This window comes from Cupressus sempervirens, chromosome 4 (genome assembly GCF_028749045.1).
Source record: "Cupressus sempervirens isolate cs-2001-9-10 chromosome 4, ASM2874904v1, whole genome shotgun sequence".
Taxonomy (NCBI): Eukaryota; Viridiplantae; Streptophyta; class Pinopsida; order Cupressales; family Cupressaceae; genus Cupressus; species Cupressus sempervirens.
In genome coordinates, this window is record NC_143121.1 from 665,100,595 (window position 1) to 665,244,773 (window position 144,179).

General features: G+C 35.3%; 1 protein-coding gene across 1 annotated transcript; it reads right to left on the reverse strand.

The window, feature by feature from the left end:
* Positions 1–4,773: 4,773 nt before the first annotated feature.
* On the reverse strand, positions 4,774–93,038 carry LOC149563011 (Peptidase M20/M25/M40 family protein). The gene is made up of 10 exons (XM_089826453.1): positions 92,640–93,038; positions 77,976–78,220; positions 66,213–66,321; positions 55,167–55,305; positions 36,710–36,767; positions 19,508–19,525; positions 6,945–7,067; positions 6,668–6,824; positions 5,375–5,408; positions 4,774–5,264 (listed from the first exon to the last, which is right to left on the reverse strand). The coding sequence occupies exons 1-10, from the start codon at positions 92,946–92,948 to the stop codon at positions 5,161–5,163; spliced, it is 1,296 nt and encodes a 431-aa protein (XP_089682579.1). The 5' UTR covers positions 92,949–93,038; the 3' UTR covers positions 4,774–5,160.
* Between the last annotated feature and the right edge of the window lie 51,141 nt (positions 93,039–144,179).

Here is a 144,179-nt window from a genome sequence, read left to right on the forward strand (position 1 = left end):
TCAAACGGGCCATGGATGAGATAAATAGGGTATTGCAATGACATCATGTTGTTGCACTGACCCACACATTACTGCAATAAAACTTCTACTTTATGGTTTTGTGTGAAGTCTCTTCATTCTGGTCATCATTTTCCAACATGGTACTTTAGAAGATGGTCTCTCTGCATTATAAAAAGGTAGTGAAAAATAGCTTCCCCATAGTCAAAGTCTTTTAATAAATCATTATGTGCAGTCTCTACAAGCATTGATGGATCATATTGTGTTCCAAATCTGCCAGTCACACACATGCAATAAAGAATTCTAACAAAGGTTATGAAAATGGCCATATGTTTGCCCAATTCTAACCTGGCTCTGATACCATGTTGAAATGCAAATGATTGTTACATATGAATTAACATGGTTTGTGATTTATATATCATTCCAAGTACAACAATCTCTCTCCATTTATATTGAGAATAATCCTATGAAGAGAGACATGTCCCTTCAAGGGACATGTGTGTGTCTATATATATATGTATGTATCTATAATAAATTCATTATATCTCATATATAATTATTCATAGGTTTATCCGACTAAAGCTATAAAATATTAACATCATTCATGCTGAGGGACAGGTGAGACAATTTGATAGTTCACGTCACTATTCCTCTACCCCATGTCGATCCACAAATCATAGCCCCTTAGGATTATGAGATCCAAGAAATTGTCTTGGGGAAAGCCACAAAGGATATGAAAAAAAATTTGATGAACATGGGCCTGAGACAGGTATTCTACCAATTGGATCAGGGTGAAGAAGAGATTTAAGTTTTCAAGAAGCAGAATGAAATTTTGTGAAAATTTGTAAAAGAGTTAGAGGGTTCCACTGACCTTACTAACCTTGAGATAGTATTGAAGGTTTCCCTTGGGAGACAAGCTTTAACCCCACTGCAAAGTGATTCATTTTTGGACACTTACAAAAGATGGCATCACAACTTTGGGTAGTAGGGAGCAGATATCATTGAGCTAAAGATGCAGCTCCTACACAACATTAGGAATTTTGTGAGGAAGATGGGAGGCATAATAGAACAAGAGTTTGGTTTGGTAGATGAGATTTCAATGTAGTCCAATGACTTAGAGGCTCTTCAAAAAATAAAAGGTCAAAGATATAAAATGTTGTTGGTCATTTTAACAACTGAGGAATTGGACACGTGCACTGATTAGATTGAGAATATCTAGGTAGGTAGCAAGGCCATGAGGACAATATTCCAAGATATAAAAGAAACATAGGAAAGGGCTCGGGCCAAGGTTTTGGAAGAAAATAGATATTATAATGCAATAAGCCAAGACAATTTTTTTAATGACTAGAGAAAACTTATGTTCAGTAGAGGTAGCAGTACAAAAATTTTGGACATATCCTCAAAGATGATATAAGGAGAATTTTCAAAGGCAAGGAAGCATTTAAAGGAGTCGGATAATAAAATGGAGAGTTTTGATGAAGTACAAAAGGAGGTCCATGATTTTCATATGAGCATAAGGGCTAAGTACGAAGCATTTGATTTGTTGGATCCCCAAGAAATCACGATGATGATAGCAAAGTTCAAGGCAACTCATCCAGACATCATTTTGGTTGAAACACAACAAGATCCACATTCTAGAAATTGAGATTTTGACTTGAGAATATTCTGTCGATTTTCACCTTGGGACCTCTGCACATGCGCACCTCCACAACTCCACAGTTTTGAAGTTCTGTTGAAGGCACAATTTTTACCTCTGCATATGTACAACTCTATAGCTTCACGGGTGATTATGGTTGTGTTGTTCTGAATTTCATCAATTTCCTACCATCCCCGTTGAAGATTTAATTCTTAGACATATTGTTGTTGTGTCTTATGTTCATTTAGATTTCATTTTCAACAATTTGTTTACTTTCTTGTTACCTTATCTCTTTGCAATTTGTTTTCATGAAAATCTAGTTAAGTTAGAAATTTATATTAATTTTAACTTGCATGCATCAACAAAAATCAAAAAATACAAAAAATATTATTTTCTATTAAATATTTTCTGAGTGTCATAGAGTTACAAATCGGACTTCATCGAACCAGCAAAGGCTTCCTCATTAAACATAATTATTTATCTTCAATTGAGCTACCCAATTGGTTGAAAAACAACCTCCCATAACCTTGGAGTTGATATTTTATTGACTTTTCAAGATAGATTCTTACAAATTTATGTCATTGTCATCGTGCAATTACGACTCTCAACAGAAGTGGCTCTAGAAGGGAGGGCTTGAAGTCAATTTGAAACTTTGAGAAAGCTGGAAAAATTTAATCCACTATCCCCCTTGCAACGAGTACTGCAGTCGTTACCTAACAAGCATGAGTTCCTAAAACTTGACTATTTTTGCAAGTCTCGCGGTTAAAGGGATTCCCTAAATTTATCCACCTCTACGTTTCACATTACCAGCATCCACTTCACAGTCCCTTGTTTCTTCACATCCAACACCTCGCCATCAATAGCAAAATCAGCCATGTCCACCACTAATGGCTTTCTTGCTAATCTATAGGATTCACCCATCAACTTATGAGGTCAACTTCATGACCTTCCTATGAATCCAAGGAAATTCTTCCCAAGGTACCATTATTATGACCAATATTATTTACCATCAAAGTAATGCCATTTAAGGTCATCATTCTCAATTTTACCCAATCTTTGGTCATAATGTTTTCTTTGATGTCAACCCTTTGATTGCATTAAATGGGTTAAATAAATTTAGTAAAAGCTAGAATGAATAGTTCATCCAACTTTGTTCTGTTACTTGTTTTGCCCATTTAATAAACTATACTTGATATTGATCTTTTATTTCTCAAGGGTTTTCTAAGGGCACTAATATCTACATGTTTGCTCTGAACTCGGTGGAAGAAATTAAATGTGTTTAGCTTGGCAATAGAAAATCAATTCAAAAAGCATAGAAGCAAGAACACTATTAGCAAGCAATTCAAGGACTATCATTCTTTGGATTTACCACTTTGGTGTATCACTAAAGTAATACCATTTGATGGCATCATGTTCATCATGAGAGTTTTATTATTAATCCTAGAAAATTTAGAATCTCAATGAATATACGAAGGAAATTATTGATAAGGAACACTAAATAAGTTTTTGTGAGCAAACTCTCAAGATGGTTCACATCGAGTTCACTAATCTATTCGTATTCCATTATAGGGCAAAAGGTGGTTGTATAAGGTTCTCTCAAATAAAATTCTAATTTTATGATGCCTAAAAGCACCATGAAAATCCTTGTTTAAATTGAAATCTATGTTTTGAGCCATTTTATGATCAAGAAGTGTGACGATATTGTTGACTAATCAAGTCCTCTCTCATTAGATGGGTCAAGTCTCCTTAATTGTTAGTCAAAAGAGTCCCTCCCATCCTATCAATTAAGCAAGGGATGCAAATGTTCATTATTTGTTGGCAACATGGTTTATTATCACTTCCCATGCCATATCACTCATCTAACTATGAGTCCCTTTTTCTCCTTTGTCAAATGAGTGCTTAAACCCTCATTTGGTAGACTTTTCTTTTTCTTTATTTGTTGAGGTAATTGTGTTCATTGTTTAAGGTCCTTGGTTTTCTAATTGATGTGTTTGACAACTAAACCATGTTTTAATGTCGTTTATTTATTTCCATATTGATTGAGTCCATCCATTTTTCTCTACTTAAGGGTCCTTACATTTTTGTTAGTTGATTAGAGTGAATAAATTTATCAAAGAAACAATAACATTTGTCATCACAATTGGAGAGTTGGGTAACTATCAAAGACCTTGTAGTTTGGTTACATTGTTTGAAATCAAGGCTGTGAACAACAAACTTGCTAATAATAGTTTTTGTGCATAAGAATGTATAATTTTAATGATTTCTAGTTGTCAGCACTAAGGTCAAAATAATTTAAAAGGCTTGCAAACTAATTAAAGATCAAATGAAAAAATATGGATGATGTTTATGCAAAAATGATTCTATTACAAATTCCAAGTAATACAAATTGATTAAATTTATTTACCACAAGGACTAATGCTATTTGGTTAGATTTACGTGGCAGATTTATGCTGTAGTCTCGTTGTTACCCTCTCATATGCAAAATCTCTGTTTTGATGTTCCAATTCAACATAAGAAAATAGTCACACTTTCAATAGAAATAAGCTCCTAAACTTGCAATTTATAAGTACTAGCCTTTTATTATCAATAGAAAAGAGAATTCATCCAATCAAAGCACTAAAAGGTTTGATTGGTGATTGTTTATATGTAGGGACAAAGCTCAAGCAATCAAAATCCTATTAGGACATTGTTAAAAATTAATAGGTCTATGTTGACAACGAAGCAATGGGTTCCAACCAAGTACAAAACCATGGCAATGATAATCTCCCATAACCTCTTGATGTTTTGCTTTGCAACCATCAATTTCCAAAATTATTCTAGTTGATTATATACATATATTGCTTATGCACATTAAAGAGTTTTTGGTCCTCATGGAATATTATGGGCAGACAATCGTACCACCCAAAAAAAAGTGAAATTGCATCCTCATATTCAATGCATTTGCTTCAAATGGTATTTTGGTATAAAAAAACAAAGTGGAGAACAAAAGGTGAAATTGAACACCCCACTAATGACATTAAAAGCCTATCACATAGGTGTGGTCCAGCAACATAAATGGGTTTGAGCTGCAAACATGTTTAGTCTTACTCTCAACACTGGTTATGTACTTCAGTAAATAAACTTTTGTACAAAGTTAAAACTGCTCATAACATATTACCTTTATTGGATGGAAATATTTTTCCATTGTATTCTTAAGTAGGAACATTTTATTTTGCTTTTATGTTTTCAATCTCCTCCAATCTGGAGACATTTTTTTCTTGCTCAAATTTAAATGCATGGATATGCACAACAATAGGTAATATCCTTATTTTTGAGTGATGGATCTAGAGGAAGGCAGATAAATTATTTTTCCACAAATGTATTTATTTTTAAATAAAGATTTCATATTACAAGGATAATACCCCTATTAATTTTTCAACCAGCTGAAACAGGCTGGAGTTATTGTCAAGCCATAGAAAGTAAAATCAATGATTATGGCATAATAGGCACCAATGTACCCAGATCATGTAGAGCCATAATTTAGATCTTTAACCTTCAAGTTGTGCAATGATACTTGCAAAAACCTTGAAACCTTGTTGAAAATCAGATAACAGACAATGCTCGTTTTTGGCATGGTAAGTAGCCATGATTCCTGACAAGATCAAAATAATTTAAAGTTGAATGTAAGTTGATGCAACTCACGAATAAATCATTATGATAGCAGTCTTCAGGTATCATTTGCAATGGTCACAGAGAACTTACCATAGCCTGTTGTTTGAACATCAAAGCCTTCATCCTGCATCAATACCAGTGAAAAATTAAGGGCTTGTTACAAAGTTTGTTTTTTAAACAGAACTGTAGCAGGCATTTTCTGTTATCATTCTATAAACTATGGAGCTTAACTAAACCAAGAAAAGTGTGGTTAACTTATACACAAAGTTCGGCAATGGTAGGAATATTAAAGAAGCAGGAATGAAAAGTAGCTATAGACTATTCACACTCCACTAATTGGTTTCTCAGCCTCGCTGCCTGATATGAGAATCTAAATACATTGGAAAGATTTTTTGGAAAAGAAATGAACCGAATAAAATACTTATGATTGAACATTCCAGAAGATGAATTTCTACTTTCAAAAATTAAAAGGTCAAAAATATTATGGAAAGTTTTCCAGATTAGGTCAAAAAAATTCCGCTCAAAAGAGATAACAAGAATAATTCATGCAATCCCAGATATATATAGGAAATCTGGAACAGTCAAAAATCCATATGCCTTGGATAAACTAAAACTGTTCAGAAAATTTTAGTGCTTCTTGTAAATGGACTGTCCATTGATTCAAACGTGTAACATTAAACATTTGTGATCTGCGATAAAGAAAGTGGTGCCATCATTTGCAGTAAAAACATTAGAAATCGATTCAACACCCACAAGGAAGGATGCTTAATGTGCTGTGTGTTAGAAGTAATACAGTTCAGTCCAGTGTACGGTAAATAAAAAGGTTGCTAAATGATGAATGTATATAATCAACTACACCTATTTTAAAGTAATTGAATTACTATTCTATTATACTTTCAGACTGACTTGTTTGCATGAATGAGTTTAAGGTTGTTTGGATAGCTATTGAAACATCCACATAGAGAAAAACATAAGAAAATGTAGGATAGGCTCCAAGACATTTCCAAGAAAGTGGCAAGACATCATCTATTTGGGGATGCCAAGATGCTCTGAAACTTTCACAGGACTCTCTCCCTGTTAGAAGTTGAAAATATTATTGGCACTTGGATGAGTTGCAGAGATGTTGTATTCATGGCTCCTCAGTCAAGTTACTAATTATTAAAAATCTATGGAACTCAATTTGAATGGACTAAAAACTATAAAATAGGGTTCTAAGAGAATGGAATATTTAGTTTTAAAAATGAATAAAAAGAAATATTCATAGCATATATTTGATCTCAAGATCTTGCAAGAATCCTATTTTTTGAATAAAATGATAGTCATTTTAAGTAATTTATGTATAGTGAGTCATTATGGAATAACTTGTTTTAACTTTTTTCGAACCTGCAAATCACGAATCAGAGGTAAGGATCCTGTAATGGAATATGGTTTCACATATCCCACCACATCTTCAGTGGCCTTGCATAAAACATGATATCCAGGTGAATCAAGATTACAGGCAACACCTTCTGACATCATATCACCAAACTCAATAGATATGCTGCAACAAATAAAAGGTAAACGGATCAGTGCACTGATTAAAAGATTGATCAAACAAGTTAACAAATCACACAACAAATAAACAAAAGGTTTCAAGAAAATCTTGTTGGCTATCACTAACCTTCCTCTGATATTCTCATCAGGTAGTACATACTTGGAAACAGGACCTCTGGTTTTCAATTTCTCAATATTTGCATTTATGTAATCCACATACTCCTTTAATTTATCCACAACATTGGCACACCTGTGAAATAGAGACTTTGGATATTAATGAATTTTGCATCACCTCATTTTGATTACCCATGATATTAAACTGCATTACTATTCCAAATATTGATTTTGCTCCTAATGATACCAATATACATTCTAATCAACTGCAATGCATAAATGCAAGAATTTGCTGATTTCTCAAGGAAGTTTCCACCAAGGATTCGATTTGGAATATGATTCTGGGAAACCAATTCAAATTGAAAATGGTCATGGACATTGTAGGCATGTGTATCACTTATGGTGTGCGAAACTTGCAAGGAACAACTCCAAATTGATTTATTCAAGACCAAGGAAGCACATATACAGGAGAATATGCCTAGAATTTAATCATAAATTTGAATAAGAAAATATGATAATCATAGCGACATCACAGCTTGATTGGTTAACTTTCCAGCCTTAGTAAGCTAAAATGGGAGCTAGCAGAAAATAACTGCTCCACGAATGAAAGGTTTTCCTTTCATCTCAGTTAAGATAATAAACTCCATGCCAAGAATGGCATGTTGTGATGGCTAAGTTTTTGTGTTGTTCTCGCCATAAAGGTTCAAAACCCATTAGGGATGAGTTCCCCCATTTGTGGCCTCACTGGCTTAGAGCTCCAGGTCAAAGCATTTACCCTTCTAAAAAAGACGATAACATGCACTGGAAAGAAACTCTTAACAACATCCATTTTGATGCACAGCCCTCAACATTTACCAACATCAACTAACAGATATGCAGAAAATGATTTGTCATGTAGGAAAATCAATTTTTTTACTCTTCCATATAGAAAATAAATGACATTAGATTGCAAAGAGGAAATGGCAGAACAATATCTGCTTTGTCAATGACTTTAATAACATAGCCTTTTCTTTTCGTAGAAAAAAGTAATAACCATCAATGCTGATCTTAAACGGCATTATTAAAACAAGTTCTATAGTTTGTCACTAAAGTCTAAAAGTCTAAAACTACAAAATGTATATTTTCTGATTTGTTTTATGGAAAAAAAAATGAAATTACAGCACAACACAACATGTAATGGAGTCTAAAAGCAAATGCTACAAATATAATGAGCACATGACAACATTGATAGGGAATGGATATTCTATGTTGGTTTGGATGTTCAATCAATCCCAAAAAATGAAGCCCTGTCACGGAAAAGCTATAACCAAATTGGAAGGGGGTGCTGATTGTTTGTCTCTGATCCAAGTGCAACCAAGTAATATTGCGCACTGGAGGCATGTCATTCAACCATGCACAAGCACTACAAATTTTGTTGTTCAGCTGTTTATTTATCTAATATTGGGCATGCATCAGACAGTGGGCAGAACTCTGCACTGTGCATTGAAACTATTCACAGCACGTGACAACCAGTACCATAGTGATTTAAAGTGAAATAAAGTGATTTAAGAATAAGAGCTTAAGATAATGGGAGGGGCATTCAGGCTCGTAGTTGTCTGTGAAAACTGAAAAGCTCAAATAAAAGGTATAGAACAAAAAAGCTTTAGCATCAAGGAAGCTCTTTCAAACATGAAAATGCAACTATAACAAGTAAATGGCGCAGGCTGAATCATGTAGCAGACATTTGAATGCATTGTGCTTTTCTCACAACACAATAAACTCTGCAATACTGCACACTAGAGGGAAGCTGATAAGCTGTGTGCAAATACTCTGAATTGCCCTGCAAAACTGTGCATGTGCAACACTGCATGCCAGATCAAACTCAATGCATTTGAAGCGCTCAGGCACTCGAATTCTTCTCTTTCCTAATAGGATAAAGCAACCTCATGAGTCAAGAAATTCCTTTCCCAAGATAAGGGGTCAACAGATCCATTCAACAATTACTGCTTGGCAGCACACATTTACAAGGATGGAAAACGAAAAGTTATGTCTGATGTTTGTTATTTTCTATAGCATCATTATACGTATGTTCATATGGAAATTGTATTAGCTAGAGAAGACAGAGAATACAGAAATAAGAAACCAACTCTTTCAGGAGAATCAAAACATTAAAATTATTTTTATATACAAATTGATAAAATTATGTCACAATATTAATTTCATATTTTGATACACAAAAGGTTGATAGTTTTGCTTCTGAATTTTGTGCAATTTTTTTCTTTTGTTTACAAGACATCTGAATTTCAGCAATTTGGAGTGTTGTACACCAGATATCTCATGAGATCAAAACAGCTTTCCATCTATCTTTCAGAATGAAAGATAAAGAGTTCCGCAGATATGTGATATCCCCATCAATATTAGTACCATATATATATATATATATATATATATATAGAGAGAGAGAGAGAGAGAGAGAGAGAGAGAGAGAGAGAGAGAGAGAATTATGATTTATTATAATGCTATTATAATATTGCATAATATATTACTTTTGAAATATGATAATTTTAATATTATTATTAATAACATATAAATTAAATGTATTATGCAATAGTATTAAAAATAATACCATTAATATTATTAATATATTTTATATTATTGATATACTATATATGTTATTCTTAATATAATTATATAATCAATATAATATAATTTATTTGAAAAGACGCAACTCTTAGAATGGAAAAATATACATGGAGAATAAAAAACTTTGAGAATTCATCAGTCAGAAAGGGAGAAGTACAGAGAATAAGTATGCAAATAGTTTAATAGAGAAATATTTAAGTAAAGTCCCAGCAGGGAACATTACAATTGGTATCAAAGCTCGTTTTCCTGCCAGCCTGTGAGAGTGTGTATGAGCAATAAAAAAATACAGTTCATTTGTTTGGAGCAGAGGATAGATTGTAGTTTGGAAGGATAACCAGTACATTAAACAATTAATTGGTTTGCAGTAATCTATTCTGAAGCTGGTATTTAATCTGGAAGTTATTACAAGCTTTATAATTTTTATATGTGAAAAGGCAATACTAGAGCATTTGTTATTTCTGAGAAAGAGTGTGTCGGGCATATAACATTGGCATAAATTAAAGGAATATTTCCTGAGGTGTGAACATATTTCTTGGAACACCAAATTAATTCTTTGTGCTTGTCATCCAAGTAACAAAGTTCAAATTCAAATTCAAATTTGTGAATCATAAAATTCGGATGAAATTCGGTAAGGGTAAAAATTCAGATAAAAAATTGACATTAAATTTAATTTATATAAAATTATTTATTTTTATATAAAAGCAATATATCCACAAAATTGTCAAAATAGTTCGACATTGCTATAAAATAAAGCTAAATAACGCAATATTATTTTATAATAAAATAATATTATTACAATAAATATCATAAAATTCAGATGAAGTTTGGAAAGGCAGTTCACTGAAATTCAAACTTTGCGGATGAAATTCGGCAAATGCTATGACTTAGCTTGTCGTGACTGCACAAACCAATAGCCTGGAGTCACATATTTTTAGTGTGGGTCAGACTCATCTGAAGATTGGTATATGAAATTATTTTTGAAACCAAAGAAAGGAGTTCAGAAGTTTATGAAAAATATTTGTATCGAGTTAGTGTTTGCAGCTACTATATTGAAAGAAAAACTGTGGAAGTGGAAGTGTCGAGAATAATATTCATCAACCCTGGGAATATAAGTGGCAAATTAATATTTGTACACCAAATATTTATTTTCAGTATTCTCCAATGATTCAATTTAATAATTTTGAAGAAGGTTGCCGTGAAATATTGTAATATTTAGGTAAAGTCTATAGAGTCGAGCTAAATATTTGAGAGGAGAATTTTCTATTGGCTCAAACTCTCTTGTGAGAGTTTTCCTACAGGTGGCTTGAAGCAGCATTGACGCTAAATATTTTATACAAATGTTGCAATAACATTTTTCCGCTTTCTTGTAACTTGATCATGCATAACCTTGTCACAATTGTCGGGTGTACTGGAAAACGTTCTCAGAAATATTGTTATCATATGGAGTTACTTGATCATTGGAAAAGTTGTTTGTGCAACCATTGACCGACTTCTGAATGCAACATGCCCTTCATTTCCTTCACGTTGGCTACAAATATGTCGCAACATGTGCCTTGCAGCATCAACCAGAAACTAAAAGTGCCAACAATTGTTCGCTACAATCAGAAAAGATCATAATAATGATTCCTTTGAAGAAGACGATGAAGGTATGACTGCAAACTCTAAGAAAAGAGAAGGTTCAGAATCCACTTACAGTCATTTACACAAAGTTGATAAAGCTCTTTTCACATGAGAGAATAGAACATGCACTCAATGGTGCACTAGGCATTTTGCAAAGTCTTCATCGGATGTGTACAGAGATTGGAGTTTGAAGAAGTTAAATGATTTGGTAATTTAAACCGCAATAGGATTTCAATGGTTGCGGCCCTCTCTGAATATGATCATAGCTTCATGTATTCCTGTGATTGTACAAGGCATTGGAGTTGCTCTGTGTTTAAACCATCGGAAGAGTTATCTAAGCACATATTGGGAATTGACTTTCAAACTGTTGTTTCCAGATTTATGACAAGACAAAGTGCAATTTCCCTATCAAAGAGTCATTACACTGTTTGTTACACTACTGAGGAACATAATAAACTGATGAATTACCAAGTGCACAGATTTAATTCCAGAACTCTTATTTCTGTTACAACTGTTGACTTATATCTCCAAAAAAAAAAATTATGTCGCATTACTGCTTGCATAAGTTATTTGAAGGAAACTCTTGAGTCAGCTAGTAAAGAAATAAATACCAGTTACAGTTATTGTGAAAATGTATAAATGTTGAGTGTATGTAAAATGTTTGACAAAATATTTGGATGTTCTTGGACGGTACTGTTCATAAGGGTTTGACCAAAAGGTTGTTTAATGAACTTGTGGATTTAAAAAGGGCATCAAATGACAATATGGAGTGGCCAATGTAGTTAGGAGAAAGTGTCTTAAGGGGCATAAAACTTATGTATTGTGAATATTTGGATGGTGGAAGAATGAAACAATTGCTACATACATGCCGATTAAAATCACATGAATTGAGCACTCCTTTATCACTGGAAGGAGATTTATGATTGAGAACACTAGAAAGGAAAGTTAGCTTATAAAGAGGCTAAGACTGATAATAAGGAAAGGTTCAGACACGCTGCAATAATCACAGAGATGAAAAGTTTATTTAGAGATCTGGAATTAACTATTTCTTTGGAAAATAGACTGCAGTTATGTTGTCACAAAGCATTTGAAACATTTCAATATTCAGATTGACTTTGAAATTAAATGGATATTCAGATCTAATTATCAGATATTGAGAAAGTGATTGGTGGTTTGTAAGAATATAGAGTTCAAGTTGCAGACGTAATACAGCGGTATCAGAAACAGACAAGAAAAACAGTGAGAAATATACAAAGAATACACGACACATATAGCCGGTAACATGCAGATATTATATCACACATGGTGCCCGGAAAGGGTATAAGAAAGGAAACTCTGCAAATAAACACAAACATCTTATTGCATATGGTGCTCAGGGAGGGTATAAACAAAAATAAATTGTTTTACAGTCTACATCTGATACCGTCAGGATAAAATACATAACCAACACAGAAGGAAGAATATTCTATCACTTGAATACGACTTTATGCATCTTTGAGGTAAGTATGTTAATCATTAATAAATTCATTTAAATAATATCCATGCTCAATCCCATTATAAAATCTAGGCTAGAAGAGATAGATAGGGATACAATGTGGGGAAGGATTGTATGAATCCAGCCAATGGATCATTCCGAGATGGGTAAGGATTAGTGCCCTGTAAGATGCCTTGAGGATTGACCAAGATGGGATCAAGTTGCCTTGAGGTTATTTCAAGATGGGATTAAGGGCTTGGATCCACAAAAACCTTGAGGAAGACCATTGAGTTTGGTGTCAAAGTAACCTATTGCACATCTTAGCATTCCTTCTAGACGAGAGTTATAATCGGAATAACATAACCTTTTTAATTCACATATAGTTTATTGCTTACCTATAATGTTAGACAAGAGAGAGAGAGAGAGAGAACAAACGTGTATTCAGGCTAGACCAACAAATTGGTTATTCTGAGATGGGTATGATCAACGTCCCTATAATTGCCTTGAGATTTGACCAAGATGGGTCAAGTTGCCTTGAGGTCATTCCACGATGGGATCATGGACTTGGATCCATTTAAACCTTAAGGAACACTGTTGATTTTGGCACCTAAGCAATCTATTTATATCCTATGTGTTCTCTCGACTATAGAATGATAATAAGTGCAAAACAAAACAAGCATCCCCCTAAGTAAGCCATGTCATGTGGAAGTATGGGATGGCTTGGAATAAATTATCTTGACTCGCATTTTCTTAAAACTTATATATACACGTGTGCTAATGATAATTTGTGGTTGTAGGATTATATCGAAGAAATGAATTTTGTAAATCATCTTCTTAACTCTAGTGAATTACAAAGCATTAATCAAGAATGCATGTATTATCTGTTTACATCGTGTCTGCTTTGTATTTTCATGCATTCGTGTGTCTGCTTTGTGTTTTCATGTGTCTTCTTCATGTCTTCATGCATTCATATTTCTGCTTCATGTATGCTTTGAGTTTTCATGCATTATGATGTCTACTACCTAAATCCCTTACATCTTCTTGCATCCAATTATATGCTTCGTATAATAGTTCTACAAAAAGTCATGCATACATGAGTTTTGCTTGAGGACAATCTGAGAGGGGGGACTGTGATATCCTCGTCAATATTAGTACCATATAATATTAATTAATTAATTAAGAAAATAAAAATAATATAATTATGATTAATAATAATGCTATTATAATTTTGCAAGTTATATTACTTTAGAAATATGAGAATTTTAATATTATTATTAATAACATATAAAGTAAATGTATTATGCAATAGTATTAAAAATAATACTATTAATATTATTAATATATTTTATATTATTAATATAAAATAATTGATATAATATTAATATATTATATAATTAATTTGAAAAGACACGACTCTTAGAATGGAAAAATGTATAAAGAGAATTTTTTTTTGAGAATTCATCAATCAAAAAGGGAGAAGTACAAAGAATAAGTATGCAAATAGTTTAATAGAGAAATATTTAAGTAAAGTCCCAGCAGGAAACATTACAAGATATATATATATATATATATATATATATATATATATATATATATATATATATATATATGAGAAAAATAAAAATAGGAAACACACAATAAATGATAAGAAAATGGTTTCACCTCACTAATCTCAAGGCTGATGCTTTTTATCCATCTGTTACAAGGTATATATTTATTATTTGATATTGTTACTTTTCCCCTACCTACACTTTAACCATAAGCGAAAATCTAACATAGCTTTCTCATAAGTGTACTATAGCACAAAATAAATAATAAAGTTGGAACTCTTGAAAATTCTTCCTCTTTCAGGACTACATCTGAAATTAAAAACCTAATAATAATGGTAGCCAAAGTGCAAGTGTAAAAGAATGTAAAATGATGAGTAAGCCCTTACTATTTGCCCCACTAGAAATCTCTAATGATTTCATTGACGTCACTCTTGATTTCTTCTTGACAAAACTGATCTATTGGAAAAATAAATCTCAAATGCAATGCACATAAATGTTATTTACATTTGTTGCAGGATGCGCACCCCACACCATGCACCTGTGCATCAAGCTTAGATGTGCTCCAAATGCATTCAGGTTGTGCATCCTGAACTCAAATGAGCGTCAAATGTGCAACCAGAACATCCTGGACTGTGGATGTGCCTAGATGTGCAACCAGTGCATCCAGTGCACATCCACAGTCCAGGTGTCATCATTTGGATGCATCTAGGATGTGCACCCTTGACTGTAGATGTGCAACCAATGCATCTAGACACATCCAGGTGTATCTAATATTAAATGTTATAGTTCTACAAATTGTATGGTTTTTCTTTAAAATAGTATATAGAAACATTTATAGACACAAATATTTACACGAACCCTCAAACCCCAAAAAACAAATTGCACATTCCCACGTACCAGATTCTTGTACCCCAATCCACACTGGGAACTAAGGAATAATATAAACAACAATTAGAACAATTTGGATCTTCGTAAACAACATCATCATCATAATCATTAATTTTAGGGTTATGGTTTGCTTTCTAGATTGAATAGTCAACATTTGAAGTCAGCAAACAAAAGAAACAAAAAAATTGAGCAACCATGTCTGGCCAAGTTCACCTTGAGTGGTCCAAAATGCACCCAAGGTTGCCCAAGTATACTTCAAAGCATTGCTGGATGAATCAGAAGGTATCCTAACTAGACTTGGAAGGAACCAGACTTAGATTTGGGCTCAAGCGCAAACAGGTAAAAAAGATCTGAGCTAAAACAGGTAAAAAAGATCTGAGCTGAATATGAGCAAATTGGAAAAAAGGCTAAATGTCTAAAAGGTTGTCATTACAAATGTAGCTCACATTGTGTTTCATTTTTAACATTTCATCTTCTTTTACGTCAAGTTCTTTAAATAGCCATCTCTCCTTGGTCTCCAAGCTTTCAGAAATAAATCTCATCACAAGAACTTTGGTTCCACATCCCAATGTCCCCCCATCCTTGAAGCTTAGAGAAACCCTATTATTCAACTATTGGATGATATTAGAGAGACTAAATAGGAAAGGTCAACAAGATTAACTATAAATGCAAAGGAGGATCATACATGAGAACTAATAAATTTCATGATAATTATGATTACCCTCTAACCAATAAACATTATCCATTTTTGAAGGGGACAAACCAAGATCCAGACTGACAATGGAATATCTATCACACTGTGTGGGCAACCAACAGACAGATAGAAAAAAACTTATTGGATAAAGGAATATCATCTACTTTTTAAACTTATTATTACTCCTAGATCCTTGATTGCTACAAAGAGGGACATCTATGCATCTGTACCAAAGTAACGAGAATCTGAATTGGATCGAAATGGGCAAGGCCGAATCGAATCATGAATTGGCCACGAATTGGAATCGAATAGGCCACGAATCGGCAAATTTTAAAAACCCTTGAAATTTAGAGATTTCAACAATTTAAAACTTATTTCACACACCCTTTATTGAATATAACTTAAACACACTATGACCATCAAATAGAAGCTAACATACATAAACAAAGAACATAAATGATAAATCCATCACATACATTACACGTAAAATGTAAATTTTAGCTGGTGTAAATAGAAATAATAGGATCATAATGAGTCAAATCATAGAATGTATGTAAGATGAGGATCCATGAGACATCAAATCATAAATGTATGTAAGAAGAAGATCTATGAAATGTGTGTGTATCAGTATCTATAAACAAAATGAAAAAACAAGGCTCTAGCTCAAGCCTCATCATCATTTCCAAGCTCAGCCACAGCCTCAACCTCAACCTCCGAGTATCCTATCTGCCTTCGACAAAAGCGTCTAAGATAGGTCCTAGAGGACCACTAAGCCATAGCCCTCACATGTAAGATGGGCTCACAAACAACATCACTAGGGCATGTGTCTGTGCGTGCACGTGTGCATCTGTCAGTGCCTGAACATACTATGGCCGCCTCCTCTGCCATAACCACATCCTCAACCTCTCTATCTACTTGGTCAACCCCCTCATGGTTTGCCTTAGTGAAGACCGAATCCACAGCCTTAGTGAGCCACTCTGATTTTGGATCAATGTCCTCTGAAATGGTCAGAGAGAAGCCAACACTTACCTCTTGCAAATGAGTTGAGTGTTGTTATTGACTCCATAATGCTCCCAATGCAATCTTATGACCTCCCCAAATGGATTTTTGATCTCTTTGGTGCTCTTCCTTCTCGTTGGTTGCAAACCTGTGGTTTTTTTGTTCTCTTCTTCTCTCTCACTTTTCCTCTTTTCTACTCATGCTAAACAATTAGAAGGCCCTTTAGGATTAAAACAAAAAGGGAAAAAAATATTTTAAAAAGGATTTTTTTAAAAATTTGACTTGACTCTTTATCAAGTTGTGCAGGCCAATTTTTTGTGATTCATGTAAGCAATTTTTTGGATGAATCAGTGATTCATGCGATTCATGGCGATGAAATCACCGATCTAGTTCAACCATTCAAAAAAAAATCGAGAAGCTCGAACCTGATCAACAAACCAGCAATTCACGTAATTTCTGGGCGATTCTTGTTACTATGATCTTTACACATGCTTCTATAAAGATTGCTTCAAGTAACTTGCTATTGTCAAATCCAAAATTGTTGGCAAATACCCTCCTTTACAATTTAATCAATTGCCACATTTTTTATGATTATTAGATTGGTCAACTTTTAGATAAATCTTAAAGGAAATCATATTTATAAGATATAATTGCATATATGACAGGTTGCCACAACCTGCAGGACAAGTAATTTTGTCAAGCTGGCAAAGTGAGATCGTATTCAATAAAGTTTATTTCCTCTTTGTTTTCTATGACAATGTCATTTATAGACATGGTTATGTTATTATCAAAAATTCAAATAGGGTTGTTTTGGACCAACACCCTCAGCAATTGACTGGTAATCAACAATTAGGCTTATTATCCAAAGCAAGTTTATGATTTCTTCTCCCCAACCTTCTAATCTCCACTCTAGGCCTCTCAACAAATAACATGAGGGTTTTCTATGCTGATTCCATCAAGTAGTTTGATCACCAATCCATCCTTTCAAAAAACCCTATGCCTACTTGTTCCTTTTAAGTCTAATGCATAGAGATATTAGGCTAGGGCATCACCAAATTGGCCTCTAGCACCTTCCCTTGTTCCTGCAAACTTATGAAACATAAAATACATCCTAAACCCTTCCATTCCACCAACTTATAGATTTTAAAACATTTTTCCAATGGGCCTCAAACATATTTTCACTGACCAGACCCTCAAACCTAGGGTTTTCAAGAATAGATTCATGGTACCATCAAACCAGATAGGTTTCACAATAGTCACGAGCTATATGTGACCATACAAATCTCCACAACAGTGAGAAAACAAGGCAAACTCAGAAAACAGTGATAATTGTATTGCTTGGACATCCACAATTACATCAATTGAACCTCTAGTCGATAAACCGGGGATTGACATGATTTTCCATCCCATCCAACAATTAACAACCATCATTTAAACTTCAACTAACAAAAACTAAAACTTGTCGATTATGACAACATTTACGAGTAAAGTTGCTCAACAACTTTTGAGCAACTTTGGACAAATACCTCCAATGACTTCCTATGACTCTAATTTGACTCAACCAAATACAAAATGGTCTAAAAGACCATATTCCATGACCAAAAGATAAAGACAGCCAATTAGTTAAGATGACCTCATGGAGGCATGAATGCAATAGATGCTCCTGCACTATAGTTCAAGTGTTCTTTTGTATAATTTGTCTATAAACTTTCTTCCATGTTGATAGTAATTTGATGATAATAGGCCTGACCAAGAATATATCATTGAATGTCATAAAGTATTTTTGTCTTGATGGGAAGTCTTCCTATTTCAAATAGGTAAACATTTGGCATTCATTTTCCATTATCAAACAACAAATTAACTTGATTGAAATCTTGTGTTCCAAGGCTCACCTTAAAAGTGCTCACTTAAATCATCAAAAACTTTTGATATCACCTCCTAGTGTTTTCTAAAGCAGACAACCTATTCTCTATTAAAAAGAAAGAGTGTCTTGAGAAAAATCATGGGATTGAATGAGAATTCTAATTCAAAATTGTACTAATATTAGTATTGGCTAATTCTATGTAAATAATGCTTTAATAGACCAACTATGCCAAGTATTAGGTTGTATACTCACTTATTGGCAATAACTATAAGTCTATAACTATGCCAATTATTACTTTGTAATATATATACTCACTTATCGAGAATATTTGAGAAGAGTACTAGTACAATGAGCCTCTCTAATCATTGTAACTATGTTCCATTCAACTTCCAATTTCAAAGATCGCATGCAATATGCATGTAAAAGAAGAGCCAAAATTAAGATTGTTGTGTCCATATGTTATTTTGGGGAATGAAAAGTTATGAGAAAAACTAGTTAGTTAATCTAACGGTTGTTAACTAATCTACAAAACTAATAAAAGAAACAATATCAAATCTATAAGGCCCATATCTTATTATAAAAAAGAACTGAACACCAAAGACATATTAATGACACATTTTACATTATACTTTGAACAGATAAAAACCCCAGTCAATGATCATTAATTTATTAGAAAGGTATATATCAAATAGCAGGAATTGTCAAGGCTAAAATTTGCTGAAGAGTTCATCAAGCAGCAAAAATATGCTATAAATCACTTCATTATGAAATTGCAATTTAAAAAATATGAATATTTAAAAGAATGCTAGAACTAATAACTTAGGGCAAGTAAAGGCAGGCTTGACATAAGAAAGAAGTTGCTTACTTGTAGAATGGTGTCAACCTGCAAAACATTGAACCAAACTTTACATGAGATCACGTTACAGTTATTAAATAACTCAAACATATTAATGAATAACAATGTTAAAAAAAGAAATTTATTGGAAAATTTATATGTGGAAACAGAGCCATTCTAAAATACCAGTACTTTCATTGATAGAAAATCATATATATAGAAATCATAAATTCCTTCAAAAGACAGATTTAAAATACTTGAAAGCATATACCAAGAAATTTAGCAAGTTAAGAACCAAAGCTGTTTTTAAAATTTTAACCAATAAATACAAATGTTGACTATTTTATCAGAACAGAATGAAGATAAGATGACAGTAATGGAAGGAAAAATATATATCTATCTATCTATCTATATGAAATGAATTGAATTATGTCTACGAACAACAACCTATGGCATCAAAAATGTTACAATCCAGAATTAGAAGTCTCCATTAGCACGCTAGAAGCAAAATTGAGCAAAGAAAATATATACATAAGAGCCTTGTCCTTCAAAGGTATTCTGGTGCTAAATTATAATGTTTATTGTAGCTGCACATAAGGTTATCCTATAGATTGTATGCTGAACCACTTTAAATAAATCAAATATATGTGTTGGTGTATTTAAATTTTCACTAATTACACTTATGCTTACTTAGGATAATGCATTGCATGGTAATTTGTCATTTAGACACCTAGGAGCTTGCACCTTAATTAAGCACATGGTGTTGGAGAATTCCACTATGTGAAGTGAGAGTTGTTATCTCATATGCGAGATCCACCTTTAGAGCACATATCACATTCTCATCTTCATCATTGTACATACTTCATTGCATAATGGAGAATGATCCACCTTCGCTAGAAATGTGAGTCCACCTTGTGTAGGTTATGTTGGCAAGTTGGCTAAGGTAAGCAATTGGGTAAGCACTTGGATGTTGTCATTTATGGCAACGCTATTCAAGGTTGAGTTTGTTTATAATGGAGATATAGTTTTGGAATGAAAAAGTGATAAAATTGCCAAAGTATAACAATGAAAAACAGGGTATAGTCAAATTGTTTTTGTCGATGAGCTTCACCGGGAGCACCTAAAGGGCTATAATCTTGGAATATGATAGAATAAGGAGTCTACTTGATATTTTGAAGTTCACTTATGTTAGTATGACAGTTGGCACATGTTTTGGATGAATAATCAGCTAAAAGTTTGTTATAGAAGAAGCAGAGTACACGGGACAGATTGGTCATTTTGGCTAAGGCATTGAATTGACTCATGGACTTAGGAATGGAGGGTCCTAGATGAATCCTTATTTGGCAGATTTTAAAATTATGTTTTGGTAAAGTGCTACTTGGTAGTTCAGGCCGACTGATTAGAGAATTAAAGAAAAGGGTATAAAGGCAAAGTATTTTGATTAGCAAAGTTGCCAATTTTTATGCGATGATATGATTAGGATAGGCAACCTTGTTTATGTTGGATAGATTATGTTTTGATGAGGTATTGGGCATGAGCAAATGCAAGGAACAACAAAGGACTAATCAGATGTTTGAGATATCAGTATAGTCAAGCTTTTGGTATTTCTCTATACTACTTGTAAAGTTGTATATTGTTGTAGTGCAGTGAGCATATTAACAAGTATGAGGCCTCTAACAAGGACAAATACACCATATGAATGTAATAGACTCCTAGCACGGTCAAAACCTTTTACTAGGTACTTTTGATAAGTGGATCATTTTGTGGGCACTATCCCCACGGGGGTTTTCCCTTGCCCAGGGTTTACCCAGTTAACAAAATATGGTGTTATGAGTTTCTTTGTGACTTGCTTGTTACTACTATTCAGTTTATTTGTTTATGATTGTATATGGTTTATTTTTAACATCCATAGTCAAGCAAAAGGGGTTGGAATACTAATTCACCGCTCCCCCCCCCTCCCAACCCATCCCACACTCTCAATATAACTTATCTCTAACAATTGCTACACAAAAGAAGTCTAACTACTTAAGGGAGATCATTATGGATTCAAAAGATTTGCAAAGAATATATGAAACATCACTTGAGGAGTTAGATCAAGCTAATGATGAAAGAGATAGATTGAAGATCAAGCTTAGAGATGCTCAAGATGACATCAAGAAGTTGAAAGTTTGCATTGAAAATCCAAAATCCAAGAGTTAATAGATCAAGTCGAGGATTCAGATTCAATTGTAAAACTAAAGAAGGAGAATGAAATACTGAAGCATGAACTTGAGATCACATCACTAAAGATAAGTATGATGTCAGATGAACAAAAAGTAGAAGTGGATCTAAAGATTGAGGTCACAAATTTGAATTCACGACTTACTAAGGTAACCTCTGAATTTGAAGATACTAAATTGAAGTTCACTGAACTTGAGAAGTATAATAGCATTGTGAAAGGAGAACTTGTTCAGACTAAGCAACATCTTAAGAAGTTGTATTCAAGGACAAATAAACTTGGTGAGCAATTAATGGCACTAAAACCTAAGGGAGACATGACAGGCACTGGGTATGTTAAAGGTGAAGCATCTAATGGATCAGAGATAACAATTGAGCATGGACATGAACAAGAACCAAATCAATCATCAAATCAGATCAAGTAGACTAAAGATCAGATTGAGCAACCTAGAGATTAGAAGATACCATTCAAAGGAAGGTGTTATACATGCAACAAGTATGGACACGTGAAGAAGGATTGCACAAGTCACTTGGATACTAAACCCTTTACTGGATATTGTTCTGATTGCTTCCTTTATGGACACAAATCACATGAATGCAAGAAGCCTAATCAAAGATCAAATACGAGGACAAATGAACGGACTAACATGACAGCTAGCCAACCTTTGGGAATGAATAATATCATCAATAATGGTGTCATGTGCTACAAATGCAACAACTTTGGACAAATTGCTAGAGATTGCAGATTACAGATTAACCAGTTTGGATGAAGGTATGGGAATTTAGTTATTACATGTCACATTTGCAATAACTTGGGACATACAACTAGATTCTGTGGATTCAATGGATTCATGAACACTATAATGACACCTAATGTGAGAAGGAACAACTTTGGTGAAAAAAGGAATCGTAATGCAAACAAGACACAATATGAGAGCATTGATAAGACATTTGTAAGGGAAGGAAGTATGGCCAACACAAAAGTATGAAAGGAAAAGACACGGGATTGCACAGAGAACAAGGTAGATGCAGTGCCTAGCACTGAGCCTTCTACTTCATCTTAATTAGCTATTATAGCTAAAAGGGGGAAAACTTAACCAATAAATCATCAGACCCCTAGATCAAAGAACAAAAGTATGCAAAGTTGGTTATCAATATGTCAGGCATTCTAGATCCTGAATCTCAATTCGCAAATGCTAATTCAGAGAATTCAAATATCACTATGGATTTTGGTGATAGAGCAAATTGGATTTGATAGCAAGCAACACTACTTATACATCATTTAACTAGTTGCCTAACAAATACAGCAAGGGAAATCCCTTAATTGGGTAGATTCTAACAGGTCTCTTTGCACACATCCTTTAACATGGTTGACTCTCAGAAGGAGTTCTAAATCCTCTAGTGAGGTAGATCCCAACAAACCTTTGTTCTACACCTAACAGTGTACAAATCACTCCTAATAGGGTGAGCCCACAAAAAGGGTATTTGTAGCTCCTAACCGGGCAAAACTTTTTGTTAGATTGAAGGGCTTGTAGGTGTCATCTGCAACATAGTTTTTCCCTCTAGCCAAGGGTTCCATGTACAAAAATCAGTGTTATGTGTGTTGCATGTGTGGTTGATTGATGTTGTTTAATTCTCTATCATTTCAGCTGTTATGTGATGTGTTTTGAGAGTTACTTCTAAAGCTAATAGTTTACCTGTTTGCACCTTATGAATTGGTCATGGACATAATAAAGTACAATGGTTGAATAATTATAGCTAATAGTTTACCATTAGGAAAGGTGCAATGTCTATTTTAAAGGATAAATATGGGTAATGTGTGTGCATTCGTCACTTTGCTTTCTCGAGTGCACTTGAGCTATTAAACACAAAAAAGGCAACTGACACTGCGTTAGTTGCAATTTGCGAACTGGAAGTGAAATCATTTTCGAAAACTCTAACCAGCAAAGATCAAGATATTTCTCTGGATTGTAATAGCATTTATGTATTGTATCATGGCACATACTATAGGTACTCCTATCTTAATTGATGTGATTGTAAAGCCTCGACCCATACTCAAGTTACATTCGATGAAGGCAAGTGAGAACGATCAGATGGGAGCCCTATCTTCAATACCCCTCGGAGTACTATTGATTGAAGACAGTCAATCATATATTCATTTCAAAATTAAGGAACTGGATGTGGATGACAATGACAAAGCATTTAATGGATTGTGTGTGAACAATGTGTTGAAGGACGAACACAAACTTCTGAGGGCAAAGGGTTTGGCATATGCGGTCAGTATACCAAACAATTTTCATCATGAATGGATTTGATACATGCTATGTGGAGTAGATAAGCAATTTATGTGGTTGGAAAAACCACAGAAGATCACAAAGAAGAGCTGTAATGTCCCCTTCCTTAATTTGTTAATATTTCGGGACTGCAACTTCAATTTCAAGAGACTCCTTAATTTTTGCAAGATTTACATAGACAACAATATGGTACAATGATGATAATTTCTTTTCCCGGTGAATATGATATAATCTAATGTATAAAATGGATTCTAACTAGGACTAATCTGCTCATAGACTAAGCAGATTAAGAGATTATGTCAATATCATTATATGAAGTATCCTTATATTTGCAAGATAAAATATATCAAGACAAATATATAATGATAGGATTGTTGTCTTTGATGTCTCTGGAAATATACACAATCTCCTACTGAGTTGTTAATCGCTTGCTAGATCTATGTCCTGATGACTTAATAGCTGCCTTGTCTGATATGACTTAGGACTATGCAGGTTATCTCTGATTTTGATCTGATAACACTGGATAGATAACAAAGGAGATTGGATATAGATCTGAGAGATAACATTGTTCCCTATATCTTCGTTATATTGTATGTGAATTATACATATGTTAGTTGACCAGATCTTGATCACTTGTCTGATATAAGTAAATATAATAGTGCTATTCTCTTGGTGTTGTTCCCGACTAGTATCTCTGAATATATGTGTCTAATGTCCAAGAAGGTTCCTGCTCAAATTGAGAGATCCAGATATCAATAGAAAATAAGAAAAGGAAATGTTCGATGATGCCCTTTCCTATTCGTTCCCAATCTCCTTATGTATCTTGAAGGAATGAACTGTTGCACCTATAAGAATTCAAAGACAACTATTCTTATTCCTGTAATTTATATCTAAATCAAATTAAGCTTTGCAATCATAATTTATTCTTTATTTCAACTTAGATGATCTATTGCTGACTTTAATTTATAATTGCCGTGCCCAGTAATGCAATTGTCACTCTTGTATGTAATGGCTGCTTGGGAGGCCTCCAATGAATTGGTATTGGAATCAATAAGTCACTTTGTAAGTTCCTGTTTTCATGATTCTTTATAACCATTTTTAATTGCCAATTTATTATCTCATGACTGTTGATTACTTCTCATAATAGTAATTGCTGCTTCTTCAGAATCTTCTGTTAATTCTGAAATCGATTATGTTGCTATGTTTGATTAGCAAATTGGTTATTCGATGTCGTTAAGTCCAACTTCTCATAATACATGGCAGATATATTTAGTGTAATCATTCCTATTGCGTGGACTATTTTTTCTTGCGAATGACATGTTCACATGTCTCTTCATCCAATGTATTCCCTATGTGCTTTGATGTGGTATTCTGATCATGATCGTGGTGACAGTATCACCGTCCTCCCTTTACCCTGTCATCGACTTAGCCAATTTTATTATTTACAACAATGTTATTGCAAAGATTATGGTATTAGTTCATGGTGACAGCATCCCTGTCCTCCCTTTTCATTGTGGTAATAATATGTTTTTTTTTTTTTGAAAAAGTCTTATTATTCCTCAGATATATTATATTATTATATTAAGTTCTATAACATATCATTGTATTAATGATACATTATATCATATTATTGTGTTAACAATGACTCTAATTATATTTGAATTATTAACATTCATTTGAAATTGTGATTGTGATATTATCATCTATTTATTTTCTTTAATAATATTATCAATATTATCTATTTAATAATATTTTATTATAAAATATTATTAAAATTATATTTGAAATGAGGACATGACAAGATCATTCACACAGCTAAAGGATTTTCTGCTATCAGTGAGTTATGTACCCTAGGCACAATTGCTGCAAACTTGGTTACACAGTTAACCAAATCCAAACCTGATTATCGAACCATGACAATCAGTGACATAGAATACAAATAGGTAAGATATGCAGCTATGGTGATTGGTTACAGAGTTTATCAGTCAAGTCAATCAAACAACGTGCCCGGTGGAGCTATTCATGTGGCTTACCAAATGGTGAAAGAAGATGCCACATATGACTTGTGTGAGATGCTTAGGAGTCAATTTTAGGTGGATAGAGGCAAGAAACAATCATTCAAGTACGGAGAAATTCTGGTATACATTTTCTTCTATGTGCAAAATTTCCTTCCAGGCAGAGGAGTAGTGCAATGGGCTACTGATAAACTGGTGGTTGTGCAAATAAGTGAATTGATTAGAGAGCTACGAGATAACTTTAACAGTGTAATGTGGGGTTATTTTTGAAGAACTTTCAGTCTAGGATGCACAAAAGAGAAAGGATCCCAGTCAATATGGTTAAAGAATACCAAGAAGACATGTTTTCTTGTAGACAATGATACTTGTATTTTGCAAGCCATTCAACCAAGGACAATTTGGTTACTGACTAAACCTATAGATGAAGTAGATTGTATGCAAATGTATTACTGATTAAACCTATAGATAGTACTGCACCTAGGTTTGGTACATATGAAGAGTTTTTTATAAAAGATCCAACTGGAGTTAAAGAAATCGGTGAGACAAAGGAAGTCAGAGAATGATAAGCAAGCTAAATGAGAAATTTGGTAGTGAAGAAACTGGTGCGACCCTTGCTGCAATTGAAGAACCAGAACAAGCAATACCTATTGAATCTACAGGTGCAGAGAGAGAAAAAGAAGTTCCGACAGAAAGAGAGTTTATCAAAAGTAAAGGAAAAGGAAAATTGCATGGACAACCTAAAGCCAAACTAGCTAAAGAAGTCAAGGTGCAACAAGCGAGAAGTGAAAAGCAAGAAAAAGGAAACAGTTGAAGAAGAAACATGGAAAACATAATCAGATAAGGATGAAAAAGAGACAAAGGAGAGAGGTAAAGCAAAAGCCCCCACTATAGATCTCATTATCAGAGACGTAATGGAGAATAGAAGAGTGAATGACATGGCAGGAAGTTATGTGCAGTTCAATGATGAAGATAAGAGGAAACTAGAAGAGGCAATTATATGGTGTATGCACAAGTTCTGCATGACACCAACTGAACTATACAATACAGTGCCTAAAGCCATTTACCAATTAATTGATGCGAGATGGAGAGCAGCATTGAAGTTAGATATAGAGATTATGGAAGAGCACTTATGGAGGTAACTTCTGGATTGGATCTTCAAGATATCAAGATAATGATTGGAGCCCGTAAGCATGATTTCAGAAACAGGAATAGAGATACATGAATTCTAGTTGGTAACACTCAAAGTGTGCATAATGAAACTTTGGAAGCATGGAAGAAGATGAAGGTAAAACAGGAAGAAGTTGAACAGGAGATAAATTTGATCGGTGTGATAAATGTGGTGAGATTAGAAGGTTTGATGACATGTCTCAATCAGTTGAGGATGTGCTGAGGTGGCAGTTGTGTGATCGAAACAAGGATGAAAAGAGGATTCCAGAAGAAGCTGGAGAAGATTAAACATGTTTTGACTACTCTTGGGAAAATCACATGCAAACCCTAATGCTGATCAAGATGGTGATTCAAAACATGTTAGGTCCATCGAGATATCTGAATTACATATGACATGTGCACGGCAAGTTTAAAATTTGAAAGGATAGCAAAGATAAAGTGTAATGCCCCCACTTTAGCAGTTGTCTAGTTGTGTAACCGTTAGTCTATCTGTGCGTGGTCCCAGAGGCTGACGAAGAGGTCAGTGGGATCCTGAGATGTTTTGGCCTAGTCATTTCCAGTTCGAGCCAAAACGGAGTTGATCTACATGGTGTTGGGTAAACTTACTATTTTTAGTAAGTCAGTAGGGCATGGGCGATGTCAGAATAAGTGATTGGGTTTGATGCTCCTCGATGAGAGCTTTCCAATGAGCTATCACTCATTTTATTCCGAGCCCAATTACTATTTTATTTTAATGCCTAAAGTTTATTAAAATATTATTTAAATTAAATGTAAAATAATAGAGTGTTACTTTAATATTATTCATGTTGGGTTGTGTGTTGGAAAAGGAAAGCCCAAGGGAGACATAAGGTGTTATTTTATTTTATTTTATAACACTTTATCCCACACTGCTTGTGAAAAGTGGGTCGACCCTATGAAGTAGAAATAAAAAGGAGAGCTTGTGGCCCTTGTTCGACATGTCGAATATGAGAAAAAATTGGTGTGTGGATTGCAGATCCATTCTTGGCATTAGAGGACGTCTATTCTCTCTTGTGACATTCTAGACATCATTCCCTTGGGGCTTGGCCTTTGGAATCCATTGCTATCAGCTTCGCTAACAGGCAGTTTGGTTGCATTTCCAACTACAAGCGGATTTGATATTTTGCTCATATCTTCTTCACTACTTGTCTGACGCATATGCCGCTTTGAGGGAATGATTTTATGAAGGTAGTGGACTATTTGAAAGACAAAATACTGTAGCAGCACTATTCACACGGCACTATTCATGTCACTATAGCAGCAAGTTCAAAAGCATGGGTTGGAGTATTATGCCAATGAAATTGGAGTAATTGGTGAGTTGATAATCTGCCATATATTTGATTTAATTAAATTCTGAAAATAACATCTCACTAGCAGCAATTCATTGTCCACTTTGCATATTATTGTCGTTTCTTTCTTGTTTATGTTGTATGATTCCTATTCCATGCACAAAACACAACAAGAAAATAAACGTTTGATTTCCGAAGTTACAAGGAGTTTAAACATTAAACAAAGAAATAAGAAATTGAATGCAAACTGTTTAACATAATTCCTTTCAGCAATTGGTTTAGTTTTTTGGGGGAATTTAGGGGTGCCCATTATAGTGGTATCAGAACTATAAGTCTTGCCATCCTGTGGAGGTCTTATAAGGAATTTGAAATAGCCGGATAGAGGGAAAAGTGTTTGACAAAATGTCAAAACACTAAAATCAGAGATTAAAAAAATAGGCTAAGCATTTAAGTTTGAGCATGCGACAAGGGCCTTATAATTTCCGCATTACCAGAGCAAGACAAAATAGGATTTCAGACTTGCAGAACAAATAGTCTAGTTCATCTGTGCAGGTGGAAATACAATCCAATCATACAGACACAGAGGAGATATTCTTTTGATCAAGGGGAGGTAATGCTCAGACAATTACTAGATACATTAGAGCAGGGGCAGCGTATGCAACAGCAGCAGAATAGGCGAATGAACATGATGTTGCAGCTTGTGGCTAGACAAATGGGCATCAATATTAATCCAAGTGATGCCAACAATGGAAACAATAACAATGGAGGAAACAATAACAATAGGGGCAATGATAATGATGGAGGCCGAGGCAATAACAACGGTCTTGAGAATAACATTAATGGTAATAATGGACATGGCAACAATGGGAATGAGGCTGATAACTTTAGACACGTTGCACACCCAGCTCGAACAACGAGCTCGAGACCTCTTCTACCCACCTTCCCACCCAGAGATCCAGTTCAACCAATAAACGAATTGCAGATTACCGAGTTACAGGATCAGTTCAAGAGGGACTGGGAGGCTAGTGGACCAAAATTTCAGGCGGACATTTCCCTTAGAGATTATATGGACTTGAGGATGAGACACATGCCTAGAGCAAGAGGGAGGAATCAAAACTTTGAGTTGAGAAATACCTTATTATGATGCTTCAGGGAAGATGACTGCACGAGCTTGGGTGCAAAAGGTAAATACATACTTGCAGTTTAATCCTATGCCTAAGGAGGAGGCTATAAAGTATGCGTTTATTCATTTGGATGGCCCAGCGCATGAGTGGTGGCACCATGGCATGGTAACCTTGGGGCATAATCGGATCACATGTTACAAGGAGTTCATTGAGAGACTCATAGAGAGATTTGATAATAGGGATCCCAAGTCATAGTTTAAGGAGTTGGCACAACTCAAGCAGTGGGGATCAGTTGAGACGTATATCAGTGAATTTCAGAGGTTAATAGTGTTGGTCACAAATATTTCAGAGAGGATTTTAGTAGTGTTGTTTATGGATGGACTCTCAGATCCCTTGAGGGGTTGGGTCAAGGGGCATGACCCCGCTACATTACAAGAGGCTACTAAGAAGGCTCGTGACTTAGCACCTTCCTCTTTTAGGAGCAAATTTCAGCCTAGGGATTCACATGCGAAGAAGGATAAGGAAAAGGACAAAAAACACTTTCACCGAGATACTCAACCAAAAAGGGATAATAAGTTGGATAATGACACCCTGAATGAGTTGAGGAGGAAGAAGCTATGTTTTCATTATAGAGAGCCTTGGGAATTATCTCATAAGTGTCCTCTCAAGGCTAAGGCAAATCAAATGGAGTATTTCTCAGCAGAGGAATCACAGTCAAAGGAGGATCAGCACTATAATTCAGACGAGTGTAGCACTACAGAGGAAAGCAACATTCCTAAGGATGAGAAGTCATTGGCACGATTAACGGGGGCTTAGAAGGCAATCACATTTAAGGTTAGGGGTACTATCCAAGGGCAAAAAGTGATCTCACTCATTAACACTAAGGCTATACATAATTCCATAGATGGGTTTAGAGTCATGGTGGCGAACGGTGACAAATTATTATGCACTCAGAAGATATCTAACCTTCATATAAGGTTTGGAGATGGCTATGAGTTGGAGGATGAGTTCTATGCAGTAGACATGGGAGATTATGATGTCATCCTTGACATGACATGGATGGCCTCGCTAGTTGAGTTCACACTCAACCTAGCAAAATTGGAGATGAGGTTCCAGCATGAGGGCAAAACTATTGTACTTAGAGGACTTTCAGATGGGAGTTGCAAAGTAATCTCCTTGAGGAGAATGCAGAGACTGTTTCGGCATGATGATGTAGAGTGGGCGGCAGAATGCTTCACTATGTCAGCCTCACATGAGCCACAAGTGAAGAGTCATCCACTAGATATCCAGGAGATACTTGATAGGCATGCTAAAGTTTTTGGCGAGATTCCGCATGGGGTTCCTCCTGACAAAGGGATAGAGCATGTTATTTAGCTTGAGGAGGGAGCCAAACCATTTATGATTACTCCCTATCGTCATCCTAAGAAACACAAGGATAAGATAGAGAAGACGATTAAGGATTTGTTGGAGATGGGGCATATCGGGCCTAGTAAGAGTCTCTTTGCTTCAGCAATAGCATTGATAAAGAAGAAGGATGGGATGATGCACATGTACATTGATTACAAGGCAATAAATAAGAAGACCATTAAGAACAGATATTCCATCCCGCAAATAGATGAGCTGATTGATGAGCTGCATGGTGCCTGCTACTTTACGAAGATTGATTTACGGTTAGGGTATCATTAGATTAGGATGAGGGTGGAGGACATTGAGAAGGCAGCCTTTCGGTGTCACTATGGCCACTTTGAGTTTTTGGTTATGTCATTTGGGCTAACCAATGCCCCTGCTATGTTCCAGAGTTCCATGAATCAGGTATTTAGGGGGCAGTTTAGGAGATTTGTCCTAATTTTCTTTGGTGACATCTTGATCTTCAGTAAGACTTGGGAGGAGCATTTACAACATCTTGAGATGGTGTTGTCCATTTTGGAGAAAGATTCACTAAATGCCAAGGAATCTAAGTAATCTAAGTGCAAATTTGGCTTGATGAGTTACTATACCTTGTGCATATCATCAACACAAATGGAATTCATGTAGATCCCAAAAAGATTAGAGCTATTGTTGATTGACCTACTCCTACGAACCTCACACAGCTTAAGGGGTTCTTTGGTCTCTGCGGATTTTATAGGAGATTTGTTAAGGGATTTTCACTGACCGTTGCACCCTTGACAGACTTTACCAGGAAAGGGGCCTTCATATGAACAGGGGTAGCTCAAAGATGCTTCAATCATTTCAAGAAGGTGATGTCATCATGTCCAGTATTAGCTCTACCAGACTTCACGAAGCCATTTGACCTTCATTGTGATGCGTCAAGTGATGGGATTGGGGTAGTCTTGATGCAGGAGAAGCATCCCATTACTTTTGAGAGTAGGAAGCTCCATGGAGTGGAGAGGAGCTATTCCATCTATGACTGGGAGATGTTGGCCATTATGCATGCATTCGCCAAGTTTTGGACCTACCTAGTTGGGGGGAAGTTTGTTATCGAGACTAATCACAATAGAATCAAATACTTCATGAGCCAGCATGACTTGAATGATAGACAACAGAAGTGGATTACAAAGTTGCAAGCTTATGACTTTGACATTGAGTTTGTCAAAGCTAAGAAGAATGTGGTGGCAGATGCTTTATCTAGGAGACCTCATATTTGTGCTCTAGCTGAGAGTATGCGAGGGACACTTGGGCTTCTGGAGTGATTGCAGGCACCATACAAGATGATTGTTATGTGGTGATGGACGGATCGATCAAGTTCCTTTAGTAGGATATATTTGATTTCTTCATCACAATTTAGGGAGGTAATACTAAAGGCATTTCATGATGCACCTACAGCTGGACATCCAGGGGTATTTAAGACCTACAGGCAGATTCATGAGCAATTCACATGGAAAGGGCTCAAGGATATTGTTCAGAAGCATGTTAGGGAGTGTGCAGTTTGTCGGCAGAACAAGGGAGAGCACACATATCCTACAGGGTTGTTACAACCTTTGGCCATTCTGCATAGGAAATGGGAAAGTATTTCTATGGACTTCATCATCAGGTTACCACAAGTACAAGGGAGAGATTGCATCTATGTGGTAGTTGATCGGCTAACGAAGTTTGCTCACTTCTTTGCTATTCCATCCACCTACACAACAACACAGGTGGTCGATCTTTTCTTCAAAGATATATTTAGGTTATATGGGCTACCTAGTTTTATTGTAAGTGATCAGGATAGTAAATTTATGAGTGCTTTTTGGCAGAAATTGTTTGGGTTGTGTGGCACAGATCTTACACCTAGCACTAGTTATCATCCGCAGACAGATGGGCAAACAGAGATTGTGAATAAATGGGTGGAAGGATATCTAAGGAACTATGTGACTGCACAACAGAGAGCTTGGGTCAAATGACTACATATGGGTGAGTACTGTTATAACACCACTTATCATATGTCCATCAAGATGACTCCATTCATGGCACTGTATGGTTATGAAGCACCTAGCTTCATGGATCTAGTTTTGGGGGATAGTAGAGTACCCAAAGCCAAAGACTTCTTGCAGGATAGTCAGGATATTTTGAGGGTGCACAAGGAGAATATACAGTAGCCCGAAATCAATAGAAATTGTATGTCGATCAGCACTAGATAAAGCGCAACTTTGAGGTTAGGGATATAGTTTATTTGAGGCTACAACCATACAGACAATCATCACTCAAGAAGAGCGGAGCAGAGAAGTTGAAACCTAGATTTTATGGTCCCTACAGAGTGATTCGCAAGGTGGGCGAGGTTGCCTATGAGATTGAGCTTCAAAAGGGCAGTCAGGTGCATAATGTGTTTCATGTGTTGAGGCTTAAGAAAGCCATTGGTCAGAGAGTTGTGCCTTCTACAGATTTGCCACCATTGTGAAGAGGGGAAGCTCGTATTGATTCTTGAAGTTATTCTAGATACCAAGGAGAGGACTTTGCAGAACAGGGTGGTTAAAGAATATTTAGTCAGATGGAGAGACCTGTCAGAGGAGAATGCTACTTGGGAGAGTGAGCATGTGTTACAGCAAATAGGACTGAGATTGCTTGAGGACAAGCAATTTCAAGGGGGGCAGACTATAATGTCCCCACTTTAGCAGTTATCCAGTTGTGTGACCGTTAGCCTATCTCTGCATGGTCCCAGAGGCTAACAAAGAGGTCAATGGGATCCTGAGATGTTTTGGCCTAGTCATTTCCAGTTCGGGCCAGAATGGAATTGATCTACATGGTGTTGGGTAAACTTACTATTTTTAGTAAGTCAGCAGGCATGGGCGATGTCAGAATTAGTGATTGGGTTTCATGCTACTCGACGAGAGCTTTCCGAGGAGCTATCACTCAAATTATTCCGAGCCCAATTACTATTTTATTTTACTGCCTGAAGTTTATTATAGTATCATTTAAATTGAATGCAAAAATAATGAAGTGTTACTTTAATATTATTCATGTTGGGTTGTGTGTTGGAAAAGGGAAGCCCAATGGAGAGATAAGGTGTTATTTTATTTTATTTTAAAACACTTTATCCCACATTGCTTGTGAAAAGTGGGTCGACCCTATGAAGTAGAACTAACAAGGAGAGCTTGTGGCCCTTGTTCAGCATGTTGAATATGATAAGAAATTGGTGTGTGGGTTGTAGATCCGTTCTTGGCATTAGAGGACATATATTCTCTCTTGTGACATTCTAGACGTCATTCCCTTGGGGTTTGGCCTTTGGAATCCATTGCTATCAGCTTCGCTATCAAGCAATTTGGTTGCATTTCCAACTACAGGCGGATTTGATATTTTGTTCATATCTTCTTCACTACTTGTCCGACACATATGCCGCTTTGAGGGAATGATTTTATGAAGGTAGTGGACTGTTTGAAAGACAAAGCACTGTAGCAGCACTGTTCATGCGGCACTATTCACGCAGCACTATTCACGCAGCACTATTCACACGGCACTATTCACACGGTACTATTCACATCACTGTAGCAGCAAGTTCGAAAGCATGGGCTGGAGTATTATACCAATGAAATTGGAGTAATTAGTGAGTTGATAATCTGCCATGTATTTGATTTAATTAAATTCTGAAAATAACATTTTACTGGCAGCGGTTCATTGTCCACTTTGCATATTATTGTAGTTTCTTTCTTGTTTATGTTGTATGATTCCTATTCCATGCACAAAACACAACAAACAAATACACGTTTAATTTCCGAAGTTATAAGGGGTTTAAACATTAAACGGAGAAATAAGAAGTTGAATGCAAACTGTTTGACATAATTCCTTTCAGCAGTTGGTTTAGTTTTTTTGGGGAATTCATGGGTGCCCATTACATAAAGTGGCATTAGGACTATGTATTTGTATGATGTTGTTCTGAGAGAAAGTTATTGATTGTGGCAAGAGAACTTCGTGATTACAAAGGTTGCGATCAAGATGTGAAGCAAATAGTGAGCACTGGACACTATTATTGCGGATAGAGTTGATTGGATCTAACAGGCAAGCAGTGCTACTTACAGATCATTCGACTTGTTGTTCCTTAACAGTTGCATCAAGGAAAATCCCTTAATTGGGTAGAGTCTAACAGGTCTCTTTGTGTTCATCATTTAACAAGGTGGACTCTCACGAGTTCTAAATCCTCTAGTAAGGTAGACCCCAATAGATCTTTGGTGTACTCCTAACAGTGTACAAATCACTCCTAACAAGGTGAACCCCCAGAAAGGGTATTTGTAGCTCCTAATAGGGCAAACCTTTTTACTGCAGTAAAGGGCTTGTGGGTGTCATCTCTACCATTATTTTCTTTCTCTATTTGAGCGTTTTCATATTCTAAAATCTGTCCGTTATGTGGGTTGCATGTGTGGTTGATTGATGTTATTTACTTCTCTTCCGTTTCTGCAGTTATATGTTATGTATTTTAAGAGTTAATTTTAAAGATAATTAGATCGGCGCTTGAATTAGTAGTCTACCTGTGGGGGTCGAGTGGTGGCACAAGGAGGAGGAAATGCAACTTCTATGGTCTAGAACGGTATGGCAGCATTACCAATGTTAATGCACACCTTCATTTTATTCCAGGAAAGGTGTGGAAAGATGTGCTTTTTTGGATGAACTGAAGAACCTTGGATATACAGTTGAGTTAAACAAACTTTGGAGTATTCTGGATGACGCTTTAGCTACAACTATGCCTACTCCATTGCCTAATAGGAGGTCATAGGCTCATCAAATCCAACTGCAGTTTCGGTCATACTTAGAGGACAAGAGGAGTGATGCTAGGTTCTTCTAGTGTCGTTGGCCATGTAGAAAAGGGTAGGAAGAAATGAAACTTGCAAAGTAACCCCATAAGTGATGTGTTTAATGTGTAGTTGAAGGATAAGATAGATAATGCCATTGGCAAGTTCTTCGCCAATTGCATCCTATTTCATGATGCTTGATATCCTTATTATAACGAGATGATGCTGATTCGGTAGACTCCACATTGTGTGCATGCCATGAACAATGCACTCAAGGGCAAGGGGAAAATTAAGTGGAAAAGAGCAGTGGTCAGTGTTGCTGAATATGTGCAAATCCTTATTTGCAATCACCACACTTCACATGTGCTCTGCAGGAGCTTCTCTAAGCAGTTCTTGAAACTGCTTGATACTGTAAATGTATTTTGATTTGTTTATTGAAGGGTGATCAAATTTAAATCCTTAATCTCAATATATCATAGTTTTCTCGTTTTTCCAAGTATGCACATCAAATCCAATTCCAGGTCAAAAATCAGCTTGCCCAGTTTGAGCCAGGTCCAAGTCTTTTAACTATGCTTTAGATGTCAATGAACATAATATTATCTCATTCAGAACATATACTACTCAAAAGTTAGGAATACAATATTATTCCATAAATAATAATGTGGCAACCAAATTAATCCAATATTAAATTTTGTAATGACTTTATAACGTGTATGTAAAAAGCATTTATCGTAAGCTGTGCAATCCATTTCCTAGATAGCAGCCCAATGATTTAAAGTAGATTACAAGGGCACTTAAACACTTCAGCCAGTCAAAGCAGTGCATTAAATGGCAAGAACATCTCTCAAAGAAAATGCATATGCGAGAGAAAGACTGAAACATAAGTATTATGGTGAAATATATTACTCAACCTGACATCTCCCGATATGGTACATTTTCCTGGAATTTGATTGATACCACCCCCAGGATCTGCAAGATTTTTTGCATATCATGATCAGATAATCAAAGACTAAGTATATGATGCATTTTGATTCTATTTTCCACAAAAACAGATCAAACATTTAATAGAAGAACATTTTCATTGTCATATGGGTGAACTTCAAATCCTGGCTCAGGAAAAAGTGTCTCATTGTTTTAAGTGTGAGCTTTATAGAACCATATATAATGCAACTAGAGCAGCATAAACCCAAATCCTGATCAATTTCCATAACTTAAATACATTAATTATGGACAGAAGTTAGAAACTAATGGACACTTGATATAAGTTATGAACTGCATTTGAGATCATGGCTATGAGTTTTTAATATTTATAGACTAATCATAATTTGTACTATAAGACCAGTGCATACAAATAGTCAAAATACTCATACATTATTAAAGGGATTACGATCCAATACATTCCAGCAAGATGGAGAGGAATAGACATCGTGCAAGCCATCTAGCATATCTTTCATTACTTGAATAATCTACACTTGATTTTGAGCATTTCTTGGGCACTATAACTCATGGGAGGATAATTTTATGGTTATTTCTGCCTCAACACAACACATAATCGCATTTGATATCAAGACTAGAAAGATTGTATGTTAACTGAAAATCAGTTTAGAAAATGTTAAGCCACTTGAAGCTAAAAGGGTTGGCTTCCCAAACGTTCATCTATTCAAAGCAGTCACTATGTCAAAGTTGTTTGACAGCATGCAGATATCTCCACACCATTCCCTCCCACCTTAGATGGTCTTGGATCACAAAACCATGCAAAACAATGGGAAATAGTCCTTGGAAAATTGGGTGATGCTACTTTACTATGTGTGCAAAGCAACAGGAAATTAGGTATGATACCAAATACCAAAGCAAATGAGGCCTTTCTGTTCTAGCAGCGATGTCAGATGGTGTTTGTAGATGCCAAGGGAACTAGCATGTCATATTTGAAGAGCACTGGAAACCTCACAAATAAGACTCAGCTCTATTTATGTCCATTTAAGCATCCCACAAGGACTGGAAAATTCAAAGAAATCATAACAGCCAGAAACATTAGTTGAAAGAACTGAAGTTTAGACCATAAGATAACGCTCAAATAAGCACAGAAAATTTTATTTAATAGAAATTTCTGCCATGGTGTAGTTGCCCAAAGAAATGGACAAGTGATCAAGGCAGTCAGAAAGAAATTATAGCAACCTCCACAAATGTCCAATATTAGGTCAAGGGTGCTGGATTGCACAGCATATACTAAAGAAAGAACTAGAGAAAGAGGAGCCCTAGACCCAAAACCTAAGTTGTCAGATCCTGCTCGGGCTTGGGTCTGGGTTTGAGTACTTGGTTCACAGGGTTAGGCCAAAACAATTTGGGGGTTGGGTTCAGTTTGGCTTCATTCATACAAAAACATATAAAAATCAGAAATATATACATATCTGCAGCAGTAATAAAGTTCAAAATACATCACCATTCAATAGTCAAATTCAAATGTCATAATATATATTAAACTATAAAGTTAAAAGATAATGATGTCTAGAGTCAACAGTCAGCCATCATTGATCATTGATAAAATATCATGTGTTCCATGGGGACATATCCCAACCTCTTCCCCTCCCCAAACAAAACCCACATCCCTTATAGGGGGGCATTTCCAAGACTTGGGGACTTTGGGGAGATGTCCCCCAAGAGAACCACCACTTCAACTACCTTTGTCAACAATTCTGCCAAGGTACTTCCTATATAACACATTCCATTACATACTAATTGCAACTTTCAACTGAAGAAATCAGTTTGTGGTTCATGAGGCATTTGAAAAGACATTATATAGCAGATTGACTCAAAGATTCCAATTCACTTCAATTGGTGTATTAGTGCCACCCCCCGATCACTGCACCATTGTTGTCCCCTTGTCATGGCCAAATTTAGGTCCTCGGTCCCCCCCATCCACGAAATTTGTCCTCATGTCCCTCGGTTAGGAAACTCTGTAAACTATGAATATTATCATCATCCATGCTAGAAGACTATCTTCTTGTAGGTCATTTGACTTGGGTTCACTTGGCATGACAATCATTTGAGATTATGAGCTCTACAGATCGTACTATCAATAGACTATGAATGGCATTTCATATATAACAAGTTAATTACTATCATATCCATGGCTTCTTAGAACACTATGATACGTACTATACTCTGCATAGAACTCTATGATCCCTCTTCTAATACCACTATTATTTGATGTTTCCTATGACTATCATGATGGCTTATTTGTAGACCATCTTTGTTTGGTTTTCTATTACAAGACCTTTACAAATATTATGACTTATATCTATCTATAAATATATTGTTGTTCTTGTTATACTTCTGCATATGCACGATAGAAGAGATGTAAAGATTTCTTCAAAGCTTCATCCAATCTGCCAGTTTGTTATGGATGGGGAGATGTGGGCATAAAAGGAAGGCAAGTAGCCAAATGTTCCATTCTAGTTAGATAGGAGGTTGAATAATGGATATACCATTGTGTCTCTTGGGAGGTCAATACAATGGATGTACTCCTGTGCCAAGTTCAAGCTGTTATGACAAATGTATTTTGTGCCACTTAGGAGGTCGAACGATGGATGTGTATTTGCTCCCCCAAACTCAATTGATAGGCTCAAGGTTGTTGACTTTGTGGTAGTGCTTGTTAACCACAAGCAAACCATTAGATATGTTGCCTTCCCAACCATAGATGATAAACTCTTATCATCACCCTCGAGCACACAACATATTATGTACATCACAAAATTCATTACTATTGATGCAAGAATGGCCTTGCATATATACAAATCAATGCCTCCTAATAGACCTCCAATCGGCCTTGTAGTTTTGGCACCAAGAATAGGATCATACCCTTTAATTACAAGTTATCTTGCCAAATATAACAGATCTTTCCCAATTACATAATTGGAAGTTACATGAATTGCCCAAATAGTGCTAGACCCAAATAAGGATTGATAAGACAAAGTTCATTAGCAACATGGCTAAGGCTGACAAGCCAATCAGCCATTAGGTGTATTAAGTCAGCCCTAGAAGGGAACCAACCTAGCTATACATCAACACCCTCTTAGCTAGGGAGGGTTCCTTCTCAATATCTGTGTTACATAGTGAAACCATCATGGCTACTCCTATGAAAATGCAAGTAAATGCAAAAGCCATGGCTACTCCTAGAGGATGAATCCATCATGGCTACTTACATGAATGGAAACACAAGTGCTCATCACAAAAATGTGACGACATTCACCATGGATACTCCTAGAGGATGAATAAACAAATGTGCTACATCATCAAATTTCTTCCATGATATCCACCATGCAAACTCGCAGAGGATGAATCCACCATACCTACTCACAGAAGGTGGGACGAGGGCTTTCACCAAACTTCTCCCAAAGAAGAATGCATCTTCACCATGCCTACTCCTAGAGGGTGGAACAAGGGCTTTCACCTCAAACTTCTCCTAGAGAAGAATGCATCTCTACCATGCCTACTCGGAGAAGGTGGAACAAGGGCTTTCACCTCAAATTTCTCCCAAAGATTAATGCATCTCCACAAAACCTACTTGCATAGGCTGGATCCACCATACCTAATCCCAAAGATCGGGATGGGGACTTTCACCTCAAACTTCTCCTGGAGAAGAATGCATTATCGGCAAACCCAAATAGGGACAAACCCAAATAAGGATTGATATGACAAAGTTCGTTAGCAACATGGCTATGGCCAACAAGCAAATCAGCAGTGTACTAAGTCAGCCCCAAAAGGGATTCAACCTAGCTACACATCAACAAAGGTTCCTTGTATGATCTCATTGGCTTCATAATTTGGATAAGGCCTTAAAAGAATCCCACATATACTATATGACTATTCTGATTCGTAACTTGATTATATATTTATTTATCTTTTGAAATCTAATATCTCTACAAAATCTAAATCAAGAGACTGAGTTAAATTTCCATTTTCGAGCACAATGCCAACCTTAGTTGGGAATTTTAGGGTGAACCATGTTAATAGTTTGCCCAAAAATAAAGATAAACAGCAATAAACAAAAGAAGAACAAAAAGACACATTAAACACAACAATTTATCCCGAGAGAACCCTTCAAATTAAGGGGAAAAACCCAGCCACACCAAAAAAATATCTCTTTACTTAAAATAATAAATGTCCAAGTACAATGCTTTCAACCTGTTACAAATTGTTTATGGCACAAAGCAAACATACATATACATATACACACACACATACATATATATTGAATTGAGACTCTTCATGTCATAATTGAAGGTCTCCTCATTTGCCAAATATGAGCCTCTTCATATTTCCAAATGAATGTCTCTTTGCATGCAGCATGACTCTTCATATAATAAAATATCAGATATTTAGAGTGAGACACCTAGTACGCTTTGGATGCCATGTAATGCTCAGTTGAATATATCATCACAAATCTTTTTTCAATTTCCACATATACTAATATCAGAGGTAATGATCTCTATTGCATCTATAATCCTCAACACCCCTCTTCGCAAGAGAGAGATCTTTAGTATGGTAGACACATAACTACAACCAAAAATTTCAATTACAAATTTGCATCACAGATTATTTCAATAAAACATTGTTATCTCAACATAACATTGTTCACCACAAACACTTCATAAAAGCATACGATAAGGTCATGGAGTCATACGCATGACTTCCACCATGCCTACTCAAATAGAGTGGATCCACCATACCTACTCGTAGAGAGTGGAAAGAGGGCTTCCACCACGGACTTCTCCCAAAGAAGAATGCATTTCCACCATGCCTACTCGCAAAGGGGGGAATGAGGGCTTTCACCTCAAACTTCTCCCAAAGAAGAATAACCATGCCTACTTGCAAAGGGTGGAAGGAGGGCCTTCACCTCAGACTTCTCCCAGAGAAGAATGCATTTTCACCATGCCTAATCATAGAGGGTGTAACAAGGGCTTTCACCTCAGACTTCTCCCAAAGAAGAATGCATTAACAATATGTATAAGAATCGTTGAGATTCTTTCTCAGCAAAGACTCCCATTCAGCAGGAGCAATATTCTTATTGCTTTGGTTACCACAATAAGATAGTTGATTCCAAGTTGATCAAACAAGGAGCTTTAGCAATCACACTGCCACAAAAGCTTGCAAAGAATTAGGCATCTCCCTCTGAATATCATTTCCTATATATGATGTTTCTCTTTTAATGAAGATGTGTATCATTAATTCAGTCCATGACTACGAGCAGTGTCCTCATGTTCATTTCTACAGTTTGCATGATTCTGCATATGATCTCTCATTATCCCATTGTTTCTTGTCTTGCAACCATGAGGGAGTAACAATAACTCATAGAATCAATCTAACATGAAGAAATACATAGAGATCAATGCTAAAAGCAAATAGTATTCCCAGTGCTATGGCAAAAATACGTAGTCAATATTCAAGATATAATTGTAGAATACTTAACTCTCTGTTGTCTGGATGCACAAGAACTCAGCTCTACAACAAAACATTCTCACGCTGAAAGATTATGTATTCTCAGCAAAACTGAATGCAATGATCCTAAGAATGAATTCACTACAATCCTGCAGATGATTATGCACATTTATAACTAATTACGATCATAGACCTGATTGTTCTTCAATACAACACGTGAATATATTCACAGCACACCAAAATATTCTCAAAGCAATACCCGATTCAACCTCACACAATTATCAAAAAACACTAATAGAAAATGAGTCTCTCCTATGATTCCAGAACATGATACAATCATAGCAGATGGCACCAAAAAGAAAAAACATCTTATTTGAAGGGTTGTTCATTCAACCAATCATCAACATCTGCAACCAATACCATATAAAGATTTTCTTTTCTTTTTTTAAACTATGAAGAAACATTAAATATAATATGCTTATGTTATCAATGCTAATACTTCTAAAACATTGAGTATGCTAAAGCAAATGTAAAAGACTCAAAGACATTGATATCCCTGTAGAAGCTTTTCCCATGCACAGATTAATAATAATAAATCACAAAGAGTAACAACTAGACATAAAGACGCTAAGTATTCACAAAAACTGACTAAACAAGAAGGCCAGATTAAACAACGACAAATGGTTCCAATTAGGAGTTCCCAACAACGATGCATCACACACACGATGCCAAAAAAGAAAAAAGACGGTGGCTTGGTGACTTGGCAACATGATGCCATCAAGTAATAAAGACATCAATATGGCAAATGACCAGTTGGCAGAAATAAAAATATAACTTTAAAAAAATTACTAAGGAGATGCATATATAACAACAATCCTACAGAACACAGACCATAGCCCGATAACTCCCGACACCTCTTAGTTTGCTATATGCATGCCATAACAAAATAACTATACAAAAGAATGAAGAGAGAGAGAGAGAGAGAGAGAGAGAGAGAGAGAGGTTGAAAGTCATGAATGAAATCTTTAACAAAACTGATGACTTTCACAATACGTCCACTGGACAGCTGTCAGCAGGGAAGTGACTGCTTACTAGGATGTCTAGAGAGATAAAACATCATCAGCCAAACATAATAAGACACAATTTATATAAACAGTACCAGAAGAAGCCAAAACAACCCACGCATAATCAAAAATCCACAATACTGCTATGAGAGATTAAGGCAACATGGCAATACAGCATATGATAGCAAAAGGAATCGAATAGAAGCCAGCAACGAAGGATACACAAAGATCTTATGGAAACAATAGTCTGCTACAGAAATAGCCTCAAGAAATCCATGAACATGAACAGGATTAGCAGCAGAATGAATATATGTTCAAATGACAGAAAAGGCACAGACAGAAAGGGCGACATCCGATCATGAATATGATGAACCAAACAAATGATAAATATCGACAACCATAAATGATAATCACAACAAAATGATCATGGACAGTACAAACTACAAAGATTGTTGTGTAAGAAAAGAAAAATTAGGAGCTTGACGACATATATGTATAGCCAGAAGAAGATAGAATGCATGAAAGTTCAAAACAGAGAGCTCTTCCAACAGAACAATCTAAAAGGAGTGCACAGCAGCATATAAGTCATACCAAAAGAGAATCAACAAATAACAACTTTTAGAAAAATAAACAGAACCAAAAGAGAACCAATATTGAAAGTGAACCAGGCTATCAGGCTGCCACCAACCTTCATCGCATACATATTGCCTATTAAAAATTTATGCAATCTACAACACATATATGAACTAGAGAACAAGAAAAACTCCCTTATTGTTGTTATCTAACCTGGATTTAATACCATGTAAATGGTTTGCCCAGAAATATAGATAAACAAAAGAAGAAGAAAAAGACACAAAAAATTATCCGGGGAAAACCGTTCAACTTGAGGGAAAAACCCAACCACATCAGAAAAATATCTCTTTTATTAAAATAATTAATATCAAAGTACAATGCTTTCAACTTGATACAAATTGCTTATGACACAAAGCAAACATATATATATATATATATATAGAATTGGGAGACTCTTCATATCATAACTAAAGGTCTCTTCATTTGCCAAATATGAGTCTCTTCATATTTCCAAACGCATGTCTCTTTGCATGTTTCATGACTCTTCATATAATAAAATGATCGATATTTAGTGCGAGATACCGAGTAGGCTGGTACACCTTGGATGCCATGGCATGCTCACTTGGAAATATCATCATAAATCTTTTCTCAATTTCAACATATAGTAATATTAGAGGTAAAGATCTCTATTGCAGCTATAATATACAACAAACCAATTTGAGTACTCTTGATTATGGATTACAAGGTTGGTATTATGCAAGTTCTCTCAAGAACCATAAAATGTTCTTTGAAGCATATGATCTTCCTTTGAGGAGATGTTAGATAATGCCATGATGACATCGATGCAAAGCAGGAGGAAAGGTCTTAAACAACTTCACATTCAATGTTTCAAAAGCCCAAACATGGAGATCTTCCTCCCAACTCACCTATTCCTCCTCCACTCTTAAGACCTTGCTGACATGGCACACCTTGTGGATATGGACTCAAAAGTTTGTCTAATAATTAACACTGACTCCATAGGGCTATTGACAACTTATTAGGTCCAACCAAGCAAGGATGTCAATTTTTAGTTACTAGTCACAACATAAGTCACCTACTAGTAGCCATGTAACCCTCCTAAACCAAGAATAACTTTTAACTCATTCCTAATCTCAACAAAGGAAAGCAGTTTTGAGTACCCTTCAAGGCCTACCTTAATATATCCAAAACTTGCATAGGTTATTTTCTACATTATTGAATTCGCAGATCTGACCCATGAAACAGATCCGGGTTTGGATTTGCGGACCAGTGTATCCCGAGTCCACGCATGATCCGGATTTGACCCTATGGCTCCATCCAGATCTGTAGATAGCGAATCCAAGTGGACCATAGGGTCAAATCAAGACCCTGCGCAAATCCGACCCAAACCTGTCATTCAACCCACAAACCCAGGGGAATCCGACATGGATCTATGCAAACTATAGGGGTAAAACTAAAAAAGTGGGTCCAAACTTCAAAGACAATATTTTTATTGTGTTTTTTTGCTCTAACCCTAAAACAAACCTTATTTGGTCTTCACAAACACATTTCATACTGATTTGCTCTCTCATTTTGCTCTCTACATTTTGCAAGTTTGAAGTGTGGCAATTGAATTCGCTGAAGATTGATTGCAGTGTGACAAATTCCATCCTAAAGACAGATTTGAGCGTTGAAGGTATGCATTTTAACTATATTCTTTAGTTTTTTCATAATTATTTCAAGTTTTTCATATAAGTTTCAAACTTTTCCAAGTTTTTGTAATAGTTTTGAAGTTTTTTTTTCATTTTTGTTATAGATTGCCACAATGAGTAGAGTCAAAGCTCAATATGTGGGGAGGGATCTCAACAATTTAAAATTGATAAAAGCTCTCTTTTATGTGTAATATTCTGAAGTCCTAGTTTGGAGGCAGGAGGACTGAGTAGTAGCGTTGATGGTGCACGGAAGGGTGTACAATATCCGTATAGTATATGAGGAACAAACTCCAAATGTCGGGTATATCCGTATGGATCAGAGGGGATGAAAGGAGAGAGAGGTTTGTATGGCTGAAATCTGTACGCTATTAAGTCTTGCTTGTGTGCTATATGCCAAGAAGACTGACCGTACGCCGTATGGTGGTGTAGGGAACATTTGTGATCCGTACGGTGGAAGTCCATATAGAATTCTTTGCACAAGAGTCCATATGGGGGGTAAGGGGTAAGCCGTATGGTGGCTCAGAGAGGGCCGTATGGTGACTTACAGAAGGAGTATGGTGTGGAGATAATGGGTGTACGGCAGGCTATTCTTGATGTGACAATTAATGTACGGCAAGGTGTATGAATGTGAAGGCCGTACGGCCAAGGAATGACTCAATACAAAACACAATCTGACTCATGCACAAACATAATAGATCTTGGATAAAATCCACACAATAACTAAGACTCGAATGCAAATAGTAATTGTAGAAGATAATACTTCAATTTGCCAAAATCCGAACAAGGAATTACATGCAACAATGGAATAGGGTGAGGGTTGAATCCCACCAAAACCGCACGAACCAAATAGGGAAGGTCTTTCACTTCCGAAATGGCGAACAATCCAAAACTCCAACAGGAATTTGCAATCCAAAGAAATATATTCCCAAAGCCTACCTAAGACTTCCCACAAGCCGTGCTTAAATACCCGTCGAGAAACCATTCCGAGGGTGTACAAAGATAGCCGATGGCGACACAAACTTCAAACACAAAAATAAAATGGGACGAAGAAATTAAATCAATCGGCCCGTTACAAAGTTTAATTAAATACATTTATTTTATGATGGGGACATTACAATCCTCCTGTCCCAAAATTTGCTCGTCCTCAAGCAATTGCAGTGCTGGATGCTAGAGAATGTGCTCGCCTTCCCACATTGTGCCATCCAATGGTAGGTGTCGCCAGTGTACCAAGTATTCCTTCACAGTGCGGTTCCATAAAGTCTTTTCACGTACTTTGAGAATCTCAGAAAGTTCCAAAATGAGCTTCCCTTCTTCATTGAGTGGCGGAAGGTCGGTAGCAACTGTGACGTTTTGCCCTATGTGGCGGAAGGTCGACAACTGTGACATTTTTCCCTATGGCTTTCTTCAGACAAGAAACATGGAAGACATTATGAATAAAGCTCCCCTCCGGAAGTTCCAGTTTGTATGCTACCTCACCAATGCGACAGACCACACGATAGGTACCATAAAATCGTGGCTTCAATTTCTCCTTTCTTGTTCCCGTTAACGAAGACTGTTGATATGGCTGGAGCTGGAGATAGACCAGATCCCCCACTTCAAAACTCCTCTCTATCCTGCGTCTGTCAGCATACATCTTCTGTTGATTTTGTGCCTATTGTAGGTTTTCTTTCAAGCTCCTCAGTATGTCTTGTCCCTCCTGAAGCCAATCCTTCGCCCTTGGAGCGCGACTGTCACCCAAAACTATGTCAATGAAAGAGAGGGGTTCATACCTGTACAAAGCTTTGAATGGTGTCATCCCGATAGACATGTAATAAGTGGTATTGTTGCAATATTCCCCCAAATGGATCCATTTTACCCACGCTCGTTGTGCCGAGACGTAGTTCCGAAGGTATCCTTCGAGCCATTTGTTCACAATCTCGGTTTGACTATCTGTCTACGAGTGGTAACTCGTGCTTGGTGAGAATTTTGTTCCTGCCATCTGAAACAATTATGTCCATAAGATACTGACGAATCTTCCATCCCGATCACTGACGATGTTTCAAGGTAACCCGTGCAGACGAAAGACTTCTCTAAAAAACAGATCAGCAACTTGTGCAGCCTGAAAATCCAAGGGGATGGCAAAGAAATGTGTATACTTTGTCAACCTATCAACCACCACGAAGATACAATCCTTTCCATTCACCTTCGGAAGACCTGTTATGAAGTCCATTGATATACTTTCCCATTTATGTTCGGGAATTGGCAAAGGTTGTAGTAGCCCAGCAAGAAGAGTATGTTCAGACTTGTTCTGTTGCCAAACCGTACATTCTCTTACGTGTTGCAACACATCCTCTTTTAGCCCTTTACATGAAAACCTCTCCCAAAGACTTCTATAAGTTTTGAGAAAACCGGGGTGTCCAACCAGAGGTGAGTCGTGCGCTTCCTTCAAGATCTTCTACTTCAATTTGGATTTTGGCACTAGGTATATCCGGTCTTTATAGTAGATGATATCATCCACCACTCTAAACCGATCATCACAGGTGTGGCCATCCATTATTTCACAAGCAAATGTATTCTTGGAATAGTCCACTAGTAGATGTGTTTTCCAATCAACTGAAATCTGGTCTAGTGAGCAGATGGTGGGTTCTCTGGACAAGGCACCCACAACAACATTGTTTTTCTCTTTCACATACTCAATGTCAAAATCAAAAGCTTGAACTTTGGTTACCCATTTTTGTTGCCGTTCATTCAAGTCTTGCTGCTCCAGAAAATATCTCTGACTGCTGTGATCCGTACGGATGACAAACTTGGCACCTACCAGATACTGCCAGAACTTGGTTAGTGCGTGCACGATGGCCAACATTTCTTTGTCATAGATGGAATATAGGCGTTCTACTGGTGTAAGCTTTCTGCTCTCATAAGCAATGGGTTGTCTATCTTGCATCAATACTGATCTAGTGCCTTCCCCGGACGCGTCACACTCCAGAATGAACGGCCGAGTGGAATCAAGTAGTGCAAGTACGGGACAAGTGCTCATGGCCTCTTTCAGCTTATCAAAGGTGAGTTGTTTCTTTTCGCTCCAATGGAATGACCCCTTCTTCGTCAGATCCGTTAAAGGTGCGCTGAGCTGAAAGAATCCTTTAACAAACCTCCTGTAGTAACTGCACAGTCCGAAGAATCCTCGCAAATCCGTGAGTGATTTTGGGGTAGGCAAGTCGAGGATAGCCTAAATCTTCTCTTGATGCACTTGAACCCCATATTTACTGACAACATGCCCCAAGTACAATATCTCTGTCATACCAAACTCACATTTGGACTGCTTGGCAAACAAGGACTATTCCTCCATGATACTTAGAACTTCATTCAAATGCTTCAAGTGCTCCTCCCATGTCCTGCTATAAATAACATCATCAAAGAATACCAATAGATACTTACGCAATTGTTTGTTGAAGATGCAATTCATGCATGATTGAAATGTAGTAGGTGCATTGGTCAATCCGAACAGCATGACCAGGAACTCATAATGTCCATAGTGGCAACAGAAAGCCATTTTCTCCACATCTTCTTCCCTCATTCGGATCTAATGGTATCCGGAACAGAGATCTATTTTTGAAAAATAGATTGTGCCATGCAGTTCATCCAACAACTCATCTATCCTTAGAATGGGATACCTATTCTTTATTGTTTTCTTGTTCAACGCACGGTAGTCCACACACATGCGCATCGTCCCGTCCTTTTTGACCAACACTACAGATGATGCGAATGGGTTGGAACTGGAATGGATCCATCCTTTCTCTAGCAATTCCTGAATCATCCTTTCGATCTCATCTTTGAATTTCTTGGGGTGGTCGTACAGTGTGTTTATGACTAGCTTTGCTCCTAATTCCATCTCAATTGTTTGTTCAAATCCCCGATGAGGTGGTATGCCATGAGGAATATCCATGAAAACTTTATCAAGTCTTCTTAAAATATCCTCAAGCTCATCATCCTATGGAGGTGTTCGATGTCCCTTCATAGGTTTCGTCGAGATAAAGCAATGCGCAGCCCACACAACGTCATCGTGCTGAAAGATTGCCTCCATCCGATGCACAGAAACTTCCTTTAGACCTTCATTTGCCATTCCTCGGAGGACAACCTTCTTCTCGTCAACCAAAAAAGTGAAGTCCATCCATTTGAGACTCTGGGTGTATTCATCAAGGGTCTCCATCCACTGTACGCCAAGAATGACTTCTATGTCAGCAAGGTCCACTATGAAAAGGTCCTCCGTCACTGTATGATTCGCCATTGTGATGTTCAGCTGAGGAACAAGGTGCGTGCAAGACAGGAAGGTCCCTCCGACAACCTTGACCTGAAGGCCTTTGTGTGCCTCCATAGGGAAACTTCTCTGTCTAACCAAGGATGACTTGATGAAATTTAGAGTAGCGCTGCTATCTAGCATCACCGTAACCCTTTGTCCTTGAAGGGTACCTCATACACGAAAAACTGTGCACCTCGAGCTGCCAGCCAATGCAATGGCTCCTCCGCGCTGTACCAACGTGGCAATTCTCTTTGTACGGTTTAGACTGATGTTGGTGTCATGGTGGGGTTGGTTATCATTGGCCGGCATCTCTTCCTATTCGTCCTCATCATTGGACACAACCTCAATGTAATGGATCTTCCCCTTTTTGAGGCATCGATGACCCGGCTTCCAAGGTCCCTTGCAGTTGAAACACAATTTCTTCCTTCGGAGTTCCTATCGGGTAGCTTCATCCAACGACAGCTTCTTGGGCGAAGGTTTGTCCCTCAGAAACGTCGGTGGTTTAGGATGTGAGTAACTTCGAGAGGATGAGGATGATGTCAACGACGATGCCATACTTCGTGCTTTACTGATTGCTTCCGATAGGGTAGCCAGATTGAATCCCTTCACCCAACCTTTCAAAGGTTCAATCAGTCCATCCATGAAGAGCACTACCCGCCTTCTTTCAAAAATGTCTGTGACCAAAACAAAGAGTTTCTAAAATTCTGCAATGAATTAATGTACCGATCCAATTTTCCTTAGTTGCACCAAATCTTTGAAATTGAGCTCTGGATCTTTACCATCAAATCATTCTATCAATCTCTCTATGAATTCTGCACAAGTCTTTATTTGATCATGCCCTAATGTGATGGTGTTGTGGTGCCACCATTCATGCGCAACTCCCTCCAAGTGTAACGTGACAAATTTGATTGCTTCTTCTGGCATAGGATTCGGTTGGAAGTAGGTATCGGCTTTCGTAACCCACGCTTGCGCCAATATGGAACCCGATCCATCAATGGTGACAAATTTACCTTACTCAACTTTCTCCTAAGATCATCGTTAAAGTATCCTCTGTTTCCACCTCCCAAATATCTCATTCTCAGTTGTGCGTAACCTTTGTAGGATATATCTTCTTCAAGGTTTGCATTCTTCCAGTCTTCTCTCATCTCTTCGAAAGTTGGTTGTCTCCCTCCGTGTTGTGCCTTCGTTCATGGTGAAAAAGTCGGCATGGAAGGTCGGGAGCATGCTAACTGAGGGATTGATTTCCCTGACACCGAGTCCGCGCTATGACCATTTTGTTCTCCAGATATTTTGTTCTCCGCCAACTTCTTGAGAGTTTCTTCCATAAGTCGTTGCATGTCAGTGATCTGTGCCTGATTCCTGCCAAGTTCCCTCAAAAGAGCCACAAGTTTGGCAGCGATCGGTTCCCATTCATCAGCCATTTGATCAACAAAATGTGTCCTTCTTCTCTTCCGGCTATAAACTCTCATTCACTATCCACAGGCTGGCAGGATCGAAGCGCTCTGATACCACTGTAATATTCCAAAGCCCTGGTCTGGAGGCAGGAGGATTGAGTAGTGGCATTGATGGTGCATGGAAGGGTGTACAATATCCGTACAGTACCTAAGGAACAAACTCCAGATGTCAAGTATATCCGTATGGATCAGAGGGGATGAAACGAGAGGTCCATACGGCTGAAATTTGTATGCTATTAAGTCTTGCTTGTGTGTTGTATGCCAAGAAGACTGACCGTACGCCGTACGGTGGTGTAGGGAACAAGTGTGATCCGTACTGTGGAAGTCTGTACGGAATGCTATGCACAGGAGTCTGTACAGGGGGTAAGGGGTAAGCCGTACGGTGGCTCAAAGAGGGTTGTACAATGACTTACAGAAGGAGTACGGTGTGGAGAGAATGGGTGTACAGCAGGCTATTCTTGATGTGACAGAATTAATGTACAGCAAGGTGTATAAATGTGAAGGTCGTACGGCCAAGGAATGACTCAGTACAGAATACAATCTGACTCATGCACAAACATAATAGATCTTGGAAAAAATCCACACAATAACTGAGACTCGAATGCAAATAGTAATTGCAAAAGATAATGCTTCAATTTACCAAAATCCAAACAAGGAATTACATGCAACAACGGAATAGGGTGAGGGTTGAATCCCACCGAAACCACATGAGCCAAATAGGGAAGGTCTTTCACTTTCGAAATGGTGAACAATCCCAAACTCCAACAGGAATTTGCAGTACAGAAAAATGTATTCCCAAAGCCTACCTAAGACTTCCTACAAGCCATGCTTAAATACCCGTCAAGAAACCAATCCGAGGGTGTGCAAAGATAGTTGACGGCGACACAAACTTCGAACACAAAAATAAAAATGGGACCGAGATAAATTAAATCAATCGGCCCATTACAAAGTTTAATTAAATACATTTATTTTATGATGGGGATATTACATTATGGAGATACACTATAAGAATTTCTCAACGTGTTGGAGGTGGAAGTTTTATTTGGAAATGTAATTTTTGCAATGTACAACTTAGAAGCTCCTGCTCTCGAGTCAAACGTCATTTTCTGGGCCTGAGGGGTAAAGGGATTAATATGTGTGAGAGACCAAATAAGGGGTTGCCACCTAGGAAAATAGCAGCATTTGTAAAAGAACAAGAAAATGCTAACAAATTAATTATAAAAGGGAAACAGGGTGCTTATTTTAGGAAACAAAAAAAATGACACCACCCGCTCGCCAAGCCTCTAAACATCCCTTCTTGCCTATATCTTCTAGGGATGATGGTGAAGTAGAACCACAAATCACCACCCGCAAAAGAGGCCCATTAGATAAGGTATCCCAAAATGAGTTAAGAGATATTGCTGATGTAAAAATTGATGTTGTCTCTATGCGAATAGAACACCATTCAACTTAGTGAGATCACCTTATTGGGGGGAGATGATGCAAGCAATAACTAATGCTCATTCTGGTTACCAAGGCCCTGGATATGAAAAGGTGTGCACCACTTTATTGAATAATGAGAGAGAAAATGTAGAGAACCAACTAAAACCTATAAGAGATCCTTGGTTTCAAACAAGTGTGTTTGCTGTCTCTAATGGATTAAAAGATTGCAAAAACCTTCCCTTGATCAATGTTATTGTTGTGTTCCCTGTTTACCGCATGGGGTAAATAGATTAATGCACACAAACAATAAACAAGAACAGTAGTACTCCTTTTATTATTCGCATATGCCAAAGACATTACATTATGCTTCTGATGATGATTACAATGATCCCGGAGGGTGTATAAATACTTTCAGAAGAACCTTCTCGAAGGAGTCTGTCGACTACATAACAATTACCTTCTCGAAGGGACCCGTTGGCTACATAATATTTACCGACGACATCATCCCCCCCAAAAGAAAAAGTCGTTTCCGGACGACAATTACAACTCGTTGTTTTGAACACCCGCATTGTTCTACACACCTGTGTTGTTTTGCACACCCACGTTGTTTCCAACAGTCGTGCTATTTGGTGAAGAAGGGTTTTCGTTAATTGAAGCTGTCCGTTCCGAAAATGTATCTCGAACGAAGAGTTCACTCCACGCTCGTGCTCCCTCAACACTCCAAGCTATGCGAGTTAATCCCCTTCCGTCTAGATTCACTTCCCTCGGCATATGCAGGTTTAGAAACTCCTCCCTTGCTTCTTCCACCAAATCCAACCGCTGTCGAGTCTCTTTCAACAATTCTTCAATGCTACAGTGTCCGTTGGCAATTTGCTGAAACCTTCGTCTACGTTCGGCTTGCTGTGCCAAAATTAAGTTCCCTTGTACTGTGCATATTTCATCATTTTCCTTCAGCTTATTCTTATTTTTATTCAACTGATTTGACATTAGTTTTCATTCCTCTGCCTTCGTACCAGATCCATCGAGCAACGGTGCCAAATGTTTACCGCATGGGGTAAATAGATTAATGCACACAGACAATAGACAAGAACAGCAGTACTCCTTTTATTATTCGCATATGCCAAAGACATTACATTATGCTTCTGATGATGATTGCAATGATCCTGGAGGGTGTATAAATACTTTCCGAAGAACCTTTCTGAAGGAGTCCATTGGCTACATAACAATTACCTTCCCGAAGAGACTTGTCGGCTACATAATATTTACCGACGACATCCCCCAAAGGGATAGTGTTTTTGAAGGCAATTGATTGTGAGGGGGGAGTAAAAGATGCAAAATACATTTCCTAGATTCTCATTGATTCCATAGAGGCAGTGGATAGTGATAATGTTGTCCAACTAATTACAAACAATGCAAAAGTTTGGAGGGCTACAGGTGCTTTGATAGAGGATAGATATGATCACATCTTTTGGACATAGTGTACCAACAATTCCCTCAATTTGGTGATGCAAGCAATTGGCACCCAAATAGATTAGGTAAAGAAAATATATGAAGAGGGTGAGGAAATTCAAATGTTTGTGACAAACCACCATAGGAAATTCATTTATGATTTACCATTTTATGTCATGTTTTAGCATAGATTCTTTGAACTAGACCATCTAAATACAAGTAGTAAAAAAGATAATAAATGGATGGTACAGACTAAAAACTACAATGCTAATACAGTAAGTTTTGTCCCTAGCATAGGAACAAAACTACAGACGACAATACTAAAATATTACTGTATTTAGGTTCTGGTGTAAATATGACAAAAAAATTCTCTAGTCCTTTGTTTTACAACAATAGATAGCTGAAATTCCTGTATTTCATGTTGCAACATGTCTAATTCTATATGGTTGTATGTACCTTTTGTATGAATCTCCAATTCAAATATTTTACTATATATATGTAATGTCAGCTAGTGCTCAAAAAGTAATATTCTGCGAAAAAAATTTAAATACACTTCCGAACAAAGCAATTTAGCTCTTTGGAGTGGAATTCCCAAAATAACGTATCATGATAAACTAACACATAAAAACAAAACTGAGTGCAAGCATTGGCATTGCTTCCTGCACGATTTTACTACAAAGGAGTTTTATATGATTAAGTAATTAACTACAGCTTTCTAGTTTGGAGATAATCTCTGGAAAACTATTTTAAAATATTACTTATTGAAAAGAAGGAAGCATCCTTTATCGTCAATTGTATATATGCTTTGTATGGATGTCATATAAAGAATGTCCAATGTGTGTGTAGGTTTTTGTTCATATTTTACTTTAGGAGGTCAAAGCTTGCCAACAGTGCAACACTTAACATGCAATATTAAAGCTGCTAAACATGTGACATGCATTGATAAAACATTGAAAGGACTTGATTGTAGTGATAAGACATACAACTCCATTGGGTTGGTTTCATTGTTGAAGGTGTAGCAAATCCATAGATTGCTTCCTTGGGATGTGCAGGGAAATCATTGTAGAAGCGCTTCTGAATTTCGTCTAGTGCTTCCATACACAACTCCATAGCATTTATTGCCTGCAGATAAACTTTCGTAAGATTGTTTATATGACATAGCTCTTATCAAACTTCAGTAGCTTAGATGTGAATTTGATCCAATTTTTCTCTTCCTATTTAGATATATTTTCATCTATCTTTTGCATTGACATTTTCAATAAAAACATTTCTGACATAATAGGTTCTTCAAATTGCAACAAAATTCTTAATGGATATACAGTATAGTCTAGATGTTAATTTTGAAATGAAAGGGCATGCAAAATGATAAACATTCTAAGGAGAAAACATAAAGCTGAAGTCAAAGAGAACATTGATCAAAATTTCAAGTTTTATTGTGAAAAGTAAAAGTATGATTGTACACATTAAATTTGCAAAGCTAAAATGTAAACTACAAAGTCTCAGCATAAAACAGCAAATCAATATTGCAAAGAGAAAAAGCCTCATAATTAAGCAACTAAGAAAGTTCAAAATGAATGGGCAAAAGCATGGTATGAATGTACACATTAAATTTGAGAAGCTAAAATGTAAACTACTAAGTCTCAGCATAAAAAAGCAAATCAATATTGCGAAGAGCAAAAGCCTCATAACTAAGCAACTATGAAAGTTCAAAATGAACGGGAAAAAGCATTTGAGCAAGGCCAAAACCAAACCTGCCACTATACTCCTTTACACTTGTAATTTAACCTGATTCTATAGTAGGCTCATCAACTTAAGCTTCAATGTGATGTCCCCTTTCTGAAATAGGATTTATAATAATAATAAATTATAATATGATATAATTACAAGATAACTAAGATCGTGAAGTGGCAATACTATGCAAGAATTGTAAACTATTTATAAGGAACATCAATGATGAAAGCAACTATCTCCCAGTCGGCAAAGCTTAGTTGATGAAATGTGCTTTTGAAAAATGTAATTTTACTGACTTGCACAGAATGTTATTTTTGTCCATATTTCTATTATTTGGTCTTTAAAGGTGAGTTTCTTATATTCCACTCATTGGCCATAAATATTGGGCATTCTACATTTAATAATATCGAAAAAGATTGGCCATGAATATAATCCTTGCACATGCAGACTTATAGTTGAAACATTCCATTCTGAAGTTGCCAATTAATACTTATTTTCCCTTCCGAGAGAGAATTCATTACAATGTCGTGAATATCTTTATTGAGCCATATGCTATTGCAAGATCGTGGTATAAAAGGTGAACCTGAATTCATTATTTGATTGTGGTTCCTGAACCATTATAAACACTTTCTGTTGTTGATGGAGCTGGGCATGATGCAGTGCATATTCTACTGATACTTAAAGGGCATAAGATACTCTTCTTAGCATGGACTCATCCTCAAGCAGCTGAATTCACTATTCAAGCCAGCACTTCACAATATTACAGCAGCTAATATATGTATTGGGTTAGAGTGTGTGGGACTTTGTCACTGAGCGATTAAAGAACAGCATAAGTTACAGAGACAACTGAAAACCATTAAGGGATGAAATTGTGATCATATTAAGAAAGTAAAATATAACTAATGCATCAATCGATAAGAAGGCACACAGTACAAACATTAAATAAATTACTACTTAAACAATGAGCACGATTTATAGATGGATAACAACTCTTAAACAGAAGGGCATATATAAAATATTAAATATATAATGCAAATAAAAATCGATAGAAAAGGTTTAGGGAGGAGAAGACATAACTGGTTCTCATTACAAGGAAGAGACCAGAAGAAAAAGAACTCATATTTAACTAATGAAAGCGTCACTGATATCCTCTAGTTCATCTATGAATCGATACTGTTTTACAGAACACTATATCTGAATGCTATTATATACATACATACATATATATATATATATATGATTCAACAAAATATAGATATAGATAGATAGATAGATATATTTATATAGATATAGATACACACACACACATATATATATATTAGAATGTTGTGTTTTTTATACATAATATAATTCATTTTAAGTTAGTACACTCTTAGCTCATTCCTTGATTGCTCATTAATACAGTTAAGAGGACTGGTATGGTGTTGTCAGGGAGAGGCAGAGTAAAACCTCAAAAGGCAGGGGAATCCCAAAATGGAGCAAGGACATGTATCACAGAAGCCATAAGGGAGAAGTTGCAAGATGGCTATAAATGTGTTCTGAAAACCTTAAGGGAACCTACTTGAAGATTGGTGTAAATCACCATTTTTCTTAGGGTTGATGATTAGGAGAGAAGTAAGGAAATGTATTATAAATTAATTATTTATGCATAGTGATGTATGTTAATTATTGGGAAATTGGTGGTCTCCTAATAAGGAACATTACAAAGATTAAGTGAATTGTCCATCCCATGCACAATCATAAGACTACTTGAGAATTTTAGGGTAAATCAAGTCCAGTCCTAGTTGGGCACATTACATTCAACCCAGCCATATTTATGAAACCTAATACAGTATCATAGAAGTAGCTTCAGCATTTTCTCCGCGGGAAATAAAAGTAATAGCCTCTGCCTGCAGCAAAGCCTACTATTCCTTGAGGATATTTAATGCCACAACCAGATGGAAAGCTTAAAAGTAATATAGCCTAGATAACCTATTTCAACAATCCCCACAACGGAAGTTACTATTATCTGTGATAATCTCAACTCATTGACACATAATGTCATGTCCCTTTCCCAATCGTAAGATTAATATAAACCCTTAGCCTATTTCCATAACTTTTCTTGTAGGCTAAAGGGGTGGGAAAATAGGAAATAATTAAACATTAAATGTAAGTCTCTGTACTTTAAAATACAAATTATGTTAAATTATTTAAAAAGGTTGTTGGTGTGGTTTAAAAGTGCTGCCAGAACGAAGGACCTAAAATATAATTATGATTTATTATAATGCTATTATAATATTGCAAGTTATATTACTTTTGAAATATGAGGATTTTAATATTATTATTAATAACATATAAAGTAAATGTATTATGCAATAGTATTAAAAATAATACTTTTAATATTATTAATATATGTTATATTATTAATATAAAATAATTGATATAATATTAATATATTATATAATCAAATATAATATAATCATGATAATATAATTAATTTGAAAAGACACGACTCTTAGAATGGAAAAATGTATATAGAGAATTTTTTTTTGAGAATTCATCAATCAAAAAGGGAAAGTACGAAGAATAAGTATGCAAATAGTTTAATAGAGAAATATTTAAGTCCCAGCAGGAAACATTACAAGAGATATATATATATATATATAAAGAGGATTGCACACAAAAAAAGGAGGATAAAAAATTCCCCTAACCATTTGAGTGATTTCAACCAAAGATCACTAGGGTGGTGAATGCTTGCAATTTTGGAGTTTTTACTTGTGAAGTTTATTGTGTTGTTCAAATTGGAATTCATTGCAAGATTATTACAATTGACGGTGATATCAGAACAGATAGAAAATTGTATCAAATATATTGGAGCATAGGTTTTTAAAGGAGGCTGTACCAATCTCAAAGGAAAGCACAGAAAATGCATCATATTTAGAGGAGGTTGAATTGTTTTTAAACATGTCGTACTTTCCTTTCTAGTTGTACAATTTTGAGGGATGAATGCTACATAATTGAAATTATCACCCTTTTGGGGTCAAACTGCAGTACTTTGTTGTGTCTTTTTGGTTCATATAGACTGAGCTATTCACACGATTTACCAGAAATGGTTGATAATGTGTTGGTCATGCTATTTTGTTTTGAAGGCCATAGAAACCTAATATCAGACTAACATTCTTGGAAGGAGTGATCTTGTATGGTCCTTCTTATGAGCAGTCACTGTTGTAATACGGTCTTTTCCAGGTTGGAGGTTTGGAACATGAAGATTAAGTGTACAGTTGCACCTCTTTTTCGGACTTGGTCATACCATGTTGGAGGGTAGGATATCAGCCTACTTATTGATAGGTGTTGCATAATCGTTTATGATCAGTTTTGTCCTATCATATCATATCATAGGTATCATATCATATCATGCTTTGGTTAATAGACTGCATGTTTGAAGCATATATTTTCAATTCAAGTACACTTTCCTCAGACTGCCAGTTGATATGCCTGAATCTTACAACTATTTAGTCCAGTGTCCTACTGTTTCAAAATTGAATTCCATGCTTATCCTATACATACTACATTGTAATAATCTAGAAGGTATTACCACCAAATAGTAATTGCATTTGACATTGTAACATGAAGATTAAGTGTACAGTTGCACCTCTTTTTTGGACTTGGTCATACCATGTTGGAGGGTAGGATATCAGCCTACTTATTGATAGGTGTTGCATAATCATTTATGATCAGTTTTGTCCTATCACAGTCAATGCAACCATTCTTGAAGGTATCATATCATGCTTTGGTTAATAAACTGCATGTTTTAAGCATATATTTTCAATTCAAGTACACTTTCCTGAGACTGCCAGTTGATATGCCTAAATCTTACAACTATTTAGTCCAGTGTCCTACTGTTTCAAAATTGAATTCCATGCTTATCCTATACATACTACATTGTAATAATCTAGAAGGTATTACCACCAAACAGTAATTGCATTTGACATTGTAAGAAGATCCTGGATGGTTCACTGCTGGATCCCTTTTAAATTTGCATCTCATTATCTGCCAATTTGATGTTCATCCAAGATTTGCTAGTTATTTTTCTTTTCAGCATTGATTGATCCTACAAAATCTACATGTCTTCCATTTATCATATCAGGCTGTTATCTACTAGTTTGCCATTGATTAGATTTGTTTATAATCTATCATTGGTATTGATCATATATGCATGTTTATCTTTTATAGTCCACATCCCAGCTTGCATATGCTCTTACCTTGCCGACATCAAAATCTTGGTGATCAGAAAGAGCTTGGGTCATTTTTAATAGATTTGCCAACTTGACAGTTGTGTCAAGGACATTAAACCTAGCCACCTTTAGCTAAGATACCGGATTTGTACCTTCTGCCCCAACATCTGGATGCGGATGTGTTTGAAGCCTGATGTGGGGAGGAATGCACCTGGATGTGCAATTGGTGAGCACCCACAAGGTGTGCATATGCACCCGGGGTGCATCCAGCTAGTAACACCCAAAAAACTGATTTTTGCCTTAAACAATAGCATTTTAAAACACTTTTTTAAAAACCCTAAAATAGCCCTCTATGAGGCCATTTAGTGTTAAAACATACCATTTTGTTTACTACTTTGTCCTTTTCTCATTTTGTCTCCATTATTTTTGAAGAGGATCATTCGTGGGATGCTAGATAGCTTCCACAAAGGATATCTAAGTGTCTAAGGTTAGCATTTGATCCTACTCGAGTCTTTTAATGAGCGGTTTTAATATTTTGATGAAATTTTTCAAATTTGTGATAAAAAATTTCATTCTTTTTTTCCAATTTCTTTTAAGAAATAAAAACTCGAATTTAGCTCTAACAGCTTGCTACACCTAAGTCTTATCACCCCATTACCTCCCTCACTGGGCTTCATTCAATGCCCAACACCAAATGACAACTTGTCCCTGCCCCTTGTTCCAATTCCATGAAGCCCAAGATGGGTTCTTACCAATAGCAATCTTTATCTTCCAAGACTATTTTGTGGAAGCCCAAAGCTCTGTCTAGCCCTGTGGTCTATCCTCTAGTGTTGAATTTCTTCACGGTTGTTCAAGATTCTTAGTGGGGCTTTAGGTTATTCTACCCTCTGCCCCTTGTTTTTTGTTTTTGTTGCTTCCTCCAAATACTGTTTGGTATCCTTGTTGTTGGCTGGCCCCCTTTGTTGTCCTCGGCAGTCCCTTTTGTTGACTTTTTATAGCTTCAGTTGGATAAATGAGACTAAACTACTAAATTTACACACACACACACACACACACACACACATATATATATATATATATATATTGTTATTAGAAGAAACTAATATAATAATGGTTTGAAGATATTGTGTGTATATCAATAAATATATATATGCATTCATAATCAAGTATTATCATATTAATCTAATAATCTTGATGCTTGACTGATCTCATATTATATATGTTGGCCGACTGATTATTAATATCAAACTTGGAGTGACTAATCAATGGTGACCAACTGATTAATGCATGGGCAAATGGTTGCATTGTTTGATATGAGTACTAAGGGAGGCACATTCGTGAATAGATGTGTCTCCCACGTGGGAGGCATGTCTATTCATGGACATGTCTCCTCACGTCAGAACATATACATATGCATTCAACAACAATGTAATATTCACCGACGAACACATATTGAAAACAATCTTCTATGTGGAGAATATAACTACCACTCGGTGACAAAACATAGGTGTCGCTCTATAATAAATTGACAAAATTTAAATATATATTAAATACAAGTTTCCTTCAAGTGCTATAAATATATAGAACCTTTGCATCAGTTCATCAGCTAATTCAGTGAATAAATTTTGAAATTTTAAAATACAAATCTGATCACAAATTTAACACCTTTGACCTTTTGTGGTCTTTTGTTCGACATTAATAATCTTATCTTACCTTATTCTATCTTTGTTAAAATGTTTTTATATCTTTATTTTGCACTTGTATGCTTGTATTTCTTAGTTTTCTTCTAGTTTAAATTTATGTGATTTCTTATAATAGCAAAAAATCAGATTGCAAGAATGGCCAATAGTGAAAGTTCAATGGGTGGGGATGGAAATGATAAATTCAAAACTGATATAGGATCTCCTTTATGGAGACATACCACAAATATTTCAAAGGTTCTAGATGTTGAGGGATATCTTTAGAGGTGTAATTATTGTAATTTACCAAAAACTACCCCATATTCTCAAGTGGAACTTCACTTTATGGACCCTACTGGTAAAAGGGATGGGAGTGTGTAAAGGTCGAGATAAGAAGGGGTTGTCTCCCACATAATATCAGGATTTGTAAAAGTACAATTAGAGATGGATTAATTGGTTCTAAGATCAAAACAAACTGCTTATATTAGTGAATTTGTTAAGAAAAGAATTGAATTTACTCGGTACAATTGGAGCTTCAATTCATCCCTTCTTGCCTAGACCAAAAGATGAAGAATAAGTACCAATTACCACCCACAAAAGAGTTCCTCTTAGTGACACATGAGAACCTCTAATAACCAATATTTGGTGTAAAAGGGTCTCACTTCATAGTTCATAAAAACCATAATGAACCTACTATTAGGGTTAGCTTGGGACAAGTAATAGCTGCAAAACAAATGTTAGAATTTTAACAATAATAAGTCTAACTATACTATTCTACCCTCTATCTTAACCCCAACCTTAAAGATGTCTCCAAATCGAGATTACTAACCCTCTTGAGGATCTCTAGAACCTGAATGATATAATATCAATTCTAGTACCATCCTTGGTTACTTCTCTGTCTTCTCCATCTAATGTCCTTATCAAATATACATATGTTGACATCAACGGAATATTTTGGCCTAAGAGAAGATATCTTCATTCATGTCAGTCAAACAGAGGCTACCCTCACATACCAACATTAAGGAGGTGATGCCATTTTAAGATCACTCTCTTCCCTTGGACTCTCTTGATCTTAAACCATTTTTCATAACAATTAAGAAATGTGTTGTATCCATTTAGAATTCTGCCATTACATATACATATATACCTATGTATATATGTATATATATAAATTATCCATAAGCATGATTCATGAAAATAATACACAAGCATACCTTCCTTACCTTCCTCCTGCTTGGTCCACGCGGCTTTATCCTTGGTCAACCCTACAATGAATTCCACCAAATAACTTAAATCTATATTTAATTTGTTCTTCCAAATCCTTCTTTCACTATTTTTAAGGGAGAGATTAGTTTATATCCCTTACCTCCCTTTCATTCTCCTTAAATATTCTCCCTATATTCCATCAAGTGGCATGTCTTTTCATGCCTGCTTGTTTTGGTGGTTACTTATGCCATTTTATTAGTGTTTATGATTAATAAATTTGGTCGACTAAACAACATGGTCACTTGTTTAATATCAAGTGTTGTTTATTATTTTATTAATATTGAATGTTTGTTCATTATTTATTATTAATTTTGAATAATGGTAATTATTTGAATGTTGTTTAAGTAAATATGGGTACTATTAATATTGTTATTAATATTGAATGCTTGTTTATTTGTCCTTAATATAATTAAGTAATAACATTACTATTGAATAATATTGATATTAAAATATACTGTTCTAATGTCCTAATATTGTTTTTTTTGTAAGGTTTGCATCTTAACCCTTCTTTGTCATGGTCTCTTAATCATGCTTGTGTAGAAGCATACCATTAGAGTTTAATTGATAGATGGATTATTTATAGGGTGTTTTGAAGAAGGTTGAAATGGTTGATCCTTAGCATCATGGGCTTATATGCTCTACGCCCAAGTGGTAAGGTTGGATATTATTAGGACAAGCCCCTCTAGATTACATTGTGCATGTTTAAGATTAATGTTGGTGTTAAAGCTTTTTGTGTACTTTTCTTTGTATAAGTAAACTTGTTTCGTCATCACCAACCTTATAAATTTAGTGTTACATTGACGCATTTCTCATATAGAAACGTTACTTGTATTTTAACGATAACATTGACTTTCACATCCAATGTTTTCCACTTTAGTATTCAATTAAGAATTAATATAATATTAAGCATTGACTTTCACAAAGAATGCTTTGATATTGTTTTTGGCTCCTATAATAGTATATTATTAATTTTCAAATTTATATATTAAATCTTTTACTATCATTCATTATTAAGAAACTTTTCTCAATATTATCATTATGTTTTATGGGGCTATGACACTAACTATGGTTTATATTTTTCAACAATGCATCCCACTTCTTATCGATCACAACTAATGGCATAAAGAAAATTAGTTGGCTCTTCATTGCAAGAAACGCTGAACTGAAATGCTTGAACTTGGTGAGGATAAACAATTAGCACTTTCGTTCCAGGCAAGAGACCATAAAGAAACTACTCCCTCATTAGAGAAACAAAAGGAGGCAGCTATATTTATTCCCCCAAAGGCACAGAAAGGAAGAAAAATGTGGCAAATGATCATGCTTGATAAGAATTTAAAATGAAACTCTAAACCTAAAAGACGATTGGATTTCCAACCGTCCAAAGACAACTCCCCTAAAGAAGACAAAGGGGAACAAATTGATACCCTGTGCTACAAACCTACATATGACTTAATCTTGCTTCTTGTTTTCCTTAGTGCAATCACTCTTTCGAAATATAAGTGTAATCACTTCCCTAAGGAAGCCAGTTGTGACTGATCACCATTTGGTCAAACTTTTTATTCTAATAACTAAAAAATTTCCCTAAAAAATACCCCAACAGTAGCAGAATTATCTTTTTAAGAAAACAAAAACTTTGCTCTTTGTTGCTATGCTAACAGATTTGGATGAAGACTAATTTTAAGTTTTTCCTTGATAGAAAATTATGAAAATGGTGTGTGCCATGATGATCTATGAGTGTTACAGGTCTTTATTTGGGCTTGCTGGTGAGCATCTTTCCCTTGGCCCCGCCCTTTATTGCACCAGGGAACCTGCAAGGGGCGTTGCCCTCAGACCCCACAAAGATATCAGATATGGAACCAGAGCAAACTAACTTGGATGCATCCACATTCCAACATGTTACATTTGAGTCCGAAATGACACAGTTTGTGGTTCTTCCAATGTTCCTAAATCATATACCAATGGTGATGCTAGCATTGATAATATATAAAATCTTTATGATTGTTGAACTTGATATTGAATTTGATGAATATTGTATACCATTTATTTTTTGTACTTTAGGTGAAATTAGAGTTCATGGTGGTTTTGTTGATTATATTATGTCATGTGAAATCCTTTACTTAAGTCCTATTACATGTTTTTTGTATGGACGAACCCAAAATTAACCCAGCCCCAAACTTTGTTTTGCTGGATCCACATACCAAACTTTGTTTTGCTGGATCCAAATACCAGTAACAAAGCTTTATTGTTTTTTTAGTGCAATCTCTCTTCAAAACCTGATGTGCAATTACTTTCCTAAGGAAGTTAGTTGTAACTGATCACCTTAAACATTTTGCTTTCAAAGGACAAAATGCTTTTTAAAATACCACAACAATACTGTAATTCTCTTTTGTAAAAAAAATTTGTTCTTTTCTCTTAAAAAGAACAAATGAGGATATGGAAGTATCTCATTAATCAAACAAGGATGGAGAAATTGAAATTGCCATTAAGCTTAAAGTCCAAAAGTAGTGGTATACCATATTCAAAAAAACTACATATTCAAAGGGATGCACTACGTCATATTCGGTAATACCAATTCACATTTATCTACTTAACATGTATGCACTTAATCATATTTAGTAACAGTAATATATATATATATTGGTAACAATAATATGATTAAGTGCATCCATATAAAGTAGATAGATATATAGATAGATATGAATCTGTTTTAACTTTTGGTCTCTGATGACTCAATTTAATAATATTGATGCATGAAAATATCAAAGAAAACAAATGAATATAATAGGAATATATATCAAAAGAAGAACTCTAATCAGTTGGAACAGCTCGCAGAGAAAATAAATAGGCCACTATACAACCCACTTGGGTATATCATTCTACCAAACATCTAGGCACCAACAAGACTGGGGTTGAATCAAGAAATCAAGTATGTTTATTTATATTGCCCATTCTCTCAATTCCCAACAAAAGAATATAGAAACTCCTTCAATAGGCTTTACTAACAACCCTAAATTGCTCAAGATTCAGCAACAGACTAGCATCTTCACATTTTAATTGAACCCCTACAACAGAGCATTTGTATTGAATACATTTTTATCAGAGGGTAAGAATCAGATTAAGTAAATCAGAAGACAAAAACCTTATGTGGAAGACCACTATGAAAAAGTTTTCCTTCTGCATGTAGCTCCCAAGAGATCACCCCCCCAGTACCAATGCAAGGTTGTTTGTCTGCTGTGTCTATCCAAAACCTGCAAAAGACCAAAAGGACAACCAATAAAATAAGATCCACAATTAAGTTGTTTCTAAACATTGAAGACAACATGCATGTTATTCATGTAAACTCTACAAAAGGATATGCATACATGTTCCCACAAACACACATGAAGATTACCATACATTAAGCTTCATGGATGAGTTCTCATATATCACTAGTAAGAATTGCATTACTTAGGTACCCTCCAAGAACACGTGTCTACTTTATCACATATCTGAAGATAATGTGGAACAGCCTGCTCTTCCACTCAATAGCATCCGCAAAAAAATAATCAACTAGAAGATCAGTCGGGAAAGATTACTATGATATGCATGTAACTAAGAACTTGTATCCTTCATGTGAGTGCACATTTGGCAACATTATTATAAATCAAACAATTCATGAATTAGCTCAAAATACTAATTTATGGATGCGTCCTTGAATATGATAGTATATTATTAACATTGAAAAATAACTTGTGTAAGCAGTTTGCATGAATTTGGAAAGAAGAAAATTATTGATTTCCACACTCCACATGAATTAAACAGACAAAGGGACCAACCAAAGATTTAGACACATAGTTTATCATCAACAAATGGATACACAATAGAAGAATGGATTAGATTTACAACTAGCTGCCATCTACCTTAAAAGAGTATGCATTTAACAAAATTTGCAGTAACATGCCCAAGATAGTTATGTTAAAACCAGTAATCATGATCACAGAAGCACCTCTCAATGTACTGCAAAACTTGATGCCTAACATCAATCGAGTTAAACGTAGTAACAACTGGGACGTCCCCTTGCCCTGAATGCTCCTATGCCTAAGGAATTTTTCAGAACATGGTGATAAGTAGGAAATATCCCTTGACTACTTTTTTTTCTGACTCTAACAAGAGTTCTTTGAGGCTACGATGTTCTCATGTTTTCCTTACTTTGTATTATAAATCTACTACAACTTCATTATCATCCCATAGTAACTTAAAATCCTCTCCAAAAGCTTTCTTCAACCTTTCCCAAGTAATTTTGGAAGTTGTGTCAGCCTTTGTGTACTAACCAATACTTGTACCTCTTAGGATTGCTAAGAAGGATTGTAGCTAATATACTTTATCATCCTAGACATCTGTATCCACACCATCTCACAAGTCTGGCAATTTGTTACATTCCCAGCATTTTGTATAGTAATCCCGGTCTCTTGCAAAGTGTCTCCATTTGTTACATTCCCAACACTGTACAAAAGGAACAAGCTATCTGACTCCGACATCCTCCTTAATGATTTTGGTAGCCACCTAAATAGGCATTATTACTATTCTGTAACTGCAAAAGAGTTATGGGTGGAGTAGACTATTCACCTTGTGGGAAGAGCACTCACATGCTTCTACTCATATCATATCTGCACTCTTCAATCAGGTGACCCATACCCTGCAATTATCATAAAAAAAATTTATAGGAAAATCATTTTTTATATCACCTTCACCTTTGCATTCCATACACCAAAGTCTTTGATTTCTTTTTTGGCTTTTGGTTCCTTCATCATCCATGGCATATCCCTTCTTAAGGCATTTAAAGTTCAAAACTTGCTCTCAGCTTCTCTCTGCCATCATAATGTATTTTCATCATCCTCTATTTTCTTTTGCCACAATAAAACATTTTGCTTATACTCTCTACTTCCATGTTCCAATAGTATGCTTCATAAGAGGAGGGTGGTACTATCTTCATCTTCTTCCATTATGAGGTGATGAGGCCCTTTGATTGACCATTTTTTCTTAAGCATGTTGACTAATTCTTATTCTAGCTTTACCACAAGTTCTTCCTTTGTATTATAAGTCTCTACTAGAATTTAATAATCACCTTGTAGTAACTTAAAATCCTTTCCAAAAGCCTTCTTCAGTCTTTCCCAAGTAATTTTGGAAGCTAGGTCAACCTCTGTGTATCAATCAACAGGTATGCCTTTTAGTGTTGTTGGGCAAGATTGTACCTAATATAATCCACCATAGCCATTTGTTGTTCATATCATCTCACAAATTCTTCAATGCCTTGTAAAATCTTCTAAGTTTCTAACCCATCACCTATGAATTTCAATGCTGCAGAAGCATCCTGGGTAAATTGACAATCGGCATGAACCAAAAATATTTCCTAATTCATTTGCTTTCTTCAATTTGTTTTCAGATGGCAGCTCAGTGTTCAGCTGGGATAAGCAAGTTAGGTCTCAACTCTCCAGTGGTCATGGACATCTAATAATTCAGATTGTAATTGCAACTGCCCTGATAAACTCGTAAGGGATCATCTTTGAAAGATGAGTTACCTTATTTGCACTATAAGCTGCTCCAAAATTTACCATAAGAAAATCACAGATTTCAGAATAACAGATGGAGGGGCAAACTATCTGATATTCTAGATGATATTGACCAACCCAAATGATAGGAATCTCTACTGGACATAGACTCTTAGATGCAGAAGCATCCTGGGTAAATTGACAATCGGCATGAACCAAAAATATTTCCTAATTCATTTGCTTTCTACAATTTGTTTTCAGATGGCAGCTCAGTGTTCAGCTGGGATAAGCAAGTTAGGTCTCAACTCTCCAGTGGTCATGGACATCTAATAATTCAGATTGTAATTGCAACTGCCCTGATAAACTCGTAAGGGATCATCTTTGAAAGATGAGTTGCCTTATTTGCACTATAAGCTGCTCCAAAATTTACCATAAGAAAATCACAGATTTCAGAATAACAGATGGAGGGGCAAACTATCTGATATTCTAGATGATATTGACCAACCCAAATGATAGGAATCTCTACTGGACATAGACTCTTAGTCTTTAGATGACATTGACCAACCCAAACAATGGGAACCTCTACTTGACATAGACTCCTCTGCCTTCTGCCTTCTGCCTTCTGGCAGTCCAGTAATAGTTTTGACCCGTGATAAAAGATTCTTAATACGCACTGGAACCACTCTTTGTTATGAATTGCCAGGGATGGACTTGGATAAAAGCAGAGAGCTATTTTGTTGGCAAACTTTCCATCAAAGATTACCAGCCACCACTCATGAATATTTGGTTGAGAATTTTGTGCAAGTGCATGAAGGTTTACCTTTGTCTCTACAAGTCTTGGGAGGACATGTTCATGATAGTCAAGAAAATCATTATTGGCAATAAGAATTACATAAAGTTAGCACAATGCTACCTGAGGATATAAAATGCAGACTCAAAATAAGCTTTGATGCGCTCAACAGCAAGCAGAAACAAGTTTTCATGGACATCTATCTGCATCAATCAAATACAACAGCAAAAAATTATATAAACAAGCATTGTAAAGTGAAATATGAAATGATTGGACTAATATAAGAGGGTATGAAAGGGCAATGATAGCATAAGGCAGAAATGAAATTCCATAGTGAAGAGTAACACTGAAAACTTAGATGACCACTGAGCTCCCAAGAAGGACATGAGGAAGTGATAAGAAGAAAGCAGTGGAGAGGCAGGCTGCACAGGAAATATGAAATGACAGCTATGTTAAAATAGCTGCATAGACAGCTTAAGGGATGGCATAAGGGAACAGGCAGGAGGAGAACAATAGTCACAGAAGAAGAAATTTGAGAGGCCATAGGAGAAAACGAAGGGGCAGTTAGAAGAAATAAAGGGAAATCGAGCACTGACATATTGGGATATGATTGGCAATAAGACAGATGGCTTCCAGCCGAGATGGAAAATACTGTTGGGGTTGGCCTACAGATATAGTGAAATCTCAGACCACTGGGACTGTAATGTCTACTCTCTGAAATAAGATTTAATAATAATTAGCAATTAAAATAAAAATATAAAAAGAAATAAATAAATATATCTCCAAATCAATGGGGATAATAACAGCGATTAGTTTGACACAGTATTACCTAGAAACGTGTTTCCACCCCTAAAGGCCACATTTTGACAACGGAATTGGTTTCAGGGATGGGCTATGGCTGGAAACATTCCAAGCCGCCCTAGACAAAGCAAGATTTATGGAAACCGTCCCCAAAACTAAAAAACAGTCAATGAGGTTTCTGATGTGTTGAGCGTCCCCTAGACAACTAGGGACAGCCAAGCCGTGCCCCGACCATCCCGGGGATTAAATGCCATTTCCAACCGCAGAAGGTAGTAAACACATGATTTAATAGGAATTTGTAAACTTTTTATGTGTTATACGGGCCCCACAGCCTCATGGAAACCCTTATAATTATTAAAATATTTAATAATATTAAAACTTAATGTGTCATATTTACTTCTTCATTTGTCTTTGACAAGGTCACTGTATATGGAAGACAAACACGTTAATATGTTACTTCCAGAATAATTCAAAGTAATCCATTGTTTGCTATTTCCAAGTTGGGGTCTGCAGAGAGGAAGACAAATATGTTTGCAAATGAGGGGTTCAGTTTGCAATTTGCATTGAGTAGTCAATGTCTGCATGAGAAAGGAGGATTTCGGCTGACTCCACAAGATCTCTAATAATTTTACCACCTACATCATCATTCAACTTAGAACAGAGATACTTCCTCGAAGAAATTTGAAATACATCTTTAGAGGGAAATTTCTAAATAGGTTTTGAGCCCAGTATGTTTAATCAGATCATTGTTTAATCAATGGTTTTTGTTTTACGTTTTTTTAAAAACTTATCATACTTAAAAAGTTTAAAGGAAATAAGAAAAAGGTCAAACTTTTATTCTTTATTTTCCCCTTATATTTCAGAATTTTCAATTTTTGAGCTTGCATTATACAGTGTACTGGCTACTCATTAAACATGAGCATCAGCAGTGGTAGTCATGAAGAATGGCAAGGGCAAAAAGTTGCAACTAGGAATGGTAGTGGAAGGGCTAGGAGCGAATTAAAACATGAACTTAACAAATTTCAAATCCATTCAACTGTCTTAAATTGTTTGCACAAGACCCTTCCAACCCTAAAAAACCTCTACTTTGCCTTCATCGAATGGATTCTAAAACGAAAATTTGGGTAGAAGTAGGGCGTATAGTTCTCGTGTATGTGAAAGTGAAATAAGAGGGAGGTACACAAGGGTGTGGTCTCATTTCTTGGGTGTTATGGGTAAGGGAATTAAATATTGTGAAAATCTAAAGGAGGAAGCAAAAATTGAGTGATATAGATTACACATGGAGGCTAGATAGAAGACTAAATATCAGCTCTTTGTAATGCCTCGGCCCTCACAACCATCTACCCATGATCTTCACCCTATGTCATCCAGTGGTAGTGTCATTTGTGTAGGAGCCAAAAAAATGAAAAAGGAAAGAGGGAGGCTAGTGATAGTGGGCAGCCTGGGTCAGTTACAAATTTGTCCAATGCACAAGCATAGGAATCAGCAAAGAGCTCATTGCAGATTTTTGTTTTGCCTATGCCATTCCATTCATGTGGCATGTTTTTCCTTCAAAACAATGATTAAAAACGTGTGGTGACCTAATCACACATTGCCCATCCAGGATGGGACCCCTATCTTTTGTCTGTTTGGCTCCTTTGTTTTGTGTTGTCTTCGTTGCTCTAGCTCTAGCCTCGCAGGTTCTCTTTGGTAAGTTTTGATTTGATCCTAAGTTAAGTTTTGTCCCTTGTATTTTCACAATCCCAATTTTGAACTCCCTCCTAACTCATTATTATGAAAGAGTGTGGTGATTTTGAATCCTTGGAAAGCAGCCCAGCAAAATTTTCAAGTCTTTGTGATGCCCTTTAGCATTTTGACTTTCTGATGAACTCACAGAAGATAGTCCTAAAGAGCAATGCAAAGGGGATACCGCATACGTAAGAGAAGTGACAAGTTCTTGTTTAGGACTCGGAAGAAAGAATGGGGATAGTAAAATGGCAATGTTTGCTTCAATCAAATTTAGCACCAAGAGAAGGTTTCAAAAGAGAAATGCAAGTTAAAGAATCTAATGCACTTCCATGAGCTTCAAATTCATTTGGCCACAAATCCCATTCTAGGTGTCATCATACTTTGAATTTAGTCTATGACCAGTTGTAATGTTTCTTAGGGGAAAAGTTTGTAAAGTTTCAAATTTCTGTCAAGAGAAATAATGCATGCAAAAGACAAAAAGAGAAATGAAAAATGAAATCTTACCTCCATGTGTTCATTCACAAATGGTTTACAATGTTGGTGAAGATATTTCAAAGGAGTTAATCCTGAATAGCAATTCAAAAGGCGCACTCAATGTGTCTAAGAGAGTGATCAAGGCCGTGAAACGTACTTATTAATAAAATATGAAAAAGGTGTGGAAAAAATGCCAAAATGGTTGAGTGGATGGAAGACTTCATTTGCAAATATACCAATTCCACCAAACTTTAAAACATGTTCAAAACCCCCAAAATTGAGAAATTCTAAAAAAAAGATTCACTTTGGATGCTTAAGGGTGCCATGTGCATTCCCATGCTTCCCACAGGAAGCCTTCACAATAGGAATATTCTACCACAAACCCAAATGCGCTTTGAGCTCAAAATCCAAATTGTTAATAAAAGTCCCAAAATGATCAACAATCAAAATTGTTCAAATGAAGAAAAACAGCGCCAAAATACACTGGTCTATCTCAAAGACATTTTGAAATTCGACAATAGAAGTCGTGAAAGAGTATCCAAGGGCTAGCCGACCTCAACTTGAAGTGTATGTTTTAAACTCACAAAGTCCCTACCCCCACAACATTTCCAAGCACCACATGCCAAATTAGCTATGAGAAAAAATGGGCATTGGGCATTGACTGATATTGAACTTACTGACAAACTCCTGTATGGAGAAAATAAAATCTCAATCTCACTAAGCACAAGACACCATTGTCGAAACAGAAATCAAAAGAATAAGGCTACTGTCTACATCAAGAAGACTGCGATGACCAAGGGAAAGCATCTAGATTTCATAGTATGATGTTGTACACATCACCAGGCAATGAACAAACAAAATTTTGAAGTCAGTGATGAACATCAAATTGCGTTGTACTCAATCCAACGAATTTCTCATTGATCACAGAATCATCTGCAAAGAGAGGAGGTCTGCAGTCACGAAAAGGGTTGGGGAGAGGTCTGCAATCACGCTCTAAGCGCATTTACACACAATGAAGGAAAAGTTTTGAAGTAAGACACCCTGAACATGCTGCAAAGAAAGAGTTTCCAATGTTAAGGGAGATATGAAACCTTAAGTGACTTCGTAACTAGAAGGAATCTATGACTAAGCAGAAGCCATGCTCCAAGCGTTGTCTCATGGAATGAACAGAAATTACACCCAACGCATACCACAGCGAATGAAGGAAACATTCAAGTTAGGAAGTCTACAATGGAAGCCCCTTTCATACCCTAGACGTGTTTCTAACGTTGTTACAAAATGAGAAAAACCATCGTGGAGTCAAAATGGTCAGAGTACATAACAATAGGTGTGAAGAACCTTTGAAAAAGGACAAAATTCCATAACTCCCCCTCATATGTGCTTAAGTGCATATTCACCTCAATCAAGGAATTTGTCCAAAAATAAAAATCTGCTACCATATCCAAAATACACTCAAGCGCAAAATGGGTCGTCGTGAAAAATTCCAAAATCTAAAATTCTTCACTTGCCCAAAAACCCGCCCAAGCGCCTTTCACCCATAGTCATGAAATTTTTCCAAAACAAAATGATCCTCCAACGTGTCCAAATTGCGGCCAAGCGCAAGTCAAACAAGTTGATGGAAATTTCCAAGGTAGTAAAATTCCCCTTTACTCCAACTACACTGAAAGTTGCTATAAGTTTTAGAACATGACTATGGTTGAACTTCCTTGAAGCTCCAATGACCTCCTATTCCCTCATCCTTTGATTGGATGTTGTTAAGACTTCCTTGATCATACTTTTATGGAGTTCCTTACTCATCTAGTTTGGGTGTTGCTTCTAGCTTATGGATCTAACTCTTTTGCTGGCACCTATGTACTAGTTCCCAAGGGCCTCTACATGTGAAACATATACCTTTCTTCAAGATGTCCTCTTTCTGTTTTAGGGCTTCCTTTCTTTGACATTAATGTCCCCTGCTCCAATTTCCTTTGCAGAAGTAACACTATTTCTCTCTATGTTCTTTTCTCGAATCTTTATGCATGTGCTCTATCTTGATTGAAAAATTCTTAGATCTTTCTTTTAAAGGATTTGATTCAACCTTCCTTTCTTTTCTGATTGCTTCTTCCAAGTTCTATGGTTCAGATGGTTTTACAAAGTTTTTTGGTCAAGTCTTTAAGTCCTATAAACATGTGAGTGTGTTTCTTTTCGGAAAGGTCTGGAACTACAACTGATAACCCATGGGATTTGCAGGCAAAATCTTCCATCATTCCAGTTTGTTTGAGCTGAGTTAGTACTTGGAAATACCATTCGGAGTCCTTATCATCAAATCTATAAATGAGTCTTCGGCAAAATTCCCCGCAGGAGTTTTTACCTTGGTGACCTAGGGAAATAAGCCCATAATGCCACCACTCATGCGCTGCTCCTTCCAAATGTAGTATTGCAAACTGAAATGTGTCTTCTTGTGCCATGGGGCTCAAGGTGAAGAAGGTATTCAATTTCTGCAACCATGCATGTGCTTTAATTTTCTCTAATCCATCAAAATTTGGAAGTATAACTTTGTTGACTTTGTGTTTGGGTTTTTTGTTTAGTTGCCTTCTAGGTGTCTCCCTTCGCTTATCATCACAAAATTCCCTAAATGATACAACTTCTCCAATGTGAGGTTCTAGAATGGCATAAGCTCTTGCAATGTTTTCAGTTCTAGTCATTGGTTGTTCTCATTCTTCTTCTCTTGGTATCTCTCTTTTGGGTAAGAACAATGGTTAAGATATCCCAGCCATGGAAGAGCATTATTATTTCCTTGGTGGTTTGAGCTAGTGTCTTTGGCATGGGTAGGATGATATTTCAAATTATTGATTGAATTTCCCATATTTTGCAGTGCTTGGAGAAGGGCTTGATTTGTTTTTTCCATTTGACTAATAAGGGTTTGATTTATTTCTTCCATATAGGATCTCATTTCATTTGCTAAGTTGTTCATTGTTGTTTTCCTTGTTCTTCTTTCATAAGTTTGCATATGCTTCTACTCATAGGATGACATGATTATGCTCTGTACCACTGTTATGTCCCCTTGCTGAGCAAGTCCAGGAATAAGGATAACTACTATGTAAAATTAACAATGAGAAATTTGTTTCCTCTAAGGGCCCTCAATTTTAATATGGAGACTATGTAATTTGACACAGTAATATCATGTAACTAATAGCGTGTGGGCAAGACATAGATCACTAAGAAATATAGTATTTATGCAAGTCAATCTAAAGCCTTCTATTCAATAATGGAAACGCATTATGGACTAAGATTATAACTGCTTATAGCTATCAGATTTTTATTCCTGAAGTAATCTTTGAATGTATGGGATGAGTGATTGGGAAAATTAATTAAAGTAATTAGTTTGTTATCTCAACTATGATCTTCCAACATTAGTGCTTATGATCTGCAGTACTGCCCTCTAATGATATTATTTCTATCTCCCTCGAGAAAATTAATAGCCTTCAATAATATCAAGAATGGTGTAACTAATATCAACAAAAAAAATCTTGCAACAATGATGATATTTCTGTTGGCAATTGCTTCCAATATTATTTATAGCGGTTATGTCTATAAGCCTGGTTTGGACTTAATAAATGCACAGCATATACATTGTCCTCTACAGCAAAATTGAATTGTATGTCATCAATTTTGGCTGAGGAGGTAATTGTTTCAAGAGCGCAATATGAACTAGATTTTTATATTGAATTGAATGTCTAAAAATGTTTTCTGATGCCTTAATCTCCTTTGTAATTGCTCCTTATACAAAGTGAAAGGATGGCATCCCTTCTTTAGGAACCCCTTTCATAACCGATGTCTTATGGTTTATGTGATTGTTGATACTTAACATATCAAGCTGCTGCTATTTATCTAAGTCGCTGTCACTCATTTATAATTCTTTGTTTTATCAATTTGCGATAAATACTTGATAAGTTGCTTCCACCTTAATCAATTATGAATAACTTGGATTATCCATGGTTGAAACTAATCATCAATTAGTAATTTCTGCAACATTAATCAGTATGAAAACTTATCTAATTGATGCTTGTGAAGTGCCGTTCTATCCCATAGTCAATTTGTTTACCAGTCTGCATATGATCTCTCTAACCTTCACCGGTGACTAATCATTACATTAGTTAATTGTTTACTTACATGGATAAGCATCATTATCTTCCCAGTTGTTGTTCATTATGATTAATCGGCTCTTGACTCAACCATAGATCTAAATGACTGGTATGTTTCCTGCAATAGTTCTCTCACGGAGGATATTATTGGTATTGTTGATAGTTATAGAGTTCTTACATATTACTCGGTGTATGCTAATCACATAAGCTTCTTAATATTAGTGATCCTCTTATGATTGTTGACCACAATTATTGACTGTGATAGTAATCTCCTTGATACATATGGTGTCACTGATCTTTATCCCACTATTATTTGGTAGTCTTTGTTCAACTCTCCTATTCTCCAATAGAAGACCCCCTGTTTTAACCTCATTGCCGCTGCTATTGGTATCAGCAGTCTAGATGATTGATTAGGTCTTAAGGATTCGCAAAGTATGACTCACAGTCAGTCTCATGAACGATGTAGGCTTGTGTGTGTGTGCGCGTGTGTGCGTGTATGTGTGTGTGCGTGTGTGTGCATGTGCGTGTGTGTGCACATATTTTTGTATTGATAAAATCAAGCAAAGCCAACCCCTTTTCAAAACCTTGTCATACCGGCAAACCAGTCCTTTGAACCCGAACTTGAACCTCAACCTGAGTCAGCATCCTAGTTTTTGAGTGAAAAATACATTATTTGGGCTGGATATGCCCATATGCTTTTTGGACAGTCTGCATGTTGTCTGGATGCACATCCACACTTGTGGATGCGCTTCGGATGATCTTGATGCACATCCGAACAGCATCCAGACCACATCCGTTTATGTATCTATATTTGACAGCATCTGCACTGGATGCAAAGCCTGTCGATGTGAGTCTGACATCACAGAATTTAAGTAACGAAATGCTTTAAAAACAGAGGAAAGTTGTCAATGCAACTTCAATACATATGCATTTTCTTTTTAAAATTTTCACATCCTTAAGTTTGTAAGAGTTATTTTGGTAGGCATCAATATCACCTCCAAATTTGAGGATGGTTTTTGCCATACCAGAAATTGCATCCAACATTTTTTGTCCTAGAAACTTGAAGAAACACTAGCAAATACCTTAAAAGGTTACCCACATTGTTCTTTCTATTAGAGTTATCTAAAGGAGATTACTATTGAGAAAAGTCAAAACATAAGAAAAACTTGACATAAACAATATTGCTGCTTAGAAACTCAAGAAGAAATAATATTGCTGCTTAGAAGCTCAAGAAGACATAATAACTCAAACTCATCAAGAAACAGCTCAGTCCTAGTCTACATTCATGTCTCCTCAAAGGAATGCTTTTTGAAACAAACCACTTTAAATTACATCTCTAATTAGAATTTTTCAAGGACAATGCATTTTGTGTGCAAAAATCAAACATGCCAACATGAGCTCATAGAGGAAACACTTCCAAATTGCAAGGTTCTAGAACAATCAGAAAGATATTAACTTACAATGGTCCATTCTTGAGTTTTCCGAGCAAGCCTTGTTTAACAAGTGCATCCACACCAACGCCCAGCACAGTTGAATTTTCCTCATTTGCAATAAAAACAGCCACCACAGTAGACTTCAAATTTGGCTTAACTTCTCCTAATCGTCGCATAAGCTCTGTGATAAGTGCAACATGACCCAAACAGTCAGTTGTGCCACGACCCTGCAACTTATCACCATCAATGCTCAAATGGAATGGATCAAATTCCTGCAATAAACAAGAAGCCTTCAGCAAATGTAGACCATTTAAAGCACATTATTGCACAAAAAAGCAAATTAAAATATAAATTTATTTTCAAGCACAAAGTGATTGCCACAAAAATGTTGTTTTCAAAATTTGTGATTGTCTATCTCTAGTTTTACTAGGGTTTCTAGTATTGCAGAAGCAATGTGGCCACTTATGCTGACATTGGTATCAAGCTATAAAGATCTACACTAATAATGCACAACAATACTTAAAAGCTTAAAAAGAATCTTCACAAAGATGAAAACTGGCATTAGATTTACCTCAAGAAGAACCTTGTGATAGAGACATATATGTTCTAATCACTCCAAATAAAAGGCAAACTTCACTTGCAATTTTGTTAGAAATGGCCGAGATAAACTGGCATGTACATCAAAGTCATGGGGAGATTAAATACGGTAATGTATCTTTAATGGTCACCTTAGTTTGGTTAGATAGTTTCTATTTCTGACTTCTGTTTCCACTTGTTTTTTTATAGAAACACCGTAATGTAATTGCCTAAAACTCCATTTTCATTAATAAATATAAAATTATCATTACATGATATTAGAGCAGATTAAGTTTCTTCACCAAAAAAGATCATGGTGGGTTGCATCAAATTTTTATAATTGTGCATTTTTGTTTTTTGCCCCATTTTTTCACAAAAAAAGCATGGTTCTTTCTCTGCAAGAGGGTTTTCTGATTTTGTCCACAAAAAGTCATGACTGAGTTTTCAGTATCTGGGTTTTATAATTTTTTCATCAAAAAACTATTGATAAGTTTTATAATTTTTTTCCTGAAAAAATAGTCTAGTTTGATTGATTTTCTCCTAAAAAATCATATCAAGGTTTTATAATTTTTTCCTACAAAATTATTGTTAGGTTTTATGGTTATTTCCTCAAAAAACTTACTGATGGCTTTCTAATTTTTCTCCTAAAAAATTAGCCCTTTTTTTGTGGGTGATCTTAGCATCACATCAAAGGTTTGGCAATTTCCTCCACAAAATATTTTGTTTCTTGAATTCCATTTTGTGTCGTCGTACTTTTCTTTTAAAAAAATTGCCTCTTTTTAGAGCAAAATCATGTTTGTATTCCTCAAGAATTGGTGGGTTGGACAATCTTCTCCTCAAAATCACGGTTTCGGTTTCAGATTTCAAATTCAGTGTCTCTGGCTACAGGGAGGGATTGCTTTGTTTTCCCACCATCAGATTGGAAGCTTTGTGGTCATCTTGATCACATCCAAAAGTTCGACAAAATCAGGGAGGGTCTCAGAAGCAAGCTCATTTTTTAGAGCGTTCTACGCATTCATGACCAAAAGGCAGTTGTCTTCTATGCATTTGTGACTAAAAGACCTACAGATTGTCTTTTGTAGGGTAGTTAGAACAATGACCATCAAGGGAGGAAATTAAGTACTGTAATGTTTTTTAATGGTCATCTTATTTTGTTTAGCTAGTTTTTATTTATGACTTTTGGTTAAAATTTATTTCTTTTAAAAACACTGTCCTGTAATTGCATATATATTGTAACTTTGCTATCATTTTTAAATATACAATTACCATTACAGAGATTGCATAAATGTTATTTCCATGAAATCCAATAAAATCCATTTATTGATGGTTTTTTTTGGAATTGTTGAAATACACATCGACAATTGGCGTGAACAAGGTACTTTATCTATGTAGCTCACTAGTAGGTCTTATTCACATATTTACGTAGGTCCTAGGAATATTTCAAGCAGCATTGGTTGTCAAATAGATTTTATCGTATTTTGGCATCTACTTGTTGAGACCTAGGTCATTTAATGTTTATCTTGTCAGTTGCCTCATTGTATAGGATTAAGACACAAGCCACACTATTGTTTAATCCTACCTATCAACATTGCCTATATAAACAAGGTGTCATATATACATTTTATAATGTAGTCTCCAATATAAATCTAATCCATGGTTCCCATAATCAAGCATTATTTTTCTCTTGCAGCTCTCATGTGGAAGAAGGCATCTTGTGGTTTTGCATCTGATCCTAGAGGATTGAGTCCATTGGTGACTCTTATCTTTTTTGTGGCTTTCTATTAGAGTTTCACTTTGGAGCATGTTAATGCAAATCCAAGCTCGCCATTCAGTTTGGTGTGTCCAAGAAAGTCAACTCTGGCCTTTGTTTAAATCAATTTGGCCATTGTGTGATACAGTTGCAAACTAGAGTTTGAAGCAGTGAAACATGGTTACTCGCATCCCCTCCCAAACCTCTAAGTACCTGTCGCCAAGACGTCCCCACACCAAGTACCCCCACCTCCGACATTCTGCAAGCATGCCGCCACTGGGATGGGTACTTGAATTTCTATTTGAATCTGGCTTTTGAATGTTACTATTGGGTATGTACTATGTTACTATGTTGAATGTTCAATGGTTCTAGTTTGTGTTGCAATTTTGCTATGTTCAAGTATTTTAATTTAGTATATTATACTGAAACATCATTTCATAACTAGCATTTCACGTTCTATAATTATACCATACAACACCCCTCCCTGCCCCGTCCTCCCCTTGTGGCCATCCCCCCATCATACCAAAAATGAGGCCCATTGGGCCCCCTCCCGGCAACTCATCCCGACTGTTAAGGTTGTAGCTTTAGTCAGATTGATTCGATCATGAGATACTTTGTTGTTGGTAAATCATCATTTAGACACTATATATATATATATATATATATATATATATATATATATATATATATATATATATATATATATGAGGTTACATATATTGTTAATATATTATTATCTAATGATGATTAATCATAGAGCATGAGACATGTCTCTTCCTCTCATATTTATAAGTCATTCAAATCTGCATTTGGAACACACCAATATATGATGGCAGTGCCACTACATTTGCAAAAGCGATCCTTGTTACTCAAGATGGTATCAGAGCAGGCTGCAAATGAATAGAATGAAATAGAAAGGAGAGCAAGCTGTGTTTTTAGTTTTTACATATATACATACATGTGTGTGTGTGTGTGTGTGTATACATGGCAGGAGAAGAACCAATACGAACTACAAGGGCAGCGGATAAGAAGCACAGTAGTATGGAATATCTGCATTAGCACAAACTACAGACTGCTACAGCAATATCTCATATTGGGAAAGGAAGAGAGTCAAATATAATTATTCTGCAATAGCACAAAGACCTTGGCTTACATTATAAAGGAAGGACCAAACCAGTATCTTCTGCAATCATTGGAAGCAATGGCAGAGTTTTATTCCTTAGTCACAATTAGAAGAGACAATTGCTTATAGCATTTTGTATACATGATCGGATGGAGGAGAGATTCTTTGAAATCTAGGGCTTGCCTCAGTTGCTTCTTCCATGGGGGCACTTATACCTGCCTACAATTTGAGGACAGATTGCATATGTTCATATTTGAGAATTTAGAGATCAATAAACAGAGAAAAGCCTGGGAAATAATCAGACATTGAGAAGGGTTTTTTAGATAGATATGTTGGAGAAGGCAGAGCCTTAGCTTGTGGAGGATAATGACGGTCCCATTAAATTTTACAGTGGTGCCTCTGTGGTTCAGGCAGTGAACCCATTTCAAATCTTTCTTCCTTACCAACAAGAAGAATTATGTGCACAGATTGTGTTTGACAACTCAGAAAGGTTGATATTCTGGAAAATAAATAAATAGCAAATTAATCAGTCAGAAAAGTCATTACAAGAAGACATCATTCCGCTGGAGGAGCACAGATTGAGCTATTCACTGACAGGCATAATATGATATTGAGATTCATCATTCTATTAACCGGATGAGTACAGTAACAATCTGCACATTACAATAAGAAGCTTCATATCTTTTGTTATTTGTTATCGTGATTATAGAGAATTAAATGGGCATGTTTGCATATAATATTTTTATTTCTATCATATCAAAACCAAGAACTCTTCCTACTTTGTGGAATGAATCCCAAATAATGTGGAGTCTTCTTCCTATGACATTCCTCCTACCGGCCTTAAAATGGCATCCACACTGATAGGAAAATCCGCCTCAATCCAGGAGATGTTTAAGCACGTGAATGTCTGGATATATACAGTACCAAGATGTGCAAAATGTGATAGCTGACAATGAAGGCAAGTATAACAATGAGGAAGAACAGGAAATGTAATCAATTCAAAATAAATGATCTTGAGATCGATCCCATGCGAAGGTATCAAGGTATATATGATTTTCAGTTGGAGAAAGGGTTGTCTTCAAGGGTTTCGGGTGTGTCATTTAGATAAAGTCTAAGATCTCGAATGGAGAAATTTATATTGAAGAATAGAGAGGAGTATCCTGATTTCATTATGTTAACGTTCTCTGCATACAACATGATTATCAAACTGTAAATTGCTACACTGTCGATGCACCAATGCATATAAGTGGAGATTTGTGGACAAAAAGGTGCTCTATGGCATTTTCTTTAGGACACTTCAACTTAAAACACAAAGCTTTATGGATTTGAATCAGCGTATAAATATTCTTGTGGGAAGGAATGAGCAGAGGATGGAATAAATTGTAAGAGTCAGGGAGAAAAATATTTAAAATGATCTCTCATTCACCGACAATTTATACATAGTGTTTTCCGGTAACACTTGGAAACGGTAGCAATTACATGTACTGTTTGACGTTGATCTGAAATATTAATATCACGGAGAGTATATTATATGGTTGTCCAAGGGATTTGACTAGAAGGATTTCTATTTAAGAAAAATGCCTTGCAAGTATATTTGCAAAGAACATAAATACTCTGCCATCACACTAAAATTAGAAATGGATATCACATAGAATCTAGGAACAAGCATGGAAGAATATGCTTCTAGATACTTAGTCTTCATGGAGAATCAGATAAGTCACAGGAAGTAACAAATAATTCAATTGAATCACACAATCTGAGAACAATCAGCATGGAGGAGCCAACGTCACAGAGACACATCACATTGGTCCAAATAAAATGAATTATTGGGAGGTCATAGAAATTCTATCTGCATGGCTCATTGTTGATTTGGCATCTAGCAGTGTCATCTTCATTCGGTGGTGGACTATATTTAGCCACAGAACATTATCAGATAATGATGAAATAGCTGATCAAATCAGACAGGTCATTCTGTTTATTTGAAGAGATTCATACAATTATATAGAGAAGGTGCTACAGGAGGGTCTATGGATGCAGGTAACCCATTGAAGACTATGCTTCGACATGGAGAGATATTGTATTGGAGCCATGACCCTCATTGAACAAGGAATTCAATCTAAAACAGATGGATCATATATTAAGAAGCACACATTTATATTAATTTGTGGTTGTGGTACGGTACACACAAATCAATTTGGTCAAGAGCACTTGAAACCTTTGAAAAAAAAAAGAAATTGAGATCAAGGGTCTCTACAATTCCAATCTGTGTACCTAAAAATAGAGTGAGTGAGAATTTCACATCATGGGGGAATAATAATAACAAATGTTCTATTCTCACTTGAACCATCTTTAGAAAGGAGATGTTCCATTCTCAAATATCTATGGACCCTTATGTGCAGATAAGTATTCTTATCTATTACATTTATCTACTCATAGCAGCCTCTTTCCTATTTGTAATTCTATACATACTATAAGAGTTATTTGCCTTGAAATTTTCCTTTTGTCTGAGGATGTTCTTGCAAGAAAAGAAGGTTGGTACTTTACCAAATATTGTGTAGACTCAATCTTATGGCAGCAGCTCTAAAGAAGTTGTGATCCAGGATTCATTAGTCATCTAATGATCAAGCTAGGTAAAGTGAGGCTCTTGAAGTGAATATCCTTGATAATTGAGATTATGAGTATTCTTCCGTTAAGAGGGAGTCTGAAACTTCTCAAAGGCAATGTAGGAGCTCAGAAGATTGATATTCAGAGGGAGTCTAAAAATACATGTGTCACTGCATGACTTTGATGGGCCTACCCCTATATACATCATGAAAAAGTAACGATTTGTAACCAAAAAGTCAGAAGATTGATATCAGATTCAGAGGGAATTTGACAGGCATCCTTGGGTGAAGGGAGATTCTAATGGAGTAACTAGAGGACCTGACTTCCCAGGATCGTTGTTCAAAGGGAGAATTTTGAGGTGCGATCCATTGTTAATGATCTCATCTCTATAAAGAGAAGTTCAAAGTGAAAATTTTTTGTAATTCTTTTGTGAGAGAGAAGTTTGAGGTGGAAACCCTTGATGCACCCTATAGGAGCAGCTATGGTGGGTCCACCCTCTGACTTGGTTCATGGTGGATATCATGTGAGTTACTACATGATGCTGTTGTGATTCATGTCATGAAAGATGACGATCTTTCATTTGACATATGTGTGAGGTCGCTATTGTAAGGTGACCATCTTAGCAATAGCCTGACCATGTTATCATGATAAACTTCATTAATTTGTTTCTCTAGAATGTGTCAGTAATCATGTTAACAAAATGTATCATGATCGACTACATTAAATTGGTCCCAAAATGAGCCAGAAATCATGATACTTGTGGTTGTGATGTATTCTTGATCCATTGTCATGATAGACTACATTAATTTCTTGTCCTAGACTGTGTCGGAAGTCATGACAATAAGTCAATCATGACAATCCTAAATTGAGCCAAAAATCATGAGATCAAGACTGACTATCTAATCGACTATGTTTGTGTCACAAAATGTGTTGGAAATCAAATAGTATATGTTCTTAAAGGGATATAATTGTGTATAAGCATTTTGATGCAAACTCGAATATGAGATTATTGAGATTAAGAAATTGATCATATCCTCCCTCGCTAAGAGGGAGTGGTAAAGTAATAGCTTCGGTTGGATCTGTATCAATATATGGAACATACATATATGTACGTAAATGTATATACATGCATATGTAAATAAATATAAATGCATATGTGTATGTTTGATTTACTTCACATACTAATATCTAATCCTATTTGATACTTTATGATCATGCCCTGATCGAGCTATATATATTAATATATATGTTGTGATAGTTCCTCTCATGTATCAAGCATCGATTTATGATGATAATGATACTATATTTGTTGTTCTTGTTCTTGTTCTATTATCATGATAGACTACATTGTTGTCCCAAAATGTGTCAGTGATCATGATAACGAACATATCCTGACAAACTACATTAAGTTGATGTCTTGGACTGTGTCGGAGGTCATGATACTTGTCATGATGGACTACATTTGGTTGTTGTCCTTAAGATCATGGCTGTTATTATGATAGACTACATTCAGTTGTTGTCCTGGAGTGTTGGAGATTAGATAACATGTATCTTTCTAACATATAACATATTCTTTTGGTAGGTATCAAGGATTTGATGCCAATGCACATTCCAAAAGAATATAAATATGATGAATATCATATGATTGATATTTCTAATTGAATTATACTTCAGAATATATTGAAAGAAAACATCTAAATTAATGGATATATATGTTGATACTCCATTCTAGGAATATCATATTGAGGTTATATCTCTCCATATGCTTGAGAGCTTATATGTTTTATAACAATCCTCCCTAGCTAAGAGGGAGTGTTAAGGTTGTAGGTTCAGTCGGATTGATTCAATCATGAGATACTTCGTTATTGGTAAATCATCATTTAGAGTCTACTTTTATATGTATGTATGTATGTGTGTAAGGTTATATATATTATTATCTAATGTTGATTAATCATAGAGACATGTCTCCTGCTCTCATATTTATAAGTCATTCAAATCTGCATTTGGAACACACCAATATATGATGGCAGTGTCATTGCATTTGCAGAAGTGATCCTTGTTAATCAACACCGGCATCCCAGCGTCTCGACATACCAATACTGGTGTTACACTGGTTTCAAGATCAGATCTGGTGAACAACTTTTTATGGAGCAACTTTAGCCCAAATGGGGCTGCCATTGAAGTCAGAATAAAATTTGTTTTCATATAAAATCAGTCCATTATTAACGGATCTTATTTTTGGCAATTTATATTTTGCTAGGAGAGTTGTCGCTACAATCAAAATTCAGCCTTTTTCCAAAAAACATTGTAACTTTTGATACAGAAGTCAGATTTTGGCAATCAAGATATGGTTGGAACACTGTTTGTGTACTTTTCAGTGTTAAAGATTTCATTATCAGATCATTATCAGATCTTCTTGGTGAAGAAATTTATTGCTGCTCAAAAATCAGATCTTTGTTTTTGGCTCAGAAACTCATTAGGTTTTTTGTCACAATTTTTCATTTTCATGATTCTTGCATTGTTGGAAAAATATTCAGGAGCTCTATCAAGTTGTTGATGCACTTTTTCTAGGTTCAACCTCTGAACACTTTATGCAATTTTTGCCACAGTTGTATTATACTATTATGGAAGATTTCTTGGACATGCTGTCACTTGGGAAGGTGTTTTTTTAAATCAAATCATACAATTTAAGCCATATATCATGTCTTGATCTTTGATTTATTCATTTGAGGAGTGTATTGTTATTGTACTTATGGGTCACACAACCCATCGTGTGTAATCATTCTAAGGACAATTATGAATCTTAGCAAAAAGGCATCCTTACACATTGTAGGTGGCTCCATCTTTTGCCTCATCTTTATGGACTCGTCCTTGGGCCAAAAACACAATGGAAGAGATCAATTTGAATTTGGGTAATAAAAGCGATCATATAATAGGATTGATTAGTACAAATGTCAAACCAAGCATTTTCAGAGAGACCCACAATCAATTCTCGAGAATCAAGGTCCCGTGCACAGTTTAAATCAAGCCTTGGAAGATCTATGGAGATCCACATAATCCTTCATTCCCAAATGATTGTACACCCAATTTCCTCAATCCACCCTTGATGATGATTAAAAAGAGGAGATTCCTTTTTGGAAGGATGGCATCTTTAAGGCACTTAAGGAATTCCATAAGGAAGATAGGTAAGGCACTTAAGGAATTCCATAAGGAAGACAGGTATGACAAGGTTTTGATGATTAAAGATGACCTTCAGAAAAATAATTTATGCTTCAAATGCCAAGAATCTTGGGGACAAGGGTACATTTTCCATAGAAGAGAAATCGAGGGATTAAAGTAGTGCTTTAAATGTAAAGAGAAATGGGAACCAGAGCATAAATGTGGAAGGAAGGAGAAAGTCCACAAAAAAGAAGCAACACTCAACAGAGAAACAGAAGGAAATCCAAGCAAGAAAACAAGGTAGGATGAAGCAGATCTTAAGTGCAGTCAATCAAAAAGGAAAAGTGACAATAGATAGATGGAGCTTTATGGAGGAACCATGATGCTTTCATATCCTTGAGCTCCAGAAATCTCCACAGTTAAATTGTAACATGATGAGTCAATGAACGTATTTTGATCAATAAGAACAGCTATCTGTATTATTCTTTATGTATGCTATGTGTTTTCATGGATTAATGTATATGCTTGGTGTCTTCATATATATTCATACATATTTTCAGATATATATTTTGATTGATCTAGAGCCATTTAAAGTAACAACTCTTGTTATCATACAAATGACAATTCTGATTCAATAGACATCATTATGACATAGCTTAGATAAGATCATAATAAGGGGAATTACAATGAGGACAAGCAATTTAGGGAGGGGCAATCTGTCATCAGTCGTGATTAGCATTTGAATGCACATATGGATCACCTTTATAATTAAGTTCTTCTAATTCCTGATATGAACTATCATGTTTGTTAGTAAAAAAATTACATTATAATTAATCAATAATCTATAATCAATACAATACTAAAATTATATCTATAATACAATAATAACAGTCAATCTACAATATAATACAGTTATCTACAAACTAATCAATGATATAATATTAATCTATAATAAATTAAAATCAATCAATATAAATCCTTAAAGTAATAATCTATAATATTAATGTAAATATAATTCATATGGACCATAAAACAATGCTCATCAACTATTAATTCTGGCTTAAGAGAAGATCTACTAAGCAATGATCAGTCATTGGTAATTGTCAGGAGGTCTGATAATATCTACCATTATTATGAAGAAAATATAGTGTTGCAAACAAGCAGATGCATCTTCCCAAATATAACTATTCCGTCAGAGAAGTATAAAATGGAAACTGACAGGGATCACCAGGGGAAAAGTATGAAGGATCGACAACAGTAATATACAGGGTAAGAAGTCCAATGTGGCAAGAGAACAGTCAGTGCTGAACAAAGATAATAACAGTGAAGCAACGATCACCTAAGGGGACTAAAACTTTAATCAGAGTTAAATGCAAGACTTTGTCACAGGCATTGCTGTGTGTGACAAAACTCTCTTCCATGTATATTTGGGTTTGGTCACAAGACGGAACTCTGAAGTAAACCGTGAATACATACATACATACATACATATATATATATATATATATATATATATATATAGAAAATTATTCATAAGCATCATATTGGAAGAATCTGTAAGTATTGAAAATATTGTGACGTTTCTATGGTTATAGATTTATATATTATATATATGAATACTGAGGGACTAATATACTGCTCTGTTGTGCAGTATTTTGTTTATATAAATTTGTTTTCGTATATTAATCATAATGAAATCTGTATATATATACATATATATATGGAATAATATACGAAACATTAACATATATAGTCTATTCCTTAATAACTTTCTATAGCCCCTTGAGAGGATGGGTCTCTGTCAATCTAGGAAAGGCAGAGTAAATCCTCACAGGATAGGTATGTTCCAAGATGGGTAAGGATATGTATTTCCAACGCCTTGAGGGAAAACCCCGAGATGTGTACGAACATGCAGTCACAATGCCTTGAGGAAGCCTACTAGTAGATTGGTGTCAAGCACCCTATGACATGCAAATCCCCATCCTCCTTAAGGTTGACATGTTTAAGAGAGAAGAAGTAATTAGGCTTAAATGTGTTAACTATTAAATTTATCGTTTCATAAGATAAATTCAATTTAGATGCATACTGTATGATAATCATTGAAAATTGACAGCCTCTTAGTAGGGGACATTATATAAGACTCCAAGGAATTCATCATTTGAACACACTTCCACTTGCGCTAGGCAAGTGGAGTCGATGATAAGACTAAATCCAGTAGAGTCCAAGGGTATTCACTCTTTTTGCATCCTTAAACAGAAGTAGAAGTAGTTTGAATTCGCAAGTTCAAGTTTAAGTTGCATTTTGTAAATTTGAAATCGTAAGTCTATTTCCATTGCAAATTGTGAGGTCATATCAATCGAAGCTAATTTGACAAATCTAAGTGAATAGCACAAGTCCCCTCGTGATACCGGCATATCACATCATTATCACTGAGTAAATATCCACATTTGGGAAGGAACCTTGAAATGACTTCATGATCTTTCAGTGCAGGCTTAGCATAAGAAATATCTTTATTCAAGAGAGAGTTGAGATTTGGTATTTCATCTCAGAATACTAAGTATTTGATTCTACATGTTGCAGTGGAATAAAACTCGCATTAAAAGATCCTTCAGCTGGTTCATGCAAAGGTTTGTGGACAAATGAATATTGCATTGGTAATTGGTGCCATATATTTTCTTTTGCTTCTTGATGATTTTCGTAGGAAAATGTTGGCATTTTTCCTCAAGGAAAAAAGCAGAAGTGTTTAAAGAACTTCAAAAGTTCCAATCCTTAGTAGAAAAAGAGTCAGGATGTGCAATCATCACTCTTTAGTATAATAATGGGGCTGACTTATGTTCCAACGAATTCACTGCCTTTTTCTATAAACATGGTATTAAACATCAAGTTACAAAACCTTACACACCTCAATAGACTGGCATAGTTGAGAGGAGGAATTGTGGTGTTGTGGAAATGGCCCAGCATATGTTACAAACAAGAATGTTCCAAAGAAGTTTGGGTCGAGGCAATGTACCTTCTTAAGAAGTCTCCAACAGAAGCAATCAGGAAGAAGACCCCAAAGGAAGCATGGGCTAGGATGAAACCACAAATCAGCCACTTAAAGGTTTTCCGTACTACTACATATGTTTCACATCCAGATGCTAAAAGAGCTAAACTTGAATCCAAAAGTCAGAAGTTAATCCTTGCAAGATACTATGAAAATCACAAAGCCTATAGGCTGATTGATGTGGACAGTGACATTGACTGCCTTACATTCAAGAGGGATGTAATAATTGAATGAGGTGGGCTTTTACAGCTCTCTTCTACCATCAACAGTCTCAAAGATCAGCCTCTGAAGGTTAGAGATTTGGTTGTTCAACTTACACTAGCTACACCTAAAAGGGGGGGATTCTACTAATTTCAAACTTGTGGAATCTCCTAGGCAAGTACCAGTACCAAAAGGTTTTATTCAGGAAACCTATATTAGCATCCAAATGATACAATTCAAGGCAGACCAAGTCATGGTGGTCATGCTGATTTGGATGATGGTGTTGTGCACTCGGGTGGATTGAGAGGACACTTTGGAAGAGATAAGACCTTGAATAATTTTGGCTTAGTGAATCAGAAATAATTTTGGCCTAAGGACACTTAGAGAGGACACTTTGGATTAGTGAATCAGAAATAATTTTGGCCTAAGATGAGGGGAGAGGTGAACAAGTCTCTTGCTGAAGTGTGCCAACTAGCAAAGGGAAATCACCAGAAGACGCATTTCTATATATCCCCGTACCTATGCTACGGGAACCACGACGAATTCAAAGAGGTCATGATCCAGTTCTTGTTGTGGTGGATCAATTTGCTAAATGGCCCATTTTATTCTTTGTAAGAAGATAAATGATGCAAGGCAAGTGGCACATATTTTTAGGGAAACTGTGAAGTTGTATGGCACCCTAAAATCAAAACCAGTGACAGAAACATAAAAGTTTTTAAAAGTTTTAAGTCATTAAGGAGAGTTGTCAAAAAATCTCAACAAAAAGTTACAATTCATTCAATGTACCACTCCCAAACCAATGGCCAAACTAAGGTGGTGAATCAATGTCTAGGCAATCTATTGAGAAATGTAGTTAGTGACAGTGCTAGACAATGGGATTGGTGCTACCCCAAGCTGAATTTAAATATAATTCCAGTGTAAATAGATCTACAGCATTTTAAATTGCCTACGGTACAAATCCTATTGTAGACTTAGTTGATCTTCCAGTAAACCCAAATAACAGTCAGGAAGCTACTAATTGGTGGAAAATATCCACTAAGTACATCAAAAAAGTTAGACTCAAATTGCAGTGCATGGACAAGCAGCATAAAAAGAGGGCAGATTTGCATCGAAGAAGGAAAATCATTCAAGAATGAGACATGTTCATGGTAAATTTAAGCAGGAAAAGGTAGCTACAAGGGACCTATAACAATTTAAAAACCAAGAAAATTGGGCCATGCAAAATTATGAAGAAGACAAATGAGAATGCTTACCAAATTGGTTTATCTTAAGACTTAGACTTCAATGTTTCCGACTTTTCCTCATTTTCAGCTAGAGTGAATGATGATCAGATGGAAGATGAACATAATGGAAAGGAAGGTGATCGTTGGATCAAGCACTTACCAAAGAAGAATAACAAGCATGTGGAAGGAGTGTTGGGTACTAAACTAATTGCTTCATGGTCCAATTCTTATAAACTGTATTTTGTTAAATGGGAAGCACTGCCGGAGACATATAACATGTAGATCACAGAAGCTGACTTGCTGAAACACAGTCGAACAACTCCAAAACTAGGAAGTTCAGATTTTATGTGTGGAGGGAAGGATGATGAGGAGCATCTTCCTTAACCGTCACCTGTCAGTTGGGCTGATTAGGTTTTTTCAGAACTGTTATTACGATTTTTAGTTTAACTGGTTAAATAGATCTTTTGCTATCACACAGCCGTCATGCCTTCTATTTTTAAATGGTAGAGTTGACCGTTGAGAATGCTGGACGATATGTAATTAGAGGATAAGTTTTCTGTGGAATTTCTAGTGAGAAGGTTAGGATGGAAATAGAGCAAAAAGCTAAGGCATAAAGGAGAGGACAGAATAGATGGAAAAAATATGAAAATCTTATCTCTGTGTATATTAGTAATTGTCTGAGTATAAATAGAATACAAATAATCCGACTGTGCATTTCTTATATTGACAGAATGGTACTGAGTCTGTATTCCTGATTCCTAGTCATAATTTCTGTTTCTTTTCTTCGTGAGATTGATCAGAACAGAGTTTATATTTTTCACTTGAAGGCTAAACTGGACACAGGGCTGGCATCAATGACTCTGTGAAAACCTCCATTGCGTGTTTTACACATTAGCCAGCTGAAATATATGAGAAACATTTTAAACCTTCACCGTAAAAGCATTCATCCACAATTATATAAGACTCAAACCCTAGAAGCCCGAAGAAAGAATTAGAATCAAATTTCACTAACCCATTCCTCGGTGTTAGCAGGCACGACGTCCATGTGAGAGCCAACGAATGAAACGACTTTGCTCTCAGTACCTGGATACTCCACAATTATATTCCCCCGCCCCTGCACATAACTTATGTGTTTAACTATCAAAGGACCGCCATTTTCAATCGTATAAGGATTAAGAGCCTCCAATACGTGCTTGCAAACTCTATCTTCCTCTGGAATCAAGTCAGGCGGATTATTCTGCACATATTTGCTCTCTCCGATCAATTTTGACAGCAGGGAAACGAAAGATTTGCTGTCCAATTCTCCAATAGCTTCTTCCATAGTTGATGATGAAGAACAACTTCAAATCCTATTCATTTTTTTTGTGATCGATTCTGGTAACAAATGTATAGCGCGAAATTTTCCCTAGACGTGCACGACTGTATGGGAATATCTATTTAAAGAAGGCAATCGTATGCAAACAGTCGAGCCTTTGGATCTATTTGAAATTCTTCGATCTCTCACGCTAATATTTTTAAATGACAAAAGCTTGCTTATCTTTTCATTCGAAATTCTTTATTCGTGCAATTGTATGCAAACAGTCGAGTCTTTGGATCGATTCGAAATTCTTCGACCTCTCACGCTAATATTTTTAATGAGAAAAGATTGCTTTTCTTTTCATTCGAAATTCTTTATTCGAATAATTTTTTGGTTTGCTTGTAAATGTCTTCGAGCTTCTTGAAAAACTAGTGAGTTTTTCTGTTTTTTTTCGACTTTCGTTGCTCTTCAAGGGAAGAAACATTGAGGTGGGTATTGAGCCCAGCAAGTTATGGGCGAGATTTGCACTCTGAGATGTGATGTTAGAATAAAATGTTATGATGTCAGCTTTATGATTAAATTAGAAAACAATTGCGTGTTATTACTTCCAATGTGTGTGATAACAATCAATTTAGAAGTTTTAGAAGTTATGTTCTAAGAAGTATTTTTAAAGTTGTCTTTCATCAAAGTTTATAGTTGTCTTCTATTAAAGTCTATGGTCAAATGTGACATGAATTTGAGAAAGTACTAAGTTTGTGTATGTTTAGCAAAATGATAGAATCAAAATGTGTGTTTTAATGTTTTTTTATAATTTAAAAAAGTAAAAAACGTGATAAACAAAAGTAGTCAATTAGGATGTTGATCTTGAGTGTCAATTTCAAATTTTCATAGTGTGATTATGTGTTTCAGTCATTTGGAATTTTTGAGAGAATTAAAAAATATTTTTAAAGTTTTTTTATATTATATTATAATAATACTGTATAAATGTTTCCTTATTAAAAGGCTAAGAAGTCAAGAATTAGCAAGAAACTTTTAAAATGTCATTCAAAAAGTTTAATTGTGGTGTGTCTCAAGGGGTAACTTAAGGACAGTGAGTGCAATAAGTATTCAAGATGAAGAGGTTCTTTCGTTCATGGCGATTCAAACTTTTGGGATGGTGCAATATAGTGCAGTAGAGCAAGGAGCAGTTTTAATGGGTAAAGCTTTAAGATAGCTCTCTTAATGTAAATAAGCCAAATGTAGAAGGAGATTTTACTAGTTTATTAATGACTTCCATTTATGATTTTATCCAAATTGAAAGCTTTGAGATTTGTCAGATGGATTCAATTTCATGAAGATATTCAATAATCATTACAAAAGAGTTGATAATGGTGTTGACCTCGTCACCCATTGAGGTGTTAATCAAAACTATCATTTTATATACTAGTTTCCTTGAATTGTGGTTAAGACTGGAGGTGTAATGCCCTATTAGGGAACCCAAAAGGATAAGTCTAAATGTTACTAAGTTTGGTGAGTAATTTTTTTTAAACATCTTTTTCCTATTAAGCTCATTAATCATAGATGTAAAGTCCTAACAGGAGTTCCCTAATATCACCTTTAACACTATTAGTGTCCAACCTTAAGAGTTGACTTTTATTATCCAATCAACTCAACATGTATTCTTCATTCATTGCTTACTTAATTTCCTTACCAAAATTTATCCTTACTACTTAAGTTAATCCATCTATTAGTTTTACATCTACTTATGATTTGATAAATTATACATCCTAATGACCATTTACAAATTAGGATCTAATGTCTTAATCCATATGCTCAAATACATCTATTTGACATTCAATAAAGACATATGAAATAGATCTAAACCATCAACCATACATGTAAACCTAATCATCTTTTATTCACTAATTACTTAGGTTGTTCATTTGATAATGTTATGAAGAGTATGTGGTTCATCATACATTCATCTAGATACAAGGAAATATACAATGTCATGGAATCATCATAACTTCATTTATCTTTTGAAATAATACAATATGTTCATGTTTCCCTTTATTTCTCATAGAGATACCCTTTACCCTTTTACATAGCTTTTCAATTCATGACACACATATATATGATCTTTTATTTTTTTCAAGAGTTTACATTACAATATTATAAAGATTTCTTCCAAAGAGATGCAAGCCATAGACTTCAAGAATTAATATTTAATAGTTGCTCAACAAGGATCCATATAATTCATCCATGAAAACTTGAACAATACCTCAAAAATATTTACCACCCAACCACGTGGAGCCATAAATGTCCACTCCCCCAAGCTAGGAGATAAGACCATGATCCACATAGGTTCTTAGGTAATCTAAGGCTTATACCCCAAAAATAAAAGTACAAGGTAACATAAAGACGCACAAAGCATAATGCCCAAAATGAAATCACAAGGCAAATGGACAACCAGAGGCAAACATAGAGTTAGGGGTTCAACTAAATCTAGGTGAGTGTCATCATACATTCCTCTTAGTTGGGAGCATTCACATGAGCTGAAGACCATTCTGTCGCACATAATGTCTCATCCCTAAGTACTCCAACAAGATATGTAGGGACCAGTAGTGTTGGGATCATTCAAATGCATCAAGGATCGATGGCCTACATAGGATGTCCCCTCTCTGAGTACTCCAACACTACATATTTCTTGGTCTTGAATAATGTGAATTCTCAAACCCCTATAACCTATTAATTTTATTAATGTTTCCACTTGTTTACAAAAACTCACATGTAGAGTCAGCCTACACAAGGCCTTGGTCTCTAACACATAGGATCCTCTGGCGACCACTTGTGGGCCCTAGCACCTATGAGATTCACTCACCTAGGGCATCTACCCTACTTACAAATCCAAAGCCAACATCACAAAAGAGTTTAGGGAACAACATTCCTAGGGTCCCATACCCCTAGTTTAAACAAGACCCTAACTCATCGTATAAGTATCACAATACATAAGGCACAAATACTATAAGAATATGTCTTTACAATCATCAAGTTCCTACATCACATAACAATTGGACATGCCTCTGGTGTTTTAAGCAATAACTGAGAGCTTGAAAATCCAAGTATGAGGTCAATTGATTAAAAATTTCCTAAATCAAATACATATAATTCCAAAACTTATAATAAAAATATGTAGTATGTGAAATAAGGCATAGATAAGAACACATGGAAGATATTGTAACACAATATTCCTTTCCTCTAGTTACCAACAACCCTCTAACAGAAAGTAATATATCTCCAAAAACTAGTTGCTAAATACCATAGGAAAACACATATCTATTTTTTGTAAAAAGGAACTCAAAACCTTTAAATAACTATAGGAATAAAATATACAAATATAATACATCATGAGAACATGTAAATAGATATAACTTATCAAATAAATAATGGAATCAATGAGTTCATTCATACCTCAAGTCCTACATAGATTCAATGAAAGTCAGGGCAAGGAGACAAATAGAGTAAAATAAATCCCCTTGAGATGCATCATTCAAACCCTCTCCACTTTTAAAAATATCCATGGAAAAAAAAATCAAATGGTAATAAATCCCTTTCTTAACCCTTTAAATTCTCATTTATAAATCTCCCTCCAAAAATGAAGGAAACGTATAAATCCTTAAGAATTATACTCACAAACTCTCTCCCACATATTGTTGATTTTTCTTCATAAAAATATTCATAAATAGTACCATAAATCTCTCTTCTACCTTTTAGTCATCCTCCCCCTTTATATTTACATTTTAAACTCTCTATGTGTGTGTGCGCGTGCACGCGCTCCTGAATAGCTTTCATACCCCTTTAGGGGAAAAGACACCATCCTTTTAAATAAAAATAATTCCAAAACTTGAAATTGTCTTAGTTTATGTAAGTAACTACCATTTTACAAGTTGCTTAGGCATATTAGGGGTAAATTAAGACTATTTTAGGGGTATATAATGAATAAATGATCAAAAAATAATGTAAGTACCCTCTTTGGTGCCTAAATGCCCATTTTGTTTTGCTTGTCATTGTATTTATGTTTTCATCTCATATTCTTCCCCGTAGGTAACACATATTACCTTTTTCTCTTGAATGCATGATATAACTCCTCTTCTAAATACTTATGCTTTTATTTTATCCCTTTTCTTTATTTTAATATTTTAATAAATTTCTCTTTATATCTAAGTGTATAAATAAATCACTCACAACCAATTTATAACATACACAAATTTGAATACATTAATTATGTAAGGATGTATATCTATATAGGTATATATGTGTGCACCCATATATAATTATATAAATATACCAAGAAAATATCATAGACAATTTATATAAAAATATAAATATACATATTATGAACACATAATTCTAAATAGTAGAATCCATCAATCAAACCATAAAAAGAAATGATAAAAACGCAATCCCCAAACTAGGTGACTAACTTCCTATTAGATTTCTAAGGATGTAAGGATACCTATATGGATCATGGTTCCATCTCCTTTTAACAACTAGTTTGAGGATTTCGAGGCATGCTCAAACCTGTGTAGCCAAGTAGAGTCAATGCCTAGTACCTACACACACCTACATCGCTATCTGACAAGATACAATACATATGTGCGCACGCGAGCACACACACACACAAATAGTGACAAACAAGGAAGGAGGAGTGCAATATCATGTAGATCTCCTAAAGAAGTGACTACGACTACCTCCCCTCATCCAAAAAATACACCAAGAAGAGTAAAGACACACATATATATGGTGTCATGGGTTAGTTAGGTTAGCTTAAGAATACATAATATTTAGAACATTATAAATAAGGTATTGAAATCATAAATAATGAATTTAGAACAACATATAAGCATGATACAATTCAACCATATACCCAATCTCCAAAAGACTATTATATAGAACATGATCAAGTGGACAATGCAAAGCAATATATAACATTATAAGCAAGAAACGATGTGTATGATAAGTATAAACATATTATAGCATAAGAACCTAGTTGATTACTGAATTTAGAGTAGATAGGTACCATTCTTTTGTCTTAAGTATGTGAGATGCTATCTTATAGTTTTACCTATACATGAATTTATAAAATTGTGAAATCAAAGAGTACCAAAAGTAACCTGATCTCCTAAACTAATCCAAGTGTACTTATACTATCTTCTAAAACCCACTTAATACTTGTTAAGATAAGAGGGGTATTACAAGAGGATCTATTGGTCCTTAAACCACCTTAAATCCTACTATTGGTGCATTCTACATACCTCAATTATAGCTTATTTCATAATTATTTCATATCTTTGCCATGTTTCTCTAATATATTCAACTAATATACCTTTCTCTTCATAATATCAAGATAATCATAGTTTTATTTACTATGCACCAAAATCAAGGAAAGTGAATGGGAATGGAGTTAAATGGTTGTTGTTGGATAGTTTCTTTTATGGTTTTCATTTATGTGGTGCATCAATTGTGAAATCAATTAAATCCTCTAGCTTAGCAAGAGTTAAATGGTTGGTGTTAGCTAGTTTTTTTACTATTTCATTTGTGTTGTGCATTATTTGTAGATTCAATTAGAACATCTAGGTTAGCATGTTATTAGATTTTTTTTCCCTCTTTTTATAGTAGGTTATAATGGTACAATAGTGATTTACACCCTCTCCTTATGACAATTTTCATAGGGGTCGGTCTTGAATCAAAGATTATTGACATTATTGAATTGAAAGGAAACAATTGAACTTGACCTTGTCAAATTCATTTCAAGTGAGTCAAGTAAAGTTAATTCTTGAATCCCAAGTCTTAATCATCCACTTGTGAAGAGTTCCCAGAATAATTAAGTAGGGGGGTTCTCTATGGAAAGCAATAACTTTAGCTAACATATTTCTTTTTACAAAGGCTTTTAATAGTGGTACATGACAATTTTAAAAGCATATAAACAACTATGTGAAGAAAAAGGATCATCAAAGAACGAATCAGTGAAGGATTTTTGTCTAGCATGGAAAGAAAGCTTATTGAAAGAAATTGGATAATTGTATGGTTAATTGTAAGTTCAAAGTCATTCCAAAAGTATCAAATACTTTTACAAATTTTCCATCACTAATATTAGATAAGATAGAGTATGTTAAAAATGATTGAAGTATTACACAAATTTATATTCATGATATAATATGTGGTGTTTAAGCTAAGTATTTGGTTGGTGTCAATAACAAGTGGAAGTGGTAACAACCCAAGAGATAAAAATTGGAGGTAAGGTCATGGGGTTGTGAAGGCTTTGATTATTGGGTTGTGTACGAATAATGAATAAGAATCCTATGATCAATATTTATTTTGGTAAACATGTATATAAATCAAAGTTATATAATATATTGCCTAATATCATACTATGTGCAATATACCTTGTACAATTACAAGAGAGAGCTCATTGTAACACGTGTTTCTTAATAAGAGGAATATATAAAAGTTAATGATATTGATATATTATGTAATAATAATCATATTATTGCATTGATAAGTCTCAAATGTTTTAGGCAAGGGCCTAAAACACAACAGTAAATAGCGAGCCTCTTATATGGAAGGTCTTGGGTTCAAGTCTCCTCGAGGTTAACTAATAAAAATAATATTTAATCACAACAAATAATTATATTAACCTTGGCTTCATCCTATTACCAATAAAAAAAAGTTTCAAATATTTTAGTTTTTGTAATTTAAAATACATTAAAAGATTAAATTGTTTGAAAATATAATTTTCCAATGAAGAAATCAAATACTTCAAAATTAAAATGGTGATCTAATCACAAATTAGTTATATTTGTTGCATTTGGGTCAAAGGTAATCTTTTGTCATTAATCTCAAATTCATGTGATTGGTCTAGTCATTTATTCATTGGTCATCACTCTCTTTTGTGTAATATTGGTGACTTGGGTAGCTTCTTGGTGCAAGAGCATCAAGTTTCCCTTGAACTAGCTATTGACCATCGTGGGGTCTTTTTTGTTGAATTAATGTAATAAGGCCATATCATTTATTTTTCATGTCAAACAAAGCCCTAAGCACCCACTATATTTATTTGATCCAAATTGTAAGGTCATAAGGCCATTTAGGCCTATAAGGTCCTTAAGGGTCTAGGTGAGTTAAAGTGTAAATTTTGACACGCTAAGGTTTTTTTGGGTGTCTTGAGGTAAAAATAGGTGGTTTAGACTCATTTTGAGGGAATACGGTGCATTTTGATTCATAAATATAAAGTGCAAAATTTGTATTGTAACTTCACAAAAGTTGTTAAGGCTTAATAATGTAAAAGTTGTACAACTAATGGTTGGATAATTGGGGGTTGGTTCCAACTGTTGGAATATAACTAAAATGATGTATAAAGCCTCTTTTGGTCAAGGAATTGGTGGTTGGATAGTTGGTAGAGAGGAAAAAATGAATTTAATCAATTTTATTGTATAACAAGGGTTTATGTAGTTTATAAAAATCTTCATGCCATGAGACTATTGTGGAATGTCAAGGACATGAATTAACTCTCTATTACATTTGATTTGGGTTCATTACATTGCATTTTTTGCAACACCATGGGCCAAAACTATGGGAGATTAAAGAATAGTTACTAGTCAAGGTGTTATAGACTTCAAAGGGATTTCGAAAGATTTCATGGTCAAGTATATGGAGTAGGAGTACCACTGTGTAAGGAAACTCATAACAAAGAAAATATATAATTATTTCCACATAACGCATAATATATCTGAAATAAATATGCAATTGAAGTCCACATGCAAGAGAATAGACAACATACCCACAAAAAATGTCCAAAAGCATAAACTCACAATGCTACCATAGTCAACATATACCATAAACTATCCAGATCAATATATCACCAAATAAACCATGCCAAACTTACACCAAATTTGAACCTATATGTAGAGCTCTCCAAGAGCTTTCTCTTGACTATTTGAAGTCCAAAATCCGACTTTGTATGCCCAAGTTATGCCCTAATCTATGCTCTAAATAAATAACATCAAAATTTTAGGCTTTTAAAACCTAACAAAATGTCAAAATCATAAAACCAAACCTACACCAAGTTGTACTACTCTGAATTAGCTTTCCAATGCCTATAAGAAGTCTAAAATTTGATATCCTGAGAGAAAGTTATGGCCATTTTACTAAGACAATCTTTTTACCATTTTCACCACGATTTTTTTTTGTTTTGTGACGAAAATTCCGATGGGATTAAATTTGATGGTCATTACAAACTAAAACTAAAAAACTCTTTCATTTCCTCTGAACATGGTCAAACTAGGGCATATTATATATCAAAATTTATGAAAATGTTGACCCAAATCTAATGGTGAGGTCTGTTTTTGCCCAAGAGATCATTTCTACAAGCTTCCCCCTAAAACCCCCCATTTAAATGAAACATTCAAAAAACCCTTTTGTCCTAAAATTTCACATGGCCAAAATCTACCAATATCCCATCATAACAGCAAACCCAAAACCCTCAGATCTACAATAAACAACTCATATATCTTGCCCTTTCTTTTATCCTCTCATGCATTCATATGGATTCAATCTAGGGTTATAATAATAAAACCATAGCTTTGATACCACTTGTAAGGAAACTCACAATAAAGAAAATATATAATCATTTCCAAATAACCCATAATAGATCTGAAATAAATATGCAATTGAAATCCACAAGCAAGAGAATAGAGAACATACTCACAAAAAATGTGACACAAGATAAACCTTGGGAAATCCTCATTGGGGGGGAAAACCTAGCCTCCAAAAGCATCCATCACCATGTATTATTTATCAAAAATATCATTGCAATACAACCATGGAAGCCTTCAAAGCCATAGCCACAACCTAGCAATCCATGTGAACAAGCATGAATCCACACATCCCATGTCATGCTTCCAACCTTCACAAATGCTCCCTTGGCTAACTTGTCAAGCCTTGTCCTGCTCGACTCTTACCTTTTTTTCCTCCTTCTTTCTCTTACAACAACTACCCTTGTGGCTACTTATATAGTAGCAAGTCCCACAAAACCACCAAGTTGTAATACATAAACAATGTGCTAAAACCATGTGCTACCTAACCCATTAACCCCATATTTAATATTGAAAATTTAATTTGTTTCCCCAATATTAAATAATTACATGAAATATTATCACAATATTACAATACAACTTATCAAGTATATCCTATGGGAATCTTTACATGTTGCACACCCATCTAGGTGTAACATTACATAATAAAATAAAATAATACAATATAGCAATATCATGCAATGTGCGCAACACCCATTATCTCAACACACTTTTCCCGTCAAGTGGATATGAACTAGGTCTTTTTTGCTAAATTCATGTAGTAAGGCCATGATAATGCCATTTGTTTTTTATTTGTGTTAAACAAGATCCTAAAGACCCATTGTATCTATTGACTCCAAATTGTAAGGCCATTTGTGCCATGAAGGTCATGTAGGCCGATAAGGCCATTAAGGGTCTAGGTGAGTCAAATTGTAAATCTTGATGCCCTAAGGTTATTTTAGGGGTCTCAAGGTCAAACAAGGTATTTTATAGTCATTTTGAGGCAATACAATAATTTATTGTTTCATAAGTCCAAAAAGTGTAAAATTTGCATTGCCACTTTGGTCCTAAGTTATTAGATTACTAGGGGGTTGGGGGGGGTCCAATTAGTAATTTGAAATTCAACTCACTTTTTCACCTTTCAAACAACTAAGTAGTTATCAAACTTAAAGAATCAAATAAAACATCCAACACATGAAATCATCCACACATTTGACTAGGTACTTTGGTTATGTGGAAACCCAACTTAGATCTAAACCGCAATGGGGACTAATACCCACAAATAATTTACACTTTTTATAAAGTTTGCACTGTTAGGAACTAAGCCTTGTTAGGAGTTTACAAATACACTGTTAAGTGCCACCCTATTAGGGAACTTACTATAGAAGTTGATGAAAGATCAACCCCACAGCTCCCAAGACTCACCTGCACGCAAACACCTATCACATAAGAGAGAAGCAAAAAGCTATGGAGGCTAGAATTCCCAAATCCATAGATGAGACATTCTTGATGAGAAAAAAGAGAGATTGCTATTATCAAAAGTGAATTAATAAATTACAAAGAGATCAATCCTTATAAAAGGAGATCAAAACCCCAATAGGGTAAAACCTAGGTTGCATGATAATAATTAATAAAAGAGTTAATTATTATATGCCTAAAGTTTAGCTTAAGCAAACTAGAGATAATAAATGACTTAATAATTAAATCAAAATGATTCGATCAATAAGGCAATATCTTATTACTCTAACACCCCCTATTAAGACAAACTTACGGAGTAGCTAAAAACCTAGAAACTACTATTAAAAGCAAATTGGGTCCTAGCAACAAGGCCTAATGAGGTACCCAAACACAACCAAATCTTGCTAAAGAGGAGAAATAGATAAAACCACATGGGAAAAAACCTACTCCAAAAAGAAATGGAAAGAATGTTCTGGAAGATAGGAACAGAAGATGATAATGAAGAATACCATTGAAGCATGAAGTTGCAAACACTATTGAACTGTTGATCTGAAGAACCCCCACTATATAGAACATGACCAAGTAGAGAAGACTAAGTTAGAAGAGTTGATGAATTAAAGATGGAAGGTATCTTCGTGGCCTCCAAAAATAGGAATGAAATAATTTCTCTATGCTAAATGATCCATCTCACTGAAATGCATAGGTATCCAGCCACTATAATCACCTAGTACATAGGATCAAATATTGAATACATAGCTCACTCCATCGAACCAAGAAAGAAGTAGAACCATCATAATCCCCCTATAATACTAAGAAGTAAGATAGAAACACTAAAACTCAATGCAATATCTCTTGCATGAAGAAGAACCAGAACATCGAGAGTGCAAAAGAGGTACAAACACCTATAATGGCATGTGTCATCAACACATCATGAGGCTAATATCATGGAATGAACACTTACTTGACAAATGAAGATGGTGAATATGGCCAACATGAAACCCCTCAAGGCAATTTATAATGTAGTGCAAGTATAATAAAACAAAAAGATGTCCAAGATCACAAAATGCAATAGAGTGGCACTTTATCTTAGCATGTTTGCAAAAATACTACAAAGGGATGTCAACAAAGATTAAAAGAAGCATAAGGTTGATATAATACATAGTAAAACCTATGAAAAAACATCTGAAATAACAAAATCGATCTCTAGACCTAAAATAACCAAGATATCCACTAGAATGCAAAAAAATAAAATATTGAATGGGATGTGTCTAGAGTAGAATCTGGAAAATAGAATGTCTCAAGATATGTCTCATGGAGTGCAAAATAGAACCTTTAACTTTGCCTACATAAACTAGAAACCAAATAGCATCAAAAGTCCAAATAAACTGCACCATCATGATGAGCTCGAAATCAACTTTTCGATGCTTCTTTTGGATCGAAAAATAGAGTTTGGATGAGCAAGTTATAGCCAAAAAACCACATGTAGGTCAAACAAGCATTGGAAAAATAATAAATAAATAAATTACCACCTCAATATCCATACCAAAACACCTTAAAAAGTGTGTCCAATAGTACCAAAAATTGTCTTGGGAAATGTGTCAGTTTCATACTAAAATTGTCTCAATTTGCATTCCAAAAATCACAAAATCACTGTCTTGGGAAACATGCCACAAAATCTTGATTTTTGAACCAAAAATCTTGATTTACATGCCAAAATTTAGAAAATCTCCACCTCGGGAAACATGCCAAAAAATCTTGATTTTGAAAAAATCTCAATGTATAAAAAATCATAAAATCACCACCTCAAGAAACATGCAAAAAATTAGAAAATTGTCACCTTGGGAAATGTGCCAAATCTAGGAGCAATATTTTTTAGCCTAAAATTCCAACCATGTCCAAATTGGACAAATTTTATATCAAAATAGAGGTTTTGTGGCACTTTGAGCTCAACGGTGATGTTCATTTGGGCTCAAAATGCACTTTAAAATGGTGACCCCCAGAATCAATACAAAAAAACTCTAAAAAATGAAACTCTCAAAAAGAAAAAAATCACAGATCTAAAAGCTAAGCCAAAATTCTCATAAACAAAATAGGGGCATGAAGATCTGGAGCTCTAATACCATGTAGAAGTTGATGAAAGATCAATTCTGCAACTCCCAAGAATCCCCTGCATGCAAACACTTGTCACAGAAGAGAGAAGCACAAAGCTATGGACATTGGAATTCCCAAATCCATAGATGAGACATTCTTGATTACCAAAAAGAGAGATTGCTATTACCAAAAGTGAATTAATAAATTACAAAGAGATCAATCCTTATAAAAGGAGATCAAAACCCTAACTAGGTAAAACCTAGGTTGCATGAAAATAATTAATAAAAGAATTAATTATTATATGCCTAAAGTTTAGCTTAAGTAAACTAGAAATAATAAGTGACTTAATAATTAAATCAAAATGATTTGATTAATAAGGCAATATCTTATTACTCTAACATTTACCTCTAATCTAATTAAGAGCTTTACAATGTTAGGAGTAGTAGGACATTAAACACTAATTAAAGTATCATCTTGTTAGAGGATTTACAATGATAACCTATTAGGATCCACTCGGTTAAGGGATTTCACCTGTTGTAAATGTTAGGGAACAATAGAAATAATGATCTATAAAATAACACTTCCTCTACCTATTCATATTAGTTTTAGCTCTCTTTGTCTTCTCAAAGCTCTTCTCCCTTCCTTGACTAGACCACACTTTCCACTTCTTCACACACCACTAGAACGTGATTAACAACAATAAAAATTGTCCAACACAAGTTATACTAGATTTTGTCGTTTCCACCAGTTTAACATTTTCCCTAAATGTATTACCATTGGGAAATTCTAATATCTTGCTCAAATCCAACTACCATAATATTGTTAACTTATTTCATAAGTCACCTTTCATTATCACATCAATAATTCATAGTATATTGTGCCAGAAATCAAAGCACATTTTGACCTATCATGAGCTTCCTCTAGAATCTTTTTCACAATACTTGATCTCAATCACTATGAGATCTAAGATAGCCTCCATATGTATGTCTTTGTCATACAATTATAATTAATTAAAGTCAAGTTATTGCAATTGTGATTCCTTTCACTGATTCCAATTTAATCAATCGTTACTCAAGAACTCATTCTTTGTTAACTTGTCTAATATAGATTTATTGATCGCCATCCTTAACCTAAAATTGTCTCACCTGTCATCTTTCCACCCTTGAAACACTTCACCTATAATGATAATGAGTTGTTATTGTAACTAAATAAACTTCACTGACTAGGTTAATATCCTCTTGCGATTGATTTGCTCAATTCATCATGGATTTGATAAACTAATCAAATCACCTATTGTTTGTCATTAATTTCTCATAGTAGTTGCAACTTTACTTCACCAATCCTCTCATTCTTCTCTACACCATATGCATCCTCAATCTAAATTCACTCAATTATAGTTGGCAATATCTTAAGAAGACTAGGTCAATAGTTGACATCAATGACAACACAATAATTGGTCATCCTGTAATCAAATCATCACTTGATCGATCATTTCTTGTATTCCTTCTAATATTTTCTTTATCAAAATTACTTTTGTATAATTTATTATAGAAACAACATATTGTGCTTGAGGTGTGGGCTGAGATACTCAATTTTGCTTCTTACTTGTCCATTAAACAAGTCTTTCTCCTAAGAATAATGCATCACCACTTGTGCTCTTTCTATCATCTACATTGTATGTCCAATTAGCATGAGTAAATGCACTCAATGTGAAATCTCTTTTACATCCATACCACATTCCAAATTCTTCAGTTCCCTTGAGATATATGAGGATTCTCTTGACTGTAATCAATTATAATTCCTTTAGATTAGAAGAAAAACTTGCTACTAATCCAACTGTTTCTATTGTATTTGGTCTATTATGCACCACATATTGTAGCTTACCGATTATTGATTTGTACAGTGTCTCATCTATTGCCTTTGTATCATCTTCCTTGGATATCTTGCAAAATGTAATCATAGGAGTACCCATTGGTTTTGAATCTTCCAAACCAAATGTTTTCAGTGTTTCCTTGATTTGCTTGGGCCAACTGATGTATATACCATCCTTGATTTTGTAAATCTATACACCTATGAAGAATTTGATCTCGTAGACATTTCAAATTCCTTCTTCATTTATTTTGAGAATATAATGCTCATCACATTATTGCCTCCAAATATGATATCATCAACAAAGATTTTTGCAATCAACAACTTGCCTTCACTTTTTACCTTTAGGCATGTATTGATGTTAGAACTCATTTGTGTGAATCCAAACTTGATTAATTATGAATGTAACCTCTCCTACCATGCTCTAGGAGCTTCTTTAAATTCATATAGGGCCTTCTGTAGTATGCAAACCATGTTCTTTCCTTCTGAACTTGTAAATCCTTCTAGTTGTTCTATGTACAACTCTCCTTCCAGTATCCCATTAATTAGGAATATTAACTTGACATCCATTTGATAGTATTTGAATCTTTTGTAAGAAGATGAAGGTTATATTATGAATCCTTTTAATCTGGGTGTGAATGTTTCTCCATAATCTAGCCCTTCCTCTTGTTCATAGCCTTTACAAACCAACCTTTCTTTATTTATGTTTACTTCACATGTTTCATCCATCTTATTTCTAAAAACCCATTTTGTTCCTATCAAATTCTTGTTCAATAGTCTGGGCACTAAAGTCCATGTTTGGTTCTTTTTCTATATGTCCTGATTCTTCATTCATGGCCTTTAAAGCATGTTTTTATATTTTTTGGTTCATATTGAGATAACATACACACACCAATATCTTTATCTAGTCTTCTTCTTTTAAAGCATGTTTTTTATATTTTTGGGTTCATATCAAGATAACATACATACACCAATATCTTTATCAACAATTTTTTGATCTAGGGAGAGATTAAGCTTGAAATACCTTGCTAACACTAATTCTATCCTCAAAGCTTCTTCAACAACTTGAATTGGTTCCTATATATTTTTCTATTCTACCACTACTTACATGCTTTTTTATTATGTTTCATATACTACATGTAGATAAATCTTGTGTAGTCACATGGTTCTCTATTGTAACACCCCTAAATTAGCACATTGGAAATTTGAACCAATTTTGGTGGATCAATCTTACAACATCATTTTTTTGATCAATTAAGTCCTGCTGTACTAGGCATTTCTGGTTCTTATCGTCTTTGCTTGACCTAAGTGTCAAATGCAGGAAATCCCTAATTTGTATAAATCACATACTTTTTTTAATTCCTAAATATTGATTGAAATTGGCTAAATTAACCTCCTAATTGAATTAATTTAACTATAAGTCCTAAGTACTTTAATTAAATTAAATCCACCCTCTTTAGCTAATACACATAAAAAAAGGAGGCTTTGATCATTTACTGATCAACAGTTTTTATTTTTTTTTAAATATAAAAAATTACACAATAATAAATAAGCTTTTACCAATAAAAAAAACACATAAGAAAGGAATTAAATACATTGATTTAATTAAATATACATATCATAAGTGTTGAAACTAATTATTTAATTAATTAGAATATTAAATTATGATGTCATATTTGAATGGATCAATATTCTTTCCTAATTCATCTCACATGAAAAAGGAATTAAATATATTGATTTAATCAAATATGCTCATCATAATTGTTAAAACTAATTATTTAATTAATTAGAATAATAATTATGAGCACGTATTTGAATGGATCAATATTATCTCCTATTTCATCTCATTCAACTCCATCACAAATGGAGGACTCAATCTCTCATTCAATCTTAGCCATACACTCAGTTTAATCTTGACCATTGATTGGGTTCAAGGTTCTATAATAGAGACCCCCAGCCTCTCACTTGAGAAGGATGCAAGTGAAGAGTATCAAATCATTGTTGGATTGATCACTCAAGCATTTTGCATTCAAATCTTTATTTTTTTCCATGCTCATCATCTAGATTGCAATGCATTCATTTAGCTTCAATTCCTTATCATTGTTCTTAGAATATTTTGAATATCATATAGATTAATTCATATCTTTACATACAAAATATCACAAACATAGATTAATCTTGCATTTGCATTCATTCAAATCCTTCGTACTAGTTTGGTCTAGTTAATGAACTCTCAATTCTGAGAGCGTATAGTAAAAAACCATCTAGTTAGAAGACAACAGATCGCCTTGTGTAGACATGTCAAATGAATAATCTCATATTCATTTCGTGATGTTATTGACAAACAATAATCATGTTGAAGTGTGTGGTTGAATTAGAGGCCCATATTTAACACTCACATTTCTAGCGCCCACCGTGGGGCAGAAAAATTAATTTTTTGTCCTCATTTATCTTCATTTTATGATATTTTGACTTCTGATCCATACAAAATTGTGAATTCTTGCATGTAAATGAGTTTTCTCATGCAAGAAATTTAAAAGCCTACATTATTCTATGTGCTTCTTTGCATGAACCAGCATATGCTAGCATTGTAAGAGCATTCTCTCATGTGACACAAAGTGCTTCATCACATGGTTTTGTGTAGAGTCTCGTGCGAAACTTAACAAAAAAAGGTTTAAATTTACATTTTTAAAGTATGTCATTCATAGTTTTTGTTCTAACCACTATTTCTAAAGCACTTATTCTGTGATTTTTGATTTTTGAAACAACATAACAATGGTTTGTAGGATGATTGTCTAAGATACCTTGAAATGAACATACAAACTTTACTAATACTTTGATTGCAAGATGCTTGTCAAAATACAATTCAAACCTCCTCAAACAATGTGCCTGTTTTCATGCTTTTCAATACACATAGTTTAATAGGGCTTGTGAGCTTCGTAGGGCTCTAGACAAAGGAATAGGGGAGTATGCTCTTTGCTACTTGGAAGTGATGCCCAAGAGTAAATCAGAAACCTAGATGCCTTTGGAAGATGGTACTTGAGGGAGGAAAAAAAGGTAGTGGTTCTCCCAAATGATTCTTTTAATGAAGGTATAATGTTATTTTCCTTTTAGGAAAATCAAAATCTTTGAATAACACAAGTTGGGATTGATAAGCTAGCTCGATGATGAATATGTTAAGTGTGTTTTGGCAAGGTGAAGAGGTAGAGGAGTATGCTCTTTTCCCTTATGGGAAAATCTGAAACTTGGACCCTTGAATCTAAGCCAAGTCCAAGTCAACCTTTAGAGGGCCCACTGAAGCAATCAAACCTCTAGGAATGACCCAAGTAGGCACACACCTTACATCGATGATCCTAGCTCACTATAATAAAGAAACTTTGTAGAGTCAAAAAATCCAAAGGCATGTTAATTGCTTCCTCTTGATCCTAATATCACATATCAAGAGGAGGCTTTGTCTGTTGCACTAGGCAGTGCCATCCCCAGTCTTGCTAGTAAAGTATGTGTACTTTCAAGTGTCAATGTGGGCTACTAGTCTTAACCTCACTTGCAAGGCCACTAGGGATTAATGTGAATAGAAGCCTATTAAAAACTTTGTAGTTAGTTGCTACCTAGTTTACCTCCAAAAGTGGGCATAATCTTTATGCAAGGAGGGCGAAGAATCTCTCCTATAGATCCTCACCATAGGAATGTACTTGGATGTTGGAAGGTGGTATATGACACTAGCCCCTTCCTCAAGGGTAACCTTTGAATATATATGTTATTGAGTCCTTGAAATACACCAAAAACACAGGTTCCCTCTAGTAGGGTGACATGACTATGTGAGGTGAACATATGCACATAAGTTGTGAGACAAAGATTTTGCTGCCTCTACCATTTCTGGTTATAGGAATAAAAGAGTGTCTTTTTTCAAGTCTACAATTGTCCAATAGTCCAAACAAAAAGGTCAAGACTCCCCTGTCCCTTCGAGTTTCTTTTTCCTCGGTTGGATTGTTTATGACTACTGCTTGTATTCCCTTGTTTGTTTTTACAAACAATTCTTGAAATCAACTATCTACCTGCCAAAACAACCCAAAACAATGTCAAATATCTGAAAATAATGCCCAAATCTGACTAGAAACTACAAAAGCTATCTGTACTTTTTCCAAAACTTGTTATAACTTATTAGAATCTTTTCAAATTTGGTCCAAACTTGTTAGTCTATCCTTTACCTAAATCATTGCAAATTTCGTACAAGTTAGGACCTTTGGGTTTGTCAGTTTACGCTTCTTTGCATAGTCCTTTGTACTTCCTCATATTGGAGGCTAAGTTTTCTCATGCGAGTGTTGGATACAATTGTCTAATTCTGTGTTGTCTTTGGTGTTACACAAATTTCATATCAGTTAGCAGACATTGCTTACCAAGCTAACTTGGTCAGCAAGGCAATTTTCCTTCTCTACTGAGCATTCCTAGAGATTACTTTGCATAGACAGTGTCTATCAAGCTCACTCGGGCATCCAAGGAGATTATGGCAGTAAGTAGTGTTAACTAAGCTCTCATGGTTAATGAAGGAAAGTTGGTCAAAGTTAGTGTTCATCGAGTTCACTTAGTTTCCAAAGGATTTTGCAAGTTCACAATGTTAACCAAACTTCTATTGGTTAACACAGGAAATCATTTTAGGATTAGTATTTACTGAGCAGGGTCAGCCAATGAAGGATTTTGTTGATTTGAGAATTGAAGTTTTAATTATTTCAAGTATTGATTCTAGTTGACTGTGGTAATGATTATTGGTCATTGTAATTTGTAACTGAGTCAACTTGATAATCTGAATGGTATAAATGAAAGGTCAAGTTGAGAAGGAAAGTATGAGAGAGTATGCAAGTGTTTTGATTGATTAAGAAGGCACGTGTGAGCAAATTTGAAGGATGGTTAGATATCCTTGAGGAGCAACAAAGTTATATTCAATTAGGAAGGATCTAGCATGAAGTTGAATAGAGATCTATAATCAGCAATTCAGTTACATCTCATTCAGGTCATTTCATTGTTACTTTCTTACCATTGTAGCAGTGATTCCAAAATCTCTTAGTAGAGTTGGTTTATCAGCCAATTGTAAATCCTCTAATAAGGTGACAGTTCCATTGAATTGTTCTAAAGACATCTTGCAAGGCCACTCCTAACAGGGTGATTAAATCCGCTAACAAGGTCACACCTAATAGTGTGTTTTGTAACCTTTAACCAGGTTGGCTCCTAATAGGGCTCACTTCAAAAGAGTGAAAATTAGTAGCTAGTTACTTGGTGGTTTTTCTCATATTGGGTTTCCACATTAAATCTGGTGTCTCATGTGTTCATGTTATTTATTTTGTGCTTGCATGTTAATCACTGTGAATGTTTAAGATCAGTAATAAGTAGATCACACTACTCTTACTGAGTTACAACAATTTTTGTGTGTTTATCGAATAACAACAGTAATCAGTTTTATTGTTAACATCCAAGGGATCTGAAATATTTTTGTGGTAACTAATTCACCCCCCCTCTCAGTTAATCCATCTATATTTCTAACAATTGGTATAAGAGCTTTTGGTGCTTACAGGAAAGGTTTCAAGGACTTAAGCTAAAGATCAGGATGTCTTACAAGAGAGAAATTCCAAGGCTTAACAGAGATAACTTTTCAGCATGGTAGGGACTCATGAGACTTCATCTAGCTTCCATTGGTGATTCAAGATTGAAATACCTTGATGAAGAATAAACAACTCCTTTTGGTACATTATCTGTTGGTGACATTGCTAAGAAAAAGACTCATAACACCATGATGATAGACATTGCATCTACTCTAAGCTATGAAGAATTTGATGATATCAAGGACTGCAAAACTGCCTTTGAAATGTGGAACAAGCTAAAGGACATCTATGGTGGTGATGACAATGTGAGGAGAGTCAAAGCAGAAAGCCTCAGAGGACAATTTGATTAGATGATAATGAGAGAGGATGAAAACATTGCAAAATATTTTGAAAGGATCAAAGCAAGTGTCAGTGCAATCAAAGCTTCTGGAGGAGAGATCAAGGAAGAAACTTTTGTAAGTAAAGTTCTTAGAACATTACTTCCTATTTATGCAATTAGAGTATCTGCAATTCAAGAAAGAAGGTGTGAGACAAATCATAAGATAACTTTGGATACTTTAGTAGGAAGATTGACAGCCTTTGAGCTAGATAACTATAACAATTATGCTCTAGCTTCCAAGAATATTAAATTTTCATTTGAGGCAAAGCTTTCACTTAAGGAAAAATGCAAGAAAATAAAGGACACTCAGTTAGAAAGTGAAGAAGAATCAGAGCAAAGTTTTGACAGTGATCTTGAAGTTGTTGAAGCTCTACTTGCAAGGAAATATTCTAGAGGCACAGGAAAATACAAAGGTAAAGTTTCCCTAATCTATTTTTCATGTGAAGAAATTGGTCATATTGTAGCCAGGTGCCCAAACAAAGAAAGCAAGGATGAGAAGAAAGGTCACAAGTGTAATGGCAAGAAGGATTTCAAGAATCACAAATCATTCAAGGATAAAGGTAAGAAAACATGTTTTATGGCTAAGGATTCTGATAACAGTGAAGATGAAATAGTCTACATTATTGTGAAAGATGAAATAGTCTACATTGCTATGAAAGATGAATCCAAGGATAATGAAGGAGATAAGATGGCACTTATCTCTCATGTGAGCAAAAATGATATATGGATCATAGATAGTGGATGTTCACATCATATGACTGGTGATAAAACAAAGTTTGGACACTTTGAAGACTATGATGGTGGTAGTGTAAGGTTTGGAAACAATGAACCTTGTTGCATAAACGGGAGAGGACAAATCTCATTAACCAAAGAGCTTGTATGTGATAATGCCTATTGGGTTGAATGACTAAAACACAATCTGTTGAGTGTGGCACAACTAATCAACATTAGATTCAAGGTGGAATTCATGCATGGCAAGCCAAGGCTGCTGGATGACAAAGGAAAACTAATTGGATCAGGCAAACAAACAAAAGGTAACTTATTTTATCTTGATCTTGGTGAGTGCTCATGTTTTATTGCTCAAGTTGAAGAAAGTTGGTTATGGCACATAAGATTATGTCATGTAAATTTTGATAACATGGTGAAAATAAGAAAATTTAGGAAAGTAGGAGGCACTCCTAGTTTGAAGAAACCTGATGTTGGTTTATGCAGGAATTGTCAGATTGGAAAAATGGGAAAGACTAGTTTTAAAAGAAAAAACTATCAATTTGAAGATATATTGGAAATTGTGCATACTGATTTGTGTGGACCTATTGGAATTGAGAGCTATAGTGGAGAAAAAATCTTTATTATTTTTGTTGCTGACTACTCTAGAATGATGATTGTTATGTATCTAAGAGAGAAGTCAGAAGCATTTGAGAAATTCAAATGGTATTTGGCAAGAGTGGAAAAAGAAATAGGGAAAAGATTGAAATTCTTAAGATCAAATAGAGGTGGTGAATTCATCTCTAATGAATTCAATAACTTTTGCATTGAAAGAGGAATCAAAAGATAGGTATCAGCCCCTGAAATTCCTGAGCATAATGGAATAGCTAAAAGGAGAAACAGATCTATCATGGATTATGCAAGGACTCTAATGATCAAAAAGAACATTGCTATCAAATACTGGAAGGAAGCTATCAACACTACAGTTCATACCTTAAACTGAGTACAGTTGAAGAAGGATTCATATAAAAACCCCTATGAGTTATGATATGGCTATAAACCCAATGTAAATTACCTGAAAGTATTTGGAAGTAAATGTTATATTTTGAAAGAATCTAGGAAAGGAAAATTTGACGTGAAAGGTGATGAAGGTATATTCTTAGGTTATTCTTGCAAGAGTAAGGCATATAGATGTTTGAATTTGTCTACTCATAAAATCATAGAAAGTGCACATGTGAGAATTGATGAGTTTTTAGAAAGGACTGAAGAAGAAAGCAAAAAGGAACTAGAGGATTATAGGAGATTTGTTTACATTGAACCTGATACATTGCTAGACACATCTGTCAATCAGGAGACTTCTACTCTCAAGTCTTCATCAATCTTTGAGTTGCAAGAAGTTCAAACCAAGTCACAAGGACCTGAGTCACATTCTGAAGCTACTGAGCCAATGCCTACCAAGTTTGAGCAACCAGAACTTGAGGTTGAAGTTCAAAAGGATAACAATGCAATTCATTCAAAAGTCAAAGAACCTGTATTGGCCAAGTACGTCAGGAGGCATCATGCACCAGATTAGATTATTGGAAATAAATTAGAAGGTACTATGACAAGAAGTAAGCTAAAAGGTACATGTTTACTTGCTGATTTTGAACCTAGAAATGTCAAAAATGCATTGGAAAATGAAAGTTGGATTGAGGCTATGAATGAAGAAATAGAGAAAATAGAGAAGAACAAAAACTAGACTCTTGTACTTAGGCCTAAAGATAAAAATGTGATTGGAACAAAATGGGTATTCAGGAATAAGTTGAATGAAGATGGTAAGGTATCAAGAAACAAAGCTAGATTGGTGTGTAAAGGATATTTTCAAGAAGAAGGCATTGATTATGGTGAAACTTTTGCTCCTGTTGCAAGATTGGAAGGTGACAAGACCTTACTCGCATATGCAGCACATAAAGGATTTAAGGTATATCAGATGGATGTTAAATATGCATTTCTCAATGGTATTCTTGATGAAGAAGTCTACATTGAACAACCTAAAGGTTTTGTTGATCCAGATAAAGGGACATGGTCTACAAATTACACAAAGCATTGTATGGTCTGAAACAAGCTCCTAGAGCATGGTATGAGAGATTGCATAACTACCTTATTCAGATTGGCTTCTAGAGAACTAATGATAATAGTAGTTTGTATATCAAAGAAGGACCAAATAACAATATTGTTTTGGCAAAAATATTTGCGGATGATACTTTATTTACAGGGAATGATGATCTATGCAAAGAATTTTCAGAGCAAATGAACAAAGAATTTGAAATGTCTATGTTTGGTGAGATTAAGTTCTTTGTTGGTCTTTAGATACAACACATCAAGAATGGTATCTACGTCACTCAGTCTAAGTATATCAAAACCAGTTGGAACCCCCATGTGTACTGGACTAAAGCTTACCAAAGATGATGACTCAAAAGAGGTAGATCAGACCTTATATAGATCAATGATTGGAAAATTATAGTATGTGGTTCATACAAGGCCTAATATTGCTCTTGTAGTTGGTATAGTGGCAAGATTTTTGACAAAACCCATAGAAAATTGTATGATGGCAATCAAAAAAATCTTGAGATACTTGAAAGGTACTAAAGATTATGGCTTATGGTATGAACTTGGAGGAAATATGGACTTAAAAGTATTCACTGATGCTGATTGGGCAGGAAATATTGATGACAGAAAGAGTACAAGTAGTGGAGCATTCTTTCTTGGTAAAAGGTTAGTATCTTAGACAAGTAAAAAGAAAAATTGCACATCCTAATCTACAATAGAAGTAGAATATGTTGCAGCAACAATAAACTATTCTAATATTGTGTGGTTGAGATCAAATAACTAATTGTTATGTTTTGTGATAATGCAAGTGCAATTAACATATCAAAGAATCCAGTAATGCATTCCAAAACCAAGCACATTGCTATAAAATGCCACTTTGTTAGAGAATTGGTCTAGGATAAAGAAATCAAATTGGAATATGTCCATACAAAAGAACATATTGTAGACATATTTACCAAGCCATTACCTAAGGATGCATTCCTATATCTAAGAGGTAAGTTAGGGGTCATTCCCCTATCTAAAGCTCACTAAAATAAAGTTTTAGTGATGCATCAATAGGAACCAAGTTGAAGATCTATCAGTTGATGTAGCATAATCAAGAGAACATTGCATATGAATCAGTACTCAAGGTACATTGATACTCACTTGGTATGTGTTGTCTTTGGCATGTGTTGTCAAAGAGGGAGAGTTTACTATCATATCTTTCTAAAATTTTTTTTGAGGAAGAATCTATGTAATTCCTTCACAAAGGGAGATTACTATATTAGAGAAGTTTGTGGCATAAAATCTAAGAGGGAGAAATTTTCTATCAGGGAAAGACTTATTTTCAAATTTCATTTGGCTATGACATGTTGTGTTGCCATCAATGCTAAAGAGGGAGATTGTTGGATACAATTGTCTAATTATGTGTTGTCTTTGATGTTACACAAATGTCATATCAGTTGGTAGACAGTGCTTACTAAGCTCACTTGGTTAGCAAGGCAATTTTCCTTGTTTATCGAGCATTCCTAGAGATTACTCTGCATAGATAGTGTCTACCGAGCTCACTCGGGCATCCAAGGAGATTATGGCAGTAAGTGTTGTTAACCAAGCTCTCATGGTTAATGAAGGAAAGTTGGTTAGAGTTAGTGTTCACCGAGTTCATTCGATTTCCAAAGGATTTTGCAAGTTCGCAGTGGTAACCAAGCTTCTATTGGTTAACACATGAAATCATTTTAGGATCAATATTTACTAAGAAGGGTTGGCCAATGAAGGATTTTATTGATTTGAGAAATGAAGTTTTTATTATTTCAAGTATTGATTTCAGTCGACTGTGGTAATGATTATTGGTCATTGTAATTTGTAATTGAGCTGACTTAATAATCTGAATGGTATAAATGAAAGGTCAAGTTGAGAAGGAAAGTATGAGAGAGTATGCAAGTGTTTTGATTGATTAAGAAGGTAAGTGTGAGCAAATTTGAAGGATGGTTAGATATCCTTGAGAAGCAACAAAGTTATATTCAATCAGGAAGGATCTAGCGTGAAGCTAAACAGAGATTTGTAATCAACAATTTAGTTGCATCTCATTCAGATCATTTCATTGTTACTTTCTTACCATTGTAGCAATGATTCCAAAATCTCTTAGCAGAGTTGGTTTATCAGCTAATTATAAATCCTCTAACAAGGTGACAGTTCCATTGAATTGTTCTAAAGACCTCTTGCAAGGCCACTCCTAACAGGGTGATTAAATCCTCTAACAAGGTCACACCTAACAGTGTGTTTTGTAACCTTTAACTAGGTTGGCTCCTAATAGGGCTCACTTCAGAAGAGTGAAAATCAGTAGCTAGTTACTTGGTGGTTTTTCCCATATTGGGTTTCCACATTAAATCTAGTGTCTCATGTGTTCATGTTATTTATTTTGTACTTGCATGTTAATCACTGTGAATGTTTAAGATTAGTAATAAGTAGATCACATTGCTCTTACCGAGTTACAACAATTTCTGTGTGTTTACCAAATAACAAAAGTAATCAATTTTATTGTTAACATCCAAGGGATCTAAAATATTTTTGTGGTAACTGATTCACCCCCCTCTCTCAGTCACTCGATCTATATTTCTAACAGTGAGCATATACCCAAATACTATCAACTTGTCCAAATCTGGTCAAAAATCTGATTCAACTTGTAATTGTTCATTTCCTTGTGCATACAACTTCACATGAGCAAATACCAGGGGAATTATTGTTCCCTTTTCTCACATTAGTCTATACACTTCCTCGTGTGGTTCTAGCTAGATTCTCATGCAAGATTATACCACAAAACTAATAAAATGTGCATAAATTGGTCTGTTAGAGTTCTTTACTCATGTGGTTTACATCATTCACTCACCTCAGCGTCATTTCCTCATGCTAGTCTGTCAGGAATCGTCCAAAAATAGTGAGCTATTTTTAGCCTTTGCATCAAAACTTGATCCAAATATGGTATTTTTCTAAGAATACTAATTCATTCTTCTATTTGTAAATAGTCTTAAACTTATACAACTTTCTTAGTTGATCACTTATGACCCACATATGAACTAGTCTCGTTACTCTATTGTCCTATTTGTTCTATATTGTTTGTCATACTTTGTGCTATGATAGTCAAAAGTCTTAGTTCTCTAACTACTCGTACCCTAGTATACATCACACTTATTGATTACTTACTTTGAGACAACGTTCTAAGTGTGGTCCTTGTTTAAACTTTGGCATAACTTATTGTCTATGACTATTGCAACAAGGAGTGGAAACATGTTTCCTCCTCATAGAACAAGACAAGGTAGAAATCATGGTAGAGGTCATTCCCAATTATACATACAATTTGAGTATAGTGAAGGATCCTCATAATCTCTTTCACATGTAGGTACACATAGCACTTGTAGAGTCTTTTCCTTAAACTTGCAACAAGTTAGGAATCCATTATTTTAGGAACATCTAGACATTGACAAGACACCTATGTCTTTAAATAGAATAGCTGAAATTCTATTTGAAACACCTATACATCCTAAAAAAACTAAAAACTTCTACACCCCTGAAATGGCAGATCAAGATCAAGAAATGGGTGAAAATAGTAGGAGAGCAAAAAAAGAAGAATTCCAAAGAATTGAAAGGCTCAATAATCCTTACACCTATGCAAGCGATTATGGGGATACCAAAGAAATACCCCCAGAAGACCAGTTTGAGAGCCAATTGTGCATGCATACTCCCCCTTAGAATAGCAGGGCTTTTCTTTGACATGCATATACATACACACAACTCATAGTAGTTTGAGTTCTCTTTATTGGTCCACCACCACCATAGGAGCCCTACTATTCTAAGGGAGGCAAGCAAGCACAGATGACCCTACATGCATGATCCCATTTCGTGGAGTAAGCATAGGCTTTGCTAGTGGATCTGTATCTAGGTGGGGTAGTGGCTCTTGTTTAGTCTTTGTATATGGCTATATAAAATTTTACTGACCCCTTTTATGGGCCCTACTATTATATCTGAGCAGATCTATCCTAGGCTACCTTGTTACGACTTCACCCTAATTGAAGACCCCACCGTGGTATGCACCAATAGGACCAAACCCAACTATCTAACTATCTTAGTAGGGGTAGGGCCACCTCTATCACTACTATAGTTGTGGGGGTGAAGGATTGGGATTGGTGATTCTTGGTTTGATACTTCAGGTGAAACCAATTCCCAAGGTGTGATAGGTGGTGTGTATAGGGCCGGGAACATATTCACCACGACATGCTGATCCTTGATTACTAGCAATTCCAACTTCATGTTCTCAAGTTACAAAGAGGATATGGATAGGGATAGGGGTAGGGCCACAGAATTGCAGGGCTATATCCCTTACCCTAATCTTTCCTTTAGAGGAGTATGGTGGCCCACCTCTACTTGCTCAATTATAGGCTGTTGGACTGAATACTATATAGGATGCTATTGGACCTTAGAATAGGTGAACTATAATATAATAATTGTGCTAGTTCATCTACCAGTAGGGTGGGAGAAATGTTGTAAAGATAAAAATTTCTAGAAAATGATGGAAATATTGCTCAATGATGAAAAAGAAAAATATTTCTTCAAACTCGCTCAAGGAGGAGCAAAATTACCCCAAAACTACAATGTTAAAATAATTTTCATACAAGAAGAGGAATCTAAAACCTCAAAGTTACAAAAAAAACTCCACACCATGCAAGAGAAATTGGCCCAAATGTTGAAAGATAAAGATACATTAGCTAAATAATACACCTTAGACACTATCCATCCATTTCCTTTTGATAAGGATTTGTACATGCCTCCTTTTCATAGAGGAGTTGGGCTACCCAAATATGAAAAGTACTTAGGAACATATAATCCATAAAGTGGTTTTCACGGTTACCTACTGGAATTAAAATGTTTGATTAGATCGCTAATATGTTTATACAACAATACTCACATGACATCCAACATCTAGTAAACATAAGAGATCTTTGTAACCTTAAAAAAAGAGTTGGAGAACCTTTCCTAACATTTCTCTAAAGATGGAGAAAATTGTAGACTAAATACTCACGTAAACTACCTAAGACTAAATTTTTTTATAGCTTCATGGATAATATCTTACCTACTTTTGGGTACAAAATACAACTTGAAGGTTCACATACCTTCAAAGACATGATTACATAAGGTATCTGAATATAGGAGTTCATGGTAAAGAAAGGTGAGTTAACCCTTCAAAAAGACATCAAACAAGGGTCTATCTCTAGAAAAGATAAGTTCAAGTATGTTAATGTTAGCATGAATTTTGATGCTATGGGGGAGCATTGAAAAACATTGATATGATGTATTTATAATTGTGTTTGTCATTGATGACAACATAGTAATAAGCTTGTAAAAGACTGACAGAGCAATAGACTATGATTTTTGTATTGAGAACATTGTATTACTTATCTGATGATGTGCAATTAGTAGCACATATTATAGTGTGTATTTGTTACTAGGGCAAGTGTGCAAAACCTAATATAACAATGTACAAAAGATATGGTTGATCTATAGAGAATTGTATGGAAATAGAGTATTAGGAAAGCAGTTCCCATTGTATGATTTCTACAGTTCATTACAATTATAGTGAAGGGTTGCGTAGTCAATTGAAGATAGTATACTGGCCACTGATGACATCAGAGAGTGCACATGTACAGAAGTCACACATGTGGAAGTTTGTGTATAACTGTGAGCTGACAACATTAATTAAATGTGTATTTCATTTAATTAACATGTGGAAAGCCAAATCAAGGATTTATTATTGAGCATGGTATAAAGGAAAGATGTTTTCCATGCTTTACATACATAAAGAGTAGAGAAGACTTGCAAATTACTGAGCAACAAAGCAATACAAAAGCATAGTGACTTACCTATGCATGTAAGTTATTGAGTTCAGAGTTCTAGATCTGATTGCATGATCTGAAGGTGAAGGAGTCTGACGTATTGGAAAAAGGAAGAAGTGAAAGCTTGTTACACATCTATTATTCTAAAAGGAATAGTACCGAGATCAATTGGACAATGGGTTCATTGATCTGATCTTGAAGCTATTTGGATAGTGGGTTCAACAGTCTTCCGTAACTCCTAATAGGGTTGCAATCTCCTAACAAGGATTCAAAGTCTCCTAACAGGGACTCTTGTACTAAATGTTGTAATAAACTCGTAACAGGGTCCATCCTCTAATAAGGAATATTCATATTAGTATAACATTTTATGGGCATCATTCCCATTAGGGTTTTCCCTCTGTTCAAGGGTTTCCTAGTCAACATATCTGGTGGAATTGTTTATGTGCATCTCTTTATCGTTGTTTTTACTTTGGACGAATGGTAAAGATTGTTTAAGAGATTAAATGTTTTAAATTGTCATATAATTGATTCACCCCCCCGGCCCCCACCCCCCTTTTAGTTATATTGGTGGACTACTGTTTCTAACAATTGGTACTAGAGAATTAGGTCCTTGAAGAAAAAGTTTAACAACTTTGGGAGATTCATGGAAAACATATTTAGATTGGAAAGTCCAAGATTTGATGGCACGAATTATGAAAACTGGAAGGATAAAATGAAGACTTACCTTTTGTGCATGGGTCCAGGATATTGGCTTGTAACCAAGGCACCTAAAAATGTTGCGGAAGAAGACAATCTTGAAAGATCCACTGAGGAACAAAGAGAAATATTTATGCACAACATAAGGGCAAGAGAAACAATATTGTCAACCCTACCTGAAAGTTAGTATAGCCAGGTAAAACAACTCAAAGCATCTCATGAATTTTGGAAAACCTTAGAAGCTAATTATGAGGGTGATACACATACAAAAAGAGTTAGATTGCAAAATTTACATTTCACATTCCAAGATGTTAGAATGATGGAAGATGAATTTTTAAGAAGCTACATTGGAAAAATATCGAAGATATTTATAGGAATCACATCTCTTGGTGGAAAGAAATTTGATGATGAAATAATACGAAAGATCTTGGAAAGTCTGACAACACCTTTCAAGACAATAACATAGATGATTCGGGTGATGATACCCTCTACTACTAACTTCACCAAAGAAACATTACTTGGTAGATTGGAAGCCAAAGAATTTGATTTGATATAATCTGAAGAATTAACAAAAGTTGAGACATCATTTAGTGTATTAAACATTAAACCTGGTCTAGCAAGGAACACAAAAGAGCAAGGAGACATTGCTAGCAGTAGCAAGTCTACCGAGGAAAAGATCCAGGAAGGAGTGCCTCTTCTTGTGGAAAGAGAAAAAGATGGTAAGAATATCTTTAAATGTTGGACATGTAATGAATATGGTCATTACACATCTAAGTGTCCTAAAAGAGAAATGAAGTATAAGAGAAGATTCAAATCTAGAAGACCTAGAAATTTTTATATGCTAATGAAGAAGAAGAATCTAATCAAAACAAAGGTGAAGATGAATTACGATTTGTAGCTATAAAGGAGGATGATCTTGACAAAGAGATTAGAGAAGAAAGCACACTAATTTCACAAGTTGAAAGGAAAGATTGGATGATTGATAGTGGTTGTTCACACCACATGATTGGTGATATGAGCAAATTTGTCAAATTCAGAAGCCATGATAGAGGAATTGTCAGAGTAGGGAACAATGCAGCCTGTCAGTTTATAGGAATTGGATCTATCTCACTTGATGGTAAAAAAAATATTGATGATGTTTATTTTGTTGATGGATTGAAACATAACTTGTTAAGTGTTGGATAGCTTATGGACAAATGTTACCAATTACAGTTTGGTAATGACACATGCATCATCAAGGACAAGAAAGGAAAATTGCTTGGTATTGGCACAAGAACCAAAGGTAATGTATTTTAGTTAAACACCACTGAAATAACATTCTTAGTAGCTAAAGTTGAAAACAGTTGGTTAAGGCACATAAGATTTTGTCACATAAACTTTGATAACATTGTGAAAGCTAGTAATACACTTGTTGTGAGAGATTTACCTAAGATTACTAAGCCCACTGACATTATTTGTAAGGAACATATCTTGGCTAAGTAGAAAAAAGTTTCATTTCCTAGTAAGCAGTTTGGTACTACACAAAAGCTATAATTGGCTCATATAGATTTGAGTGGTCCTGCAAGAACAAGAGGATTCTATGGAGAAAGGTATTTTATAATTTTTGTTGATGATTTTACTAGGATGATTTGGGTAGCTTTTCTTAAAGAAAAATCAGAGGCATTTGAGAAATTTAGGATATTCAAGCACAAAATAGAGAATGAATCTTGAGTTAAAATCAAGAGCTTAAGATTTGATAGAGGAGGAGAATTCACTTCTAAAGAATTCAATATCTATTGTGAAGAACATGGAATCATAAGACAGTTATCTTCACCTCATTCACCTGAGAAGAATGAGATTGCTAAAAGAAGAAACAAATCAATTATTGAAGCAGCAAGAGCTATGTTATTTGAGAATGATGTAGCAAAGACTTTTTGGAGAGAAGCAGTCAATACAGTAGTATACACACTAAACAGAGTACATATTAGAAAAGGTATGGAGAAAACACCTTAAGAGTTATGGTTTGGTTACTCACCATCAGTCAAATATTTCAGAATATTTGGAAGCAAATGCTACATCAAAAGAGATGATGATATTGGTAAGTTTGATCCAAGGAGTGATGAAGGTATGCTTCTTGGATATTCATTAAAAAGTAAAGCTTATAGATGTTTCAACTAGAGAACAAAAACTATAGTAGAGTGCACAAATGTGAGAATAGGTGAAAAGTTTGGCACTAAAGAGAAGATGATGGATTATAACTTTGATGAATATAATTATTTAGGGATGAAAAATAGATGTAATGAATTATTTCTCAAGACTAAAAATGACTTGCAGAATAATGTGCAAACTGAAGAAGTAAGAGAAGAACATAGTGCGATACTTGAAATAAGAATTGAAGTAGCAACTCCTGCCCCAAATAAGAATGTGATAAGAAATCATTTTGCTGATTAGATAAAAGGATGTAAATAAAAAGGAGTAATGAGAAGAAGTAGAATCAATGAAGAACTATGCCTAATATCTCAAGTAGAACCAAAAAGCGTAGAAGAAGCAATTAAGGATGATCATTGGATAAAATCAATGAAGGAAGAACTTCAATAGATAATAAAATGACACATGGGAATTAGTTCCTAGACCCAAGGAAAAAAATGTGATTGGCACAAAATGGGTATTCTAAAACAAAATGAATGAACAAGGAGAAGTAATAAGAAACAAAGCAAGACTAGTATGCAAAGGCTACTCTCAGCAAGAAGGAATTGACTATGAGGAAACATATGAACCTATAGCAAGAATGGAAGCAGTTAGAATATTCTTGGCATATGGAGAAAATAAAAATTTCAAGGTATATTAGATGGATGTTAAGTCAACATTCTTGAATGGAGAACTTGAAGAAGTTTACATTGAGCAAGCAAAAGGTTTTCCTTTGACATAAGAGAAGGATTTGGTTTGTAGATTAAAGAAAGCCTTGTATGGATTAAAGAAATCACCAAGAACTTGATATGTAAGGTTGGGTAAATACCTAGTAAAACTTTGATTTGCTAAAGGAACAATAGATAGCAACTTATACTTGAAAGAAATAGAAAATGGTTTGTTGATAATTATTGTATTTGTTGATGATATCATTTTTGGAGGAAATGATAAAGCCAATAACAAATTCTCAGAAGACATGAAGAATGAATTTGAGATGAGCATGATAGAATAAATGAAATTTTTCTTAGGAATGCAAATTGTTCAAGACAAAGAAGGAATCTTTATTTCTCAGACCAAGTATTTGAAAGATTGGTTGAAAATATTTGGACTAGAAAATTGTAACCCTGTTGCAATTCCTATGGTAACTAGCCCCAAGTTATCAAGCAAGGATGAGACACCTATTATTGAACAAAAGTAGTACAGATCTATGATTGGAGGATTGTAGTATCTGACTCATAGTAGACCAGATATAGCTAATGCAGTTGGAATTGTGGCAAGATTTCAGGCTGATCCTAAAGAATATCACTATGCAACTGTAAGAAGGATATTTAGATATTTGAAAGGAACATCTAATTATGGGATTTGGTATGACAGAAGTAATGATTTTACCCTTTGCACTTATACTGATGCTGATTGGGTTGGAGATATGGATGATAGAAAAAGCACCAGTGGAGGAGCATTCTTTCTTGGTGGAACACTAGTTTCTTGGCTCAACAAGAAACAAGATTACACTTCACAAAGTACTGCAGAGGTAGAATATGTTGCAACATCAAAAAATTGTAATCAAGTTATATGGATGAAGTAGATGATTAAGGACATTGGAATTACATTCAAAGAACAATAAGCATGTTTAAGAATCTTGTTTTACATTCTAAGACTAAGCACATCTTTGTAAAATATCATGTGTTGAGAGAGAAAGTTTTAGAGAAAGAAATTAGACTAGAATATATTAATACTAAGGAATAGATTGCAGACATTTTCATAAAGGCCTTACCAAAGGACACATTTGAGTACCTAAGAGGTATGCTTGGGGTCATGCCCCTGCCTACTTCTGAATAGTAGATGCAAAAGTGCATCAGTCCAGGGTACATAGCACCATTGTTAGACTGGACTAAATGTTGATGCTTCCTTAATAGGGGAGTATCTATGACGAATAGAGTCAGCAAAGAACTCTTAATAATTGGTAACCGGTATGCAATAGTGTCTTTAGACACTTGAGTTGTTTATAGATCTATATACAAAAGTTGTAAAGCAACAGATTAGCAAACTGAACTATTTGAGTATTATCTTTGACATTGATGTCAATGGGGGAGAAAGTGACATGAATTTTTTTTTATGTAGTTCAATTGAGAAGAAATCAGAATATGATGGTATTTTTTGAACTTAGATGCTTTTCATCTATGTTGCCATCAATGCCAAAGGGGGAGATTGTTAGCATGAATGTTGATGCTATGGGGGAGCATTGCAGAACATTGATATGATGTATTTATAATTGTTTTTGTCATCAATGAAAACATAGTAATAAGCTTGTAAAAGACTGACAGAGCAGCAGACTATGATTTTTGTATTGAGAACATTGTATTACTTATCTGATGATGTGTAGTTACCAGCGCATACTACAGTGTGTATTTGTTACTAGAGAAAGTGCACAGAACCTAATGTAACAATGTACAAAAGATATGGTTGATCTATAAAGAACCATATGGAAACAGAGTATTAGGAAAGTAGTTCCCATTGTATGATTGCTACAGTTCATTACAATTGTAGTGAAGGGTTGCACAGTCAATTGAAGATAGTATATTGACCACTAATGATGTCAGAGAGTGCGCATGCATAGAAGTCACGCGTGTGAAAGTTTGTGTATAACTATGAGCCAACATCATTAATTAAATGTGTATTTCATTTAATTAACATGTGGAAAGATGACTCAAGGATTTATTATTGAGCATGGTATAAAGGAAAGATGCTTTCCATGTTTTACATACATAGAGAGCATAGAAGACTTGTGAATTACTGAGCAACAAAGCAATACAAAAGCAAAGTAACTTACCTATGCATGTAAGTGACCTTAAGGGTTATTGTTTCTGAGTTTAGAGTTCCAGATTTAATTGCATGATCTAAAGGTGAAGGAGTTTGACGTACTGGATAGAGGAAGAAGTGAAATCTAGTTACACATCTATTATTTTGAAAGAAATAGTACTAAGGTCAATTGGACAATGGGTTCATTAATCTAATCTTGAAGCTGTTTGGACAGTGGGTTCAACTACCTTCCACAACTCCTAACAGGTTTGGAATCTCTTAATAGGGATTCAAAGTCTCCTAACAAGGACTCTTGTACTAAATGTTGTAATAGAATCCTAATAGGGTCCATCCTCTAACAAGGAATAATCATATTAGTACATCATTTTGTGGGCATCATTCCCGCCGAGGTTTTCCCTATGATCAAGGGTTTCCCTAGTCAACATATTTGGTGTAATTATTTATGTGCATCTCTTTATGGTTGTTGTTTACTTTGGTTGAATGGTCAATATTTTTTTAAGAGATTAAATGTTTTAAATTGTCATATAATTGATTCAACCTCCCCTAGTTATATTGGTGGACTATTGTTTCTAACACTTAATAAAAATTGAGATGTAGTACATGATGGAGTGGTGGACAATATCACTCCCAAACCTTCTAAAGTAGATTTTAATCTCACAGATAACACACATATGTCTAAAACCATTGAACAATCTACTCCAACCAACAAGACATTTGGAAACAAAGCTAAAAACTCATCTTGGGTTTGTCGACCCAAATGTGAATACAAACCTCTGGGTGATTCTCTTGAAGTGGTCTATAAGACTCTACTTCATAATTAGAATATTACTCCACTTGATAATACTCATCCTTGTGATCCACAACTGCAACCTACATGGTGGAATGAGAACGTGTACTATGAATACCATCAGAATAAGAGTCATAAAACAAACAACTATATTAACCTAAGACATAAGGTTCAAGACCTTATTGATCATGGTGAAATAGTTGTGGGTGGGCATAACAAGAATTTGTATCATAAAGCTTTTAAGGAGCCATTTCCTCCTTATGAAAAGGGAGTAATTTCTAAACAGAAAAACAATAACAAGGTCAACTATACATATACCAATGATGATAACGTAATCAACATGGTTGAACCTTTGGACTTTGAACATTGCAATGTTGTCACAATTAAAGGAAAAAATGACAATACGAAACCTAAGACTCCATTTTTTCTAAGAGGTGCTACATCTCTCACATCTGATCATGAGTAGTCACAATTTTGTGCCAATACTGTCACAAGTTCTCGTGCTAAGATACTACTCAAAGGGTCTATGCCTTCTACTTCTAAAGTAGATCAACATAAAGACAAACCTATTGTTGGTCCATTTGGAACGAATGTAAAAATTGTCACATCCTCCATAGCTACAAACTATAACATCCTTGAACAATTGCAATGAACGAATGCTCAAATAACTATCTTTGAACTACTTGAAATCTTGCTTGCACATAAGTAAATTCTTGACAAAGCCCTTACTAAGGCAAGCATTCCTCATGATCTTGATCTTAATAAGTTTCAATCCATGGTAGGTCACTTGACCTCACCTCATTATTTGTCCTTTTCTAAAGAGGACGATAATTCTTTGAGTCATCCTCATAATCAACCATTGTATATTGAAGTCATGATACATAAAAAATGTGTCCATCATGTGCTTATAGACAATGGAGCTAGTCCTAATATTTATTCTACTACTTTGTTAAAACAATTGGGTTATGATGAGGAGTCTATTGATCCTTGCCACACAATCACAATCAAAGTATATGATGAAGTAGAACACAAATCCCTATGTCTTTTTGTGTTGCCTCTTCGAGTTGGTCCTATAGAATGAGATGTTATTTTTCAGGTCCTTGATATTCCTTTAGCATAGAAAATACTATTAGGAAGACCATAGATTCATGACATACACGCAATACCTTCAACATACCATCAATGCATCAAGTTTCTATTCCAAGGATCATTAGTTACTATACCTGCTAATACCAATTACACATGTAACATGCTAAAGTCTATTGACAATTTTGTTCCTACTAATAGAGAGTCTACAGACAATCATGTCAACAAGCTCAAAGAAATGTAGAAGACTCTCAAGTTAACATAAACTGGAATGGGAAAATATTACATTGAACTAGTTTTGTCTTTGACATCTCTTCCTGAATCTCCCTGTCATTATGGAAGACCATCTAAAATGAAGAGATATTTTGTAGTATCACCTAAGATTGTATTCAATCGTGCCTTTGTATAGGCCACTATACCTCTAGAAGAAGATGATGAAAATAGAGCCATTGTTGCTTGGTTATACAAAGAAGAAGTCCCAGTTGATCTCACAGACCAGTCTCGTGAGATAACTCCTAAAAAGTATGGACTAGGTCTTAAACCAATAAAACACCTTAGTTACAAAGGCAATGGTCCTATAGGATGTAACAACAAAGGACTGATTGATCCAATCAAAGTAATATCTAGAAGGCCTCGTGACACAACATGCCTAGGCTTCAAGAAAGTTCCCTTTCATTTAGGGATCAACAAATTTGTACCAGAATTTGATAGTTCATCTGAAAATGAGTCAAAAACTAAGTTTGAAAATCAAGCAGAAAGTTCTAATGATGAGAATAACTTTCCTTATCCTATTATGTTGGATCTTGCTACATTCTTTGCAAAACTAGATGACTTTGTACCACATGTAAGTATTGCTAAAGCTAACAATGATTTTTCTGCGAATACTACTAATACTCCCCTAATTCAAAAGGAACAGAGAAAGTCTAGTCATGCTATCATTATTGAATGACTTGGTCAAAATTAAGATGATAATGAAAGTGGAGAATGACTACCCATGACTATTGGATAATTCTACAACTTAACTCCAAGTAGCACTAATTCGCAAGAGTATGAATTTCATTCCCTCTTAGATGCAACTTTTGATAAAGATTTTGACAAAGTTTGCACATGAAAACCAACTTGAAATAGGAGAGTAGACTAGGGTTTGGTCTGATGAGTCTTACCCTACCAATGTTGATGCATCTTTGATTGATGTCATTGGAACTCAAAGGAATTCAAATATACCTTTGGATGAAATCACTCTAGGTCTTGAATTAAATTTCCATGCATTTGATGACTATACTATGAACACAATTGAACCCACCACTACTCTTTCACTCACATATCCTGAGCTAATAGACTGGAACTCAAATACTACATCTAGTGAAGTCTCCACATTCTAGAATGATTATGCCCTTGCTTGCTATCTCCACATGAACTAGTAATGTCTTCCACTACTGAAAATAGTGTCAATATGATTGAAGCTGACATCAAATATCTCAGTCATAGAATAAAAAGAAAAAAGAATAGACATTTTGATGGTGAAAGCCACATTGTGGCAGTATAAGAACAAAAAATAGTAAAAACAAAAGACACATCTGAAGGTGAAAACCTCTCTAAGGTGCTTAAGGATAAGATATTTGATGCACTTCCAAGTCATTTTTAGAAGCGATCATCAATATTGATAGAACCAATGCAACCAATCAATTTGGGAACTAAAATACATCCTCATATTATACATTTGGCACAATCATTGTTTGCTAAAGAAGAAAAAATAATTTGTTTCTTTCTTCTGTGGAAAGAAGATTAACTTTGCATAAACATACTTAGATATGCCAGGTCTAGATCCTAATCTTTTCATGCATCATTTTTCTATTGCACCAAGGGTGAAACCTATTTAATAGAAACTTAGAAAGATGCACCCTCATATGACACTTCTTGTTAAAGCTGAATTGGAAAAACTCTTGAAATTTGGTTCATTTGTGCCATTGATCATGCTGAATGGATATCAAATATAGTTCTTGTCTCAAAACATGAAAAATCTATTAGATTCTACATTGATTTTTGGAATCTCAACAAAGCATGTCCTAAGGATGATTTTCACTACCTAACATGATATGATAGTGGACATGACAACTAGATATGAAATGTATTCATTAATGGATGATTTCTCTGGTTATAATCAAATCAAAATTACATCAAAAGACCAATAGAAGACTCCTTTCACTTGTGTGTGGGATACTTTTTGTTTGAATGTAATGCCATTTGGTCTAAAGAATGCTTGTGCAACATATCAACATGCAATTACCATAATATTCCATGACATGATGCATAAAATGATGGAAGACTATGTTGATGATAATCTAGTCAAAAGTATGCAAAAACACACTCATCTTCAAGATTTGGGAGCTATCGTAGACTGCACGAAGAAGTTTAATCTCAGATTAAATCGAAATGTGCCTTTGGTGTCACATCAAGGAAACTACTTGGGTACATTGTGTCTACAAAAGGAGTTGAGGTGGATCCAAAAATAGTTCAAGCTATAATGGAGATGCTTCCACCTTGTAACATTAGTCAAATGTGAGGGCTACAAGGAAGACTTCAATCTATTCACCGGTTCATATTATAGTTAGCTAATAAATCCTAACCTTTCACTAAAACTTTACATAAGCGTGTGAAATATAATTGGAATATAGATTAAGATCAAAGCTCAACACGAATCAAACAATATCTTGCCAATCCACCAATACTAATGCCTCCTATTTATGGGAAGCCACTCATTTTGTACATCTCTACAACAAACTTGTCTCTTGGTATCTTACTAGCTCAAGAAGATAATAACAATAAGGAATGAGCTATTTACTATCTCAGTCATACATTGATCTCATATGAGATGAATTATAGCATTATTGAGAAAGCCTACTTGGGAGTTGTTTTCACTTCCCAAAAGTTGTGACACTACATGCTTGCTCATACAACATGACAGATTGCAAATATTGATCCCTTAAAGTACTTACTTAGTAGAGTTACTTTGATAGGAAGACTGGTAAATGGGTTATGATCCTAAGTGAATTCAACATTGAATATGTAGAACAAAAATCTATCAAAGGGAAAGCAATTGTTGATCAACTAGCAATGGCACCATTACAAAGTCACCAACCACTAAATGTTGAATTTCCTGATGAATCTATTCTACTGCTAACACACCAAACATGGGTTATGTTCTTTGATGGTTCCTTCACAGAACAAGGATCTGGTGTTGGAATTCTATTTATAACACCACATAAATATTCTTTACCTAAGACACACAAGATTCTATTTCCTTGTACAAACAATATTGCTAAGTATGAAGCCTTGATCAATGGGATGAAAATGGTTGTTGAATGGAGGGTAGATGAACTGAATATAATTGGTGACTCATAGTTGGTAATCAACTAGGTTAATGATATCTATCAAACAAAAGATGAATATCTGACACCTTACAAGAGAATGGTTGATGATCTAAAAAAGTACTTTGCACAAGTTACTTTCCAACAGATTCCTTGATAGATAACAAGGTGACAGTTGCAATGGCCACTCTAGCTTCTATGTTATAAATGCTAGAAAGTGACTTCGACACAAGTTCTTAGTGAAGACATTATCCTACCTTGCTTATGATTCCCCTGAATCTCAAATGATTTGTTCTATCATTAGACATGATTCATCTCACTATAATTGTATCTATTCTTACTTACATGACCAGATTGTTCCAGATAACCTAACCCAGAATGAGAAACGCCACCTTATCTGAAATGCTTCATGGTATATCATCATTGCTAATGAATTGTTTAGGAGAGGTCTCGATGATACACTCCTTAGGTGTCTAGAACCTAAAGCAAGGAGGGCAAGAATAACTAGGGACAAAGGTACACCCAACAATCCAGACCAACCTTGCAGAGTAAACACAACGAAAGTAAACACACAAAGAGAACAACACCAGAGAGAGAGAGAGAGAGAGAGAGAGAGAGAGAGAGAGAGAGAGAGAGAGAGAGAGAGAGAGAGAGAGAGAGAGAGAACAATATTCTTTTATTGATTCATCAAATGATCAGCATACATGCCAAGCTATAAGGCCTTTTGGGTTATGACCAAATACAAAATACATACAAGGTCTAAGATCCAACTTCAAATTCACACTTCTAGACACATCTACAACCAACTTTCCAAACCTTTGAGTTTTCTTCTAACTCTAATCCTAAACACCCTATTTATACTTGCCAAAATGGCTTACATAACATTCTAGATCATTACATAATAGAAAGGCCATCCCAAAAATGGTCTAGACATATCCCAAGACAAGATCTTATCATAAACATCACAATCATAATTAATCTCACAAGTTAGCTTGCATCAAAAATGCATAAAACTCATCCAAAATGCTGACACTTGACATCAATAGGAACACTTAACACATGAAGGATCACTCGACACATGAAGGATCACTTGGCACATAAAGGATAGCTCTAAATACACTATGGAACTCAACACACACTTTCGCATGAGATGGGATAACACACTAATCCAAGTGTTAACATGACATGGGATAACTTCAACTTGGCTTATACTATAAAATTATTGGTACTCGACAATTGCTACAACTCAGCAATGACTGTAACTCGACAACAACTGGTAGAATGAACACAAATGAGCAGGATAACATGTCAACCCAAGATGCTCCTACATTAGATAACCAAGGTAGAAAGAAATGATTTTCCTAAATCATGCAAGTGTCACAACCTGATCTGAATCCAACTCAAATTAAGAAATCCATGTAGCATCTTCAACTAGTTTGTTTGTCCACTTCATCAAATATTCATAGTATTCTTTTCTCTTGTGCTTTTACCAACTCTTTGATCCAATATCTATTCAACCTCTTTAATCTACTTCTTAGGATAATCATCAGGTACAAAAAATTCATCATCTGACTCATGATATTTATACAAATCAACAACATTGAATTTAGGAGATATATCCATGTCATCGGGTAACTCAACTTCATAAGCATTTCCATTGTCAAACTTCTTCAAGATCTTACAAGGTCCAAACTTCTTCATCTTCAACTTACTATATGTTCCAACAAGAAATTTGCCTTTCTTCAAATGTATCATCACCTCATCACCAACTTCAAATACATGACATCTTTTAGACTTATCAACATTCTCCTTGTATTTTTGATTACTTTGTTCCAATTTTAGCTTCACTTCCTTATGCAAAGACTCCATAAAATCAACAAATTCTTCTCCTATAACACTTCTCTTCTCTTCACTAGCAACATCCCTAAAATTTGATACTCCTCTAGGCTTTGTCCCAATAACAATCTCAAAAGGCATCTTCCCTATACTTCTATTTACAAAATTATTATGTGCAAACTCAGCTTGTGCCAATACCATCTCTCAATTATGTGTTTCTTCTTCAACTAAGCATCTCAACAAATTACCCAAGCTTCTATTTACAACCTCTGTTTGTCCATCAATTTGTGGATGGAATGTAGAACTAAACTTCATCTTAGTACCCATCTTCTTCCACAAAGTTCTCCAAAAATAACCAACAAACTTACTATCTCTGTTAGAAGTAATACTTCTTGGTCATCCATGCAATCTAACAATCTCTTTGAAGAAAATTTTAGCAACATGCTTAGAATCTAATGTCTTCTTACATGTTATAAAATGAGTCATCTTAGAAAATCGATCCACAACAACAAATATAGAATCATACCCCTTTGTTGTTTTAGGAAATCCAAGAACAAAATCCATACTAATGTCACTCACAGGTTTCTCAAGAATAAAAATAGGTGCATGCAATCTAGTATTCTGACTTACTCCTTTTGCAAATTGACAAACTTCACAACTCTTCACAAACTTCTGAACATCCTTATACACCTATGGCCAATAATACTTCTCTTTCAGCAAAGTCAATGTCTTATCAATTCCAAAATGTTCAGCCAATCCACCACTATACTTTTCCTTAATCAAATTCACTCTCATAGAACTTCTAGGAATACACAACTGAATACCTTTGAACAAAATACCTTCTTGAATAAAATACTCATCATACTTACTAACGTGATTTGTCAAATTTGGTGCTCTACACTCTCTCCATGCCTCAAAAAAATTAGGATCAGTATCATACAACTCTTTCATCTCATTAAAACCAAAAACTTCAACCTTCATCTCATTCAACAAAGAATGTCTTCTGCTCAATACATCAAAAAATCTATTACTAACTCCACTCTTATGCTTAATCAAAAATGTAAAACTCTGCAAATACTCAACCCACTTCATATGTCTTTGGTTCAATTTATGTTGACTTCCCAAGTACTGTAAAGCTTTGTGATCAGTATACAACACAAATTCCTTAGGAATCAAATAATGTCTCCACTTCTTCAAAGCTTGAACAATAGGATAAAATTCTTGATCATACACATAATACTTCCTTTTAGAATCATTCAACTTCTCACTAAAGAAAGCAATAGGTTTACCTTCTTGACTTAATACAACTCCTATTGCACTACCACTTTCATCACATTTAACTTGAAATACCTTATTGAAATCAGGCAAAGCCAATATGGGTAACTCAACAACCTTTTGTTTCAAAGTCTCAAAACTCTTATAAGCTCCATGTGTCCATTTGAATTCCTTTTTATCTCCTCTCATTGTCTCTATCATAGCATTACAAACAACATTGAAATTCTTTATAAACTTTTTGCTAAAACTAGCCAAACCATGAAATGATCTTACCTCACCCATATTCTCAGGTGTAGGCCATTCCAAAATTCCTTTAACCTTCTTAGGATCCATTCTCAAACCATCAACTGAAAAAAAAATCCAAATACACTCTTGCATAAAAGAACACTTTTTTAGATTAATCATCAACTTCTCCTCTTTCAATCTCTAAAATACTTGGCTAACATGCCCAAGATGTTCTTCCTTAGTCTTACTGAATATCAGAATATCATCCAAATAAACAATTACAAACTTACCCAAGAATCTTTTCAAAACTTCATTCATCAACCTCATGAAAGTACTAGGTACATTAGTCAAACCAAAAGGCAAAACCAACCATTCATACAAACCATCCTTTGTCTTGAAAGTAGTCTTCCATTCATCACCTTCTTTGATTCTGATCTGATGATAGCCACTCTTCAAATCAATCTTGGTAAAACACTTTTCTCCACTCAAACAATCCATAATGTTATCCATCCTCAGCATAGGAAACATATATTTCAAGTGATCTTGTTAATAGCTCTGGAATCAGTACACATCCTCCATTCTCCATTCTTTTTAGGTATCAATACAAAAAGTACAACACATGGATTCAAACTTTCTCAGATGAATCCCTTCTACAACAACTCATGCACTTGTATGTTAAGTTCTTTATTCTCTATAGGTGTCAATCTATATGGTGCTTTGTTTGACAAACTAGCTCCAGGAATCAGATCTATATAATGACTTATACTTCTCACTAGCGGTAAACCATCAAGAATATCCTTAGCAACAATCTCTTTATACTTGTTCAACAATTCTAAAATTTCTATTGGTACTTGGTCAATATCACCAGTTTTTGCTATCACTTAGCCATTACCAACTTTTGCTGCTCAATCATTACTACCAACACTCGGTCCTCTAGGAACTATAACAAAACAAACTTTATTCTTATTCACTTCCTTTTCAAATTGCTTTCCATTAGCCATGCAAACTTTTATTGTAGTACAATTAACCTCATTTGGACTTTGAATCAAAGGCAACAATATTTGCTTCTTCTCATTCACCCAATAAGTATATTGATTCAATCTCTCATCATGTACAAAATATCTATCATATTTCGAAGGTCTACCCAACAAAATATGACAACAATCCATAAGCATAATATCACACAATAATTTATCAAAGTAATGTCCAATCTTGAACTTCACAATGCATTGCTCACTTACCAATATCTTATGCTTATCTTTGATCCATGAAACATAATAGAGTTTGGGATGCATCTACCTCTGCAACCACAACTTTGTAACCAACTCTTCTAATGCCAAATTTGTAGAACTTCCACTATCAATGATCACCTTGTAGCATTTTCTAGCCATCTTACATATGGTCTTGAAAATACTTCTTCTAAGGACAGGTTCCTCATCACTTCCCTTATTACATAAGGTTCTTCTCACCATCATATTTTCTCCACCCTCAAGTCCACTTGGTGAAATCTCAATGTCTTCTTGAATCACAAAATTTTTGTTACCTTTCCCACTTTCAGAGGATCTACATTCAAAAGATCTATGCCCTTCATTACCACATTTGAAACAATTACCACAAAAGCCACCTCTAGAATAAGAACTACCTCTTCTTCAGTAAGAACCAGTACTGACTCAGTAAGAACTACCACCTTTCCACTCAGTCTTGTCTTTTTCATCATCCTTCCATTCAAATTTTCCTTTATCTTGCACATAATTTTTAGATCTGCCATCTTCACCATAAGATCTTCCTCTATCTCTTTGGAATCTACCACCTCTACCTCTTTGTCTTTGTTCATGCTTCTTTGTCAAGATCTCCTCAGCTTTCAACACATATTAATATGCTTCTTCCACACTTTCCAATTTTACAAAACTTATTTCATCTTAAATTCTAGATCTTAATCCATTTACATATCTTGCAATTTTCTCAACATCGTCTTCCACATGTCTAGATCCGATGTCCAATCTATAGAATTCCTCAGTATACTCTTTCACAATCATATCTCTTTGTCTCAAATTTTGCATCTTTCTCAACAAGCTAACTTACTAATTAGTAGGAAAGAATTTTTTCTTTACCTTGTTCACCATCTTTGGCCAAGGCTTGATCTTTTCTTTTCCTCTCCTTTGTCTATTAGTTTGCAAATGCTCCCACCATAGTGAAGCATGACCTATCAACCTAGTAACTACAAGTTTCACCTTCCTATTATCAGGAGTGTTTTCATACTCAAAGAACTTCTCCATACCAGAGATCCAATCCAACACAACATTGGTATCCAATTTTCCATCATAAGGAACAAATTCTACAAGTAGCTTTGAATGTGCCCTAGAAAAAACTCTCAGTAATCTTTCCTCATCTTGATCTTCTTCAAGTTCTAGATTAGGGTTCGGTGCTATTGCTTCATCATCACTCACATCATCAAGATTTGCTCCTTTCCTCTAGGTTATCTCCACAACATCTAATTTGGTTGTAATTTGTCTCAATGCATCCAACATGGCATTATCTTCATTTCCTCTACCATGAACCATCTTTACAAATTAGGTTCCTGCAAGATCATAACTTTCTTCATGTTATAGGTTAGATCTATAGATCTGCAACCCTATAACCAAATACGAATCAAGTACATGATCCAATCTTCACAAGGATAAAGCTCAAGCTTTGATACCACATGATGTAAGGAAGGAAAGAATAACTAGGGCCAAAGGCACACTCAACAAAATAAACCAACTTTGTAGTGTAAACACAATGGAAGCAAACACACAAAGAGAACAACACCAGAGAGAGAGAGAGCAATGTTCTTTTATTGATTCATCAAATGATCAACATAGATGCCTAGCTGTAAGGCCTTTTGGGTTATAACCAGATGTAAAATACATACAAGATTTAAGATCTAACTTCAAATTCACACTTCCAGACACACATGCGACCAACTTTTCAAACCTTCAAATTCTCTTCTAACTCTAAACCTAAACACCCTATTTATACTTGCCAAAATGGCTTACAAAACATTCTAGATCATTACATAATAGAAAGGCCAACCCAACAATAGTCTAGACACATCCCAAGACAAGATCTTATCATAAATGTCATGATGGGAATTAATCTTGCAAGTCAAATCACATCAAAAATTCAAAAAACTCGTCTAAAATGCTAACATCGACATCAATAGGAACACTCAACACATGAAGGATGACTTGGGACATAAAGGATAACTCGACACATAAAGGATAGCTTGACACACAGAGTGGAACTTAAAATACATTGTAGAGTGAGATTGGATAACACGCTAATTCGAGTATTAACGTGACATGGGATAACTTCAACAGCTTGGCAATGACTATAACTTGACAACAACTAGCAGAATGAACACAAATGAGCTAGATAATGTGTCAACCTAGGATTCTCCTACATCAAAACCCAAAGAGTAAAAATGTGTGTTAATTGAGGTACACGAATGCATTTTTGAATCACACTCAAATGGCTTGACACTAGCTCACAAACTTATTAGAGTTGATTACTATTGGATAGAAATGGAGAAAGAGACAATCAAATATGCCAAGTATTGTAAACAATGCTAACTTCATGGAAATATGATTCATGCTCCAGCTAGGGAGCTAGTTCTTTTCATCACACTTTGGCCATTCCACCAATGGGACTTTGATTTGGTGGGTCAGATTCATCCATCTTCTTTGAATGTACACAAATTCATCATCATAGCCACATACTACTTTACAAAATGGATAGAAGAAGTTCCTCTTTTGTGAGGCAAATGGAAAAATTGTAGCTCTATTCATTCTCAACTACATCGTATGTAGGTATGGTGTACCATCCTCCATCATTACTAATAATGGGGGATAGTTCAAAGAAAAGATCTCAAAAAACTATGTTCAAAGTTTAAAATTACACAACATTGGTCTTCCATCTACTACCCCAAGGGTAATGGACAAGCAATAGCATCCAATACGGCTATTCTCAAGATTCTACATTGCACAGTCAACAAATTTGGAATGGATTAGCACCTTCAAATAAATCTGGCTCTATGGGCTTACAAAACAAGTATAAAAAATCCTATGGGAACAATGCCCTTTGCTTTGGTATACAGAGCAAATTTTTTGCTTCCAGTTGAGGTTGAGATTCCTACTCTATGAATCTCTCTAAAAGGCCTCATTACTGATGATGATTATAAAACATCTTAGCTACAAGAGCTAGAACTGCTGGATGAGTGTTGATAAGTGGTGTCCAATCTTCTGCGAGCTTATTAAAAGCGAATGTCTAAAAAATACAAGAAGAAAGTCAAACCACACGACTTCAAGTGGGTAACCTCATTCTAAGGGAAAACCTTAAGAATCAACAACAACAAATATTAGAAAGGAAAGTTTGAGCCTTAACTAGCTTGGTCCTTAAATAGTCATTGCAGTGTTTAGATCTAGTGCCTATCAACTCTCAACTACTAAAGAAGAATCACTCAAAGAGCTGATCAACACCCTGCATCTGAAAAGGTTCTACAATTGAGATGCTTTTGAAGCTCTATGTACATATCTCAATGTCTTGAAAAAATTCTAAAAATTGCAAAAAATCCTAAAAAAATTTCTATTATCTTGGTAAAAACCTAGCAATAGACATCTTGGCAATACAAAAATAAAGAAAATTACAAAAAATACAAAAAAATTCAAAAAAAAAGAAAAATAGAATCTTTGCCAAGAAGGTGAAAACATGGTAAATAAGTGCCTCTTATTTCAAATGCTACATCCTGTAGCACATCTTCTGGCTTCTATACAATTGCTTTCATGTTTTCAATACTTCACATTCCTGCTTTAGTTTGGTGTTTTTTCTCAAGTATAAACTCTCAGTTATATTTGAGACTATGTTCAAAACTTATATGGATTGAAGATAGTCTTGAGGGCAACACCCTATGGTTTTCTAGAGAATCTCTTTAGCGTTAGTCATCAGTTGTCCTAACTATGTTTATCTACTATCGCTTAGTCTAGTAATGAGATTTCTCTTGAAGAAGATTTTGTCTTAGCTACAAGAGTGTCTATCTTTCATATCAGTCATCAATTGTCCAAATTGTGCCTGTCTACTGTCGCTTAGTCTCATGCTGGGAAATTTCTCAATGAAGATTTCTCTTTGATGTCAGTTACTAGTTGTCTTAATTGTGTTTGTCTACCATTGTGCCACTATTGAAGAGATTTCTTACACATGTTCTGAACATCAACACTTGACATCAATCCACTAAAACTGAAAATAAATTGAAAATATTGAAACTGTTTGAGCTATGATGAGCTTTTCTTTGTGTGTTTTTCTTTCTCTCTATTATTCCCCTTTGAGAAAATTGAGGATGTCTAATTTGACTAGAGAAGTGAGGACTAGGGGTATGACCTTTTCTTTTCTTTCTACTGGGTGGTTTAGTCCCAATGATTTGAAACATACATATAAAAGGGGTGTCCACTATAAGGGATTCTACCTCATGTTGAATGACCATGTGTACCTCAACTCATTTTATATGAACACTTTGGTGAGGTCGGTTCTTCTCCTTGACTGTTTGAGTGAACTCTCTATGCTACAGTACAATACTGATACTCATCCTATGAAGTGAACAAATGGGTCACTGTGAGTATACTTAGTGCATTTATGTCTCAGGTTATGAGTGCAAGGGTCATTACAGAAAACATGAGAAGGATCTCTCACATGTCTGGTGTGTTTGTATGCAATAAGCATTTTGGTCATCCTAGCATTTATGCTCTGATGCTTATGTCTGCTTGCTACATTAAAAGGAATAGATGTTCTGGTCATTTTGGCTTCTTGTGCCTTAATGCTTATATCTAATTCTAACAAAACTAAGACACATTTCATATTCATATTCTCATGATTGCAATGTCAATGAGAATTGTATGACATTCAATGGCCTAAATAAAAAGATCTATGATGATAACTATCGTACGAGTTTAGTAACTAGTCCTAGGGATTGCATCTAGCATAAGATTGTACTTCATACTCAAATTGCATTAGGGCATGACTTTGGTTACTTCTTTACTTGTATGCTTCGACTTGAGAGTTCATTGATTTCTTCAATGTATTATGTTTTATCTTGACTATACAAGCGTTTGATTCCCTGGTTGATCTTTATGAATTCATTGGAGCACCTACCATGTGAAAACAATTGCAAATCCTACATGAGATGTTAGTAAATATTGACTTTGTATTATCATATCATTCATCTGCACATCATCAAATCATGTCATAAACACACATCACATCTATATATCTCATTAATCACATTTGCATAATAACATCCATCTCATGTACACTATGTATCCATACATCATACACATTTGCATCAATCAAAATCATCTAGCTACACATCTCATGTATGAACAATTGTGAGAAACAAAATGTGACACATGCAATGATACCAAAAAAAGGCTCATATCTATATCTATATCTATATATATACATTTTACAAAAATGAGTGCTACTCAAGCACTATTGATCTCAAAATGATACACAAAGGATATTGAGACATCACATGTACATGATCAAAACTTGACAAAAAGAGTGGGCAACTACATCCTTCTCATTCATCCCTAGGTGGAGGAGGAGGAGGCACATATGCTCTAGTTGGAGGTTGTGCACCCTCTAAAGCTCTTGCATACTTTGAGAAATCAGGCACCTACTCTGCTGCCTCAGGGACTATGCCAACATAAGTGACATAATAGTATGTTTCTCTTGTTCTCTATGTCTGGGCCTCATCTTGCTAACACTTTAGCTACTCCCATAGCTCCCAGATCTCTTGATCTCACTCTGCTAATCATGCATCTTGAACCACAACATGGATCTGCAACTATCCAAGTTGTTGTTGTGCCATCCTCACTTGCTCTTGTGATCTCCTGAGAGCATCATGTGTCTGTACCAGGATGTCTCTACCCTATGGCTAAAGAGTAGGCTAATTCTACATCTCCTCATTGCCTCCACCATGCTTTTCCTACTATGGAGGTTGGTCCTCCACTCTCTACCTATGTACATCTCCTTTGATGGAACCCAAGGTTCTTATCTCCCCATGTGCTCTCCTCTATCCTAATCCACTCCCACTCACACTTGGATCCACCCTCATCTGTCAAGCTGGAACCAGGACTTGTATAGTCCTCTATCAAGGTCCCTACTGCTATGGTATCTATTGTGGACCCTCGACTAGCTGCATTGGTACTGCCATCCCCACTGGATATGTGAAGCATGGAAACGACTGACTTGAAAAATGCTCTCTATACTCGAGAGTCATCCCTCCATCTACTATAACTAGCATGAAATACCAGCAGGTTAGTGTAAGTCCTTGCACATCTATCATAGAGCTCCCTATGTCCAATGTAATTGACCAACCCTTCTTCACCTCCTTGGTTAAGCAAGTTTATGCACAATACTCTTGAGAAATGTCTTATGGATGACCATACTACCTCCACACACATGTCAATGGAAACCACTCAATGACATGAATTGATCAACCAATTAGTGGCTGAGAGGTAAACATATAACTGAGCTATGCTTGGATATCATCCCATGCCTTTGTCTCTTGCTAAGGCCTCCATACCACTACTATCAAATCATCTAGTTGAGCTATTCATTGCTCAATCTTACCGAGCATAGTCTAAGTCATCTATCCTTGATACCTACATATGTATGGATCATAATGCTGCCTCATATCCTCACAAATGAATGTGGCAATGGGAAAATGATCCCATGCCCATATTTGCAAAATATAAACCCCTACCACCATGCTCTTCATCTCTCTGTGATGATCTTATGCATCTCATGGAACATATGGGTCAACATACATTGACCCCACCCAAAATGTGGTGGTTGCTCTAGCATTTATTGCAACATCTAACCCCATCTGCACTCTAGGCCATGTTGACCTCTGTCGGGCATCAAGTAACAACCAAAGAATTCCCCTAGCACAACTACCAATCTAAATGTAGGAATGTACACCTACACCAACTCCTCCTAGGGGATAACCCTGCCCATAATGATCTCATCTTGGAATATGATCCTCAGTGCCAATGTCTTTGGTCATGGTTGCGTATCATACTCAATTTGAGGTCCATGGAATGAGATCTGAAGAGTCCTATATATGTCCTCAGGTGTGATCGTCATCTCTCCAAGGGACAAATGAAATGTGTTTGTCTCTAAATGGAAACACTCTACCAAAGCAATCAATGTGACACAATTCAAAAACAAAGATCTCGAAGAGCTATGTTTAAAGTTTAAAATCATGCAACACTGCTCTTTAATTTACTACCCCTAGGGTAATGGAC

Excerpts from the sequence above, each read along its gene's own strand:
- LOC149563011 (XM_089826453.1), bottom strand. The coding sequence starts at position 92,948 with ATGGAAGAAGCTATTGGAGAATTGGACAGCAAATCTTTCGTTTCCCTG. Across the intron at positions 6,825-6,944 it reads GATGAGAATATCAGAGGAAG|CATATCTATTGAGTTTGGTG; the intron begins GTTAGTGATAGC and ends TATTTGTTGCAG. Across the intron at positions 5,265-5,374 it reads TGTTCAAACAACAGGCTATG|GAATCATGGCTACTTACCAT; the intron begins GTAAGTTCTCTG and ends TGATCTTGTCAG.